The sequence below is a fragment of the Paramormyrops kingsleyae genome, chromosome 11, assembly GCF_048594095.1.
Source record: "Paramormyrops kingsleyae isolate MSU_618 chromosome 11, PKINGS_0.4, whole genome shotgun sequence".
NCBI classification, from domain to species: Eukaryota; Metazoa; Chordata; class Actinopteri; order Osteoglossiformes; family Mormyridae; genus Paramormyrops; species Paramormyrops kingsleyae.
In genome coordinates, this window is record NC_132807.1 from 16101485 (window position 1) to 16245663 (window position 144179).

Below are 144179 nucleotides of genomic sequence, written 5' to 3' on the forward strand. Positions count from 1 at the left end.
TTGGTTTTCTTTTAGTTAATTCTTTCCCCCCATTTTGTTTCTGACCCCTTGTGGTCCCTTTATTTTGGTGATCTTCCCCAGTGTGTTTTAGTTGTATCTAATAAACCCCTGTCGTCTCGGAGCTACTCTGTGGATTGTCACCTTTTCCTTGGTTGCACCATGTTTTGCTATAACAGCAATTCACATTTAAAAGGATGTGCTCTAGAGCACCAGCTGTGACAATCGTGCCCTAAGGTCCTGATCAGAACCTTTCTCCTGCCTGCTCCTGATGACACTGTTGGGTTACATTGTTCCCTGTGGTTTAATTTTCTGTACCGGTCCAAACCTGTACCTGTCGTGTTGGCTTGGGATACCATGGATGTAGCCCGACTAGCCCGTATGGCAGTCAACACTGAGGACCATCTCATTTCACACCAGTACCAGGAGAGGCTGGAGCTCCTGCACCAGTGCTGAGATGTGCTCTGTGCAGTATGGGCTGGACCTATGTCACCACACATGACATTCACACCCCACCTGGGGTTATTGTGCAACAGCGGATCTGATCCATGTACTCCTGGTTTAGAGTTAGGAGTGACTCCTCTTTATACCTGGGGAGTCTATGTGGATGTGATCCTTGTATTTCTGGTTTAGAGTTAGGAGTGACTCCTCTTTATACCTGGGGAGTCTATGTGGATGTGATCCTTGTATTTCTGGTTTAGAGTTAGGAGTGACTCCTCTTTATACCTGGGGAGTCTATGTGGATGTGATCCTTGTATTTCTGGTTTAGAGTTAGGAGTGACTCCTCTTTATACCTGGGGAGTCTGTGTGATCTCTGTACTCTTGGGGTTGCCTCCTCTCATGGCTGCTGGAGGTTGACTCCCCCGTCAGTGGCACTTGCAATTGAGACACGGAACAGTGGAGGCCATTGCCGAAGTAAAAGGCCTGAAGCGATACATCTGCAAAGCAACGGCAACCACACAAGGTGGCATTCCTTCAGAGCAAGAATGTTTACTACAGCCTCTCTTGACAAAGATGGGCTCCGGTTTTATGTAATTAGTGCTTCGGCAATGCCTGCTTCCCACGCATCTGCTCCCAGCAATAGTGGAGTTTGGAGGGAGTGGCAACACCTTGCTCAAGGGAGAGGGTCACATTGAGAAGCACCTGACATTCCCCCACACACACCTTCACAGACACCTTTCTGCGTCTGCGCTGCTCGAGCTGCTTGAACAATTTCACAAATTAAGCCGGGAGGATGTGTGATATACTGTAAAATAACACCTTTTTACACTCCTTTAATTTCCCAGATAAAACATCTGCAAGAGGAACCTTTTGCTAGGCCTCGGAGCTCCCGCTGCTCCTCCCCCGCTTCTGCGCTCCCATTGCGCGGGACGGCTCTCGAGAACGGTGAGGGCAGCCGCAGACAGCGAGGCGGGGGCTGCGTGTGTGGGCCGGAAAGGCGTTCAGCTGCGAGGTGCAAAGACACAGCGGTCCACCTATGAGGGATAAAAACTCCCTCCTAATACCACAGCAGCCAGCCTGTCAAGTCCATCATTTTAAAGGCTCATCAAAACCACAGAAAGTAATATTAGTTATGTGTCTGTGTGCAAAGCAAAACCAAAGCCCTCATATTTTCCTACCCTGTTCCTAAACCCAGTTTCAAAACAACACACATTTTGCAGTGGCAAAAACATAAAAATTAAGTGTGATTATAATCATTTAAATGGGATTTAATCCCAAAATAGATATTAAAAAAGAAATATTCCTAAAATACACAGAAGAATGCCCACAAGTTTTTTCCCCTGCTAAAACACTGCCTTGAAGGTGATATTAGAAGCCACAGGGTACCATACCTTAAACAACAGATGGTGATGAATAGTAGGTACACTGTCCTCTTTCCTCTGCTCTCTTGAATGATGTGTGGATGTGTGGTTACCTGTACATGCACAGACACCACAAGAAATGAACATGGTCCAGTTTGCAGGAAAAGAAAGTTGAGTAAAATATTTCAAAGAGTTGATACAGGACACAGATATTAACTTGTGTATACCTGTGTATGGAGGGCAGGACAATAAAGTCCACTTGACACAGAAATCTGATCTATAGCACAAGTGTGTAGAACCAGTGATGTTGCTAAAACAAATGTTCTTTTGAAAGTTTTTAAACAAATGTAATTGAATGTGATTGTAAATTAATCTAATTAATAATGTTAGTAAATCACTACCTTGCATGAAATTGAAAATAAATACCTGTTTTCCCCCATTAAATGTGCTTTAATTCTTATGGGGTCAGTAACTCCATAATCAACAACTACAAGACCAGATAGCCAGAAGAAAAATCAGTTGGATAACAGCAAGAAGCCCTTTAATGCCTGCATTGTGCTTTAATTACTTCTTTTAACTTTTACCCTCTACTAATTAGAGTATTCAAAATCCTGTCCCGTTCCTTTGCGAATTGGTAATTAACGCAGAGATAATTATACATTTACACAGTGATACAGCTATGAGGACGAGCAAGTGCCTTGTTGTGTTCATTTCAACAGAGGAAAAGTCTCCCCAGGGATTCTCTCCCTGTCGAAAAAACCAGGGCTTGAGAAAATGCTTGGCCCATTCCCACAGGGAGTCTCACAGCCATGTTACATCATCATTCCACACCGGCACGCCCATCTCCCATTCCAAAACATCAGGTCAGGGAGGCATTGCAGATTCTGGTGCTGCCATTTAGGCCGAATGGTGTGAGACTTCATCGAGAAGGACTGGGCCTCCTTCAGTGCAGCCAGCGTGACGTGGGATGATTGTTACACTCAGCTGCACCCGAAAGATACATGCTGTCATGGAAAACACACTGCACATCCAATGCCATCTTTCTTGTCAATCGCATTAAACCAAACTGGTGGGATGGACACATCAAACAATTAAAATGATTCTTTATTTGCTATTTGAACAAGTGCAAGAACTGGTAGGTTTCATAGGAATTCATTTGTTTTTGCATTTTCCATCAAGCTTTCAAGTGACTATGTCTTTGGTATCCATAGCTTAGTGGTTATCATGTTTGCCTTCACACAAACGATCCTTGGTGCTTTCTTTGGGGGCCGTGTGTGGTGCAGTGGGTTAGGACACTGTGCCTGTGATCAGAAGGTTGGTCCAGTGTGATTTCAGCACTGGAGCCCTCTACCAGGCCTTTAACCCTTAAAAATGCTCTAGGTACTGACTGATCTTTGAATTAATGTGTCTACTAAATAAATAAAGGCAATTATTCTGTTCATATGGGATTTGAACCAGAGGCCTTTTAGTAACTTTAAACTAAACTATTATTTACAGTATTCCCACATTTTCATATCACTTGTTAAGCACCTGTTGTTGAAGAAGTATTCCGTTACAAGTTCGATGAAACAAAAAAAAAATATTAAAAAAACCCAGAGGCTAACTTAATAAAAGAAAAACCAAAAAACAGACAAACAAAAAAACAAAAACAATTCTAGGACAGTCCATACTGTTACTAACCAGACGTAAGACATAAGACACATTCAGCTATATGAAATCACTGAAATAACTGTGAAAGACAATCACTCATATATTGGGACTTACTCTCAATATTCACCCTCTTTGTTACTTGAGATGGCTGTCAATTCATAGAAAATATTCAGGCACGTTTTTAATTGCAATATAATAGACCAGAAATGGGGAAATAATTAAAGGCAAACAATCTGTCACATGTCTGCTACATGAGCCATCTATCAAAAAGCTCATTAAAGAACTTGCTAATGAGCTACAAAAGATTGCACTTAAGGTGCGTTAAGCAGCCTTTTCTCTTCTCTGTGACACCTAAGATCTTTCCAGTTATTCCCAACACAATTAACATACACCACTCCTCTGGTATACACTCTCAAGTTGCCCTTTTTTTTGTTCAGGAGCCCAAAATGTACAAACCTTCTACAAAATCAATTTATCTGTGACATAATGCGCATATTTAATATCATGTTTTTATTCATGTTATTTTATTTCATGAGCACAGAAATTATTCCTATGTTATTTTGGTTTGAGGCTGGAAATTAAATTGAATTTTAAAATGTAATTTAAGGCAGAAGGCAATTATACATTTCTCTATTAGACCTTTCAACTGACTTAAATAAAACACTTCTCCACTGTATTTAACACATTGAAATCTACAAATTAACACCATGCGGAGAAATATATTAGGAGCTTCATAAAAATGGTAAAACCTCTAGGCTTAATTGCTGTAAATCTAAAGGATCAGTACTTGAACTTGTTATAACAGTGTCATTATAATGCATTAATATATTATGAAAATATATTTCTATGTCCTCTTAATATACACATAACTTGCTTGTTTATTGAATTTGGGATTGGTTTTTGAATCTTATCACATGAAAGTAAAAACACAAACCACTCACTCCACTTAAATACAGAAATATGATTTCTTTTATTCTTTTATAAGCTTCACATTTGTTTTTGTTTCATGTTATATTGTTATCATATCTGAACTGCTTTGCAGATAAATAATAACAATTCCTGGTTGTTACTGCCAACAGAGTTTAGTTAACATATTTTGTAATTGATACAATATCTACTAGTGGTCTGCACATATTTTACATGCATGTTCACATGTGTGAATGTATTTGTTCAAATGCATCTAAATGATGAGCATAATTGGACAGGGAATACGTATAGTTTTGTGACTGGTTCACCGTACAATATTTGTTAGGATGATACCAAATACTAAAAAAATATTTGACAGATCTTTTTCAAACTTTGTAGATATGTTATATGAAGATCTGCAAAAAAATTTTGGCAAATCTCACCAACAGCACAGGGAAGGTTGCCTGCAGATGACACTTGACTCAAAAAGTATTTGATGACTCTTATTACCACTTCACAAAAAATTAAATATAAAAATATAAATGAAGATCTAAACCTGACTTAATTTTGAGACAATTCACACCAAAATTGAAGTAGCAGCACTAGATGGCAGTAAAGGAAGGAAAAGGGGGCTGCAGAAGACATTTGAGCTAATAAACACAGTAACTCTAAAAGTATTTGATGTGTCTCTTTGCAAAAAATATTCAACTTTCACAGAAACATTGTGTAGGTGATGATCCCGGGCCAATTTCATTCAAATCACACCAAAACTGAAGCAGTGTCACTTAGTGGTGGCACATAAAAGGATAGCCACAGACACAGATCTAGTGAACCTGATTACATTGAGATAAGTCATATAAAGTTGGGCTTTTAATAAAGATTTTTAAGAGAAGTGGAGAAAATATGTAGGAGGGCCAGAGGTTATAGAGGTTGGGGGTAGGTGGAGCAATGTGAATTGGAACTTTGCCATCTCGCTCATTTGACTTCTTCTGCTGGCCCCTTGAGGATGGGCTCCCCCATTGAGTCTGGTGCCACAACAATGTAATGTTGTGAAAATGTGCTATACAAATAAAATTGAATAGAATTGAATTGAAGGAGTAGTAGGGATTAGATTGGTGGGGTGTGATGGGGCTATCCGGGGAATTGCTGTCATGTACACATCATCTAGTCTTTCTATAATGCTCCACAAAGTCCCTTATTATCAATCAGTTTTACTTTCTAGCTATTGATAACCAAATAAAAGCAAAAAAGGCAGCTAAATAGAGCTGAATAATTCTACATCCACTGGAAACAAAAACACATGTAACAATTTGCTATGTTTCAGAAAACATTTTATTTGTTCTATTTCCTGTTTCATATAGTTAAAAGCAATAATTACACCTACTTTGATATTCTACACATGTAATATTAAACCCATATTTTGCTTGCGCTGTGCCACCCTGGTATGATAAATCTTCAGTGCTCTCCATCTCCATCACCCACCTCTCCTCCAAACACACAAAGGCCAAATTAGTTGGCCTTTGTGTGTTTTGTGTGTTTAAAATTCATAAATGCACCACATAGATTTGTGTACTGCACCAAGGCTTTTTGACTTTGTCAGGAACCTTTATTTAAACAAAATGTTTTTAAAAATCACTAAATTATAAATGCTCTGGTCAAGATTATACCAGCTCTGGTGTTGGGGTTGGCACTGAACCGTTTTTAAGTTTAAAATACATAAAAGCACCACATAGATTTGTGTACTACATCAAGGCTTTTTGACTTTGTCAGGAATCTCTATTTAAACAAAATAAATCAAAACATTTTTTTTCACTAGGCAAGGCATGCCCATACATGTAAGGCAAGATAAGATCCATTCAGTTTATTCATATAATTCTCTTGAGGTTTATTTTACCATAATTTTTTTTATTGAGGTATGCTGTCAAAAGAAAGGTCCAGAAAGCCACACCAAAAATATTAAAACCAATCTTTTCATGGAAGCCTAACAAGGTAACCAAGAGGTAAGAAACAAATTGGATGATAAATAATTGTTCTGAGGATATTCTATGGCTGATTTAAGACACGGGTCGGCACCAACCCGTTTAACATAAGAGATAGGAACAGAAAGCTAACATAGGACTAAGGTTGAGCACTAATACTACATAAAAGGAGAAATAAGTCTGACCGTGTTGAGGGATTGTGTCCGGCTATTACACTGCATATGAGCAACACCCATCCATCCATCCATTCTTCCATCCATCTTCTAAACATGGTTGTCCCATGCAGGGTCATGGAAGTGTGGAGCCTATCCCAAAAGTTATGGGCGCAAGTAAGAGAAACATTTCAGCAAAAATACAGTTGAATTTGTTCAGAATTTAGGCAGCAGGTACAGTTCAGTTTGTTTATTCAGTTATTCAGGGTGCTAGAGTAACTTCATTACCTGCCATTAAGGTGTAAGCTGATTGCTCTGCATTACTGTAGTATTGAGTTGAAACAGTGACTTGTTCAGTTATTTAAAATGAAATTCCAAAAACCATGGTCACATAACGTAGGGTAGTTTGTTCCAGATGCTGACCATTATTATTTTGTATACATCAGCTACGATACTGTAATGGAAATGACTCTTCATATTTCAGATTTGGATGTGGCATGGTGGTGCAGTGGTTATCACTGCTTCCTCACAGCTCTGGGACCAAGGTTTGAGCCTTTGGCATGGTGTGTGGAGTTTGCATGTTCTCTCTGTGTCATTGTGGAGTTTCCTCTAGGTGCTCTGGATTCCCCCCATAGTCCAAAAACACAATGAAATGAATTGGAGGTGCCAAACCACATGGAGTGAGTGGTGTGTGAGTGTGCCTTGCAATGGGTTAGTGTCTCATCCTGGGTTGTTCCCTGCCTTGCACCCATAGCCTCTGGGACAGGCTCTGGATCCCATGCAACCCTGAATAGGATGAGTGGTTTCAGAAGATGGATGGGTATTTCACATTTGCCCATTTTTCACAGTGCAAGGCTGCGATGAGATTTGAATATACTTCATATATAAATTTCTAAGGAATAAGTAAAATAATAAAAATGATGTTCAGATATATTTTTCATTTTCTTCACAATTCATCGATGTATCTCTTTTTGCCATTTTTTCCATCCCTCCTTCTTCCCATTGACTTCCACTCATTTTTTAGAGGATGCCCACTCAATCTCAGGGTACAAACACACACTTTACGGACTGCAGAGGTGGAAAGTTCAGGTCCAGAAAGTATAAATCCAGATCAAGGATTTGTTTCAACCAACCAGTTGAGTACTCTGTGACTGTGACTCTCTATATTCAACAGGTTGGTTGAAATAAAACCTTGGTCTGGACCTAAATTTTCCACCTCTTACGGACCGTTTAGCGGGTCCAGCGCATTTAACTGCATGTCCTCAGAAGACAGGTGGAAACTGGAGAACTCGGAGAAAGCCTGCGTACAACAGGAAAATAAAATGCACAAATATAAATAAATTACATATAGGTTTATGGGATACATTATCAAATGTCCTTCTATTACATTGTTTTGATATTAAATATGTTACGAGTGTGGAATGGGAAGAACAGCATTTGCTTACCCTCAGTTCGTGTCATTTCATTTTTCTGTTTCCATGGAGACGGCTGTTTCCGTTCTTCGAACTTTTGTGTTACACGTATTCCATTCCGGGTGCAAAATAATACCTCGCTGATTTTTAAATAATCCTCAATCAAACACATTTCAATTCATTGGGAAAATCATAGCTTAATAACTTTTTCGGTTTTAAAATATAGTTTCAAACACAATTTACTGAAACATTTTACACATACACATACAATTGTATTTTTCCCACAAAATTGTTGAATTGCAATAAAATATGACGAAGTGCACTCAATAAAGAATAAACACAATTGATATTTGATCACAGCTTGCTTTTCTATGAGCTGGTAATTACTAAAATAATTATTATATTATGGGCTTTAACCACAAAAACCTCACATCTAAAATAATAACACTACATATTGTTTCCGGGGACGGTAAAGCACGAAACAAACGTTCTCACGTGGAGCTGCCGCTGGATCCTGTATGTCGGAATCTGGATAAATGATGGGTTCTGAGGATAACAGCACCGTCTTCTAACATGAGGTTTGTTATTAATTTATGTATAGTGTATTTAGTGCACAGTTACAGGTTTCATTTTCAAGTAATTGGCTCGCCCTGATAGCTAGCTGTCTAACCAGATGGTTTACGTTTGGCTGAAAAAGACATTTACTGAAGTTTTATTTATCGGACACCATAAAATATATGCGTAGAATACTTCACTGTTTCATAACAAGCAGCAGATACTAATATTGTTTCGTAGCTCTCATTAATCTTACAATCTGTTAGCACGGTAAGCTAGTTAGCTTCCGACTTCTTTTTTTTTTGTTGAATAATTCATTTTTTTGAATGTATATTTGGCTGTAGATGTTGATCGAATCGAAATGACAGAAGAAGACCTGTTGCAAAAAGACTGGTATGCTGTCCTGGATGCCAGTCCAACAGATTGCTTACAAGTACTGAAGCAGAAGTACCAAAGACTGGCGCTGTTGGTAGGTACAATTTTATGATAAAACTTTCAGTGCAATGTCATTAACTGTTTGGGATTGATACACATATATATTATATATATATTACTGTTTAAAAATTCACTAAACTCTTTCCAGCTCTATGAATCAGACATTAGATGCCCAGATGAGTACTCGTTTCTTACGTTATCCAGTCACAGCTTCATTTGCAGAAATGTCTGACATATGTCGTTCAGGTGCTGGAATAATTTGAAAATGCAGTAATTTTCTTCTGGCCAAAATAAAAATGTTCAGTTGCAGCACTAAATACTTAAAGAGGATTCTCAGCTCAAAGAAATTTAATGTGTGTTAATCTAACTTTTCACCTGAAATGAGTATTAATATTCTTTTTATTATTATTGTTAATCTTTGAAAACAAAGTGCGTGTAAGCTGATTTGTTTAATCCGCCATTTTAATTACTGTAACAACCTTCGCAAAATGGTATTTCAATCTATGAACATGAAACATTGATTAAAAGAAGATTCTCAAAATTCTTCTTGTGTTACACTAGAGTAAGCCAAATGTATCACCAATTATTTTCTAATTGTAATCAGCATTCATTTCTTTTTTTAAAGCGCAGACAATTATGTTATCAATTTTGTGATTTAACTAACAAATTTCTTCAAAGATCTGCATGGTGTTCTTTATAGTACCAAGCTTGTGCATGACAGCCGACTCCCTCATTCTAACTCCAGTGTGGCCATTTAATTCTCCCCAACTGTTTCAAATATCATTACTGGTTTTGGCTGACAATTTGGAAAAATAATTGAATTATCGGACTTTGCTACAATAGAAGTGTCACAGAGTCCCATTTCCCAATAGAGAACTGGCTGGAGGCAAAACTTTAAGCAGGAAAACCGTCCCACCCCCCTCCCCGCTTGTGTACCAAATGAGTCTGCTTTGTAGACATTAGGTGGCAGTAGTGTGATGTTATTGGCCTTTGCTCTGCCCCCCCCCCCCCCCGTTGCAGTTTCCCTCCAAATGCCTGTGCACAACCTAGAGAACGGTAGGGGGAGGGAGGGGTGGTAGGGATGTTGAGACGGCCCTGAGTACTCTGAATTGTCAGTGTTGTATACCTACCTTAGCTCCATTAGCCCAAGTAAATGAATAATTTACAACAGCTGCAAGCAGAGCGCAATTAAAGAGCATAACGGGGGTGGTGTGAGCCAAGACTATTAAAAAGACCCAGGTTTTCATTCTCCAATGTGTTTCTGACAAAAACCTAAATTATATGGCAAAAGAAGACCCAAGAAGAGATTATTGGGCCATTTCCCTTTTTCTGTTTCCTGTTCTTTTGGTAGGCCTTGGTGCAAAAGAAACTGTCATTTTAAATGCGAAAAGGGTTGATTATACAGGATAGGTAAGTGTATGTTACGCGTGCTTTATAAATACATGTTTATGAAATATGCACAACTTCCGAAAATAGTTCATGTATTTTTTTAAAATGGACTAAAATGCACACAGCTGTGATTGTAAGAGCTGGAACTGACAGAGTAAACAGGACGGACATTGTTATATTTCCGTCTGTTTGGACTGAGTTTGAATTTTGAAAAAAAAATCTGGGTCAGGACACAATTTGGAATGAAATAGTGAACTTGTAGGGAGGGACTGAGTAGCTAAAATTGTACATGAACATTAACGATCTGTCCCTGGATCAAAATGTCTGCTGGCAGAAGCAGGGCATTGTTTAAGAGTTTTAGTTTTGATTGTACAATAGTTGTAGAATTATGTGAAACTTAACCCTTTGTATCACCAAGGGTTTCCTCTAAGCAGATAAATTTAATTTTAAGTATTTTAAAAGTAAACTGTGGTGTACTGCTAGTTCATCCTGCGAACTCTCTGTGCCTTCCTGTCTACATTATTTTATTTTTTTTGATATGTGCAGCTCACTCCCTGTTCCATGGGGGGTTAGGGCACTGTAGAAAATTTCAGAAATATTTGGGGTGAAGTTTTGCCCCCACTGTTTTAAATATGGGGGCATTTACAAAATTTTGAGGGCACTTTTTAGGAATAGTAATTAATGCATAAAATGTATGTTTTTAATGTCAAATGAGCCCAGATTGAAACACATACGTTAATCACCACCTTGTGCCAACATGAGTAAATAAATAGCTGTTTCAGTTCTAAAGAGAAGTGTGCAGTCATTTGTATGTTTGTAGAATTCAGGAGACAGTTCTAACTATTTAGGCTTTTATTTAGCTCTTAATAACATTTGTGTGTGTGTGTGTGTGTGTGTGTGTGTGTGTATATATTAGTTTACAGATAAAGTGAAAACTTTATTACAGTGTTCCAAAAGAACTCTTTAAAAAAATATAATCCTCTTTATAAACTGGTCTATTGAAAATGTTTAGGAAAATAAAAGGCAGTGTTTTACAACTGAAAATGCAAACCCGTACCTTCAAAAAAATAAAACAAATACTGCAAATGATGATATTTCTAACCTGTGAGCAATACAGTAACATTTTAAAATGGTGACTGTAAAAGTTGTTGATGGCGGGTGGTGAAGCAATGGGTTAGCAAATGATCCTCAGCCACACTCCTAGCAGAGATCGGCTCATTTGGTTTTGGATGGAAAAAATAGTGTTACATAATAGTATGTAGTTTCAGTTGTATAAAGTTATGCATGTATGTACTGTGAACAACAGTGCTGGTTGTACGAGTGTGTGTTAGAGACGGAAATGGAAATGAATAAAAATAAAATGATGGCTTTTTTTTCTTTATTTTTTAAATCTTGAGGGAAATTTTTGCCCCTCTGATCATGGTTTTTAGGGGCATTCTGAGATTTATTGGGGCATTTTAACCCTTTGCCCCACTTAATTTCCTACCCTGGGTTAGGGCTAGGGTTATTTAGCTATGGGCAGCCCACTCTCTGTTCCATGTGGGCTTTAGCTTAGGGTTATTTAGTTATGGAGTGGGGCTGTACCATATCACATCATGATCATTTTAAATATTTACACTTAATATTGCATCTATAAAACAAAAAAACAAGATGAAATTTACCTGAAATAAACCAGCCAAACAGAACTTGTTAATAGCTACCAATAAAGTGTATCAAATACATTGGGGGTGGCCATGAGTTGTCAAAAGACACAAACAGTGACGACAAATGCAACGTGATTACAGGGCTTTAGATAACAGGTGTAAAAATGTGTCTGGACGCTGCCTTTTTGGTACTATTCGGATGTTTACTTACGCCCACAGATTGATAAGTGGATTAGCAGTATATCTGAGATAAGAACATAAGAACTATACAAACGAGAGAAGGCCATTCGGCCCATCGAGCTCGCTTGGGGAGAACTTAACTAGTAGCTCAGAGTTGTTAAAATCTTATCTAGCTCTGATTTAAAGGAACCCAAGGATTCAGCTTGCACTACGTTATCAGGAAGACTATTCCATACTCTGACTACACGCTGTGTAAAGAAGTGCTTCCTTAAATCCAGTTTGAAATGTTCTCCCGCTAATTTCCACCTATGGCCACGAGTTCTTGTATTTGAACTAATGCTGAAGTAACTATTTGGTTGAACAGCATCCAAACCTGTTAGAATCTTATAGACCTGGATCATGTCCCCCCTCAGTCTCCTTTGCTTGAGGCTGAACAGATTTAGCTCAACTAACCTTTCCTCGTATGACATTCCTCTAAGACCAGGAATCATTCTTGTGGCCCTACGCTGTACCTTTTCTAAGGCCACAATGTCCTTTTTAAGATATGGTGACCAAACCTGCACACAATATTCTAGGTGAGGTCTCACCAAGGAATTGTATAATCTTAGCATTACCTCCCTTGACTTAAAATATTAAGATATTAATGACAGGCATATTGTGATAGCCAAAGTTAGTAGTTTGTATAAATTTGGTGTATCCTTATGTTTAATAAATGTGTCGGATTAAAAACAGCAAAATGTACCACCACACCTCCGATGTCTGTTTACCTTATTTATCAACAATATCTCCTCTTTTAAAAGATGATGTGGCTGCAGAGCCGTCCCTTTCTTCACTGCCGCTTCAGTACTTATCGCTTCCTTGATATATCAAAGCAGCAGCATGTGGGCTTGCTCCGCTAAACAGATTTAATAAATATAAGGATATGCTGTATTTATACAGATTACTACCTTTTGAGCATCACAATACGCCTCTCTGATTAATATTTTTAGGCATACTGCTAATCTGCTTATCAAATTGTGGGGATAAGTAAGTGCCCATATAGTTCTGAAAAGCTGGAGTCCAAACAAATTTTTACGCACGTTCCCTGAAGACCTCATGATTAAGGCACATGCCCGTATATTGCGATTTTATCGTGATGTAATATGGTGATGCCCTAATATGGGCAGCTCACTCCCTGTTCCACGTGGGGTTGCGCTTATTTAGATATGTGTTCCTGTGTTCTTGTCCGATATGAATATATATGGTGTTACTGCTGTGACCCATTTTGAGACCTTTGCATTCCCAGAGGTCTGAACCCCAATCGCTGGCAGTATGGATCCCATCTGAGCCTCGTTGCAATGGGGGCACAGCGGGTGGATGGGGGGGTGGGGACTTTCATTTGGCAGAGCGATCAGTTAATGAAGAGTGCAGAGGAGCGATAAGAAAACACACTCCCTAATTAGAAGCTGATGAAGCATGCCGGTCCTCAGAACAAGGTGTGTCTAGGTAACAAGTCTCACTGACATGAAAGCAGCAGTGGGTCCCACCAGCCTCCCGGGCCAGAATTATTGCTTCTGTTTGATAGCTGATCACAAAGAGTCCGTGATGTAGATTGGGGATGAAACTGACCTGTGAAAAACACAGCGTTGTCTGCTGATTTAATCTGACTGCAAACCCGTGTTGCATATTTTAGCTGTTGCTGATGATGTGGAGGTCAGTCTTCTTTAGTGCTTCAACTTTGATCAACCCGTATTGAATCTAATAATCACTTCACATTTGTTTTGTTTTTTTTGGATAATCCTTATTAATTACAGAAAATCAGTCACAACAGATTGTAGAGGAAACTACTGGTAGAAAAACAGCAGTAAGAAGTCAAACACTTTCTATTTTTTTCCACTCTTTTGAATTAATTTATTGAAATAAGTGTATGTGGCAGTTTTGAAACTGAAATGTAGTATTTGTGTTTTTGGTTGAATTTATACAGCAACAAAAAGATAACAGCTCATTGTGTAAAAACAAATCATAACTCCTGTAAGAAGATGAGCAGTAACACCAATTTATTTTGTCATATCATCTTCAGAAATATGAGCACACGTGGTAAAATGTGAAAATGACTGCACACATGGTCTAATGAGTATGAGAAAATAGGCAAGTTTGAAAATCAAGCACATGAAAAATGATGGTAATACATGTTTGATGCACACACATGGCCTAATGGTAAATGGACTGCTTTTATGTAGCGCTTTTCTACTCCTACAAGTACTCAAAGCGCTTTACAATACATGCCTCACATTCATACATTGGTGGCGGAGGCTGCCATGCAAGGCACCAACCAGGAGCAATTTGGGGTTCAGTGTCTTGCTCAAAGACATTTTGATGGGGTCAGGAGGAACGTAGGCTCGAACCAGCAACCCTCTGGTTGCCGGACGATAGCAATACCTCCTGCGCCACCATCTTCCCCCAATATCTCACACGACTGGAAAAATCTCTGTGTTTTATGTAGCACTTATGTGGCTATTTGAGTGAGAAGCTAATTTTTGGTCATTTTCATAGCCTTGTAAGAAGAAAAATCCATAAGATACCACCGGTCTGATTGCAGTTTTATGAATTCAAACACTTTCTATTACCACCTCAGTCACCATTTCCAAACCCCACTGATAGTTTCTGTGAAGTTCTCTAGTGCAGAGTGTATAGTAGCTTTCCACCCCCCTTCATACCTCAAAGGACTGGAGACTTTTCTTTTTGAATAATTGCCCAATATCCATACAGTTCAGGACTCTATGACTGTATTCCAAGATGGTTTGACGGATCGTTGTGCAGAGGCAAAGGGTGATGCTATATATGAGGTCACCTTTGTATAATTGGGAGCAGCATGTGGCTCGGTGGGCTTAGGCCCCGGTGCCTGTGATTGGAAGGTCGCTGGATCGAGCTCGACTTTGACGAAAAAGTGACATGTTTGTGGGGCCCTTAAGCAAGGCCCTTAACCCCCAGCTCCAAGGGCGCTGCTGCAGGTGGCTGCCCTTCGCACCTACATACCTGTCTGTGCGTCATCCAGAGCAAGATGCAGTAGACGAAAAGAGAATTTCTCCACAAGGGATTGATAAAGTGTCATTATTATTCTTGTTAAGTGTGTATCTATTGCCAATTCAAAATAAAAAAATTGATAAAATTTTCATGATTACAATTTTCTCCGTTTTTAATAATAAATGAAGGAAAAGCTCTGCTTCATTGTATTTCCTGGACAAGGCGTACATATTGTTTTGGTAATTGTCCACCACTGCTGTCACTTTCTCATTAGTGCAGTGAGACACATTGTGTGGGCAAAGTACTGAAACTGATCAAATCTGAAACAAAATACCTCAAAACTGAAGAAATGCTGCAAAGGGAAGTATGACTGCAGATAACATTTGAAACTCAGAAAGTGTTTGATGGTCTTATGATGTCGGATTTGATCTTATGCCTTTTTGTGTGAAATTGTAATATGGATGAGACGTACATCTCATTTAATTTTGAAACAAATCACCTCAGAATTGAAGCAGCAGCACTAGATAGCAGTGAAGGACAGAAAGGTTGGCTGCAGAAGACACCTGATCTTATGAACATAGTAAATGTAGAAGTACACCATGGACCTTTTTCAGGGTTCCCAGGAACATTGTACAAGTTGGTGGTTCTTTAAGAATTAGGAGGGGTAGATTTTCTGAATAGGCAAAAAAAATTATCATTGCATTCTGGCAAAATTTATCAGGTAACAGTCCATAAGAAGCTTGACACAATTTATCCTGCCCCCCCCCCCGCCAGTAAATCATATCAGTAGAAGTCTGTTCATCATGGAGAGATTTTAATTGTATCACCTAGCCCTTGTTCTAGTCAGTGGTGACACATGATAGAACAGGCGCAGATCCAGTGAACCCAATTACATACTGCCAGAAGTTACACAAAGTTGGGATATTACTAAGGTTTTGTTTAGCAGAAAGTCAAAGTTAAATAAAGGCCAAATGCCCTTTGCCATGGTATAAGCTATGGACAGTATGAAAACTTAAATACCGTCCAAGCCTAGTGTAGGGGGGCCTAGACATAGAAATTGGGCCGGGGGGGTGAACACATTGTTACGATACCATCTACTTTCCTTAAGAAAGAATTATATATATATAGTGCTGTCAGTGCTGGTACAGGTTGGTATGGGTTGCATAATCAACAATGGAAAACCGTCTCTTTGCACTTCGACTTGGATATAGCTTGGTTCTTGGTGGCAATGGAAAAGCGCCATACATGTCCAGCCTTATGTTGAAAGGAAACATGGGAATGGAGAGGCATATCAGTGGCACAGTACTGGCAGAGCGGCCATGCAAGCAGAGGCAGGGGTGGGGCAGCACTTTCTTTGGTTTCTTTTAATGTGGGGTGCTCACAAACATCTACAGGATCCCAGAATGACACAGAGCCCCCTATTAGTGCACAGAATTCCACTGTGGCTATCAGTGGGATGTACCTCACATGGAGGTTAAATATTACCAGGAACAACAATGTTTCCCACACATAGATTTTACATTGGTGGGCTGCCCAGGTATATTAACAGCCACCAAAGTCAAATTTATTTAGGCTGTTTTTTTATGTTTTTATCCAACCAATAGAACAAAGCCATCCATGATCAATAAACTTTTCGATAATCTCCCGTTGCTCTAATTGTTCTCGTTCCATGTGTTCTGCTACCGTGAGAAGAGTACCAACAATTGCAAGTGCAATCTGCAGAGAAACAGAGAGCATTTCTCAATCTGCATGCTTGACTGTACTTGTGTCTTCATGTTCCTGTTTTGCACCATTTTCCATTGCCGAAGACCAGTTCCAGTGCTCAAGAACAGAAGTATAGAGAATGGTAAAAATCCCTGGATGTTGTTCTTGCCAATCCCAAAATATCAAGGATACATCGGTTGCCTCCTCATTGAATGAGACCAGTCCCACGATTCATTGCGTCCCAAGTTCATTCTTGGAAGGCAAGTTTGCAAGACCAGTATTGCCAAAACTACAACTATGGTCTTTGCATTCTTGGTATTGAGAAATACCCGTAGAGAGAGAGCAAGGCATTCTTTGGAATTAATGCAGAAGATACAGTGGATATTGTACAAGCACGTAGAGGTGGGCAACATGGGAAAAATGTCATGTCACGGTTTTTTTAAGGCAGGATCACGATCCACAATCTTATCATGATGAATTTTTTTTTTTGGTTTTAAAGACTATTTTGCAGGTTATGAAAAGTGCAAGCAAACAAATTCTTATTGTGAAAAATATAGCCCTATAAGGTAATAAAACCAAAAAGAAAAAACAGCATACTCTTTCAGGTGTTTTCTTTTAAGGTTGTTAAAAGGGTTGCCATCTGACTTGTGAATCTCCATCCATCCATCCATTATCTGCCGCTTGTCCAGGGTTCGGGTCGCGGGGGTAGCAGCTTCAGGAGATATACCCAGAACTCCCTCTCCCCAGCTACCTCTACCAGCTCCTCGGGGAGGACGCCGAGGCATTCCCAGGCCAGTCGAGAGATATAATCCCTCCAGCGAGTCCTGGGTCTGCCCCGGGGCCTCCTCCCTGTAGGACATGCACAGAAAACCTCTCCGGGTAGCCGCCCTGGAGGCCTCCGCACCAGGTGTCCAAACCACCTCAACAGGCTCCTTTTGACGCGAAGAAGCAGTGGTTCTACTCTGAGGCCCTCCTGGATATCCAAACTTCTCACCCTATCCCTAAGGGAGAGCCCAGACACCCTGCGGAGAAACCTCATTTCGGCAGCCTGTATTCGCGATCTCATTCTTTCGGTCATTACCCATAGCTCATGACCGTAGGTAAGGGTAGGGACGAAGATGAACCAATAGATCGAGCGCTTTGCTTTTCAGCTCAGTTCTTTCTTAGCCACGATGAACCGGTTAAGCGCCTGCAAAACTGTAGATGCCGCTCCGATTCGTCTATCCAGCTCCCGATCTCGCCTACCTTCATTCATGAACAAGACCCCGAGATACTTGAACTCCTCCACTTGAGGCAGTACGTCTTCCCTGACCTGAAGAGGGCAATCCACCTGTTTCCGGCTGAGAACCATGGTCTCGGACTTGGAGGTACTAATCCTCATCCCTGCCGCTTCGCACTTGGCTGTGAACCGCCCCAGAGACATCGTCTGCAAAAAGCAGCGAGTCAATCGTGTGGCCACCAAACTGGACACCCTCAACACCCTGGCTGCACCTAGAAATCCTGTCCATAAATATTATAAACAGGACCGATGACAAAGGGCAGCCCTGGCGGAGCCCAACCCGCACTGGGAACACATCCGACTTATTACCGGCAATGCGGACCAAGCTTTTGCTCAGTTCATACAGGGACCGAATCGCCCACAACAGTGGACCCCGGACCCCATACTCCCAAAGCTTCCCCCACAGAGCACCTTCGGGGAACCCGGTCGTAAGCCTTTTCCAAATCCACAAAACACATGTAGACTGGATAGGCAAACTCCCAGGCCTCCTCCAGTACCCTTGCAAGGGCATAAAGCTGGTCCAGTGTTCCACGGCCAGGATGAAAACCGCATTGTTCCTCCTGAATCCGAAATTCGACTATCGATCTCACCCTTCTCTCCAGTACCCCGGAATAGACTTTCCCAGGAAGGCTGAGAAGTGTGATCCCCCTGTAGTTGTAACACACCCCCCGGTCCCCCTTCTTAAATAAGGGGACCACCACCCCGGTCTGCCAATACAGCGGCACTGTCCCTGACCTCCACGCACTGTTGAGAAGGCATGTCAGCCACGACAGCCCCACAACATCCAGAGCTTTCAGGTACTCTGGGCGGATCTCGTCCACCCCCAGGGCCCAGCCACCATGTAGCTCTTTAACCACCCTGGCCCCAGTAATGGGCAAGCCCCCCCCAGCACCCTCGGGCTCGGTGCCCTCAGATGTCTCAAAGGCAGTGTGCGTAGATGTATCTGAGGCACGGTTGAGGAGGTCCTCAAAGTATTCCTTCCACCTCCGTGTGATGTCCCCAGGTGAGGTCAACAGCACCCCCTCCCCACTATAAATAGTAGGAACCAGGAGCTGCTTCCCCCTCCTGATATTCCAGATAGTTTGCCAGAACCTTTTTGAGGCCGACCGAAAGTCACTTTCCATGGCCTCACCAAACTGCTCCCATGCCCAGGTTTTTGCTTCTGCGACCGCCCGAGCCGCGTTCCGCCTGGCCTGCCGGTACCCATCAGCTGCCTCCGGAGACCCCCGGGCTAATAATTCCCAGTAAACCTCCTTCTTCAGCTAGACAGCCCCCCTCACCTCTGGTGTCCACCATCAGGTACGGAGGTTACCGCCACGACTGGCACCGACCACCCTGCAGCCACAGCTCCGTACAGCTGCTTCCACAATGGAGGTCCAGAACAGTATCCCCAACCTCCCCCGGTATGCAGTTGGAATTCTGCCGGGGTGCGAGGTAAAGCTCCGGGCGAACAGCAGCCTCTGCCAGACGTTCCCAGCAGACCCTCACTATGTGCTTGGGCCTACCAGGTCTGACCAGCTTCCTCCCCCGCCACCTGAGCCAACTCACCACCAGGTGGTGATCAGTTGACAGCTCTGCCCCTCTCTTTACCCGAGTGTCCAAGACGGAAGGCCGCAGATCAGATGATATGATTATGAAATCGATCATCGACCTGTAACCCTGGGCATGTTCGTACCATGTCCACTTATGGACACCCTTATGCTCGAACATGGTGTTCGTTATGGACAAACCATGCATTTCACAGAAGTCCAATAACAGAACACCACTCGGGTTCAGATCAGGGAGGCCATTCCTCCCAATCACCCCCTTCCAGGTCACACTGTCATTGCCCACGTGAGCGTTGAAGTCCCCCAGCAAAACGATGGAATCCCCTTGTGGCACGCCAACCAGCATACCACTAAGGGAATCCAAGAAGGCCGGGTACTCTGAACCGACATTCGGCGCATAATCGCAGATGACAATCAGAGACCTATCCCCGACCCGAAGGCGCAGGGAGACAGCCCTCTCATTCACCGGGGTAAACTCCATTGTTAATGCACTGAGCTGTGGGAACTCACTCCCTCTTGATAATTGTAGTATTGACTATCCCGCTACATTCAAGTCTCTGCTCAAAACTCATCTTTTTAAACGTATTCACTTTAATTTGTAACTTTATTTATGTAGCTTTTAATTGACTTGATTGTGGTAATGTTAGTGTATTAATAGTGTATAATTAGTAGTGTATGAAGTATGTTTTTATATTGTATGGATTGTTTTTTTTGTAAGGTGTCCTTGAGGGCCTTGAAATGTGCCTTTAAGCAAAATATATTATCATTGTTCTTATTTTTTTTACTCTGTATTCCCATGTTGGGTAGATGGAGGGGAGGGTTGGGTGGTTGGATCTGTGAAATAATTAATAGAAATATTCAATAAACTAAAATATTGTATTGGAGGTCGCATATATTTGTTGTTTATCACATTAAGTTAATGCTGGCCCTTTCCCCCAGCTACCATCACAAGTATAAGTCATATTTTTATAGAATTTTATTGTTCTAAAATATATATAATATATATTTTTAGATGTGAATCTCTTCAGATATTAATAATTAAAAACTAGTCAAACATAGTGCTTTCAGTCTTGTTTTCAGAGGCTGTCCTCATTGATCTGTCAGAAGCCTTAAAAGTAAGCCTTAAATATTGCCTGTTTTGCAGAAATCAATATAATCCCTTCTGTCTTTGTCTCAGATACAATTTTCTCTTTTTAAGCAAATTGAATCAATGTCCACATGTCACTGGTGTGTTAAATAGGATTTGATTACTATTGCTTTTAATTAACTGTTGAGTTGGGTACAATGTTTTACTGTTCACTGGATTTATGTTGTGTTTCTGTTCACCAATTTTACTTCATCCTTGGCAAGGAAGATTATGTGCAGTGTTTGCATCTTTCAAAATGGGACCTGCATGCGTGGGATTTCCCTGCTTCCTCTAAACTTTTCTACAAACTTAATTTTTGCAGTCGTGCTGTCCTCAAATCAGCCATGCTGTTTTACAGCAGCCATTCTGTCCCTGATGTGGCTGTGTTGTCCTGCAGCAGCCAGTGCAGTGGCCGCGCTGTCCCCAAAGCAGGTGTGATGTCCCCGATGTGGTCATGGCACTGGGGCACCAGCAATATGTCATCTTTGAACTTGGTGCACTGCATCGGTTAATGACTCTCCGTTGAGTCTTCTGGCTGATTTTTGGTTTGTAGCAAAGTTAACACCCTCCCCCATTCAGAGTTAAAACAAAAACACAAACAGAAAACTATCTGAGCATAATCACTTAAAATTTAAATTAGTTTTAAAAGTAATTGCTTGAAATGATTAGTTGAATTTGATTGGTGTTCCTCTTATTTTGAATTGAAAATATAATTGCAATGGACAGTAATTGGCCTGCCCAGGACTGTTGGTTATTGTAGTTCAGTATCACCCCATGCATCATTACCCAACTTTGGATGAGGTTCAGCTTCTGAACTACAGCAACCAAACAAAAGCACAGACAGACACACAATGTGCTGCCTGCCTGCCTCTGCCAGACCATAATCCCCATCCTGCAGGATGCAGGATCTAATGTGTTCCTCAGTCCTGCTCACCAACATCACAGCACTGAAAGTCATAAACTGAACTGTTCATTGGTCACGGCTGAAGCTCTGCAGGACTGAGCCCTGAACCCCAAACCATGAGCCCTGAACCCCAAACCATGAGCCCTGAACCCCAAACCATGAGCCCTGAACCCCAAACCGAGTTCGACAGGGCTAAGCCTTGGACCCCAACAAAGACGCTGACTAAACAGTAGCCCCGTCCCTTACACACAACTTAACTCTTCTTCTGGGTCTTCCTGAGCATTTATGACGCAATGAAATATTGCAGTTGTGTATGGATAAGGGCTCTTTTTAAATGATTTTGGTGTCATTTTACCTGGCCGAGGGTCTGGGGTGATTTCTCGGTTCTTCGGTATAGCTGGCCGTTGCCTTGCTTTCGTTGTGTTGTCTTCACTCAGCCTTTCTGGGTAAATTGTCCAGAAGAGGTGCAGCTCCATCAGCAAATTACCCATAAAACACTGTCAGTGCATGTTGCGACATCAGGGTTTTGCCAGCAGAATGTCCCTGACTCCTGTAGAGTGATTAACCTGACCGCCGTTTCCTGCAGCTCATCGATCTTACCCATCTCCCGAATCCCTGCTTTATCAAATGTACTGTCAGTAAATGTGAAGCCTAATTTGTTTTAATGTTTTAATTGTTGTCAATGGGCAGTACCACCCAGACAAGCAGAACCCAGATACAACGGTGGAGCAAGTTCAGCAGTGTGTTCAGAGGTTCATCGAGGTCGACCAAGCGTGGAAGATCCTGGGTGATGAGCAGACAAAGAGAGCCTATGATCTGCAGCGACGTGGTAGGTTCCCCGCTTACAGAAGCAAGTCCATCGCACACACTCACACACTCATTTGTATTCATATCATTGTAGGGACTCTCCATTCATTTATATGGTAAAAACCTAAATCCCAACAATAACAACCTTAACCCCTACCCAGCCCTAACCTTAACCATAACTATCCAAAATACAAGACTAGTGACATTTTTAGTTTTTTTATTGCAGTCACAAATTTTTATAAAATCGAGTTTCCCCTTGTGCTACCAAAAACATGGTCCCCACAATGTCAAAACAGGTTTTTATCACATTGTGGGGACATTTGGTACCCACAATGCAATATATGCACAACCTACACACACACACACACAGTATGCTCGTCACCTGTTAATGTTAATTTTACAGATATGTATTAATGCATATTTTCACTGTGCTGTTTTCAAAATTGGACATCATAAATGTAACCACACAATCTAAAAACTGACAGCAGGTTTCACCAAAGTTATTCCCATTCTTGATTATATGTCCTCGCATGTGAAGGTGACAGTAAGGATACTAATAAGCGTGCTGGTGTCTTCATGGCTTCTCCGAGCTGCACAGGGATCCGTGAAGCTGTGTAGCCTCTTCACCCCCAATATCACCACTGGGCCTAAATCGTGTCTGAAAAGGTCGGATCAGTTGAAGCATAAATAAACCTAGTTACCATAACCATAAATGATTCAGATGCCTGAGATTCCCTGCCCTGCCTCTCCAGCAGCATCGCAAAGAGGCCTTGCCACACAGACGCCGAGCTACCTGTGCAAACCCGCTGCATTTGCAAAGCAATAGTTTAAGATGCAAGAGTTGCATTCGGTGGCACTGACATCAACGAACGGAATATGCGTGGTTGTGCGCGTCAGCTGGGGAACAGCAAAGAACAAACGGAAAAACAGGCTGCAGAGAGACTCCAAGCACAGTGCACTCGCTCCCTTTGCCCTCTTCATAAAACCTCCACAAAGCAGAGCAGGCCAGCTGGGAGGAAGAAAGGGGGGAAATATAGGTCAGTCCCGTCACACATGCACTGCTGTTACACGAAGTGATGGGCTGCCCCTCGCCCCCCCCCCCCCCCCCCCCCCCGCCTGAGGAAAGAGGTCCCTCAGCCCTCCATTAGGACCTTCAATAAATGTACATGCAGGCTCCGTGCCATTAACGGGGGGGGACACTCACTAACAGTGCTTGGCCTGTGGTGTGGTGGGGGGGGGGGGGGGGGGTGTACTTTCACCACCACTGCACCATTTTCACTTTCAGAGGGGTGAGTTCCATATTAGCTTCAAAGGACTTTTTTTCTTGTTTCTTCATTAATCTTTTTCGGCTGTGAACTATTTGCAGAATTGACCTAGCCATATTTCCAGTAAATCCATCATTCCATCCATCCATCCATCCATCCATCCATTCTTCATACTGCTTTAACTGGAATGGGGTTGCGAGCCTGTCCAAAACAGCACAGGATGTGAGATCACAGCCTGTCACAGAGACGCACACCAGCATCCACAAAGGGCATGATAAAACATCTTACATCATGTTGCCCTTCACATGCACCTGCAGACTTCAGGACCATACCGACCAAGCTGACCACACCCTGTCCTAAATAAATATGAATTTATTTAATTGGAATGCAATGTTTTCCACAAGAAGGTTCCTCTTTAAAGAGACGCAGCATGGATCGCTGCTTCGACTGCTTGTGTGCGAGTATCGATAAGCTTCCCGTAGCTGCTGGCAGGCAGATCACAGCCAGCATCTGGTGGGGAGATGGAGGAGCTGGGCCATCTGTCTGGGGCTGCTGGGTCTTCAGAGAGCCCGTTTGGAGCCGAGAGAATGATCAGCGGGCATCACTGGGTTTGACGCTGCCCAGCCGTTCGCGATGAAGAGCCCTGCCTCTGAGGTGATCAAATACGGCTGTGAAGCTATAATTAAGGCCCATGCCTGAGTTTGATTAAAGCTCTCTCTAAAGGAGTTTGTCTGTATTGGGGGAAGAAAACACAATATTCATCATCTGAAAGGTGGGTAAGTCCAAGACGGCAGGACCCTTAGATGATGGGCGAGTCAGGTGCACCTAAGTGTCTTTGGCTGGCATCACTAAACCTGTCGCCCTGAGACACAGAAATGAAGCAATCACATGTGTCCAAGAGACACATAGGGGGCCCTGCTTCCTCTGCTGTGGGTATTATAAACAAACGCAGTGCTGTGCTAGCTGGGGGTGGTGGGTGGTGGGGGTGCGAAGGGGGGGCTGTGTGGCCCCCGCATTATGAATGCATGCAATTACTCTGCGCCTGCACCTCTATTTCCAGACGCCTTGCAAGCCTGCAGCCGGCCCCCGCTCCCAGCCGCAGCGCCGATTCCAATCACTGCTCAGTCATGCTCGAATGATTACAAATCATTTTATCATTTAATGTGCACCATTTAATTGCCAAAATATAGTGGCTGTTTGCTGCGCTTTTGCCTTATATCCTACACCAGGTTGCCATACGGCTAGAGACGCATTGTTCCCCCCCCCTGCCGGCGGTGGCCGATGACCTGCAGAGACCCCAGCAGAAAGCCTTATTGAGCCTCGCCGCTAATAGCTGTTTAATGTTATTCTGCAGCCCCTCAAAGAATCATGCTTGTTACTGCGTTTGAAGCCACCGGGAGGCGTGCTGATCAGCCAGCCCGGCGGGTCTCTGATCTGACACGCAGGACAATGGGCCAGCGCGGTCCCTCCGGATCACATTGTCCCGCTCCGGGCCGGGATGGGGGGCATCTACAGGATGGGCAGCGGTGGGCTGGGCTGGGGGTGGGGGGGGGGGGTCTCCCTTGAAGATTTCTGACACCTTGGAGCAGATGTTTTGGAGAGACGCGCTCAGGGTACCCAGCAGCTCGCCCTGCCAGCCCCGAAGCTTTCTCATTTTTTTTTTTTCTCGAAGCCAAGCTTTCCTTTCAGGCATGAGAAAAAAAAGCGGCTTTTCTGAGCTTTCATTTCAGCACCAGTAACTGACTGATGCATTGTAAGAAGCTGTACAAAAGAAGTGCACGTATAATGTACATTAGTATTAAAAGATGCTTTAGGAAGCCGGCCTCTGGATGCTTTCATCTGAATCGCGCTGAAGGGATGCTCTTTCATGACCGTTTGCTGAAGCCGCACCTGCTTCCCTGATTTTAATCTGAAATGCAGAATCGGCCTCCTCTAATGTCTTTTAGACAGATTATTGCATTGCTTAACATATCAATACTCATGTAGTTAGTAAGTATATGAATGAGCGCCACAAGTGCGCGTGTCATTTCCTCCGAGTGACGGAGCGTGTTCCCGCTGTGTCTCTCGTCATTCAGCATTCAGCTGCCTCTGTCAGCTCCGGGCCCGTGAAGCAGTCGCTGTTAACTGCAGACATGCCCTCTGTGCTCCTGTGACACAGGTAGTTAACCTCAGTCCGGCGGAGGGGTGGGGTGGGCTGGAGGGGGGCACATTGCAAAGGGGTTAATGCTTTGTTGTCAGCGGGATGACTGTAATTTAGGTGTCTATGAAGCGTCTAGTGATTCCTCTCGTTATTTCTGAAGATAATATCGCCTAATTTGCCAACACTTCTCTATCGTCTCCACCTCCGCACTTTCACTTTATTTAATTCATTCTTTCATAGGACTGCCCCCCCCCCCCCCCCCCCCCCAAAACGACGGCCATGGTGCGGCCTGTGCCATGGGTGGAGAGCATCTCGGCTGCCTTTTCAGCTAATTAAAGACGCACATGAAAGTGCAAGATCCAAACGTGCTAATTACCGTTTCCTCACGCGCTGCGCTGTAGCGGCTCAGAGGCTGCCGGAAGCTGCAGATGGTGTCACCTTCGTCTTTGGCATACCGAGTTGATCGCTGCCCCTGTTTGGCCAGATCTCATTGTCTCTGTTGTCTTCAGTTCTGTGGCCAGTTACAGGTAACTTCTGGAGTCCTTCGAACAGCAGAAAGTGGAAGCTTGTGCCGGTTCTAGGTATTTCTGCATTTAAGTCATTTGCTGCAAGGCTGTACTCACCCTTCAACCTGATCTGTGCTCAGTCTGCCTCCTCGACATCTTTACCCAAACACTCGCACCCGACAGCGGTCTGTCCAAATGGTGTAATGGGGCTGGGGAGCTGAATGTGAAGCCTTACCAAGACTTCCAGGATGCCCAGAGTATTGCTGGGGACGCAGCGGTACAGAAAGGGCCGTCCCCTTTTGATCATTAGAAGTAGAATGTGATGGTTGGATCTTTGAGGAGTTGGGGTTAGGGTTAGGGTTAGGATTAGGGTTTCACATGCCTAAGCAGGGGAGCTCATTTCTGTAGTAGTATTCTGGGGCGGGGAAATCTGAGAGCTTCTCAGATGGGATGTGTGCCACAGGCCACATCAGGGGTAACAAAGTCAGAAAGCAGGCTTTTAGGATGCTCTCCTCACTCTATCAGCGCTCCCCAGTGATGACCCTGTCAGATCCCCCCTCCAAGAAATCGCATCTCCCCATGGGCAGGAAGTGTCACATCAAAGAGGCCACCCCAAGCGCCAGCACTGTATCTTAATCTGCCTCCATCAGCACGTGGCTTGTCTGTCCTGAGGCTGGCCATAATCTACACACCTGCATCTGCACTCCCTTGTGTTGGGTCTGCACCTTCCCCAAACCCTTTCACAGTGCACATCAGTTCACCATCACAGATATGCCTTTATCACATTATTTTAAAGGGTAGAACAAGCGCTGTCCCTGATATTTACCTTGAGCTTGAGCTTGCAGGACCAGCCAACCTGCTTGATGGGTGTCCTAAATATTTGGGAAGCAGAAGTGTCACGATGTGCTCAGCTGGGTAGATGACATCACGCAGCTTCATGAGGGCGACCCCCTCCTCTGCAGCTAATGAACATGGACACAGGACCTCTTGGCCTCTACTCCCCTGAAACCCGAAGCCTCCCACCGCTGGTGCTAAGTGGAGCGGTGGAGCGGAGGGCGGCCAGCTGAGCTAACAGGCTGCCTGGGTGAGATGCTGCCGTGACCTGCGGTGGTGTAATAGCAGAACGTGGCCCAATGAGGGCGCTGCTTGTGGAAAAAATACTGCTGAATGGAAATGGCATCTGTGCGATTCTGCTGCCACAGAGATGGGTTACTCAGTGCTCATGAGTACTGTTGAATGGAAATGGCGTCCATGTTAATGATGCCGCACAGAGATTGGTTACTCAGTTCTCATGAGTACTGCTGAATGGAAACGGTGTCCGTGCGATACCTGGTGCCACGGAGACGGGTTACTCTTGAGTATTGCTGAATGGAAACGGCATTGGTTCGATACCTGGTGTCCAGGAGATGGGTCACTTAGTACTCATGAGTACTGCAAAATGGAAATGGTATCCTTGTGATCTCTGGTGCCACAAAGAAGGGACACTCAATTCTCATGAGGACTGCTGAATGGAAACGGTGTCCGTGTGATTCTTCGTGCCAAGGAGATGGGTCACTTAGTGCTCATGAGTACAACTGAATGAAAATATGTTACCTGTGTGATCCCTGGTGCCACGGAGATGGGTTACTCAGTGCTCTTGAGTACTGCTGAAAGGAAACGGCATCTGTGCGATACCAGCTGCCATGGAGACTGGTTACTCAGTCCACGTTTTAATCACCACAACTGGCCATAAATTTACTAATGACCAAAACGGTTCTGCTGCACCACAAGAATGTATTAAGTATTACAAAAATTGAAATATGTTGAAATATACATTCCATTCTTTCTTTGGATCGTGCTCTCTGGATCCATTTCTGACTGGGTGTTTAACCTTAAAGACGCAAAGATTCAGTACATCACATGAACATGTCTGAGACTCATTCAGACTAAACAGACCATTGGTAGGAGATTCAGCACTCTCCATGGGTAGCTCTCAGCATCAGAGCTAGCATAGCATATTGCTACATTAAAACTTTTTTTTGGAAATTACAAAATTTTGGAAATGTATTTTTTTTCTGATAATTTGGGAATTAGATGCTGCATGTAGAATCATGAGAAATGTATATGATTCAGCTATAACCCCAGCCACCACCACCACCTTCATATGTATTCCCTGCAGCTGGAGAGCTGAGGCAGAGCTGGCCAGTCGATGCCCACATATGCTTGGATGACATGAGCTGGGATGATGGTAAGGGTCTGCCATCACCTTCTTTCTCCACCACCAAAAAAATGCTTGCAAAGTAACAGGCAGGTAATGGGGCAAACTGCCGTGTAATGTTAATGGATGACCCCCCCGGTGTGTCTGCCGACTTTCAGGGGACTAATCAGAGTGAATGGATAAACAACCCTATGGCGCTACATCAGTGTCAAAACTATAAGTTGCAACATTACGTGCATAAACATCCCACTCGCGAGTGCAAATGTGAAACTCGTGAGCACAGAAAAATTTTCGTTTTTCATGGTACTGCGCTCTTTTCCTTCTCCTTGTACTTTTTTTTCCCCCCTTCTCTAATTTATATTTCTTTCTTAATTTGAGAGATATCCTCACATTCCTAATGGATTACCTGTGCTGGAGTGATATTTTCGCACTCGAGTTTTGACATGAGGGTTGATAGCTCCTAGTTTTGTGACTGACTGCACACTGCGAAGCGTTTCTCTAAAAAAGATAAACAGGTAGGATAAAAGCAAACTGTGTTTTATCTGTCTTATAAAAATAATTTAATAGTCAAGCTGTTAAATTTGATGAGCATGCATTCACTGATTCCCATTGCCCACTTGTCTGTTCCCCCCCATCAACATAAAAAATAGGCAGCTTTTCGTATTGAGCACATTTCAGTTTCACATCTGCACTTGTGAGCGGGATATTTACACACGGGAAATGTTAAAACTCTCAGGTTTGTAGTTTTCACCTGTTGTTTTAGCACCCTGTAGTTTTGACATTAATGGGACACCTCCCCTCTACCAGAGTCTGTGCTATTAGGATTGATCCGTGTGAATGAATGAACACGCAGCTCCCGCTCATTGCGTCTGTGCTGACTTTCAGAGGAGCAGGTCTACATCTACAGCTGCCGCTGTGGTGGTTCCTACCTCCTTGGAAAAGATGAAGCAGAAGAAGAATCCATCTTGTGCTGTGATACCTGCTCCCTGAGTATAGAGATAAAGAGGACTTCCTGTGGATTACAGACTGTAAATGAAGACTCTCTAGACATTTGAGTACTTTAATAAGTTTATATACATGTTCAGGATACAAACAGAATTTGGCACGTATGATGTGGCTCAGTGAGTAGTGAGATCACCTCATACCTCCCGGGTTTGGGAGCCCATGTTGCAGGCTTCCCTCCAGCTTCTCTGCTTTCCTGCTGCAGTTCAAACTAAGTGGCATCGCTCAGTTGTGTGTTCGTGTTCCCTGTGATGGGTTGACGATTTTTATTATTTTTTTTGTCGATCATATGATTTTATCAGCATGTGAAGTTTCATTTAGAAAGTTTAAGTGTTAATCCTAGGTTACCTTTCCATCCCTAAAAAAACTATGCAAGTACTCAAACAAAACTTAAATGCCATACTGACATTTAAACTGACGCTGAGGATTAAACCATTTTAATCAAATGGGTTACTCTTTTTTTTCCCCACAAAAAAAAGAAATTTTTAAACTAAGCATAAATTTAAATAAAAACTTTATTGAAAGTATCACTGTACAACATATTAGCTACTTACAATATCTTACAATACATTTACAGCCTGCAAGAAGCTTAATCCCTTGGTATAATCCTTCCAGTTGGACTCTTGCTTAGTCTTCCAAAACTGGGTGGAGGCCAAAGCTGTGAAAGGAACACAGAGGTTAAAACACAGGAAACACTTTTATGTACTTCATATACTTCAGGATGCTTTCTGAAATGTGAAAAGTAAAACATTGCTCTATTCCATTTTAAAATATAAGAATTGTACGCGAGAGTTTTAGCAGCAGACTTCTGGTTTCAACACAGACACCGTGAGAATGCATGTAACGCAGTAATAAAACGGAGGATTAAACTAAGATCTTCATGTTGCCACATGCAGTATGAGCTGCTTTTTAAATCCCCTCGGAAGACCTTCAGACCTCAAAGGGTAAAATGTAGCACCAGTCTTTTCTGCCTGCAGTACCTTCAAGCAAACGCGTCCTCGGATGAGGGCATAGGGCACGGGGCCGTAAGCCCGTGAGTCTGTCGAGTTCCTCAGGTTATCCCCTTCCAGCCACACATGTCCTTTCGGGACCTAGATGCATAGAGCAGAATGATGGTTCAACTTTCCTTCCAGTTTACAAATGGTGCCAAACCTTCTTGCTCCTGCCAACTCTGCACAGAAGAACCTTTTCTTTCATAAGCTGCTGCTGTACACTTAAGCTTCAAGAACGGTGACTTGATAAACTGTTTTGTTATATTGTCTCTTTTCTTCCACATTGGAAGATGTTTGGGGAACAAGGTCACAAATTTATCATACTTCAAATGGGGTCATTAGGCTGTTTGTTTAATTCTGCCCCATTGTAACAGAAGCAGCTTAAACAAGGCTGGCTGTGCTCATCAGCATCCTGGGGTCTGAACCAAGGCTAGAGCTGCCAGTGGGCCCGCAACAGACCCAACCTTAATTGACTGTGACATCAATTATGAACAATCTCATCACTTCAGAAGAGTAGGCTTGTCAAACATCTAATTAAGTGCTCAGTAGCATATATGTGCAGACAGGATCAACAACACATTATATTGTAATAATGGCCATCACGAAATAGGTGTCTATTTTTGTTTTCTCTAACTTTTCACAGCTCAGGCCACTGGACAAAAGTAAAGCAGAAAGTTACCCATTTCCATACATAGTAAAGGAGCTTCTGTTACTGAAACAACAAGCAGCAGTTCAACTGAAACTACCCCTCCTCAGCCAACCCATCCATCCACCAATTGCCTGCTTAGGGTATCAGTACTATGATTAGGATCTTATCAAGCAGAGATTTCATTTAAAAAAAAAAAAAATCCAGTTAGCCTAACTGATACAAACTTCACATTGGTACTTGTGAAACTTCTGCAAACCTTTAAGTACCAGTTGACTTCAAAGGGTAAAAGGTTATGCTAAAACGTGTCCAGCCTAAACATTCTCACGATGATGGCATGCCAGCCTTTGCCTGTTAAAATAATTCCTCATTAATATGTAAGCACATGTTCCAACAGTTTGTCATCTGTTTGGCCAGAGTGTGTGCTCTCTAATTTAAAGATGCCTATGTTCTGTGTATGTAAATTAAATGATCCCCATTTAGAGCAGATGTAAAAATTCACACCCGGTGCCATTTGGCAGTCAGCTGTGTATAAAATGTGAACTGCACTGGCAAACTGTGCTTCTATATAATAAAGCTCCTTAATCTACTTTGTGTTTGGATTCGGGGTCATGGAACAATTTTCAGGTGTTTTCCACGTGTCGAATTATGTTTCTCCGCACGTTTGTGAAATTGAACAACACTAAATGACAACTTTTTTGTGAAAGTGTGCTATTTTAAATTAAATCAGCAGCGTGAACAGCAAGGCAAAAGCCAAGTGACTATTATTTAAAGACAGAATCCCTGCTTAAATGGATGATCAGTTTACTGTAATTTAGAAAGCCAGAAATGACTTGGGTGAGCCTGGATTGATTTCCTTAAATCAGCTGACGTCCCAAACAGCCAGTGCATACTGTGCTTTGTGTGGGACAAAAGGCCGGATGATAGTAGCAATGCATTCTGGGACCTTAGCGTGGGCACATTTATCCTGGCAGTTCAGAGACTGCTGTCACTTTCCCGGCAAATGCCATGATTTGTACTTAAATGGAACCTGAGACCTGACACTCGGAAGCAGTGGGAACAGGGAACAGAGCTGGTGAGAACTTCGCAGAATCTCGCCTCACAAGTTCACAGGTATCCCAGAAAGGGCTCTGAAAGAGGAGGCCGCATTCAAAGGCGCAGAGCAGCTCTTTCCCCTAATGAATCGCAATATCCACCCCCCCCCCAGAACTCAGACTTAATCTGAGTCAGACAAAAGAATCTGCGCCCCCACCTCCACTCCTCATATCCCTCCCCAGGTCTTTAAAATGGCCCCCGTTTGGTCCAGGGCCACAAATGTAATTACCTCCCAGTCTGCGGGTGTCATTCAGACAAAAGGTGGCTTCAGAGCGAACCACAGGTGTTACCTCTCCTGAGGATAAAGGACCATAACCAGGAGTGTTGAGAAAAACTGCTCAATTATACCAATCTTTGCTCTTTGTAAAGTACATTTGGATTTATTGCAAATAAAGCCATCCATGGTTCCCCATGACTATCAGGACTGCAAAGTAGCCTACCTCACCGTAGCCAGGGAGTAAACTTACCATGAAAAAAAACTCTCCTGAGTAAGCAGTGAGGTAAATCAAACTCAGTCTCCAACTGTAGCCTCTGCTGGCACAATGTCACCGAATAACCTGTCAGAACCTCGTTGCCGTAACCCGATCCTGCGCTCCTTAATAAGCCTTTCAGTCCTTAGTGCACCCTCAGACACGATGACTACTTTGCTGCAGATCAGGTGTCTCTGTTGTGACACACCGTTTTCAACATGCTGCGGTGAAATCACTCTTGTAAGGGGAGTCAAACTTGAGTGGATTGTGGAGGAGCTACCTGTGTACCATTGTGTACGTCTGGCTGAATACTTAAGCTATCCTGAAATTCACCAGCAAAAGAAAAAAACCTTAATTAGCTAAACTAAAAGTGCTTCTTCCTGTTAATACTACTTTATGCTGCTGTGGCTCATGAATATTACAGAGCCGGGTGATCTGCAGCTTATGCTGATTTAGCTGTGCTAAACGTATTCTAACATAATTCAAATAAAGACCGAACAAGTCCTAATGCTCATGAATATTCATAATCACATTGTGTTCAACCAGATTCTCTTGGTTCCCAAAGTGAGGACTGAAAGCAATGAGAAATGATAACCCAGCGTAGATATTTCCTATCAAAACACAGTTTGACTGAAAGAAAGGTATTTCCTAACCAGCTGGACAGATAACAGAGACAGAGCAGCACTGACTCTCAGCACAGAACCCATTCTGACATTTTCTATGGCGATCCTGCTGAAACAGTGGCAAGAACACCTGTCCATAGGATACACAGTGGAGGCACAGTATCAGTGGAAGGCCAGGGTACAGGAGCATGCTGACAGGGACACACTGCAGAGGGGATCCCTGCTGCGGGTACAGAAATGGGCTGACGAGAACACACTGCAGAGGGGATCCCTGCTGCGGGTAAAGAAATGGGCTGACGAGAACACACTGCAGAGGGGATCCCTGCTGCGGGTACAGAAATGGGCTGACGAGAACACACTGCAGAGGGGATCCCTGCTGCGGGTCCAGAAATGGGCTGACGAGAACACATTGCAGAGGGTATCCCTGCTGCGGGTACAGAAATGGGCTGACGAGAACACACTGCAGAGGGGATCCCTGCTGCGGGTACAGAAATGGGCTGACGAGAACACACTGCAGAGGGGATCCCTGCTGCGGGTACAGAAATGGGCTGACGAGAACACACTGCAGAGGGTATCCCTGCTGCGGGTATAGAAATGGGCTGGCGAGAACACACTGCAGAGGGGATCCCTGCTGCGGGTATAGAAATGGGCTGACGAGAACACACTGCAGAGGGTATCCCTGCTGCGGGTATAGAAATGGGCTGGCGAGAACACACTGCAGAGGGTATCCCTGCTGCGGGTATAGAAATGGGCTGACGAGAACACACTGCAGAGGGTATCCCTGCTGCGGGTATAGAAATGGGCTGACGAGAACACACTGCAGAGGGGATCCCTGCTGCGGGTACAGAAGAGTACTGACAGGGACACACTGCAGAGGTGATCCCAGCTGCGGGTACAGAAATGGTCTGACGGAGAACACACTGCAGAGGGAATCCCAGGTGTGGGTACAGCAGCGTGTTGACAGGGACACACTGCAGAGGGCATACCAGCTACTAAAAAGGAGATTTTTCATAATGACTGGATCACGCCCAACAAGCCACGCATCTGGTGCTGATCTTTACTGGGGACCCTTTACTCTACTGTGGATGTAACAAGAAGCTGAGAACACAGTGAAACATTTTGTGGGTTACATTAAGCATCTTCATTCCTCTCCATGCAACTCCACAGGGGTATGAGTGTGTTTCTGTACAAGCAGTTTTCACTCTACAGGCTTCTACGAAATATTAAAAGTGGACATTGGGTGTGTGTACTGCCAGTAATATAGCTGCGATCCAGGCTGTCACTCTGTTTACGACTGAAAACAGCTACCAAAGCAACGATTTACTACGCGAGCCTGTCCATCAGCTCATCCACTCAGCTGTCACTAATGCTAACAGCCTTCAAAGAAATTGCAGAGCCAGCTGCAGACAGTGAAGGGAAAATAATAACGAAAAGCAATAACAGTCGTTTCTACAAGATAGTGGGCTCTCAAATCCTACCTTTAATATAGATTCGAAAAAATGTTGATAAAATAGATTTACGATATGCGGCATGCTCACAACACATGAAAAAACACACGGCCATACAAACACATCACAATGATACAACTAAAAAGGGCTGATACTCACGTAAGTGTGTGTTTTAAATGTATCTGACGGGCTGCTGGTGCACACTTTGTCTCCTTCTAATCCAATTACTCTTTTACAAATATTCATCCTTGGATCAAAAGGACTTTTGACAATCACAATATCTCCCCTGAGAAAGAATCAATTAACATTCAGCCGAGGTAGAAAGCAATAAGGATTATCTTAGCACATGAATTTAAAAAACCATTTGTTCAATTAAAATGCTTATAATGGAAACTATGAACAACACACTGTTCATATATTTGAAGTAGGTGCAATTTACATGCAATTTCTTAGTCATGAACCAAAATTCTGAAAATTTCCATATTACATAGCAATTCTGAAAAAAAGGTTTTACTACTTGAATTGGGATGATTTTAACTTGTTTAATGTGAATGTTTAATGACTGAATACAATACTCACTTTTTGATTGTGTAAAAATGACGACTCAGCCGCTCTGAGAAGACTAGGTCATGGTTGATGATGGTGGGCTCCATAGATGGTCCAGAACACTGTAATAAACAGCAGACATCTCACTGAGACAATACATCAAACGCAAAGCGGCAGGCTGGGTGGTGGGCAGGGAGCACGTACCACCACCAGCTCTCCAATGTACTCTAGCGTGCAGTGAGCGATGCAGCCATACTGGATGGTAAAGCCCGCAAACGCCAGACTTTTCCCTACTGCACGCCTCAGCATATTAAGACCTGGAGGAAGGAAGAGAGGAAAAACCACGAGCTCACACATTCATCTGCACAATCACAGCATGCTCTTTAACACGGATAGGTGTTCGTTAAAGCTCAGTGCTGCTAGCTGATGTACAACAGGCCTTTCCAAAGGAAGCACAGTGTATTACAGAGAAAAGGGACATTACAAAACAGGTACAAGTGGCATCAGACTTCCTGTGGCACTGGGATCTGAGGTAAAGGGATACATTAATATTTGTTACCTAGACAGCATTATGGCAGATTTGACTCCATCTGCACGTTATACAAAAAAAATGTATAGGGTGAAGTTTGTGGTTAGCCACGCATGACTGTGAACCTTCTGGTGACAATAGATGGCTCATTTAGGGAAAAGGTAACAGCTGCTATCATGACAGCCCTAAAAGAAACAAGCACCTTGCTTTTCGATCCACTCATACTCCAGCTGGTTCCAGCTGCAGTACAGGGCCACTAACACAAGCATGCACCACAAATTCACCACCATCTTTTACTTTAATGCCATACTCCCATTTCACCCGCCAATGATGGCCAGGTCAGCTCTGGCCAAGCGACCAGTGTTCAGTGCGCATGAGGAGTGGAACACTGCCCCCTGCAGTCAGCCAACAGGCCACAGGCCAGCATCCGCCGGAGCCTGACGATGACACCAGACCGATGTTTCCAGGAATATGGCTTTGCTTAGTGGGAAAGATAATGGCACTTTGTCAGAAGACAAAGGCAACCCAACACACTATTGATTTTTGCTCAATCATCACAACGTAGCTGACTGGGAGAGCAAGTCTTAAACCTTATGAAAACATACTATTTAGATCAGATCGACTGGATAAGCCACTGACGGACTCCAATGTGTGGCGGCTAAAGCTAACAACCATATCCATTAAAAGTGCCAGCCCTCAAATCCATTATACTTTGTCCCTGAAGATGACAACACTGACATGGACAAGACGAGATCCCCCCCTTATTTAAATGCCCCATGAAGAAGTGCATCTGTGGCGGGAGAGTGAGATGAAGGGGACGCCTGGGCCTCCATCAGCCAGTCAGTAATGAATTCTGCACTTTCTTCACGTAGCCCTGTTGATGGCATTAACCACAGCAAGCAGAGCGGAAATCGCTTTGAGCTTCATGAATGACGTCCCAGAGATGGGAAGGGATTAGGCGCCGCGCGCTGCCAGTTACAGCGCCAGGTGGCTCGCTCCCTCGCCAAGGTGTCACACTTAATCCCATTACGGCGCCACTACATCTCAGACATCGAAATGATCCACAACCCCAAAACGCTCAAACACACAAACACGCTTCTTCATTCCGGCTCTTTCCGAGCGGCTGCGAGCGGCTTCACCTGAAAGGCGTCGCAGTCCACAGTGCACAGGCCACCGCTGCCGTTTTATTGGACCCGCCGCCTGCTCGCCAGTGCCAATCTTGATCCAATTTCGCCGTGCCGGTGGCCCCTTATTCCCTTTCCAATGATACATCTGCTCCAAAATCCCACTGCTACAAATCAGGATTAATCCTAGCCGGGACCTCATGTTGATCCCGTCTTCCAAACATGTCGCAGGTTTCCCCTCTTCCACAGTCTCTCAAGTCTCTGGGGAATGACCTTAAGTCCCAGATCTGCTTAGAAGAATAGGGCAGGGATCACAAAACATGACCCCCAGAACCTTGATATCGCTATATTCCGACCCGTGGGGCTTTTGTCATAGGTGAAGATTAGGACTTTGCATAATAAGATTACACGGCAAGTGAATGATATCAAGGGAAGATCCATATGCGGCCGCCTGGTTTTCACTGGCCCGCTCTGCCTTGGGAGGACCACTGCGCTTTACATGGGATTCGTTCAAAATGAGCTGGCCATTCCCAGCCTCTGCAATCACAGATTAGATCTCTATTAGCAACAGGCCGGGCGTCTGCTTGGGAATTCTCTGCCGTGATGGACATGATGAATGTTTTATGCAGCGCCTGGTCGTCTTGGTTACATGTGAAATGCACAAAAAAATCATAAACAGTACAAGTAAAGAAACAACTTGACTTGTTTATTGAAATGCTTTGACTAAAATTTTCCTTCTCAATTACTTGCCAATATGTCAGAGTAGAAGCCGCATAGCGGATGAGGGTCTGAATAAAGAGCGAAAGCACTTGATGAATGAAAGTACATGAAAATACAGCCGTCTGTTCGTATTGCAAAGCAGAACTTGAATATCACCACAGCAAGACTGCCATGCAAATCTTAAAAGACGACATTCAGGTTCGAAAAACTCATCCAATAATGTGAGGTTAGACATACATATGGGCCATTTGGTATTTTGGATTAGCCTAGCCTGTCTTTGTCATCATTTTGACTTAAATTACATTGCATAATTTGCTTTCTCTATGTCATTATAATTGCTAAGACAAAGGTTATAACCTTGTTACTGAGCCACATCATCTTATACAATACAGTACATAACCATATAATATTTTTTGTTTGCGTATTGAGCATTTTTGAGTAGGGCTGAATGATACTGCAAAAAGATCAGAGTTTTTAAAGTGAGTTTAAAGAGTTTAAAATTAACTGTATAACCAAACAGAACTTATCTACTAACACAGCCTGTCAAATAAGTTGGTGGTACCTGCTATCAGTTGTGCCAACAGACACACAGCAGTGCCGACAAATCACTTGCTTTTGCTTAATATCATCTTCATGGATTACAAAATGTTCTATCTAGGAAGATAAATGTCTTTTCGTGACCAAGCAGCTCTTGTTTGCTTTTCTCCGATTCACTCATTTTTGCTTAATTTCTCATGAACATGCCGAACAGTCTGAGTGAATATAGCAGCGAAGACGAAAATAATAGCCTTGGTGAGCTCATGTAAAAGCGGTAAACCTTAGACTTTAAAAATTTTTTTTTTAAAAACATATACTACCAGTCACAGGTTTTTACCACTGTTCAGTTTATTTCATACACTGCTGATTTTTTTATTCTTGTTAAGCACTGGAAAGTTGAGGGAACAACTATAAATGAAAATAAGTCAAATAAAACAAGTTTCTTTTATAACATGGAAAGAGTATGTAACAATGCATGACTGACATCCTGTTAGCTGGTGATGGCAGCCAAATCCTAGGATGTCCTTTCATTTTAAATGCACTAGTTAACGGTTTCATCCAGTGAAACTGAGCAGTATTTAATGCTCCTTGTTAAAAGAGTGCCGGAAATTTTCTCTGCTGTTATAACTGCTAGAGGAGGTTAGTTAGTTTGATGAATCAAAGATTCAAAAGGTACTCAAATGGTGAAGATACTGTACATTTTTTTAGTTAGCAAAGAATATGGAGTGTATTTTTAGTAAATGTTTAGTGAGTAACATGCAAATGCAGAAAATCTCAGTGCGTGCAAAGAACTTGACTGGTAGTGTATACTAGATAATGTTGAAAAGTCGAATCATTAAAATTGCAAACCTTTTTAAATTTTGTTTCCTATCACTGACCAAACATGTTTCAGTGCAACTTATTTAAGAAGTGAACCTAGCAGACTATCGCGGTCCTTGCGATGTGACTGTTCCATGTGCACGAAATGCCATATCAATATTAACATCGCACTTTGTGCAAGCCTAGTATTGAGGGTGGCACAGTGTGGAGTCGGCTTGTTTACCCTGTGTGTCGCTTTTCGGCAGATTCTCCCATTTCCTTCCACTGTCATGCAACTTAAATGAACTGGAGTGCCTAAATTCACTGCATGTAAGAGTGAGTGTGAATCCTTCAATTTTTCCTTGGTTCCTGCATTGTATTGGTGTATTATACTATTTTATAAAAATGAATATAGATTAGGTAGATTACTCGATTATTAATGTAATCGATAGAGACAGCCCTAAAACAAACAAGCACATTGCTCTTCCAGCCTTAATATACTTATATGAATGGTCAAAGACAAAAGAATGGTAACACCAATAAGCACATCACAGAGCAGAAAGAAATCAAGATGCAGTGAACCAGTGACACGATTCAAGTCTGATGGCAAAGACTTATCCGACTGCAATCCTATTAATGCTACTGTGATGATGTAGCAATAGTTTGTTAATGCATCTTGTGTGTCAATGTGTTACTACAGTGTAACTAAATGTGTCTAAATATGGCAGGCAGCTCATTTTTGGGTTCCCAGCCTTTTAAAGACATTGCTTGGTACCTTTCAAATTGAATTAAAGCAGCTTATAAAAGAGGATGACAAAGAAGATGCATTTGTGTTTCCCAAGCCCCGATTCTGAGGAATACCAGGAATACTTAGTGACAAGGGGGGCAGGCATGTGAAAGCACCATCACTGCCACAGTGTGACACAGAGGCATTGTCATTCAAGAATGCAGCCGGTCAGAAAAGCCCGGGCCGATGGGGATGCAGCCCGCTCAAGATGCCGGCAGGGACAAAGTGACATGGGGATGCAGCGTACTCAGGATGCTAGCAGGGACAAAAGGACCTGGAGACACGGCCCGCTCGGGATGGCGTGGCAGGGATAAAGAGACATGGAGACACGGCCCGCTCGGAAAGCCAGCAGTGACAGCAGTATCCCGAGTGGTAGCCCACTCAGGATACTGGCAAGGACAAAGGGAAATGGCCTGCTTGGGATGTTGATAGCGACAAAGGGACATGGGGACGCAACCCACTCAGGATACCGGCAGGGACAAAGGGACATGGGGACGCAGCCCACTCAGGATACCGGCAGGTACAAAGGGATATGGGGACGCAGCCCACTCAGGATACCGGCAGGGACAAAGGGACATGGGGACGCAGCCCACTCAGGATACCGGCAGGGACAAAGGGACATGGGGACGCAGCCCACTCAGGATACTGGCAAGGACAAAGGGACATGGGGACGCAGCCCGCTCAGGATACCGGCAGGGACAAAGGGACATGGGGACGCAGCCCACTCAGGATACCAGCAGGGACAAAGGGACTTGGGGACGCAGCCCACTCAGGATACCGGCAGGGATAAAGGGACATGGCCTGCTTGGGATGTTGGTAGCAACAAAGGGACATGGGGACGCAGCCCGCTCAGGATACCGGCAGGGACAAAGGGACGCAACCCACTCAGGATACCGGCAGGGACAAAGGGACATGGGGACGCAACCCACTCAGGATACTGGCAAGGACAAAGGGAAATGGCCTGCTTGGGATGTTGATAGCGACAAAGGGACATGGGGACGCAGCCCACTCAGGATACCGGCAGGGACAAAGGGACATGGGGACGCAGAACACTCAGGATACCGGCAGGGACAAAGGGACATGGGGACGCAACCCACTCAGGATACCGGCAGGGACAAAGGCACATGGCCCGTCTGGGATGCTGGCAGGGACAAAGGGACCTGGAGACACGACCCAGTCAGGATATTGTGGCAGGGATAAAGAGACTTGGGGACATGGGCTGCTCGGGATGCCAGCAGGGACAAAGGGACATGGGGACGCAGTCCAATCCAGCTTGGAGGCAAATGTCAAAGAGGACTCTGGGCAGCACATTCTGGGGGTGAAGGTGCAAGATTAGAGAACATGTCAAAACATTATTCTCATTGCCTGCCTGGGTACTCTTCAAGCAAGACAGCAGAGACTTACAATGACTCATGTGACCTGGGGCTCTGCCAACAAGGCATGGCTGTGTAACCTCACATCCAGCAGCACTCAGGCCACTTCACACTGTTTGCGTGTGAGATGCTCTGCTGATACTGAGAATCATTATTTAAGGGCATCTGAGAAAACCTACAACAAATCACAGGCAAGCACCCAAAATTCACCTACAGAATGATCACTGCTGCATCACGCATCTCCAGCAATGGAAATCGGTATCAAGAACATTTGCACAGGATCTAAACATTGAGCTAATCCATTTATCTAACAGCAATCCACAGACAGCATGCAATGTCTTTACAAGTCAGGCTTCCCTTTGTCTTTCATAAGCAGGAACAATGATGAAACATCTGAACCAGCTTTATTAATGTGATGCCTAATTAACGCCTATCACATCCGTTGTCAAATAATCCTCCCTCAGTATCGTAAATCAGAAGCAGAGCCATCAAAGGTAGTCTCAGATAAGAATCTCCCCCATTATTATTAGAATCAGCAGGTGCCCCCAGCATCTGGTTGCAGGGTAGGGATTGCTATCCAGCATTCTCCATCTACAGACCACCAGAGCAGCTAGATGGGAGAAGGGGACCCACATTAAAAGCTCACATGGGCCCTTCTCTCATTTAATGACTAAATTAAAAAATCAAGGAAAGAGGACACCAGACTGCGACGTAGCTAAGAAGATTATAAGACGTCTTCCACTCACAACCAGCTACACCTAACAGTGCAACCTGGTGGCCACAGGATGGGGTAGCAGGCCTTCTCCCCTTCAGGTTCACCAAGGGGCCGGTGTACGTGGGACATGGACTGAAACGCTAGGCCCGGATTTGACTACATCATCGGCACGACCAGATTCACATCATCCAAGCAACCCTAGAAGACAAAGTAGTCAAATGACAAACAAGAGACGTGTGCATACACAAAACTATGAAAGATCAGCGCTGCCAATAATATCAATAGCACTAAATGCACATTATTCATTCGGATCCTGTTTTTAAATTTCTTTATGTGTTTTTTTCCCCCATTTTATTTTGGGGGAAGTTCACCCATTTTGCACAATGACTTCGGGCATGAATATTTTCTGTTGTTATTATTACAGTGTTATTGCCACTAAAAGTACTTGCAGATCTTATCAAGCTACCTAACTCGTAACTTTCATTATAGTCAAACCCTTCAAACCTCTCCAGAAGCCACCTTCCAAAGCATATTTTGCAACAACACATGTATTTTATCCATAACTTCTGCTCTATAATCACCTGTTAACAGAATTATCAAAAATCAATATTTTTTGGGGTCATTTGGAAATTTCACATATGGCCAGAAAAAGAGGATTTTGTCACAGAAGAAAAACATCTCCTAAGAATAAATCCTTCTCCGAACAAAAGCTTACCTCTGAAGCCATCCATGGATGATGAACTATGACATTTCTTTCAATATGAACCAAACAAAATTCAGACTCCTACAACTAACTCCTAGCTACGATCATATTCATACTCTTGTTATGTAGTACAGAAGAGAAACTCAATTATTTCAATAAAATATCTGACGTTAAGATGGTTTGTGCCACATATTACCATCAGAAACCATCAGTCAACAAAAATGATGTTAAAAAAAATGCATCAAGGAGACAACTTCAATAACTTACTATTAGGAAACAATAATTCTACAGAAATAAATAAGTAAAGCTTTATTTATAAAATGCTTTTCACAGATAAGTCAAAAAGCGCTGTACTAGTCCAAAGTAATCAACCTTACAGTACATAAACAATAACTTATGTAAAAAATTAAAACATTAATGCAAAGTTCATGTAATATATTTAACCATGTTCCAACCTGGATAAGCATAATAAAAGTTAAATGGGGTTAGGGTGGTAGGACAGATGCTAGGACATAAATTGTAAACTAAAAAATGAATCAGAATATAAGTGACCATTAAAAGTTATGTTTAGAGTAAGTAATTACTAAAATAAATTGTCCAACTTTACATTCCTTTCTATTACACAAGGACTATTCCTTCATGCAAAGTCAGAAATGCACATTGCTTTTTCAATTAGTGATATACTGAAGCTGCTGTCAAAACAGCAAAACAAAAGCACTTCAGAAATTATCCAACAAAAATCCCCTTGCATTTTACTATTAAACAGAAGAACATTGAGAACATGCTCATGAAAGAGCACTGCATAAAATACATCTGTGGTGTAACGTGACAGACCAAAACTGGCACACGGCATGCTCACCTTTGTCAAAGCTAGCTACATAAGATAGTTTATACATCTGTGCCCTGTTATTAATTGTGAATTGGTTTCCTACAATTACTAGCAGTACAGAAGGTTTAAAATACCTTCTTTTTCGGCATCATGATGTAGGATTTCAATTGTGTGACACTTGGTGACACTTAATGGAACACTGAACTTTGTTTCCATAGACAAAGCTGGAACCAGTAAGCCGGTGAGGCTGGTCTGGCATGTGACATTTCCAGGCCAACACTCAGACCCACTCCAACCCTGGCTGAACTCTGCTTTAACATGGATTTATAGAGATACGTAGTGTATGTGGCAGTGGCCCCTGCTAGTTATTACTCTGTGATCAGACAGGTCAAATCCCATGGCTGGCAGAATAACCAGTAATCAATGTTGGGTCCTTAAGCAACTCGGTGAAACCCCCCCCACCCCCCCAAAAAAAAAAACTACTCCAGTGACCTGTACTACGAAGCGGGGTTACTGGCTTATCAGGGTAACTTGTCAGATTTAAGGTAGTCTGGCCAAAATGTAAGTGAACGAATATGTGGTCCATTTAAACTGTGGTACCTTAAATCCGACAAGTTACCCTGATAAGCCAGTAACCCCGCTTTGTAGTACAAGCCACAGGGCTGCCAGAATGGCTGACCATGTGCTCTGTTCCTAAAAAATGCTAGCTACCATGATTTTCATGTGACAAATTCAAACTCAGAAACAGATACTGGGAAGTAAGAACATAAACTGGAGGAAAGTGTACAAACTGGTCCAAAACGCTTAAGATATAACTAAAGGATATTTCTTACTTTTTCCCAACCTATGCCCTGTCTTTATTTCTTTCAAAAACCGCACAGAAATGAAAAGTAACAATTCCAAAGGTCAATTTCATCCTCAAATTTTCTCTTAGAAGCCACTAGGCACCAAAATAGAGCTTGACAAACTAAGTTTTTCAGGAGATTTGTAGCGCAATCACACACTCAAAGGTGAAAATGAAAGTGAGGATCCCCACTCATCAAGTCGGGACGTCCCCTATAATAGCCATGTCTAAACAAACCGTTAAAGATAAGGAATTGAATGTGTGTCTTTATTTGGTATCAGAAAAAACACATTCTGACTTATTAGGTCTAACCTGAGCCAATTTTCAATTTTACCTGCCGGTACCAATCATCAGGAGAGGCTGTCCCTCATACATCACAGGGGTGCGACAGTTCTCGCACTATTTTTTTCGTATTAAGTAAAGTTTAATGCTAGCTGAAAGCGGTATCCTACTATCGGTCAGGTACTTACAATATCCTAGACATTTTATGCAATGAAATTCGCTCGTTGGCTACATTAACAGCTGCATGCTGCTCTGTATATTTCATTACAAAAACTCACCTTTAAATCTTCAAAACACTGTTTTAACCTTAAGCTGAGTTTGACTGCTAGTAATGTGCTATTCTACTCATACACACAATTCGGATGTAACTGAGCGAAGTAGACGTCTGGCTGTGCCTCCCCAATAAACGTGCATGTCATTGGTTACAGGTCAGGAAGCCCTTTTCTGATTGGCTCTCCGGAGCGATCCGACGTCAGTCTGTTAGTTAAGGTGCTAATGAACATGGCGATGTCTGTTAGTAATACCGGCGAAAGGAGAAGCCAACAAAATACTCGTCCTGCATGCAATACGACGAGTTTCCAGAAGAAATCACGCAGCAAATTAGTGTCAATCCCAGGAACCAGACCCTCAGTCCAGAATGGACAGCTTATTGTTTCTACCGGTGTTACGTCTCTTGACTATGTGATAGGTCAGTTATAATTATTTAGTTTTATCGCCCCTCTAAAGTTATTGTGTATGTATTTCATTTATTCACTACACCTTTAATGTCCCGGTATCCCATTATATTTTGCTAACTGAACTGATAGGCGTTGGTATACCTGTAATGTCTAAAATGAATGCCTGGTTGTGTTTATTAGGAGGTGGTTTAGCCGTTGGAACTCTGCTGCTTGTAGGTGAGCAATATTGTTATTTTTTTATCTACGCTTTTTCAAAATACGTGTAATAATAAGGTGTATTAACTAACATAAGTGTGCTTTTTTGTATGCCTAATCAAGTAAAACTTTAAATTCTAAATAAAAATAAGCTAATGTTTTAAATATGTATGTAAAAAATAGTTCATAGTTAAATGTTTTTAATCTACATCATATGTGTACAAGGCAGCAGATAACACAGTGTTTAAGGACACATGCTTAAAGCCAGGCTTTTGCTGGTTCAAATTCTGGGATATAATACCATCTAGCATGTGAAATCCGTCCATCCATCAATCATCTACTTAATCTTGAGGGGACTCGAGCCTTTGGGAACAGGGACAGCCTGGCTGCTTGATGGCAAAGCTCACACATTATGAGACATAAAGAGATGCCAGTTAGCCTTTCTGCATGTAGTGTAACATAACTTCTGCATGCACAGAGCACAGGCCAAATGCAAAGCTCCAAACAGAGCTACCCACTGAACTGAGGTGCTGCTGTAGCATGTAAACAACTCTAGCACAGTTTCATCTGGATAAATTAGTAAAACTGTTTGACACTTGGGGTGTTTTTAAGTTCTATGGATATTTTATAGTTACATGGATATTTTATAGGGTCTTTCTATTTAATTGTAACTCTTATGTAGAATAATTTTTTTTTGGCTGTTCTGTATTCCTTTACAAACCCCACCTGTCAGCCAATAAGAGGTCTTTCAGGGGATTAAATGTTGGCCGGATCCTCACATTCAGTGGTTAATTTCATCAGGTAATGGTCGTTTCAGGTGGAGCTTAGCCGCTGTAATCACACATCCTGCCATGCAGGAGATTCAAAGCTGCAGCCTGTCCCAGCATAGAATACCTGGCATTTGCCTTGGTCCTCTGAGTGAATTATTTTCCTGTTGATGTTCTTATGTTTTCCTTTAGTGCTGGATTTGCACCTTACAGGTCTATGTACGAAACTCAGGTTTTATGTGGTGAGAAGTTGAACAAAGTTCTTAGGCTCTTTGCATAAAATGAAGCTTATACATGAGGTTTTGGGTTTTATTCAAATAGATTAATTTTGGACTCTTTCTATTTATGACTGATTGTAGTTTTAGTCTGCTGTATTTATGCTTAGTTCTGCTAAAGTTTTGGTTTAAATTACAGGAGACATTACCTTCTCTTACACTGGAACAACTGCTGATAAGATAAATGCATTTATTTGACAGTAATCTGTAAAACCAATGTTGTTTGGCTCCATAATTATTACAGTATAATCAGGGAGAAGTATTTCTATACAGATTCCAGTCAATGGGGCACTATCGTCATTTCTTACCTGTTTGGAGTCTTACTTGGTATGAGACTGGATCACATTACTAGAAAGCTGGTTGAGTTTTTTGTGTGTAATCTTTGTGCTGGTGTGGCAGCCATTATACAAAAATGAAATGCAAGTATAAAACAGCTTTCTAGTCTGACGGTATCATGCATGTTTTGTTTATGTGAACTTGGTGTCGTAGCCTTTTATATTGTTTTAAGGAAGCTTTATGGCAAAACTCTGCAAAAAGACATTACATAATTAACATTATCTGCTAGTTTTACAGCTAGCATGTTTTAGGTGGGGTATCTTGATCTTAGGCTTCAATTTTTTCAATGGTGCACATAGGCCATAAGAAACAGGTCAACATTTTCTCAATACAAAACAACCTGATATAATTTAAAAACATCCATCCATTTTCTGAAACTGTTTGTCCTATTCTGGGTCGTGGGGGGTCTGGAACCTCAGTTAAAAACAGTATTTAATAATTAGTTTCAAAGCAGACAGTGTGATAAAATACCTCCATGTGACTGACATATTGTTATAATCCTCAACATCGGATGCATATTATGTTTAGTAATTTGGGACAGTAAGCACTCTGCATTTGCCATTATGGTATTACTTTGTTTGATGTGATTGTGTTCCCTTGAATGAACTCTGAGGAGGCCTTTGCCTGAGCTAAACTCCATCTTAATACACATTCCCATGTAAGGCTGGTCAGTCACAAAAATGTGAAAGTGAGCAGGATCCTTTGCTTTTTCAAATGTAAACGTCTAAATGACACCACCAGCTATACCAATGATTTTATGTATTAGCACAAGCAAACATACTTGTTCGCAAATAGGATCCTATAAGTAGGTGAAAGGAACAAAACAAAATGAAAAATTAAATTGTAAATGGCTAGAAATTAGTTACTGACAAAATGTCTTCAGTTCAATTTATTTTTTTAAATAATATAGTGCATGTTCACAGCATTACATTGTCTCAAAGCGCTTTATGTTATCCTTGCCTGTGCCCTCAGACCATAAACCAGAGGTGATGGTAGCAAGAAAAAAACTCCATAATAGGAAGAACCCTTGTGAGGAACTAGACTCAAAGGGGGAACCCATCCTCCTTGGGAAGGCAGAGGAACTCAAATGAACAAAGTCCAGATTTATACTCTCCAACTTAAGTCCGGGAGTAAATGCAGAATCACTGGCAGCAGGGCAGGCCGGAGAAATGTCACAAGTAGGGGGGCAGGCAGGAAGGACTTCACAGGTAGTTGGGGCATTGCAGGCAGCAGGGTAGGCAGGATATCTTGCTTTTCTGGGTCTCCAGGCAGCATACCCCAGGAGGGGTGAGGTGGTACAAAAGTGCATTAGCCAAAGTAGAGGAAAATAGAGGCAGTGCAAACAGTTAGGTGAGTGCAAAATGTTAGCTTCAGCAGGTCTGGCTATGGCAGCATAAGTAGGAGGGAGATGCAGGTTGGAATGAAGGCTTGGGGAGCCCCTGAACATCAGCACTCTAACTCCACACAGGGGTGTGAAGCTGGAGTGACAGCACTTGCTACAGCTAGAGTGACAGTACAGTTCATCCAAAGCCAATGGCACCCATCCCCACTCAGTTCTGCGTCTCACACTATATAGGCCTTACTTGGAGCAGTTAGCTAGAGCTAGAACTAGAGTCCCAATAAGTTAGAGTAGACCTAGAGCAGCGGTGACCAATGTTATCCGCAAAGGGCCGGTGTGTATGCAGGTCTTTGGGATAACCTGTAGGTCAGCTGTTAAAACCCAGGAATGAGGACTCTTCGGCCAATCGGTCCTCTAATTAGTAATACAATTAGGGAGCTGCAGCGAAAACCCGCATACACAGCGGCCCTTTGCAGATAAGATTGGCCACCCCTGACCTAGAGGCAGAAAGCAGCACCATGATAGACATATGAAATGATCAAATATTCCCTGATGTTCTGGTCACTGCTTGATCAGGCAGTTTTGTGTTTTTTGAATGATATTAATTATTAAATGATAACGTAGTTTTCTTACTTACGTTGTATATAATGTGCTTAGCAGTTTTGTTGCTGACGGAAGTGCCATTCTTCAGTCTAATTCTTAACATTAACAGTAAGGCTGGAATTTGGCATCTCTTCATTTGTTAAATTTTTTATACAATGATTGTAAATTAATCTTTTAATGGCTAGCTGTGTTTAATTATAAGGTACCATATGTTCCTATGTAAGCTGATTGTGCTTTTGAAACACTTACAGCCCCACAGTGAGTTCTGGTTCCTTCAAAAGCAAATTTTCTTGCAGGAAAAAGTGTATTGAGTGGCAATGTAATCACTAATGGCTTAAATCAGAAGTTTTTGTATGAATCACACTGTCCATTTGTCTGGAAGCAATTTGTCCTTGCTTGTTGGTGAAAGTGTTTTTGTGTCCAGTTAATTCTTTGTCTTGCTTTAGCACGTGCTACTTCTGAAGCCAAATCAAGATTTTTAAATGGAAAGCAGCTGAACCACTATAAACATTGAAACTTTGAATACATTTTAGTATTGTTGCACTGAAAAAATCATTTGAATTATGAACACTCCAGTGCCTTTCTCATTATCTGCAGTTTCAGTACAAACAAGACTGCCTAAAACTATATATTTGATGCTGTCAGTTAAGAAATACTAGTCTGTTTGAGAAGGGAAAACAAATCTGAATAATCTCAAGGTAATGTTTTAGGTTTGCTGCCATGCATCACCTGTTTTTAATGCCACTGTTGCAGCTACATGAATTACTGTTATACACAGAATAACAGTTATTACAGTATATTAATGGTTTTATTGGTCTTTCTGGTGGGTTCATATCATTTTTTTTTATGGAAAAGATTAAACTAAGTGATTGACATCCTGCATTTTTGTCATGCTTTTCTAAGACTGTGGGTTCTGAGTACAACAGCGGGAAGCAGATAAAGTGCTGCCCTGTGACATTTACGGCTACCTGGAATGTCTTTGCTCTGTCAAGCTGCGTCCCACTATATTCCTTTGCAGAACGTATATCAAAATGAGCAAAGTCTCTTCCGCTGAAAAGAGCCAAACCCACAATTGTTGAAATGAGTGATCTGTCCTGGGCTCTGTCATCATTACCCAGAGAGATGTGCCCGCCCCTAAAACAATCCCACACAGGCTAATGGCCCCTGCAGATTTCATTTGTAAGACACTATAGAAAGCTAACGACAATAGGCACCATCTGAGAAGCCCCATCTGGGTGCCTTTTAGATGCTTTGAGTACCACAAAGGACTGCTGACCTAGAAATCCATCAATAAAAGACAGTCCTTGAAATGACAAATTGAAGAGCTGTGGAATTCCCTGTCAGTGTGTCGGCATCCTGAGCCTAACGACGACGCCATTCTCTGGCTGACTTATCACTCAGTGTCACACTTGCAGAGGATTCTGTCATCATTTGGCAGCTGCAGGTGGCTGTTCACAGGGGTGCCTGGTAAAGGAGTCCTGAGTGGGCCTTTGGATGTGTTCCGTAGGCTGGTGAGGTGACACTGTGAGGGGACCATGTGGGCTGGACTGCTTGGAAATGGCTGCTGAAGCTCAAGCTGTACCTGCCCTCTATCAGTAGGGCAGATCTCAATCTATGTCTCTGGCTTCGGCCAGAATGAGACACCAGAATGAGAATAATCATGACGGCCCATCCAGTCAGATCTGTTAGGTATTGAGTTTATAGGGATATTCAACAGGTTAAATAAGTTATGTACTCATGCTTTGAATGGTAGCTGAGAAGCTTACGAAGTGAAGCTTCATAGAATCACATTACAAAGCATAAAATGACATTACATATATTTTAGCTTGTTGTGATATAGTCTGCTAAGACTTTGCATTGTTCACTTTCCTTACCAGAGGAAGACAAGTATGACAGCTACTCCCGCATGCTGCTGAAGTACTTCCTGGCTGAAGGTGTGGTGTGTGGACACCATGTCTTCTTAGGCTCCGCTCGGGATCCTCCAGATGAAATTATGCAGGTATGGGGAATGTTGCCAAAATGGCCACTGTATATGCATCGTAAAATGACACATAGTTACAGTCAGTTGTGCAAAATTTTGTGAATTTATCCATTCCCATGAATTCGATGAAATGCCACTAATGAAGATGCATTTATAAATACCTTTGAAGCGACTTGTCACTTGGAGACTTACAGTTGACTTTAATGATACACAAGGGTAGATGGGCTAAATCACTAAGTGACAACTGAATAATAGGTTTTGAAGGTAGTCTCCTGATCGGCACAACGAATGCGATAAAAGCAAAGAGGTGAACCAGATATTTGAAGCCAGTTTTGTCTCTAGCACCATACATTACGGGTTGTAATTTGTAGTTTGGGACATTAATTATTTTCTTTTTGATCAGTAATCAGAAAAGGTCAGAGGTGAGGCCTGTCATGTCTTTCCTGATGTGAGATGGCAACAGATGCTAATTTCTGGACCATTACTGTCCTCTCCATGTGGCAGATAAACCCTGCGGAGAGAGACAATCTAACAGACTGTAATTATCTCTCCACCATGAGCCTGATGGAGACGAGCAGAGCAGATAAAGAGACCCATCACCTACCTTAGATATAATATTTCACTACCCAGCAATTTATCCATCATCATTGAAAACATTCAGGCTTATTGTTGTCAGCCCAGGGATGGAGACAGCATTAAGATTCAGTCTCAGAAATCACATCATTTTGCAGTAAAAAACGCAGAGCAGCAAGCTCCTGCTTCCAGGGATGCTGCATGTCTCTCTGGCACTTATCTATAGTTACCTTTCTGATGGGCATATTAAACATACACCAATACATTTTAGACAAAGTTACATTTTTAATGACTTCAAATTGCTTGAATACATCTGTCTTCTACCTGCTCATCCTAGCCAGGGTCGTGGGGGGCCTGGAGCCTATGCCAGTTCGTCACAGGGCACATACTTGCACAAAATGGGCAATTTAGATCTCATAATTAGCCTTAACTGCAAGTCTTTGGACTATGAAAGGAAATTGGGGCACAATTGAATATACATAAGAAAAATTCTTTATATTTTTGTGTATATACACTGGAGGTCAAAATTAGAGAACAGTTTATGAACACTTGATTTTTTTCAGAAATAATCATTTTCATTGCTCAACATTTGAAGGAATTACTGTTGTGGCTATACCATGCTACTAGAACAGTGTTATACAAAATAACCAAGGAAGTCGAACAAAAAAAAAAACTTTATTTTGCAGAAAACACAGTGATCAAAATTAGAGAACAGCACTGACTGTAGCATGAAGAAAGATCACAACTAAATTTTCTGAAGGTTACAACAATAAAAAATTAATAGGAAGAGTACAGGCCATTGCATTGAATGACTTCAGCACATCTGTGGCCACAGGACATCACTAGTCTCTCACACAGCTCTGGTGTGATTTTGGTGCACTCTTCTTGCAGTCTCCTCCACAGCTCAGTGACTGTAGTAGGTTTCTTAGCCATAACTTTGTTGCCAAGGATTTTCCAGAGATTTTCTATTGGGTTTAGATCAGGACTCTGGGCAAGCCATTTCATAATTTCAATGTTTTCAGTTTCAAGGAACTGCTTTACCTGGTTCGCTGTGTGACAGGGGACATTGTCCTGCATGGAAATTGCTGGCTGAGTGGGTGATGAGCGCAGGGAAGGAACTACATGTTGTCGAAGAAGGTTCTGATAAACATTTGCATTCACTCTGCCATGTAGATGTATAAGAGGCCTAACTCCTTCTGCAGAAAACATTCCCCAAACCATGACACTTCCTCCTCAACCTTTCTCTGACTTAACACAGTTGGGGTTCAGTCTTTCCCCAGTTTGACGACAAGCATAATGTTTCCCATCAGTCCCAACTGAATTAAACTTGCTTTCATCACTAAAGTGAACTTTGGACCAGTTCTCCTCTGTCCACACAACATGCTCCTCTGCAAAGGCTAGTCTAGCCTTCTGATTCTTCCTGCTTATGAGCGGTTTGGTCACTGCAGAGTAGGCTCTCAGTCCAAATGCTCTTCAACGTTGAGACACTGTATGAGGAGCCAGATCCTTACCCCGTTCGGCACTGAATTGGCGAGCAATCCCAGCTGCAGTGTTGCAGCGATTCCCTATTGACATTCTCCGCATTATCCTGTCCTCTCTTACGTTTGTCTTTCGTGGATGACCAGCCTTCGTGGGGGACTTGAATGAGTTTGTGACTAGTAAAGGTGCAATATTCTAGAAATCACAGATTTGGAATGACCAGCTTCTCTTGCTATGGCTGGTAGGGTCACATCCCTTTGACCTTCATCTGGACAGCCTGCTGCTGGAGGGCTTCGGTCACTTTCGTACGGCTCAACATCTTGCAAAGTCGTTGATAACTGGAAAGTTAGGCTGCCAGTTAAATAGGGTTTGTCAGATAATTAAGGAAATTAGCATCTGCTGCCAGATTAACACCAATTACTGGGAGGTATCTGAACGTGTTCTCTAATTATGATCAGTGTTCTTTTTCAAATATCTCATTTAAGTTTCTTATACCGTGCTTCTGAATTTATGTAACTCATGACATATGGTTAAAATAATGCTCTTTTTTTCCTGTTTGGATAATTTCCAAATAGGACTACGTAGTGACTTTGACATTTAGGAAATTGTAGGTTGTTCTCTAATTTTGATCTCGAGTGTACTGTTTTAATGTTCTAAGGCGGATGGTAGTCGCTTTGTTTCCAAGTGTGATCTGTTAGGATGCCCATGGTGACACACACTGCGGTCGGCCACTGTAGTCCAGCAGAGGCCAGCACTAGCCTAATTAGCGGCGGCCTCAAGATTCCATGGCTTTTATGACACCCTTGAGTACAGAACCGTGCAAAGGGGTCACGTCGTGCAGACCCTTCCTGAAACATGCTTTCTGATGCACAGCAGAATGACAGAAGCTGTTACAGAGCAGAAGCCAGATGGAGGCGATTGTGAGTATTTTGATTGATGGAAGCTGGGGTCATGGCATGACCTCTGTTTTCCATATAAAAGGCATAGCAGGGCAGGCTAGTTGATGCCTGTGTGTGGTAAATGGTACCGGGGCGATCCATGCACAGGTTATGGACTAGAAATTAACTTCCTGAATGCTGGATGATGCATTCAACAAGTTGGGTCATAGTCATGGTCTGGTGGAGGTCCCGACCGACTCTACACCCTACGTGGCGTGTTCTGGCATCTGGCTAAACTGCTCCGAATATGTTTTGGAAAGCACCCAGTGTTCTCTGCGCTTATTCATGTGTTAACCATTTGAAATAATCAGGACTGCCTGTCTCTCCAGTTGCATGTATTTCTGTGAGTGGATTGGAGAGTGCAGGCTCTGCTTTTGCTGACGTTGCTTTGGGGATCAGTGAGCCATTCTCTGGCCCTCTAGGTGCACATTACTCAGGCTTGTACCGAATGGGCCTTAGAGCTGCCTCTTGGAATGGGCTGGGAATTATCGTGAAACAAAGGTCCTGCTTGGCAGTGGCTTTTATGCTTTAATGAAGCTCAGCATTTTACGAGACATCTGTGAATTACGATGAGTCAGTGGTGTGGACGGTCCGTTTTGGAGGCCTCTGAGCGCCTGGCGCTTTTGTGGAATGGGCTGCCGCTGTGTCACGTGTGCCTGTGGCTGCTGAGCTGTGAAGCACTGTCCTCCAGGGGAGTCCTGTGTCACACGAAACTGGCCTGGGCTAAGAAGGTGAATCCCGGTGGAAGGGGCCGTCCCTGCGGCCTGGGCAGCCGGGCAGAGAGCGGCAGGTGGTGCCTCCCTCCAGCTACGGTGACCAGCCCGGGGAGTCACCTGAGCGTTTAAACGAGGATCACCTTAATGAGTGGGGACAGCGAGGACAGCGGCGGGCTGCTCTGATTGGCCCCAGGCCTCGCAGGCCTAATGAGGGAAAGTGGTGTCACAAAATGTGGCTGCTCTAATTTGAGGTGTTATTTGCAAGACAATGGCTTGTTTTTGTTATTGAATGGGAAAGGTGAGGGGACTGGGGAGGGGCGGTGGGACACATTCTTTTTTGTTGCTTTTTTCAATACGCATCTCAGATTTCTTTGTCATAGAAACAATCAGCTTTGCACATCGGTTCCATGTGATCTTTAATTGATTTTCTTTCTCTGGCTGTATGTTCCAGTGGCTTAAAATGAATGAGAAAAACTTTCTGGCCCAACAAAGCTGTCATACAGCTAATGTTTCCTGGCTGTCTTCTTACTGAGAGTCATGTTCACTTTTCTATTGTTCTCTAGGGTTGTAGCAACCAGCATTTCTGGCCGAGCTCTGCTATTCCCGGCCGTTTGAAGGTGTCTGCGGCACTTTGCTAACGTCCCTTTCCCTTCCTTCTGTGTTCCCCGCAGGATCTTCCAGCCCCGATTCTTGATGACATCCCCAGCAATGCAGTGAACATGGGCCAAGTGACGGCATGTGATTCTGAGGATCAGGGCTCTATGAAAATAGCCTGGCGCTACCAGAACCTTCCCAAAGTGCAGGTAAGAAAAGACGAGCAAACAGCTGGCATGTATATGTTTAAAATGCCTGTGACTTATTTTTATTTTATGACTGAAATGTACATTTAAAATGTTCTTTGAGGTGTTATTTGAATGTTTGTGAAACATCAATTTTTAAAATTTGTTATGCAAGAAGTTGTTTGCACATTAACAATGTATCACATAGAGAACTGAGTTGCACCCAAATAATCAGGCGCATTAAAACTTGGAGGCTGTGGTAACCCCAGCAGACAGGACAGAGGGTGAGCAGAGAGAGGGGTTAGGCCTGGGGGGGCGGGGCGGGGGGGGGGGGGCTGGACATCCTTGGGGGGGGCTGTGGTAACCCCAGCAGACAGGACAGAGGGTGAGCAGAGAGAGGGGTTAGGCCTGGGGGGGGTGGGCTGGACATCCTTGGGGGGCTGTGGTAACCCCAGCAGACAGGACAGAGGGTGAGCAGAGAGAGGGGTTAGGCCTGGGGGGGTGGGCTGGACATCCTTGGGGGGGCTGCGGTAACCCCAGCAGACAGGACAGAGGGTGAGCAGAGAGAGGGGTTAGGCCTGGGGGGGTGGGCTGGACATCCTTGGGGGGGCTGCGGTAACCCCAGCAGACAGGACAGAGGGTGAGCAGAGAGAGGGGTTAGGCCTGGGGGGGTGGGCTGGACATCCTTGGGGGGCTGCGGTAACCCCAGCAGACAGGACAGAGGGTGAGCAGAGAGAGGGGTTAGGCCTGGGGGGTGGGCTGGACATCCTTGGGGGGCTGCGGTAACCCCAGCAGACAGGACAGAGGGTGAGCAGAGAGAGGGGTTAGGCCTGGGGGGGTGGGCTGGACATCCTTGGGGGGGCTGTGGTAACCCCAGCCGATCGTTCTGGCCTGTGCTTTCAGGGATAATGACATGTCAGGCCTTGTAATGGGCCACTTTATAAAACTATTACGCATGCTTGAAAGTCCTGGCTCTGTTTTGCTACTTTATCTCACTTCACTGGCCACAATTGGACGGCATATGAGCAGAGTCTGCAGTGCATTGTTGGGCGACACGCCTTTTTCTGTTTCTTGGTTTCCATACTACACTCTGAATGGAGCTGCTCATACTGTTTATCCATGTGCTAAAGTGTGTGTGGAGTGCACTTGTAATTTGTATCAAACCACTGAGCCTTTTGTGAGAGCGTGGAAGCCTGTGATCACAGAACAAAGCTTATTTGCCTTGTTATTTTCATTTCATTCTAGAAATTGTAGTCCTAGTTTGTTACTATCACAAAATACAAAAACATTCAATGCACCATGGGTACCTTGGCCCCTTTTTGAAAAATCCATGTATTAAGTTATGTTTTTTTCTTTAATAAACTTCCCAGAAATCTTGTAAAAGAATAAAAAAAAACATACAGGAGTTTCATTGCATGAAAAGCTGTGAAATAAACCAGTCTTTCTCCTAGGTTACAAATTGGTTAAGGCTTTACCTATACAAAATTAGAAGGTGCAGGTCCTTCTGAATGAGCCATTTGTGTACTCGAGGCAATATATAAACTGTCACAGCATGAAATCAATTTTCTGCTTTGGTTCATCTCAAATCTGAGGTTTCTAGCACATTTAGTATTGCAATTAGAGGCATGAAGGTAGTCGAGAGAGAGCGAGAGAGAGAGAGAGAGAGATGGCCGCCTAAACAGCTCGCCTTTCTTTTCTCCCCAGCCTGCTCCTCTGAGCTGAGGAGGTGACAGGCAAGCTGCCTAATCGTCACTGATAATAAATTTATCAACTCTTAAACTTCTAAGGAATGAATGGGCTTCACCCCGGCCATTCAGCTCGAGCAGATTACTCACGCTTAGTTGGTTCTAGGTAGGCTTTGGCAAGCTTCCCCACCAGGCCTGGGAATTCGCAGTGTGGAGGCCCATTCACAGCCCCCTGACCTGGAGCATGCTTTCACTGCACACTGTTTTATTATGAGTAAATCCCAGTCCCCCCATCCCGGCTTGTCCATGCTATACTCTTTCTTCTGCGTTAAGAAAGGTTATCCCCTACCTTAATCCATATTGCAATGTGGATTAGGGACACCAGTGTGCCCCCAGGATTCCCTCCGAGACCCTTGGAAACGTCTCCCTTCCTGCCCCCACCCCTTGCCATCTTTACAAAGCGCCAATAGGCCTCATGGAGGATTTGCATCCCAAATCAGCAACCCGGAGTTCTGCTCAATGAAGACATCAGATCAAAGTTCAGCCAGTCAAGGCCTCGCTAAAACGTTAAGGAGGCTGGCCTGCACACAATGGAAAGATGCGCTGCGGCCGCTGTTCAATGAGAAGGACACGTCGGGATCCCTTATCCAGATTAAGAGCAGATTATGATGTGGACAATACAGCTATTATATCGCAAGCCTTAAAATAATGTTGATATTACTCTGTGTTCACAAAATGTTTGTTCCATGAAAGGTACTCAAAATATATAACACAATTGTTTTTTTTTGTTCCCAACAATATGACTGAGTGTTTAGTTAAATGTGTAATTCTTTTTTTAATGTGATGTTGCCTCAAAGATTTTAAAAGGTAAAAGTTCAAACATGCTCTGGATTTATATCCTGTTCCATACTTTTGTTAATGTTTCAAAGCTGCCTAATTTAAATGTGATATTTGTGATAACATCTCCTCTTATTGATACTTTACATGCAGTGTCTATTTCGCTGTCTGTCTAAAATGCCATCACGCTTGTGTTGTGCTATAGACGGCCTTGGCTTCCTCGTCGAGGTTTGGCCACTATTACGACGCATCAAAGACGATGGCACGGGAGCTGAGGGAGGCGGTTAAATGCAGCACGTTCTTCCTTCCCCATGAGCTCCCTGCAGAGTCACACGCAGAGCCCAGGTAAGAGTGGCCGTCCACCGGGCCCAGAGCTGGTGAGCCATTGCTATTCACACAGTACTTTCTGAAACTTTTGGGTTGTGTGCATCTCATCCATTTCGGGGGCAACAGAGGACACCTAAAATAACGTAGTGCAATTTCCCATTAATGCATTAGTGAGATGGAAATGGGCAACGTGATTTATTTTACAGCCTGAAATCAACTAATAAGGCACCATAAAAAAAACGCATTATGCACCTTCAGCGCTGAATAATGTCAAAAATTTTAAAACAACAAATTGGCAAGTAAAAGGTTGGGTGAATTTATGCAAATAGAAGCTGTGTTTGCCCAGGGGTTTTACAGTTTGGAGAGTGTTTTGTGATGGAAGGTCATGCTCGCTCTTTACATCAGAAAAGGCTTCTGGCAGCAGAGCAAACACATCAGTCTGCTGTGCTTTGCATGGAAAGAAGAGTTTTATGAAGCGCTCTGTTTTATTTCAGCAAACACAGCCTTTTAACAATTTATACATACAAGCCATTAAGGCGCTACAATGTGCCACGGGCCTGTAAGCATGTGTTTGCTCATGGAGGAAAGCAGGGCCGTGTAGCAGAGCCGGCAGAATGGACTTTTCCATCACCCCTGTCAGACAATGCGTATGTTAGGGACCCTGCTGGTGGCATTATTTATACAGACACAGCCTTCGTGGTCTTGCTGGATTTTCCTGTTAGAATTCAGAGGTATAGTCATGTGATTGTTAGAAAAAAAGAACAGAAAACAATGTGAAATATTGTTCTTGTCCTTAGGATATGATCCTGAAGAAATTGAGATTAATAGTGGGGTTTTTTTTGAGCACTGAACAGTTAGCATTTGCCAGAGCACTTCCAAAGTCAGACAGTTTGTAACATGCTCTTTGAACTTATCAGAGTGACACAAATGACAGCTCGCTGGATAGAAATTAATCCTTTAGCTGTTGTCTCTTACATTCAGAAAATGCCCCATGTTGCTTCTTTGACTATTAAATTGGGCTATTTTATGATATGGTGTAATTGGTATAAATTGCTCTCTGGGTGATATGGATCCTGTTGTTTAAATGGAGCCACTTTCACAATGGCGGCAGTGTCCTGTGGAGCCTTACTGTACCCCAGTGCTTCTCTGGGTATAATCTTAATTAGCTAACACATTCGCTCTCACGGATTATCACCTAGCCCGTGTCATTAGCTATAAGAAATAAGCTCAGTGGGAAGGGCATGATACAATATATTAAAGACAATAGCAACAGTGTGAAATGTGTACTTTTCCCCCGGAAGCTGCAGTAGGAGAAAGGACCAGAAGCCATGTTTTATTCAGGAAGTGTGAGTGCTCTTTAGCACAGTGGGGATACGGGGCACTATTGTTTGTTTGTCAAAATTTAAATTTGCTTTACCTTAACTGGGTCTTTTGAACGCGTGTTTAAATCTCATGCTGCATACTTAAGCCCTTCAGGCTTCCAAAGGTGTGCTCCTGTTTTAAAAGCCCTTGTGGGCCGCATGTGCTTGTGAGTGTGTAAGGTTACATTGAGCAGCTGGTTAAAGATACAGGAGCATTCTCACTGTAAAAACGGACACTGGTGTGGCGGTGTTAGGTAACCTTGAGCTGCTGATTAAAAGTGAGGGAGCTGTCTCGCTGTAAAAGCAGATGCGAGTGGCCGTGTAAGGTAATGTCGAGTGGGTGGTTAAATTGACAGGCTGTCTCTTGCTGTAAAAGCGGAGGCGACTGCGATTGTAAGGTAATGTCGAGTAGGTGGTGCAAAATGACGAGCTGTCTCTCACTGTTAAAGCGGACATGAATGCAGCTGTATCAGGTAACGTTGAGCGGCTGGCTAAAAATAACAGGCTGTCTCTTGCTGTAAAAGCGAACACGTGTGTGGCTGTGTAAGGTTAAAAAAAATGCCGGGAGCTGTCCTCCAGTAAAAGCGGGTGTGGGTGTATCTGTGTAAGGTAAAGTCGAGTGGCTACTGTAAAATGCTGGGACCTGTCTCTCACTGTAAAAGCAGATGATGTAAGGTGATGTCAGGCAGCGGTCAGGTGCTATAAATAGGCACGTGGGATCGTCCAAATGAAGTGGCAGTAAATATGGTGTATTCTGTGCTGAATTTATGTTGTGTGTTTGAGAATCTAGCTTTTAGTGTAACACAGCTTGAACTAGTTTATCAAAGAAAATATATGAAATTTCAGGAAATAAGTTTTAACAAGCTCTCCTAATGACCTTTAATTTGATGGCTTTTTCACACAAACACACTATTTCCTGTGCTTTAGTGTATTCTGGTCTTTACTGTATCTGCCACTTTACTGTGAGACGGAGCTTCATAATATACCAGAAGGTGTTGTTCCTGAAGTTGTTTACATTAGAGGATAACTGAAAATTCACTGGTGGCTCCAATTCATTAAATTTAATTAAAATGCATATCCAATGCCAAAACCCACCAGTCATAGCCATTACTACTGTGTACGTTATTAGAATAATGATGCATGAAAATTGACGCCTGGTCCGCTGAGACTGGGAATCCTTTAAAACCTTTTAAGCACACTTGATGTGGCAGAGGTGGCACTTGTGTGGGGATAAGGTTGGACTGACTGGGGAGGTGGCGTGTGCGTGAGTTTGTGTGTGTGTGTGTGTCTGCGTCTGCGCGTGTGTGTGAGAGAGGAACAAGGAGAGTGGAGGTAATAAACAAGCTCAGGTGAGGCAGCAGGCCTGATTCAGCTCAAGGTTGTTTTTTTGGAGGGGAGGAGGGCTGTTGATCAGGTGTGCCTGACGAGCCCCTTCATTAACAGGGTCTTCATTATCTGCGATTTAACACGGAAGTGCTGTGCTGGTGTCATCTTTTGAAGTTGCTTCATTAAGTGGTTAATTTTCCAAGAGTTAAGTGAGGCCGACGTAATGAAGCCTCGTCGGCTCAGCAGAACAAGCCTCTCTGCGCCGCTGGGGGGTCTCGCTGCCCCCCTTGCAGCCCCCTGGTTCATTTGACTTATATTTGACAATATTTCTCATCACTCTTAAGGGACTTGGGTTTGTGACCTGTGCAGTTAGAATTATCAGGGTGGTAGAGCTATGCCCTGTAATAATGTTGTTTTTATGCTTTTAAAATAAGGTTTTTGTATCATAAACATTTCTTTTAAGTGATACATACCCATTGATGTTTCTCTGCTCTGAAAACCCTTCCATTTTTATTAACACTATAGTATTGCGGTGAGTCCACATCTCAGAATGGACAGAATTCCCCCAAATTAATGACATGTTTTTTTTGTGTGTCTGCAGCCCCATAAGTGAGGCATACAGATTGCTGCTGCGCTCCATCCAAGAGCTGATTCGGCAGGAGGGCTTTGATGGCACCGCCCCGCAGGTAGGTCAACCCGCTCCATTCCGCTCCGCTCCGTACCTCCTTCGTGATCAAGTAGCTAATGTTGTTTTTGTGACCCTCAAAGGATCACCCAGGCCCTGGGGCCTGAACTCATCTACAGTGAACAAGCTGTTTCTAAGCACTTCACAGGTAAACAAGCGGCAGGACTGAGCCCAGCAATATGCTCACTCTCATTAGCCTCATCTCTGGCAGTCCCCGAGTGTCCTGCGGAGCCCCGCCTTTTTCTGTCATGCCTTCCAGTCCCCGAGTATCCCGAGGAGCTCCGCCTCTTTCTGTCATGCCTTCCAGTCCCCAAGTGTCCTGAGGAGCCCCGCCTTTTTCTGTCATGCCTTCCAGTCCCCGAGTATCCCGAGGAGCTCCGCCTCTTTCTGTCATGCCTTCCAGCCCCCGACTGTCCCGAGGAGCTCCGCCTCTTTCTGTCATGCCTTCCAGTCCCCGACTGTCCTGAGGAGCCCCGCCTCTTTCTGTCATGCCTTCCAGTCCCCGAGTGTCCTGAGGAGCCCCGCCTCTTTCTGTCATGCCTTCCAGTCCCCGAGTGTCCTGAGGAGCCCCGCCTCTTTCTGTCATGCCTTCCAGTCCCCGAGTGTCCTGAGGAGCCCCGCCTCTTTCTGTCATGCCTTCCAGTCCCCGAGTGTCCTGAGGAGCCCCGCCTCTTTCTGTCATGCCTTCCAGTCCCCGAGTGTCCCATGGAACCCCGCCTCTTTCTATCATGCCTTCCAGTCCCTGAATGCACCACAGAGCCCTGTCCCCTTCTGTCACCCCTACCAATCACCTGGGTGCACCACCCAGCCCCTATTACTGTCATCCCAGCGAGACCCTGAGTGTGCCTCGGAGTCCCACCCCTCTCTGTCACCCCTATGAGTCCCCGAATGTGCTGTAGAGGCCCCTGGCCCCTTCCTGTCCCCGCTCCATGCTGCCCTAATTGCGCCAGCTGTACCTGAGGCCATGCCCTACATCACTTTATCATTGATTTGTTCACTGTACTGCTCTTTTCTTTTGCTTCCACATCGGGTTTCTCTGTTCCCCTACACATCTCATGCCTCTGTTCCCCTAAGTATCACATGTCTCTCTTCCCCTACACATCAGATGTCTGTCACATCTTTGTTTCCCGACAAATTGCATCTCTGTTCCCCTACAAACCGCATGTCTCTTGTGTCTCTATTCCTCCACACATTGGATGTCTCTCATGTCTCTCTTCCCCTACACATCACATGTCTCTGTTCCTCTACACATTTCATGTTTCACATGCCTTTTAGGCAATGCCTACTACCTCATTTTGCATCTTGAATGCTGTTTTCTTGTGCAGTTTTGTGTTTTGTCCATCACCCTATTAAACAGCTGGGTATTTTCGCACCTTGCCTGGAGACAAAACAGCCATGTCACGGCAGGGATTTGAGAATGCATTTTTCTTCTCAGTGCTGTAGTAGAAGTTTTAAACAGGGAGGGTAGCTGATTTTATCTTGAACAAAGGCATGCTTGTCAGCTACTATTTAGTGTTCATTCTAATCCACGACAGTCTGCTTAGGATGACAAATTTTTGCAAGTATAGGGTGCTGCTGTTATTTTGAAACTAATATTTATGCCACACCGTCTACTGTCAGTGTCCCCCCTCCCCCTTTCACATAGGTAGTCGGAGACTATTTCTGACCAGCCTCTGAGTTATTAATTGCTGCGATAAAGGTTTTAAGATTGCCTGATGTGACTGAGGCTTGTCAGTTTAGGAATAAACAGGGAAATGGTTTGAACTGGGTCTTTAACAGGTATGCTTGGATCACAGAAAGGTTGGCACAACATTTACACGTCCTTTCCCCCTTTTCTTCCAATAGTATAAGTGTGAAAAGGTATTTACTCTAGGTGTCATCGTTGCTTAGCTGACACTTATGGCAGTTTGCAGACGCTGCACCTCTCGGCAGTTTGATTTGTTGACCGGGGCCTGGCCTTTGGGGAGAGTAGCATCCTCTGCAGATTATCTCCTACAGCAGAAACAGCACTGCTCTGGCCCTGGCCAGAGGCTCTGGGGCAGCAGTGCTCAGTTCAGGGGGATCTGTTAGATTAGCATAGGGCTCTGGGATGGCGCCGGGCAGACATGCAGTCCCTGGTGGGGGATGCCCCTTCGGAGGAGTAAATTGGTCCCTTACAGGCACCTCGCTGCCCCCACCCCGCAACTGTCCCCCAGCTCCCAAGCCGCCTCTTCCCCCTTGAGGTCACCATGGCAACAGGCATGTCATAACAGTTCCCACAGTGTCACCGGACCCAGAGAACTCCTCTGTAGCCACACTGACAGCCCCCCCCCCCCCCCCACACACACACACACACACGCAGAGCAGAGAGAGAGAGAGACAGAAGGCAATGTGCCATCCCAGCTAAACACCACAGAGCTGGAAATGCACAGAAACAATAGGGTTTATTTATCGTAGATGCTGCAGCTTGATTTTCAGTTTTGAGTTTTGTTTGTAAAAACAAACTGAGAAAGGAAAAATTAATGTATTCTTTAGTTTTCTGTACACCATGTTTAAGCTAGTATATCTGGGAATATCTTAAAAGCTTAAAAGCAAAGTTTATGCTGTGTATGATCTCTTTCATCATCATGTTCTGATCGATGGGGAGATCTTTTGGTGGAATGAGATTTAATTTTGGATGTGAGAATACATCAAAATAGTTCTTCCTGTCCACCTAACTATTTCTGTTCATGCTTTGGCCTCTTTTAGCCTCAAATTTCCCCTGAAATAATGTCAGCTGGGCCTTCATAATAAAGCAAAGTGGAGCGTTATAAACCCCTATTGAGGATCCTGTCTTAAAGTTGGGAAGAGCAGTATGGAAATGCTAGGCCTGATATGTTGTTACCCCATCACTGAAGCTTAAACAATGCATTGTTCCTGAAGTCGAGACAGGCTTAAATCAGACCATATTGATAATTTCATGAAGCAGAAAAGAGTCCGAACTGAATGTGCTCAGGTATCGATCTTCTCTGTGGCCAGCACTGTAAACTGTAAAACCCAGAAGACCATCTTGTCCTGGAGAGATCTCCACTTGGCACTTCTCTGCTCTTTTTTTTTTTTTTTTTTGGGTCGTCTTTGGCTCTCATTAAGACGCAATCGGCCGCCTTGCCCTGTTGATGTGCCAAAAATGCGACTCGCTTTTGTAAGTCGTCAGACATTTTGAAAGCCAGTCTAGACAGCTTCTCACAGTCTCATTGTGGCCCAGTCCAGTGGCTCCGTGGTGGAACTATTGTTTGATGTGAGATGTAGCTGCAGATATGCACGAGCAAATTGAAAGAGTTGTGCCGTCATATTTCTGTAGAAAACGACTCAGATGCATGGCACTTGACACTGTAAGAACGTATTTACGAGAAAAAGTAGCCTGAGGCTAAAGATCTAACTGACCTGTAAACAGCATCACAGTTCAGCTGCACATGGTGACTGATGGGCTTCTTCTAAGCAGAAGTCTAGGAACATTCTGAGGATTGGCCTGCACTCCCTGGGCTCTCCTCTTTGGGCTGATGATATCTGCTGTGAGGAGAAGCCTACCCAGGCTTCGAGCCTCACCAGCTTCCTGTACGGCCTTCGTGCCCTGCTGCGCTCGTCACTCTGCACCTGCATGGTCACCGTGCCCTCCCACCTCATCCAGGTAAGCCTCACACAGACCGCACTGTCACTTCTTGTTCGGTATGTGCACCTAGCAAAATTGGGCACGTCTGCTAAAAATACGACCGCGGAAAACCACATAATCTTTTTAAGTTGTTTCTGTGAAGATTATCTTAACCCGTAGGTAATAATATACCAGTGGTTTTTATTGTAATCATAATAAAATTCTGTCTGAACATGAAGGTGTTTCTTGTTTATCCAAAATCTCATTCTGTCTGTAAAATAGAAAGCACCTTATTTCGACTGTCTTTAGATTAACACACGAATGTCAACTGCAGCCTTTTCATGTCAGCCAGCTTCTAATGACTCTGATTACCAGTTGACCTTGTTTCCCAGCAGCCAATAGGAGAGCTCTAAGGGTTTAAAAATGAGTGATGAGCGAAAAAAGTGGGATGGGGTGAGATGGGGGGCGCCAAGCGGGGTGGAGGAAGGGCTGGAGCCACTGTCCTGTCAGATTCCCCCTTTGCTGCCAAAACATCGTCTTTTTACCCCCCCCCCCATCCTGTTTAAAAAAAATTATAAGGAAAAAAGGTTAAAGTTGAAGCGGGCCCAGGGCAGGGAGGAGTGGCAAGTGAGCTGTCATTAGGGGGAGCCGTGACCCTCTTTTCCCAGGGCCCCCGCTGTGCAGTTGTTAAGGAGCCCCCCCGAGCCCACGCAAAGCCCTCCATGTTAATAGTTAATTGGAGAGGATGGCAGGATGGGAGGATGAGTCGGGCCTGTGGGCCCAGAGGATGGACCCGGATACCTAACGACACCAGCTGTTCACATTGTTAAACAGCTCTCTTGTTTTTCTGTCACTGCAGTGTGCAGGTCCAGAGAGCTGAGGGGGCAGTGTTGCTGCCCGCTCGCAGTGCTCGGCCGCTTTGCTCTGCCAGCTTTGCACAGCTTCATGTTTTGTCCTGTAGTGAGTGAGTGTGATGTTTTCAGTGCATGCTGTACATCACATGTGTCATAGATCTCAAAAGTGCTGCATGTCCTCGTCATGAATGCAGCAGCAGCAAGGTCTTCTGAAGTGAGGAGAGGCAAAGGTGCATGTGTGTGTGTGTGGATTAGGTTTATATTACCTTACCAAATGCCCCCATCAATGTAATAAAACCAATTTTTCAGACCCCCACAAAGATCTGTGAATGCAATCAAAAATAAATAAAAATGCCAAAAGTTTCATATTCTGTTTGGTTAATTGTGGTTAAGGTAGGGGTTAAGATCATCATGTTGTGTTTTACCCATTGAAATGCATGGAGAAGTCCCCACAAAGATATAATTACAAACCTGTGTGTGTGTGTTTCCGTGCATACATGTCTGTTTGTCTGTGTGTCTGTCAGCATGTGTGTGTCTGTGTGGGCTTCCCTGTTCTTTGGTGTTTCCCTCTGGGAAATTCACTAATGAAAAGTCACTAAGAATAAACCTTATTTAGTCTCTCTCATGAGGGCTAATGTGTTTCCATTCAATGTGTTATTCTCCATATTCCATTTGGTATCTTTAAATATTAATCTCCTACAATATTAATGTGGTGATGTTTTCCCTGGATGACAAAAAAACAGTGAAAGTTCAGATGTACTGGGAAGAATGCAGATCTGTTGTTAATGTGCATACATTTAGGAGCAGTGCAGTGATCCAGTGATTTGATCCCTGTGGCACAGCTTAGGGACACTGTGGAGAGCCAGTGGTCTGATCCCATTGGCATGGCTTAGTGACAGTGCCATGATCCTGTGGTCTGATTCTTGCAGCACGGCTTAGTGACAGCGCAGTGATCTGGTGATCCAGTCACTGCAGCACAGCTTGCTGACAGTGCAGTGATCCAGTTGTCTGATCCCTGCAGCACAGCTTACTGACAGTGCAGTGATCTGGTGGTCCAGTCCCTGCGGCACGTTGTGACTTGCCAACTAATGTCAGGGTTGGCTTCAGGGGGCAGTCCAGTCTCATACGGGGACCAGCCAGAGGACATAAGCACTCTAAGGCCCTGCCTGTTCATCATGGCTGTTGAAGGCCTTGCTCATGCATGTTATGTCTCTTCTTATGCCAGTTTTGTATGTTTTGACTCAGTGTCGTGTTGCAGTTCACCATGTAGAGGTATCTCTTTAGGAATCGTTCACTTGATTCATTGTCTCTGCTGTTAGTTACATTTGCAAATCTCACAGTGGCTGTTAAAACAGGTGAAGTTAAGTAAAGAAGGATCTTTCTGAGATATGAGACCTGAAGCTGGACTGAATGCGGATAACACTCTGCAAATCGTCGAGCTGACGCCTTGTCTAAAAAGAGTCATATGGGGGATGTGAGTTGTGTGTGCATGTGTCTTTGTATCTGCATGTGTCTTCCTCTGTGTGTGTGTGTAGCTGTCTGTATGTATATATGTGTGTGTACTATATGTGTGTGTATGTACTGCGCATGCCCATCTGTCTGTGTGTACGTGTGTCTGTACTGCCTGCACCTGTTTGTGTGTCTGTATACGTGTGAGTGAGTGTGTGTGTACTGTGCATATTTATATGTGTGTGTATACGTGAGTGTATATGTGTGTCTGTATACTTGCGTGTATTCATGTTCGTATATGTATGTATACTCAGTGTGTGTGTGTGTACTGTGTGTATCTGTGAGTACTGCATATGCCTATGTGTGTGTATACTGTGTGTGTGCGTGTGTGTGTGTGCGTACTGTACGTCTGTGTGCGCGCCGACGGCTCCCCGGGCATCTCCAGTCTTGTCCTATATGGGGGTCATAATGTGGAGATGGAGGCATCTGCTGAGGCATATGGAGGCTTGGCTGCTGCAGCCGACAGAGAGCTAGGGCCGGCCCAGTGTTCAAACACAGCCACAACTGCTCCGTAAGCAGAAGGGAGGGAACCCCTGTACGCAGCCCCCTCGGGGAGCAGTCCTGACGCCCCTCCCAACAGATGCACATGGGGGCCTCAGCCCCGTAACGCTCGCTAAATCGATAAGCCCTTGTAATTAGCGAAATCCGAGCCCTAATCTGATCACCGAGGGGAAGCACCCGTGTATCGGAATACCGCTGGCTGTGTCCCTGGCAGCCTCTCCGGCCTTCAATCGCAAAATGAATGAAATGTTTCTGTGCTGCAAATGAATGAATACTGATGCATAGTTAATACTGTTTTGGTTAATTTTTGCACCTCATTTCGACTGGCACTTAATTTCAGATATAAACAGAATCATGAGCTTTGTGGACCTACTCTACTGTTAATATGAAGTTTTCAGCGGTTATTAAATGTAGAGGAAGCCCAGCTATGTCCACTGTAAAGAGAAATAATGAAAAGTAAAAAGCTCAGTGGCACTAATGCAGCCCCAAATTCATTTTTAATCAGCCCAGTAAACTGGAAGCTTCCTCTGACTCGCCCGTGCCGCAGCCGACCTCCTGGTTTAATAATAGCCGGCAATGCTTCTCCTCCTCGAGCAGGGAGCGGTCCGGGGGGGACCTGGGAACGGCGACCAAATGGCAGCCAACGTGTCCTAGGCTGGACCCTTCTGGAAGGGCTGGAGCGGGAGCCTGTCGGCAGCCAGGTTTCAGATGGGAACAGTGGGGGAAAGGAGCTCCTCCACCCTGCTCTGGGAGCTGGTGGGCGGCCAAGAGCCCGGTCACAAAGGGCTGGGACAGAAGGCAGCGATGCCGCCGACTTACTCAGGCGGCCCCGCTAGTCGCCATTTAGGCAGCGCTTTGTATGGCTTACGGCTTTAGCCAGTCTATTCGCCATCGAGTGTCTGAGCTCACGCCGTAGTGGCCACAAGTGTGCTACAGGTTAAATGAACCAAATGTATTGCCAGTTATTTAATTGTGGCTTAATAAATACATCACGTCAAAACAAAAAAATAAAGCATAACCCTTTTATTGTCTGTGAGTATGAATCAAAATGAACCAAAATGGCATGCTTACTACCTGTAAGGTTTGTGTCGATTATTCCAGGCCTGGTTGAGTGCAGGGTGGCTGGGTTTGTCACTGTGATGTCTGCAGTCTCCTGCACAGCGGCTCGCTGTAATGAGACGACGTCGCAAGTGTGTTTTAAAGTAGGACAAAAAAGATTTTGTTATTAAAATTGCATTAGGCCTGGGCTGCTAGTAAGGAGATGGGAAGTATGTAAAATATTGAAGAGGAGACTTATGAATAATAAAGGTTTCTCGGCCTCGGTGCTAGTGACAGAGCATCGGACGACCTGACCAGCAGAGGGAGCACTCTCCTGCCTTCCTCTCTGGCTCGCTCGGTCCCGGCACCATCCCACCTGCCCGTGTCCTTTCCTGGCCAGACCTCCATCTGGAGCCGGGTCTGGCTGTCTGCTTGCCCTGTCAGCCTGTCATCTCCGATGGAGCACAGGATTAGCTTAAGCAGATTTAAATCTTCAGGAGCGCAAACAGCTGACTGCTCCCTTCAAGTGTCGTTTATACCACTATTTTGAATGGGATCAGACCTCAACTTGCTCTGAAATCCCACCCCCACGGTCTGACACAGGCCACGCACACATATGCTCACACACCCAGAGCAGTGACTCATAAAGGCACGTTTTATTGTATATTTCCATGGTTTGCACTGTGTGTACAGTGTTTTTGAGGTCTGCCTTTGCACTCCCTGTATGTGCATGGAAGCATCATTAATAAAACATTCAAATTTATCAGGGTATCCATGCAGCATTTAAAGTGACGTGTGTTAAAGCAGCGGACATTCCGGTTTTGGGGCTTTGGTTTGCTTCTTTAATGACTGATCATGAGCAACATTGTACTTGAGGGGAAATGACAGCCTGGGATCTTCTCATGACCATCTAGCAGTCAATTAGACACAGTCAGCGGGGTCAGCACCAGGTGGGGGGCTGGCGCAGAGAGAGATGTCTGTGATGGGGGAGGGTGGGGGGTGTGAGCGCAGAGAGAGATGTCTGTGATGGGGGAGGGTGGGGGGTGTGAGCACAGAGAGAGATGTCTGTGATGGGGGAGGGTGGGGGGTGTGAGCACAGAGACAGATGTCTGTGATGGGTGGGGAGTGTGAGCACAGAGAGAGATGTCTGTGATGGGGGAGGGTGGGGGGGGTGAGCACAGAGACAGATGTCTGTGATGGGTGGGGAGTGTGAGCACAGAGACAGATGTCTGTGATGGGTGGTGGGGAACATGAGCACAGAGAGATGTCTGTGATGGGTGGGGGGGAACATGAGCATAGGGAGAGATGTCTGTGATGGGTGGGGGGGTGTGAGCACAGAGACAGATGTCTGTGATGGGTGGGGAGTGTGAGCACAGAGAGAGATGTCTATGATGGGTGGGGGGGTGTGAGCACAGAGACAGATGCCTGTGATGGGTGGGGAGTGTGAGCACAGAGAGAGATGTCTGTGATGGGTGGGGAGTGTGAGCACAGAGAGAGATGTCTGTGATGAGTGGGGAGTGTGAGCACAGAGACAGATGCCTGTGATGGGTGGGGGGGAACATGAGCACAGGGAGAGATGTCTGTGATGGGTGGGGGGGAACATGAGCACAGGGAGAGATGTCTGTGATGGGTGGGGGGGTGTGAGCACAGAGACAGATGCCTGTGATGGGTGGGGGGGAACATGAGCACAGAGAGAGATGCCTGTGATGGGTGGGGGGGTGTGAGCACAGAGACAGATGCCTGTGATGGGTGGGGGGGGACATGAGCACAGAGACAGATGCCTGTGATGGGTGGGGGGTGTGAGCACAGAGACAGATGCCTGTGATGGGTGGTGGGGAACATGAGCACAGAGACAGATGCCTGTGATGGGTGGGGTTCGCCATGTGAACTGTGGGCCATGTCTGTGATGGGAACCGCCCCCCCCCCCAGGTTAGCAGCGTGTGGGCCTGCCTCACAAGCCCTGTCCCCAGGTTCTCCCAGTGTCACCCCACCGCTGAGACCGAGAGCCTGGGGAGCGGCCTGCATCCATGCGTGTGTGAATTGTGTGATTTTCCGAGTTTTAATTGAGGCCACGGCTCTGGCAAAACGCACACGCAGCATGCAGACAGCTGACATGGATATAAGTCTCTTCTGTACACCTTGCTGATGCCGCTCATGGATCAGTGAAGCTGAGTGTGTGTTTGTCATGCCCCCCCCCCAATGCTAAGATAATGATGACCTAATTTAATTTTATTGCTGACGGCCTACTGACAGCTCTTTAGGAGGGCTTTAATTACCTGTGTGCTACTTCAGTCTGCCTCTCCCTTTCTGTGTTTTACAGAACAGAGCAATTATGGACCGTGTAACCAGGCTGTGTGATACGGCCATTGCTCTTGAATCATTCAGAGGTTCTGAGAGAGAGACCAACCCTCTCTACAAGGATTATCACGGTAGGAGACCCTGCTCTCCCCACACACATACAGGCAGAAATACGCTGGCAGGTGCTCGTTCATGAGGAAGGTGACGGGCGCATTCATTTTACTGTCAGAATTTCAGGATGATGTGTACAAAGTCGTGCACACACACACAAACAGGCCCTGCTGTCAGACACCCTCCACACTGACCTGAAGCTGCAGTGGCCTCTGATTTCTGTTTTATCTGTAAATCTGTGTTTCTGTGCCGGCCCCGAAAGCCCCCCCTCTGCCGCTCCAGCCTCTTTCCCACCCCCACTCTTCCTCGTTTCAGCCATTCAGAAGTGGACAGAGCTCCTCTCCCATACAAAAAGTGCATTAGTGCTGAGGAGAAAACACGCCAGCTTCTGACATGTTGTCAGGGCTGCTTAGCGTGACGCTGCTCAATCAGACGTGCTGCCCGGCGGCAGGGCGCCGCGTGAGCTGGGGCTGCTTCGGGGCCGGGCCGGGACGGGCGCTGCACGGTCGATACCTGAACCGGGCTCAACTTCACAGCTCCGTGTTGCCGAAATCTCGCAATAAAAAGACATTAAAATGTAACACGCGGTGGAGACGTGCCCAGTGGCCTGTGTCTCTGTGCTGCTGCTCGTAACGGCCACTTCAAGCAGGAGGGATAATTTTAGCATAATGTCCCCCCCCCCACGCACGCACACACACTTGATTTTTGTTTTATTTATTTATTATTTGTTTGTTTTGTTTGTTTTTTTTTTGCTGCACAGTGTGGAAGGCTGGGCGGTATAGTGTGGAAAGAACAGGCAGTTAGCTTTTATCATACTGCATAAACACGACTCCTTGTCTTGCAGTTTTTTCTTTTAGTTTAAAGTTTACTAAAGTTGAATGAAGTTCAAATTCAGTAATTTGAAAAATAAAATACTAGTGGAATGCAAATAAAAAAAAACTAAAATGGGCTGTTTGAGATGAGCGCTTTCATTCTCACTAATATTAGCAAATGTTAACCTTTTGTATTATATTAAATTGCATTTTTTGTCTAAAATCATTTTTATAGATGTATTATTTTTATATATTCATATTTTAATAGATTTACAATATGCTGTTAGTGTTTTTACAAACAAAAAACAATCCTAAAACAAGCCATTTAGACAGAGATGGTGTCCAGTTCTGAGTAAATGCAGGAGCTCCGGCAGTCGCTTATGTAACTGTCCTTCTGCGAGCTGTCTGTGCTGCCCTGCTTTTCTCAGGGGCTTTTTTCTGTAAGCCGCAGCTCAGGGCTCCATGGAACATGTTGGGCTCCCTGTCACAGGCATTCGGGCCCAGATGAAACAGTGCAGCACACAGACCTGGCCAAACACTCTAGTAATCTAGGGCAGTCATTGGCTGGCCCCTTTTAAAAAGGCTGCATCATGCCCCTCTCCCCCTCCTCCTGCCTCTTCCCCCCTCTCCTGCCCCTTCCCTTGCTCTTTCTTCTATTTCCTCTTCCCCTACTTCTGCCTCTCCTCCTCTCCTGCCTCTCCTTCTACTACTCCTTCTCCCCCCTTTTCTCTTCTGCCCCTTCCTCCTCTCTTGCATCTCCCCCCCCTTATCCTCTCCCCCTTTTTCCCCTTTTTGCCCTCTTCTGCCTCTTCCCCCACTACCCCTTATTCCAACCTTTTCCCCACTCCTGCCCTTTCCTCCTCTCTTGCCTCTCCCCCTTTTTCCCCTTTTCTGACACTCTTCTTCTGCCCCTTCCCTCTCTCCTGCCCTTTCCTCCTCGCTTGCCTCTCCCCCATTTTCCCCTCTTCTGCCTCTCCCTATCTTTTGTCCCTTCCCCCTTTCTTGCCTTATTCCCGTCTCCCACCTCTCTCACGCTTCTGCTTCTTCCCCCTTTCCCCCCTCTCCTGCCTCTCCCCTCTATCCCCTTTTCCTGCCTCTCCCCTCTATCCCCTTTTCCTGCCTCTCCCTTTCTCCTGCCCCTTCTTCCTTTCCTGCCTCTTCTACCTCTCCCTTTTTCCCCTCTTCTGCCCCTCCAATCCTGCTCTTTCCCACCTCTCCTACTCCTTTCCTTTCTTCTGCTATATTCTGCCTCACATTTGCAAAGGGGTGGCAGTGGAATGCAGAGCCTTGAAGTTTGTGTGGTTGAGCCCCTATGAGATGGGTGCCCCCCCCCCCCCAATCCACACTGTGTTTTGGTCTCTGCCCACTGGTGCAACTAATAAAATAAACCAGAGGCCAGCAAAACAGTGGGCAGCGTGCGAGGTGACAGCCGAATTCGCGTACCGTGTGCCTCAGGGGAGGGGGGGAGTAATGACCAGCACCGGGAGCACTCCCTCCCCCCCCCCCCCGAATTGTTGTTTATCTTGTTCTGCTTCATTACATGAGCATAATCGCGACATTTTCTTCATTTCTTCAAGTGTTGAACTCGCTGTGTGGGGTGGAATGGGGGGGAGCTGGCGCAGGGACGGCCACGGACTTTGGAAATTTTTGCTGAGTCCCCGCAAGTCAAGTTTACTCATCTGGGTTTCCAGTGGCACTGAGTCGTCCCTAATTTCCCTTTTGTCTTCACAAGGTCTCCTGCACGTGAAGCAGACACCTCATCTCAACTGCCTGGTGTGTGAAGCCCCTGACACAAAGGATCTGGCTTTTAAGCTGAAGAGGAAGCAGTTCTCCATAGAGGTGGGCCGCCTGTCTGTTTGTGCAGCCGAGCAAAAACGGTGTCAAGGGTATTCACGCGCTCACATGCACAGGCGCGCGTTTTGTCGAAACCATGGGATACCTCCGGTGTACTCGCTATTTTATTATTTTGGGATGTGTACTGCTGATTTCCATTGACAGATGATATGATGCAGAGCATTTGTCACAAACTGTGGCCTCTAAGCGATTTTTGGAGGGAAAGTGAAGTAAATCAGGATGATCGCAGAACAGCCATTAAATGCTAATCTATATGTATTGAATTTTGGATTCATTATACTTCGAAAAAATGTACATGCAAACATATGGATTGATCATTCTCTGTTATTGGCTTCAAATTAAAAGGGGAGAGTATTGATTAAATGTTGAAATAAGTTTATTTTTTCAGAGTGCAGTGTGAAAGTGTTGGTATTTCAGCATAATTAAAACCAAAGGGAAGTAACATTTAGTTATATGGGAATATTATGTGTTTCCCTTATTTATTGTGTTTATGATTTACAAAATGCACATAAACATCAATGCATAGAATCTAAATATGAATATAAATGATCATGTTGTGAATATGAAAACTGCTTAATGAAGGTTAAGCCAGCAAGTGCACATTCTTATATACTTCAAGCTGTTTGTGTTCAGTGCTTGTTGGGTCATTGTGTTTATGGCAATTCAATTATTTCGTTTATAGCATTAAGGGCTTTGAGCAGTATCTAAGGTCATGTGGGTTCTTGTTGATGATGTCATCAGAGCAGCACTCTTCTTCCATACCTCTCCTGATGGTGGATCCTCTCTGCCGTTTCCCGTGTTCACTGGGTTGATGATGTCATGTGCAATTGTGGCTCCTCTTCCCATGCTCCTGATTGATGATGTCATGCACATTCGTGGCTCCTCTTCCCATGCTCCCGATTAATGATGTCACTGGCATTCGTGGCTCCTCTTCCCATGTTCCTCATTGATATCACTCGCACTCCTGGTTCTTCCTCCATTGTTCCCAATTGATGATGTCATGCGCGCTTGTGACTCCTCTTCCTGTGTTCCCAATTGATGCTCATGGTTCGCTTTGAGTTTGTGGTTGCCGTGGAGGTCCCGACACCCCCCCTCTGGGTACATGGGGGGTTTGTATCAGGACTGATCCTCACTGCGCTATGCCCATGGTTTGAGATGATCCACGAGCCTCACCAAACCTATCCCCTATCCTGGGAGGGTGGGTCTGGTCCTGCCTGACCCGCTGGCCTTTGTAACTAACCACTTGATTATGCAACCTACAGGTCCCCCCCCACCCCCACTGGAGTGTTCAGAATTTTTTCGCCCTCTGCCCCAGAACAATAAATCAACTAGAATCCCGTCCTGTGACAAATCACAGAGCCTCCCCCAGTTAGCAGGCATTACGGCCCCCGGGCCCTCGCCGTGTCACGCGGAGCCTGTTAATAGTTAATCGCAGGGCTCATTGTTTCCGGCAGGTCATCCTCTGTGCTGAGTGCAGTCGCTTCTTCTATCCCAGCCCTCACCTCTTAATAGCCACTTAACAGCAGATTTATAAGGCCCATAAAACCAAGGTGCTTAGTCGCAATGCTCTTTTAATTACTGCTTGCAAAAGCGCGCTGAAGTTGAAAGTGATTCGGCTCCTCATTGTCGGCCTTTAAGGCTGTGTTATATTGCAGTAGCACATTGCCATAGGTTTTGTCTCAGGTTTTTTTCCCCTTTTTGTGGTGGGTTTGAGCCATTATGGAGTGAGACAGTCATTTAGCTGAAAGGGATGAAAGGGGGACTTGCGGCCCTTGAAAGGTGCATTCGGAGTCCTATGCCGCGGACTTCCGGGCCTCCGCCTGTCGAGTGGCGGTGAAGGCCGAGGGCCGCTCTTCCCTGATTAAAACATTGTACCACTTTCCTTAAGTACGTTGAATAGATCTAACACTGGTTTCGGTAGGTGCTAGTTTTGCGTTTGCTGTGTACTCAACACCGTCCTTCTTGAGGAACCCCAATAAGCAGGCCGACATGCAAACTAATCTAAGTGTACACTTTCAGAAGCGTGACATTTTTTTTCATCTGTTCGTTGATATTGAAGCTTGAAATTACATGACAGCAGTTTGAGTAATCTTAAGGGTTACCTTCATGCTACAACCAAATCAGTGTTTCTTTATTCTCCGGACAGTTTTCCGCGTAGAGCTTTATAAAAGGAAAAATCCATAAACAAAAAAAGTCTGTCTAATCCAATTTTGTTTAAAGAGAGGCATGTTAATTAGAGATTTAAAAAGAGCCATTTGACTAAATTATTGTCTTGAATCCTCAGAAAGACGGTATAATCCTCAATTGGGCCAATTAGCAGGGGCTGTATTTGGCTATATTGAGACAAGCACCCTGATTAGAGTTGACACCAGTCTAGTTCCCACTGCTGCAGCGGCAGGTATGATGGTCTGACTTCAAAGGCCTAGAGGTATCAGCAGGGCTGCTAATCTCCTGCTAAAGCAGCAGTGGGTCTTGTACAAAACCAGCTCGAACCACACAGTCATGTGCTGTAACGGTTTAGTTCTGGTCATGCTGATTGTCTTTGATTTTCCGACTGTTCATTAAAAGACTAAGTGAGGTACTCAGTAATATATAAATTTCTCTTGTGTTGTATTTTGCTTTTTCTCTTGGTCTAAGTTGCCTCCCACTGGAACTTGTGTTAAAAATGATGTATTGCTTCCTGGGGCAGAGGGGGGTTACATGTTGTTGTGCCATGTCAGTGCCACGTGAGGAAGGACACACACCCGTAGCTGAAGTGAAGACTGGTTCATGGCGAGTGAGCCAGCACCAGGTCATTGCTGTATGGGGGGGGGGACACACGGCCGTAGCTCAGCTGCGGACCGGCCCATGGTACGGGGGGGGAGAAAAAAATCGATTGTTAGATGCATTGGGATGCAGACAATTCTGAATCGATTTACCAATGCCAAGAATCGATTTTCTAAATGTTAATTAATAACGTAATGTTGACAGAAGGCGGAACTCGGAAGTACGGAAGTGCAGCGCCTGGTCAGCACCCTTGCACATAACTGAGACAGAAGATGGCTGTGCGAGAAATCCCACCGGCACCCTCTGCATTAAAAGCTAGTGTCAGGGAGCACTTTGACTTCTGTGAAGGTGAAGGGGAAAAGGACCTGGACAAGAGCCACACTGTATGCCAGTTGTGTCAAACTAAACTAAAATATTTTGGAAACGCGTGAAACATAAGAAACCGTATTATGCGTTTCCACCCAGAGGAGGAAGAAAAACACCCAGTTGTGGTTGCTGCCAAATGGAAGACCATGGAGAAGGTGCTGTCAAAGCTTCCACCCAGCTCAGAAAGGGCGAAGCAAATTACAAACTCTCTCGCAAGTTTTATAGCCGAAGATTTGCGTCTGTATTCAGTCATTGAGAACCAGGGCTTTTGCACTATGTTGTGCACTTAGGAGTCAAGAGGCAACATCACATCTGGAAGATTTTATCACTGATGAGTGGCTGAAGTCGCCTTTACGTCCACAAGCATTATTTTTGTATGAAAGTATTTGTTTACTACAAGTATATGCTGCTACAGGCACACATTTTTTTAATTTTTTTTTGCAGTGCTGAGTTATATGCTGGCTAATGTAACCTTCCAGTTGACTTGCCACATCTCTTTCCTCTGTTTTATCAATAAAAGATATTGGAAATAAATTCATTATGGATCATTACAAATACTTTCCTTTGAAAGTTCCAAGTGAGGAAAAAAGAAATCCTGGATAGAAGAAAATATGCATCAAGAAGCATCAATAATCATTTTATCATTGCATCGAATTGAACTGTGAGGTTCCTAGAGAGTCGCAACCCTAGTGAATGGGCCAGCGCCAGGTTAGTTACACTGAATTCTATGGCAGGTTGCTTTTGTCTTTTAAAAGGTGTATAAATACGAGATGTCAGAGTCCCTTCAGCCATTGGCAAAAGGGGGATTTTCCATGAAGAAGAAGAAAAAAAAAAGTTGGTCCACTCCCAACATGATTACATAAGGCCTATCCTCTGGCGCTGCTGTGATTGGCCAGCACTGTGCAGCAAACTGTCATGCTACCATCCCCAGAACAGCCTGCGGCTCGCAGAGTTTCACTCCAAATGATGGAAGCTGCCATCTTGCTGACTTTCCCTTGGGCACCTGGGAAGGCCTGCTTACTCTGCGTGTTTCAGCCATGTTTCTACTGGCTCAGTCCTCTGACAAGGGCGGAGATCAGATCCACTGACGATCATTTGGCACGTGAATGCTTACTCCCCCTCCCTCTGAAGATGAGGCCTGGGGAGCTTTCAGCTTGTGGCAACTAAGTGATAATCGCAATTCTATCCGTAGCAAGACAAGCCCTCTGACATGAGACTGACAGCCTCACCTCAGAGTGGTGCTTTGTGGCAACAACGGGTATTTGCATTGTGGAGCTATTCTGAATGACAATAAAGGAATATAAGGCGCTTTCCCACTGGAACCCTATCAAGAACCAGTAACTTCTCTTGCGTTCACACTGCAGGAATTTTTAGTTCCTTGGAGGCAGTTCCTGAACCTTTTTTGTAGTCCCTACTCCAGAGAAGTTACTTTTCGCTTGACCAAGAATTACTGGGTGGGCCTAATAGTGATAAACGTTGTTCATTGGTTGACCACCGGCGCTAACTTATGCGGAGATGCAAGGAAATAAAAGGGAATAAAAGTACCGGAGCAAAAATTTGAGCCGATGGAATTATTTTTGTAACGGAATTACATTGTTTTCATGAATACATTTTTTTGCTTGTGTCTCCATGTTTCTGCACTGTAAAATTCAATCGACAGTTGACATACTTCTGTCTAATATTGCCAGTGCCGGTGGTGAAACCTGCCAGTGCCTATTAGTAGAATAATGTTACATGGTTCTGTTATTCTGTGGGAAACAAACGTTCGATCTTCTGGCCAGATTTAATAATAAATTATAAATGTAGAGTATATAAATAAAATGTCCCCTATTTTTGGACTGCACAATCGATCCCCCCAGTAGCTACCAAAACAATGTGTTCATCCTCCACTGTTTTAGGGTGGCAATATAGGTTCAGATTGAAATTATGTGTGAAGTTTATCCTATGAGCTTTTTGTGCCTCCCATGCTTATTTAGCACAAAATTCCTGCTGTGTGGAACACGACATACAAAAGTGTCCAGGAACGCGAAAGGTTCCCAGGAACGTGGATCCGGTAACCAAGTTCCCGAACTTTGGTGAGAAAGCGCCTTTAGTGCAGTCTCATCAGCCGTTGATACCATCAGGGAACCTTCTGGAAGAAGCCCTCAGAATTAGTTCTTACTATAAAAATCAGGCTGCAAAGCTGTGTGCCAGTACAGAATGGCAGCTGAGAATGGCCTTTCATTGAAATTCTGCCTCACATTACTGGGGATTTCAATGTCTGTCGCTTTTATGACCGTGTTTCTCACATGTGAACCGAAACAAAGTGCAAATTATACATCATGACTGTACAAATTTACAGTTCTTGCTCAAAGGCTTGAAAAGTTCAGCAACCAGTTTATGTATGGTTGTTAACCAAGGAGCCCAGGGGTAGAATTAACCTAAGACCCTGTTTAGGCAGGTAGACAGTGAGGTGTGAAGCCGTGAGATTAGCACCTTTCTCCTTGTCTATCATTTTTTTCGCATAGCAATGACTTCACCTAGGTCAACTGGAGGACTCAGGCAGAAGTGCAAAAGGTAAGCAATTAAATGGTATTTATGCACTCTTGACTCTCCAAAACTGTGGTGAATGCAGAGGTTAAGACGTTAACTCCCTTCTTGATGGTTTTTGTCAAGCTGAACTTTCAGTTGCATGGCTGCGTTTGTGATTGTTCAGATCACTGTGGCTCGGGAGCTTAGCCTGGAAATGCTTAGGTGCTGAAAATGTAGCTACCGGCCAGTGCCTTCTATGAATTAATTTCTAGTTTGACTTTACATTACTGTCTTCTCTTAAAAATGAAAATAGGATTAGGGTTTGCTTGATTATGGCAGAAACCACAATCGCAATTATTTTGCTCTGTAATGAGATCACAATTCTTTACACAATTATACAATTGACTTTGAAAACAATTATTGATAAGTTTATTGAAACTTTAGAAAAAATACTTGTCTTTTAAATGTGTGAATTTCCTTGAACTCTAAATATAATTCAAGTGAGAAACAAATAAAAAGGGGCTGGAATGGAGCTGGAATGGGGTGTGCTGGACCCATTTTGTCTTGTAACTCAAGACAAAATGGGAGCATCATTGGAAAACAAAATGGGGCACAATAATACTTTCATCTCAAATATTTTGTTTTGATAATCATCGGAAGCCAAAATAATTAAATTAAAATTCGATTAATTGCCCAGCTCAACACAGGATCTGCTTTTGTTTTGAAATTTTTAATTTGCCTTCCCTGCTGCATTTTGTTAGTGTTTTTGTTACCCTCCGTTTCCATACAGACTGAGCTTAATTGTATCAGAGATTCAGACCATGGCCCTGCTGTTAGCTGGGACCAGCTCTTTTTGCTATTTTGTGAGAGAGTGTCAGGCCAGCATCCTCCTGTAGGTGGAAATTTAAGCTGAATGGTGTTGGCATCAGCTTACCAGGTGTGCGGGAGAACAAGGGAGAGCGAGAAACTGCAATGATTTTATGCCTTTGAATTTTAAAATATTTTGCTCTTTAACAATTCTAATGTTGAGGAAATGAGTGTTGATTGAAGAATTTTTATTTGTCACCTCAAAGTATATAATCAGACTATAGCTGCAGAGAAATGAAAGGGCGTCAACTCTGCCATAACACATAAGGTAATGATAAAAAAGAACAAAACAAAAATAATAATAATAATTTGATAAGGATATACCAAAAAATTATTCAAATTATACTGAAAAAAGAAAAGAAAGAAAAGCTGAGATGTGCAACATAACATGAGTGGAATAGATGAGCAATAGTTGATATTTTATTGATCCATGTGATAAAATTCTCTTTTCACCTATTCCATCTTGCACTCCTTGAGACACACAGACACAAATACAGGTGAGAGCAAGTTTTGGGGTCACAGTGCAGGGTTGGCCCTCATGCAGCGGCCCTGGAGCTAGGGTTTTAGGGCCTGGCTCAGAGGGCTCGACAGCAGCATCAATCTGCTGGCCCCAGGATTTGAACCCGTGACCCTCTGATCATGGGCACAAGTCATCACACGCTGAGTAACACAGCGCTCCCCAAATAAATAAAAATGTGTGATGCATGGGTACAGAGCGAGTGCTAAATTATGACTGACGTAGGGGTTGTAAGTAATCTGACAGCCTGAGGTTAGAAGTTTCTCCTGAGCCTTTCAGTTCTAACCAAGAGACTGATGAAGTGCTTTCCAGGCCTCTTCCTGATAAAGTGGTAGTTGTTAGGGAATGATGTGTCCCTGCTGATTTTGGCAGCTCTCCTCCTGCACCATCTAATCTAAAAGATCTGCCTTCCTTATACAGGGAGCGTAATGTACCGCCGCCTTCAGAGCTTTATGGTCCAAGACAGAGCAATTACCAAACCAGTCTGTGATTCCCATGGTTAGGATGCGCTCTGATGGTCCAGAGTAGTTGCCTGGTGAAACCTTGAACCACCTCAGCTGCCTAAGATGGTACAGCAGATGCCAGGCTTTAGATATATGATTCTATATATGACTGGACCAGGTGAAGTAATCCGAGATACAGACTCCGTTCCCTAATAACGTGTTTGAGTCCACATTAGTCAAGCCAAAGCCAAGAACATCTAGGGTACCCTGTACTAATTATTAATGTAATTGTAACTTGACTGTATCTTGCTGAAGACATTTAAAATTGATTTTGGAAACAAAGAATCTGCATGGAACAATACAAAATTTCTTTCAAAGGCTTTTTTTATTTTAATAAACTCTATTTAACAGTTTGTGTGTACTATTAAGAAAATTGCAATGTTAATGAAGATAAATTACACACACAGTGTTCAGTGGCAGATCTATTATGTAACAATGTAAGATACCTGTGATGATTGGGGCTCTCTTTAGAGAGGTGGATAGAGTGTGTAGCGCAGCCTTAGCCAGTATTAAGGTAATAATCCTGCCCAAGCTTACTGTAGAGACAGGTTGGGGGGTGTGGGAGGAGTAGTGATTAGACAGGGGGGAGGGGGCTTCCAGGACATCCAGGGAATACATCTGCATCATTTTTGTCAGCTTCTTTGTCATTTGTAGGCATGCTCATCTTAAGTAGTCTAACTTTATAATGAATATATGGGTTTATTTCCACAGTAAAATTGCTAATACGACAATTTTCTGTTTGTTTGCTAGTGTTTAATTTTCACAAGTTTGGGAATCTATTACATTATACATTTATGTAACCTCACTGTGCCTGGTGATTCTGTGCTGGTGATTCCCTCAGCGCTCCATATCACCCTCTGCAGAGCTCTGTGGTCCCCCGTCCTGCAGCTGCCATAGCAGGCAGTGATGCTCCCAGAAAGCACAGACCCCACAGAAATGCTGCAGAAGGTCTTTTGCAGTGCAGAGCAGATTTCCAGTTTTTTCAGCTGCCTCAGGTGATAGTTGCTGCCTAACTTTCTGCACCAGAGTGGATGTGTGGGTTGTCCTTGTCAGGCCCTCAAAGATGTCTACTTATTACCGGACAGTGTCTAGCCAGCTAGATGGCTATCAGTAGATTATGATGTTAATCAAATTTTAACTGGACACTCGCCTCTTGACAAACCGACTTTGCTAGCATTACATACTTCTCTTTGTTTTCTTTGTAGACGTCAGTAGAATTTGAAAGTCATGTAAACCACCTCGGTAATGGATCCTTTGCATTATGTGTATATGTGTACTCTGGCAGTGTGCTGCTGTCTACTAGGTGTTTCGCCCAATATCGTTTATATATGCAAAGCAGATGATTCCTGCCTTTACAGACATGATGAGCATATGAAAAAACGGTGCGGGTGTGTGTACATTGTTGAAAACCATTTAAGCTAATGTAAGAAATGGGGGGGGGGGGGGCACTAAAACTGCATACAGGGTGTGGACATGCACTATGGACGAGGGAATGTCCATCTCCTTGGTCTTACTGCTATTCGGTGAGAGGCACCATAGTGCCAAACTGTCCCCCTCCATGAAAGTGGGCCTTCTCGTCATGGTTGGAGATCGGTCCAATCAGAGCGGTTGCAGATGACACAACTCCGAAGTTTTATTTGAACTGTGCCGACACAATCATGTAGAAAGATTATGGCAGCGATTACCGCAACCACCTGGGGTCTGAGAAACTTTAGGACCCAGTCCCGGAGGGGTGTATTCAGTGTAATGGGGACTGTGGTCTTCAAAGCTAAACTATAATCTATGAACAGCATTGTCATGCAGTTCCCCTTGTCACTGTCTGAATGAGTGAGTGTAGCATGCAGGATGTAGGAGATGCATCGTTGGTGGACCTATTTGGGTGACAGACAAACTGTAGCCTCAGTGGTCATAGAAAGTGTGAAACATAAATATAACCTTTAACCAGCCAATCAAAGCACTACATGAAATGGGAGGTCAAGGCAACAGGGCAGTAATCATTTGGGGTTGAATGTTTTTGGAATAGGGACATTGGTGGATTTTTTACTCCAATCCAAGGTGGGCTTTTAAGTTAATTAAAGGACCCCCATCACAGCTGTCTGTGCAGGTGCCCAGGAATTATGCTGCTACAACCTTAGCGACCTCCTGCATCGGCTGCTTTGGTGGGATTTTGACCAGCAAGAATTTGTGGTTTTATTTTGGAATGTTTTGCTCCCTGGGTTGGGTAGAGGTTGTATAATTAAATAAAAATGTGAAAAAACTCCATAAACCTTCTTACACAGAACCACAGGTTTAATTTTCCTGGTATTTTATACGGTCTTGTAGTTGCACTCGCCCTTTGGCATGAGCTGTGCCCTTGACATATGTATGCGTTAGGAGCAACAATGTCACTCTTCTGCCAGCAGCATCCGTATCTCTGTTGGTAATTCTGTGGCTCTGCTAGTGATGATCTGAGTGTTGCCGTCTTATCACTCCATTCTTGATAACAGTAATATGCAGACAGTCTGAGACATGTGAGTTAGTTTTTACAGTGAATACATATGTGAAATACTTAAAGCATTTTACAGTGTGACTGATTCCTTTGGAGCGTTTCAGAAGGCGTTAGGAAGACCTGTCGTCGTAAGTTAGGACATCGTCATCACAGTGGCCCATTATTTCTGGAAGGAACGCTTCAGGGGTCACAAACAGCGTTCATTTAGTGTGCTGGAGCACACAGCACTCACTGGTAATTCCTGGATGACCGGAAGGTATCACTGAAGTGTGTGTGTCTGTTTTGACAGCGGAGATTAGTCTTTCTCAGGCAATGGCATTAAAAGAATTTACTCTGTGGTGTTAATCTCCTAACCGGTTTATTATTCTGAGTTCTGACCAAACTCATCCTGCCTTCTGTGTAGCTGGGACCAGGAAACCTCATAGGCTAGCAGTTCTGGGCACCTTCATGTAAATGGGAATGAGGTTACTGCCTGTTGATGACTCAGGTCACCTCACTAAAGAGCCTATAAGCCAGCAGCATCAGAACATTCCGGAATGTCGGAAGAAGAGGCGTCCTTCTCCACTGGCACGCCCCGGTCACTTGCTGGGAAGTTCCAAAGGTGGAATTTTGATCTGGGATACGAGAGCTGTAGCTGCAAGCTGTTTGCACTCTGTCTCTTCTGGAATCTGGGCTAGAAATAACTTTCCCACAGCGTTCACTGTGGCTTTACTCACTGAGGCTATGGAGGGGGTGGGCACTGGCCCCCAGGCCTTGTGCGATGGAACTGATGTTAAAGCCAGCACAGAAGAAGAATTAGCTACCAAAATACCCTACAGTCACCTCAGTGTATAAAGTGGGTTTAGGGGTGTGGTTCTCCAACTCTGGTCTTTAACCTTTGGCAGTGATTAAGGATATAGTTGAATGTAAATGCACTTTTGCGAACTGGCCAGTTCACACATATGGTCACATGCCACTAATGTGGCAGCCTTTTTCTGTTAAACAAAAATTCCTCGTAGCATTGAGAAATAACAACACACCTTCAGTATCCCATTCTTTTAAAATATTTTTTCAGCCTCTTTCTTTCATTATATTATCTTTTTTCTTTTGTTGTTGTTATTGATTTTTTTTTTATGTTGACATCTCTTAATTTTGAAGTTCAGTGACCCATGAATACCAATTTGCCTTTCTTAAGAATGACCCCACCCCACCGGGTAACAGCAGATATGTTACAAGAGGCCTCTGTGTGATCCCTGTCAGCTGACGCTCTTTGCATTACTGCCTGTGACAGGGAGCAGCATCTCTGTATAAGCTGCCAGCTCTCCGTAATGACAGAGACACCTGGCATGTCCTGGAGAGGAGGGTACAGGGACTGCGCCATTAGAGTTTCAACCCTCATGGAAATTCCAGGTCAGAATTTGCAGACTGATACGAAAACATGCCTCAAACTCTCCCTATTCCAGTCTCCAAGGGAACTCCTTTAGCAGCTATAAGATACTTGCATGAAACACATCTCTGTATTGGCCTTTATTAATACCAAACTGGGCTGTCTGGTGTCATAGCTGTCAGATTTTTAGTTTGTTTGCCTTTCCAGGATTAAAGCATCCAGGTACGTTCTAAAAGCATGAGTATAGAGATGTATTTGAGCACAGATAATGCATATTGAAAGCCAGGGAATGTACTTTGTTGTAGTAAATAGATTATTCACTGGCAAAAATGAAGTGCGATGTGGACCTGTGTAAGCAGATCCGCCTTCTGTTTTGTTGGGGATTTTATGGCCCCTTTGTAAACCTGGGATGATTTTAAATGTGTTCCGTAGATAAACTTTGCCATTGTCATTAATGAGGATGGGTAATACTGACTGACATGTGCATTACGGGGGGAAAAGAGCTGCTAAATTTGTCAAAGCCGATCATTTCAAGCAGCAAAGTGAAAGGGCCCCTTCAGTGTATTTTTATACTGGTAAAAATGTTGCCTGAAACCATCTAGGAAATACAAGCAGTATCTGGAGATGGGCGGTGTCTGAAGGAACTAGTTTGCAGAAATGTCACAACTGAACTCACTGCCCTGGATAGGCAGCAAATAGGCCTCCTTACTTTGGGATGGATCTAGAGAACTGCCTTTGTGAAAAGTTGAATATATTAGTAGAATCAGATGACATACAGTGTTTTATAAAAGTTTCACAAATAATGTCTTGCTTTTTAAAATTGTCTGTTATTTTTAGTTTATTGGCAATGGCCAGTCTGTTCGTTGGTGCTTATAACGCAAATGAACGTTTCTCCACCAAAGTTCAGGAACCTGGTTCCAAGTTCCTGGGTCATCTCGATCAGGAACTTCTGTAGTTCCTGCCCACTGTTATGTGTCGCTTTCCTACCGCACAACAGGAACTGTGACCTTTATGCTAAATAAGCATAGAAGACGCAAAAGTTTTGTAGGTTAATTTTCTACGCAACCGGATACTCCAATACAGTGGAAAATTAACAAGTTTTCTTATTGTTAGTTATTGAGGGGGAACGATCACACAAATCACATTCCGTATTAGTTCAAAACCAACATTTTGCAATACTAGGTGACCCTGCAATGGGAATGTGACAAAAGTTCCTGAGTCCCAAAAAAGTTCCTGGTACCTGAAAATCTTCCTTTGATGTTATGGGCCTATCATTATTGCTATTTTATTGTTGGCCAGGATCAGCAGGCCAATGATTTGCATGTCTGTATCCGTCCCACTACCTTCTCAATGCCACAGTTTACTATTTATAAATTTTGCTAGGTTTTCCAAACGAGGCTAAGGGGCCTCGCAGGTTCGGTGCTGCTCACCATTCTTGGGGCAGGTTCAGCTCGCCCGACCCCTGCTCTCTGCACTCTAAACCCACTGGGTGGCTCATGCATGGCCTGGGATAAACCCTTCTTCACAATGGCTGAAGCTAATCCACCTCCTCGAACCGGCCCGCCTGATGCAGATCGGCTCTGACAGACACCCCCCCCCCCCCCCGTGAGCCTGTACTCCCAGCGGCTGCAGACCATCCCTGAGAGTTTTGGCGTCTCGTTCCTGTGCTGCAGAGGTCTCTTTAAGTTGACCTTAGCAGAGGATGGGCAGAGTCACCAGAAGTGACACATTTTTACTTATTTACTTGTGTTATATTACTGCAGCAAACTCCATTCTTCTAAGCTTTTGGTGCAGTAGTCCTTCACATGTAGGTTGATGGTCCAATGAAAACGAGATCTGTTGAAATGTGCCCTGTGGTGGCATCGCCTGGTCGTGTTTCAGGAGAGGCAAAGCTGGGGGAGGGGAGCACATGTCATATATCGCTCAATGGAGCAGGCTGTGTGCTGCTCTGGTCTGGCACCACTGACCAGGGTGGTAAGTCCCACTTGGAAGAGGATCTCTCTCCCTACTCTCCTTTGCTTTATCAGATCATGGGTCAGTCATCATGGATCCTTTAATTATTGTCCAAAACTTTAAAAAACCTTGAGGCTTTTGAGAATTGCATGATGCTGATCGCTCAAGGCATTAATGTTTTAGGCGGCCTTTAATATTCAGTGTCTTAAAATGGTATTCTTACCTTATTTTTTCAAGAAAGGTACATGTGAAGTTGTGATATGTTTTGTTTTTATTTTTCAGGTTTATGAATAAGGAGTATAATGAAATTACATTAAATGAAATTTGTTTATAGCTAGCAGAAACTATAGAATATTCGAATATGAGATTTGCTAAAACCTAAAATTAATAACATATACTCCCCAATTATAGCAGACAACAGTGTAGAGCAATGCATATTTTATTTAGTACATGAACTGTAAGCCTGTAAGAAAAAGTAATGTACTTTTGATGTGCAGAAGTCTGGCTTGCAGGGAAATCTGTATATTTAAGTGCATGATGACTAGCTGCTGTGATCTGGGTTGGGGGAGTTTCATTCCACACTCACCACTGTAACACAATAACAATAATTACAGTGTATTTTTAGTGTACTCTTCATACACAGCTCAACAACTCTACTGATACATGTTCTATGCTGATTACTATATTATTTACTTTGGAAAATATCGATCACTGCTAGAGTACCTTTTTCCTCAGTAGGTAATCTTATACATCTATACAGCTATACATGAGTTAGTTTTGACTCCTTACTTCAACAGCAGCAATGTTTGGCACAGTGCTATAGCCTACTGTGTAAGTTCCTTAATCACTTGCCAAGTTAAAAATATGGTTCAATAACTTTGAAGTATCCTTTAAGGTGGCATTTGTGCAGTTTCCGAGGATGTGCTATTGCTGCTCGTTAAATGTCATCATTGATTCTGATTGGCTCTCTGTCATGTGACGTACTTACACAGAAAAAATAAATGTGCAAAATAAATAGTAATTCTGAAACAATGCTGCACTGTAACAATCATAATGAACTAAATCCCGTGTTGGGTATGGTTGCACATCCGTAGCGATAAACACCCCTGTAAATTTAATCTTTTTTTTTATTCTGAATGTCCTGGCAAAAGCGCCTTAAATGCTATGGGGAGGTTAAATTGCAAACACCTTTTCTGTTTTGTTCTGATCGTATAAGACAGAATGACATTCCAGCAATTTGTCCGAGTTCAGTGTAACAGACTGTCTTGGTCTTATCAACTACTCTCTCCAGTGTTGGTGTAATTTATTGGGAATTGTTCTCAAACTACTGATTCCAGTGATGTGGGAGGCTCTTTGAGCTCTTCAGCACTGGCTGTAACCATCTCACACCCACAGTTACAATGTTTTCAGTGTTGAACATCTACTTGTGAATTTAGGTTCCGCCCGTGTCAGGACATGTATTCGTTTCACTGTGCATTCCAACCCGAAAATGATGTACCGATCAAATACGTGTACCGTTAAACCCTTGTCTTTACTTTAAATGTAGACCCGAACTGCTCTTCAGCAAAAAGTATTTAATATCAAATATCAAATCGGCAAACAAATATCAATATAATATTGATTCAGGAGGGCTCTGCTAATTACCACCCCTAACATCTACAATGTACATAAATGACACTGGGAGTAAACCAAATTCTCAAGTCCCTAAACACTGGCTCCTGTAGAAACACCCTCTGCTCTTCCCTCACTCTCCTTCCTTTTTTTTCTCTGCACCCCCATCCTCCCTTCAATGGCCTGCAGTGCCCCCCAGGACTGTCCTGCCGGATTCCCCCCAATACGCTGCACTGCCACCTGAGAAGACATCCCCCGCCCCATGTGGTCACTCCGCCTCCCCGCCCGCTTCGCCTGCCCCTTTCCATGGCACACTCTCCGCTCTTCTTCCTTTGCCTCGTTCGGCCTCTATGCTCTGGCCTTCCCTCATTTGCTCATGTCGTCCCTCCCTAGCAGTTGTTAGAGCCAAAGCTGTATGGCATGTGACTGATGGCATACGTGACAGGCAGAACATGCTGAAGGCAGCTCTGGATGCCAGAGTGGGGAGGGGGGGGGCATCCTGGAGTGTTACTCCAGCCGCGGGTGCCAAGGGGAGAAGCTCTGGCTCCCTCCCGAAAGGCACGGGGTTGTTTCAACGAGCCATGGCCCTGCCTGCTGACTAATCACCCGTCGTTCCACCACGTCGGCCTGTCATGCTGCTCCCTCCTCCAGCTCCCTCCCGCCCTCTCTCCTCTTCACCACCCCATCAGCGCTCCATGGCCATGGTTGCCGGCGACTGAGCATACTTCTGGTCTGCGTCACTCGCACCCCTCCCAGGGAGCGGAGGCAGCCCGTTCCCTGTCCTCCCTGGCCATCCGGCAGAGCCAGTGGACAAGCCCATATGGATCCTGAACGCAAGTCCTGTTCTCCCTCCCGTTTGAACTCCGCGGCCTTCATATAGCACAGAAACCAAAGCGCTGTAAGTCTGCCATGGTATCTGAAGTGAACAGTCATGGCCGTGCAAAATCGTGCAACTGTGACAACCTCATTTCCCCACACTTTCCCTGTAACCTGGTTAAACCTAGGCCAGTTGTGTCAGTCTTCCTAATGATGGAACCCTTTACATTTTTGTAGTTGTGCAATTGTAGAGTGTTATCAGAGTAGCTTTGTGGAGAGCTTGAGGTGGTGATGATGCAGATTGACTTTCACTGCAGACTGATGGAGCATCAAAGCCTCCTGGTCATGTAGTGCCATGGTACTGAGCCCGCTGGAGAGAACACTGGCAAGACGTCACATTATGTAATGGGCCAAAAACTTGACAAAAGCAGACAAGTGCTGCACTGTTCTTCACCAAAGGCTATGTTGTCTGTAAGGAACAGCGCCAGTGTTCCCTCACTTCCTGTTGTACTTATGACTTCATAAAGTGCCTGAATTGTCTCAGAATTATTTATTCAATATCATCCCCTGGCTGGGGAAAATTGGTCCCCGCTTTAGGCAACACACCAAACTTCTTAATGGACACATTTGAAGAAAATATGATGTGTCTTAATTATCAGTAATGAAGCAGGAATAAGCTGCTCACTTAGATATAATATATTAAATGACCTTTTTGGCTTGGCTAAGTGATAAAAGGTATCAGTTTCATGAATTATGCCTCATTTAGCTTCTGGTCTTTGTGTTGGATAATGTTTGGAGGACGAGTTTTAAAGCTGTTCCGTGTATTAACCTGATTTACAGTTTCAGTGCCGCTACATCGTTCTGCTCTGCTGAATGAGTCTCTGCTCCCTTTTATCTCGGGCTTCTTATTAGGGCAGATAACACTGTGCTGAGGCCTCTTCCCCTCATTTCCCCGGACTGTTTAATCACCAAAGCCGAGGCTGGCTGCCGCGGGCGCGACTCTGACGGATGCTCTGCCGTCCGGCCCCTTATGGCTTCCCCGTCCATCGTTGTTTTCGACGCGCTTATGCTGGTCTGTGGCGGTTAGGTGGGGGCATCCTGTTGGCTCTAGCCTTCCTCATCCTTCCCTCTGGCTGCAGTCTGCATACAGCTTTTCTTAACGTTTGACCTCCAGTCCTACTTTCTGTGCTGTACGAGGGGATGTGGGATGCCATCGCTAGGCAGGGGCCTCGAGACAGAAGACTGTGGAAGGAGGCAGTGGTGCAAGGTGCCCCGCTGCCCTGGGACCTGCAGTGACTCTCCTGGCCCCTTATTAATATAAACATTAATATTAATTGAGGACTCAGTAATATCCACTTTGCCTGTAGAGCCACTTGATTATCCCTGATTGTTCAGTGGTGGTGTTCCTCCTGAACACCTCTGTAACACCACCTCATGAAATGAGACAGGTCTCCTCAGTACCCCTGGCTACCAGCCACTTCAATCCTACTCGCTACCAGACTCCCTGATTATCCCAGCTACTCGCTGCCTCAGTACCCCTAGCTACCCACCTCCTCATAACTCCTTACTACCCACCTCCTCATTCCTCCTTACTACCCACCTCCTCATTCCTCCTTACTACCCACCTCCTCATAACTCCTTACTACCCACCTCCTCATAACTCCTCGCCACCGGCTTCCCTGGTTGCCTCGGCTTCCTCAATGCCTCTCATTGCCTCCTCATTCCTCCTTATGACCTACTTTCCCGTAACTCCTCGCTAACCGCCACCTCGTTACCCCTCGTTACCTACTTCCCTGGTTGCCCCGGTTGCCTAGGTACCCCTCGTTCCCAGCCTCTGCATTCCTCCTCACTAGCTGCTTCCTCGTTCCTCCTCACTACTGGCTTTCCTGGTTGTCCCAGCTGCCTCACTATCCCTCGTTGTCAGCCCCCTCATTCCTCCTCACAACCCACCTCCTCATTCCTCCTAACTACCGGGCTCCTCAGCCATCCTTGCTACAGACCACTTTGGTGACTGTTTTGCGGGAGTCAGTCTTGTCTGCAGTTTTTCCCTACAGGACCATTTATCTTCACAATGTTTAGGTAGGAATTTGAAATATTATCAGATCATATTCATAAAGGCCCCTGTAGCACCACAGTGGGCTGTCTGTTCAGTTTCTGGTTGAAAAAGCACAGCAGTGCTTGAGTTCATTACAGCAGGAAAATGCGAAATGGGACAATACAGACCACGGTGATTAAGATGTAAATTCTTTCTAATTAGAATGTAAATTCTTACATTCATATGAAGACGTCAGCTGTCAGGTTGCCATATGATATCTCTTTTCCCCATCCCCCGCCTGAATGAAGCCTTCATCGTTCATTTGTGGCATTCAAACAGTTTTGCCATCCTTTTGTTCTTTGATTCTTGTAATATTCTCCCTCCGTGTTCCCTTTTCACATGACTTTTGTTTGTTTTGCCACATGCGTCCAGAATTGTTGTGTCTGGGGATTTCCTAGAAATTTGGAATGAGAATTGGGTTCATTCAGTGCCAGTATTTGCGTGTGCATCAATTACTTCTGCTGAATTTTCCTCAATGCAAATAGGTCCTCTCTCATCAAAGGAGTGCATGTATTTGAAATAATTAATTTTCCCTTAAAAGCCAATGGAAGTAATTTAATATAAAAAGGAGAAAAAATCTGCCTGGAGCAGAAACTATGTGGATCCAATCACTTTGGCGAAATATTAATAGTGCAGCCGCGGTCGTTATGGTGGGATGGGGATGCATGTTTTCCTCTCCATTTCAATAGGAAGTGACCCCAGTGGACTCGTAATCAGCTAAGCGTGGTAGCTTTAACACGCCAAGCATGCTAATGCCTTCCTGTATGTAGAGCGCGGCAGCTCAATTGGCTCAGCTTGCGCTCAGTGTCCACAGAGCAAGTGTTAGAGAGATCGCTCCCTGTCATCTCGTCTTTTCAAGTGTTTGTAAGGCTGTAATGTAAAGCTGTGTTTTCCTGTCCTTTCTTTGAAACCCCACTTCTGTTAGAGGCAGTCAGCTCTTGGGAGACCTGGTCAGCCAAAGTGTGGTTCTGGCGAAGATGTGAATAGCTGCTGTGGATCAGACTCTGCTGTAGAGAGCAGAGTCACTGTTTGCTCACCCTGCCCTGCTGCTTGTTAGAAACGGAGTGATTACTGGAGATAGGATTCTAAGCTGTAGAGAGCAGAGTCACTGTTTGCTCACCCTGCCCGTGCTGCTTGTTAGAAAGGGAGTGATCACTGTAGATAGGATTCTAAGCTGTAGAGAGCAGAATCACTGTTTGCTCACCTTGCCCCTGCTGCTTGTTAGAAACGGAGTGATCACTGTAGATAGGATTCTAAGCTGTAGAGAGCAGAGTCACTGTTTGCTCACCCTGCCCCTGCTGCTTGTTAGAAACGGAGTGATCACTGTAGATAGGATTCTAAGCTGTAGAGAGCAGAGTCACTGTTTGCTCTGAGGTACTTGTTAGAATTGGCCTGAGTGTGATGTCCAGCAGAGGACACATTGGGGTTAACTTCGGTGCTGCTGCTATGCTCTGGAAACTGGAGTTGACATGGGGGGCAGTGCAGGGTGAAAAAGAGAGTGGGGGCATTTTAAAAAAAGTCACTTTGGTGCATTTAAAATATAATAGATAATTGGCATTTTTCAGTCCCTGTGGCATAACAGTTATCTTATTACAGGGTTTAAAAATGTTATTGTGTTTATCTGAATAGGTTCCACTTCTGTAGATTAGTATTAGTCTTGGTGTCAACCACATTTTTTTAGGCAAGGTAGCAAAATATTTTTAAGCGACCTTATGATTGTTCAATCATTGCATTTTATTATTACATGCAGTATATGTTGCATCTTGCATGTCAACTCTCTCGCCCTTCAGGAAAATGGGTTTGACGACTATAATGATGATAATTTGGTTGGCAGAACACTGGGGCCATGTAGTTTACCAGCGTGGGAAGAGCTTACAGCTGCTTTAAAGGGGATCTTCTACAATATGGCCCACAGGTGCTGAATTAGGTAAGCAATAACCACACATAGTTCATGTGTAGGAAAAAGAAAGATTTAGATCTCATTTACAGTAATATCCAAAGAAAGGATCTTTATTAATAACAAAATGATATCTTTTTCCTTTGCATGTTATTTGGGCTTTTCCAGGCAAGTCTGGTGAAGTTCTTTGTTGGTATAATCCTGTCTGGTTACAAATTCAAAGCCATTAAAAAATATATAATATATACATATGCACAATACTTAGAAAACGTCTTGTGCAGTCAAAGAAAATGATGTTTTGATCTTCATGTTGGTGTTAAACTATGATATGTCTGTAAATCTGTGTTAGCTTAACCCGTGATATTCATCTTGTCATCCAACAAGTAACTTTTTAGAGAAGTAGCTTTTTACTTGTATGCAATATGGTTATATTTTCACCCACAGTAAGCAGAATTAATGTACATTAAATAGATTCAGAGGATGAAATGTCAGTCATTGCAGGCTGCAGTGAACTTAAATCTCTGTACGTTACCACAGTGCATAAAAAACAATGAAGGTCTGCTGTGAGGTAAGCAGCCTCAGTGCAGTTTTACCGAAAATGGACTTGCCAGGATTACATAGCAGGAGTAACTCAGCGTGACTTATCTCCCAGGGCTTTAAGCACATGGCCCTAAATCGCTTTACTCTCCCCTTTATCGTGCAAGTGTGAATCCGAAAAAATGTTGCATTGGGAACATCCAATAGGTAACCTCCTTAACTTTAGTGAACTATACACACTTTTTTATGTACACTAACTGATTTCCTTCCAGAGATCAGCAGCTGTGCTGTGAGAGCTCATTGTCGATCTCATTTGATCTTACCCATCTTATGACCTGTGCACAATTGTTTCAGGCTTATGTCTATCAAACAATTTTTAATTCGCTTTCCAACATATTTTTTTAGACTGTCAGGTTTCACTGTGAATAAAATGTGCTCTTGTTGTGTGTCGGTCCCCGACTGCTAAAGGGGGTTGAGGCCCCACTCTGGCATCACTTTGGGGAGGGAGGGCTGAGTGTGAGTGTACACACCTTGCCCCATCCCCCACAAGGAATTCCAGGTTGGCACACTGGACGCAGCATGTAGAAATGGCCAAAGGTGCCACAGTGCATTCCTAAAATGTTTCTCATTGCATGTTTTTACTGTTTGAGGGGAACAAAAGCCAGTTATTACTAGTTGAATGATGGTGGTTTTTCCACTTCATCTCTCATGGGAATTTTAATTTCTTGGCCTTTTTGAAGGTGCTGTTAGAGTGTGAATCAGCCGCGGTGCTTTGCGCCTATGGGGCTTGCGGGCATGTGGATGGTTTATCACACCAGCCCAAGGTATGCAGCTCCTCATGCTTCCACCAATTTCATATTTTACCGTCACGCTCTCCTGTCCATCGGTCTGATGGCCCCAGAAAGAGCACCATCTGACACCATTCAGCTGCCCACTGGTCCTCCAGGGCCTGGTGGAGGAGGGCTTCTCTAGCCCCCCCCCCAACAGGCTGGCCCCTCCCACCAGACTGGCCCCTCCTACCTGGCCGGCCCCTCTCACTGGGGCAGCCTCATGGGATGAGACGAGGAACACGCACTTTCTCCATTGTTCTGAAGCTTTCTGGTAGAGAATCCATTCAGGGTGAACTTGCCTCTAAACATCAAGCCAGTGCAGTTAAGTCATTTACACCAGTAAGGCCTCCATGGAGCCGTAGCTGCCTCTCTCCTCCTGTGCCCCACTCCATTCCGTCAGAGATGCTGCTGTGGCTGTGTGTTGGTGGTGGGGGGGGGGGGGGGGGGGGGCTCGGATGCTGTGCTCGCACCCTCTGCCACATTCCCCGTTTTTAATGAGCTTCACTCCAGGTTCATCTCTCCCTCCCCAGCGCCTGCTGAGAGGAGGATTCCTCCTAATGAAGGGGGGAAAGCCGTCTGTGATGCTCTGTGGTGTCCACACTTTACCTTTTCTTCATTTAACTTCATAGAAAATAAAATAAGGATCGAGCCCGATGGTTTGTGTTAGCTCCTGCTCAGATAAATGACATGGGAGGAGAGTTTATGTTCGGTCTATGGCCAGCTGCAAGCGTTTAGGCAGTAAAGCAAATGTGTGTCCGCTCTACACGCATCGTCACTTACATCGGGGACATTTGTGCATTTGAGCTGCCAGTGCCAGTGGATGTATGAAATCCAGCTCTGCTCTACCTGCCCGTGACTCTCCTTTTTTTATGTTTGTTGTCTTTTTACATTTTTGGGGGCTGCTTTTTTTCGTCCTTTTTTATTTTTGGGACTTCAAAGATCCAGTTACCCGCTTTTTTCCCCCTGTAATTATCCAGCAGCACTTTTATATGCAAACGAATGCTTTTAAAATGGCCCTTTTCTTCCCTTTCATGCTATATTTCATTGTTGTTGCCAGTAGGCTGTGTCTATTTACTTTGCTGTAATTGGTGTGGGGAGTAAGGAGCTAGTGAAGTGCATCCACTTATCTCTGTTCCTTTTAGAGCCAAGCCACAGCATCTTGGTGGGCTGGACAATATTGCCATAATGTCTATTTTATACCTAGGTGGACAAACACAATCAAGGGCTGGTTACTCATTGTCCCGTCGCCGTTTGAGATGGCCTCCGAGTGCATCGTTTGCGCCAGGCTAGCTGCGTGGCGCTCGAAGACGGCCTATCAGAGTCCCTCCCACCCCCCGCCCCCACTTTCCGATCAACATAACCTAATGATTTCACTTACACCTCCCTTATTTAACACTGTCACGGAAAGTAAGGAATCCGCCATTCATAATTTACATGTCATTTGCTGCTTTATATTGTGTGAAATTTAATTACACAGCTCAGATTGTAGCCAGCGCTCGTTTGTCTCGGGCCGGACTCACAATGAGGCATTGATGTGAGGCGGCCGGCGCCCACCGCCCCCCCCCATCCCCGCCCGCCCGCGCGGGCCCCTCTTTATCACGTCACCTTCTGCTGCGGCCATCAAGTCCACACAGTTGTGCTTTTCTCTCCTTTGTGAGGAAAATGAGAGAAGTTGACCCCCCATTTTCATTCAAAAATGCGGGGCATCGTATAAAAGATTCTGTTTGAAAAGATTTTATTCAAGGCCCGACCACAAAGGGAAATACAGATATATTTAGTGGATTGTGAATGTGGCGGCAGTGGAGAGCCGGTCGCTGCTTCTCAGAGGATGTGCCTGAATGGGACCTGCCCACAGGTGTTTGTGTGTTCTTGGATGCGTTTCTAGTCACGTTGTTAATACTTGTTATCCTTATCGCATATCAGCTTTGCAACAAACACGTCAGTGTCGGGGTTGGGCATGGGCGACCTGGGGGGTGGGGGGGGGGGGGTATCAGAGTCGCTAATGGTGCATTATTCAGCCTTTTGGTCCGTTTTTGAAACTTTTCCTTTAAATCAAACGCGCCGCCTTCGGGTAATTGCAGGCTGCCTGGCCTCCCGCAGTGAGCTGCGTATAACTGTAATCCCCCTGACAACTGCGATTTGGCTCCTGGCCCAATTCCTCAGCAAAACACAGAGTCTGAATTAAGAGGATGAAGAGGATAATTATTAGATTCAGAAACAGTTTCCCAGCAAAAAAAAATCTGTCGGTATTCATGGCTGTGAAAAAGTGTTTATAGCACCGGGACGCAGGGCTCGGTCAATAGTCTGCGACAGAGTGGATCCCTGCCTGGCCCTCGTCACAGGTCACTGAAGGAGCAGATCGATTCAATAAGGGAATGGTGGAGGGCAGAGGGACTGCGAGGCCTCACCCTGCCCTCTGAAAAGGGGCTAGTCGCCATCGCACCGCCTCTCATACTTCAGTGTTGTCTGCAGTCCGGAGCCAAAGCCCCACATCTCTCCACCCAGCTACCATTGCTGCCACCTGACTGTGTCTCTTATAATGACTGTGGTTATTTTCTCCAGCCTCATCTGCCTGCATATTGCGCAGTTTGAACGGGATTCGTAGATCGTTAGTGGTTTCGGTTATTTTTATTTTCCTGAGCCCCATCGCAGTGGTACTGGTGCAGTTGTCACCCGCCAGTGCCCAGTCCTCCCCATGGAGTGGGATGTGTGCAGAGACTGCGTGACACCTGATGTCTACCCCAACTTTCCCAGGAGCTCTGCTGCCCCTCTCGCAGGCTCCAGCCCCCGCCCTCTGGCCTGCGCCCCGCAGCCCGCGCTGGCACTCGCAGCAGATGGTTATACTGTCAGGTCACTGGGACGCCATGCTCGCTAAACCCTTCCAGGGATCACCTGAAAGGAGGGAGCTGCCCTCTGCACATAGCAGCAGTTCCACACATTTCCAGGCCAGCGCCTCCAATGGCTGTTAGGGACCCAGGTGCTTGTCACTCCCAGGAAGTGCTTCTAATTCTGTTATCACCGTGGACGGCTGCTCCCCAAATTGTCTCTTCAGCACAGAACAGTCTGCTTTCTTCCTCAAACTGTGCTGTTTGCATAGGGCCACCTGAACATGGTGTGATATTATGGGCTCTTCATTTTTGGGCAGTAGATCACTTTGCTTCTGTCATTTAAAGGCTTCTGTCTTTCCAATCCATCATGATTGTTCCCACTTTGGGATTTCCCCTGACAACCCGGAGCACCTCTGCCTACCTGGGGCTGCCCAGCAGAGTTTCAGACTCCTTTGGGTTTTGATGAGGACTGGATTGTTGGGGTGCAGGATGGGCATAGAGCAGTATGAACTTACTCTTCATGAGATAGGAAAACACATATGTTCTGTACATACAGGTGAGAGCAGGTTGTTGTCAGGGGCAGGATTAGTGGTCGGCCATCATCACTGAAGCAGCTGGGATTACGGGCCTTTCCCAAGAGTGCAGTCATGATTATTCTGCCTGCCGTAGGCTTCAAACCTATGATGTTATGGACATGGGTTCAGATCCCGATTATGTCCCATCGTACTTGTTAGTATATGTTTTCCTTTTTTTTTTAAATCTCCTCGCTATTCTACTTAACCTCCGATTTTTCAATTTTACTAATATTATGTTTTACCAACTGTGACACAGCTCTCTAATACCATTCAGGATTAGTACTAATTAAAAAATTGATTTCTAACTGAAAAATAAATCCCTCCATAGGTGATGATAGAACTTGTGGGAATTTCAGATCCCTGGGTCCAGCCTCCAGATCCCAGCGCAGTCCTCCCGCCGGACCTGGCTATTAGCAGACTTACCCAGTAACCCCTGGCCGACCTGCCTGCTGCAGGAACATGATGGCTTTGAAGACTTTATGTCTCATTTCTTCACTTTGCACCTTTCTGAATATTTTAGCTGCCCAGTGAACCAGTAAACAGATAATGCTGAATAGATCTGACGGCCTTAAGAGCTGTTACGTTTACTGTTACACTTCACTGTTACTGTTACACTTCACTGTTACTGTTACACTTCACTTTTACTGTTACACTTTATAGTTGCTATTATATAGTACTGGAACAATGTGTTGGCATAATTTATCACGTAAATACTTTGGTTAGGGTGGTGTATATCGAAGCGTCATGTTATCACAAACTTTGAAGAGGCCAAGATGGCAGCAGCTAGTTGAGATCCTCTTTGTAAAAGACCGTGACCATCAAAGGTCTGGGAATAGACCAAGCAGAAAACCAATATGTCAGTGTAGCGCTAATGTGGATACTGATAATCAATATATTTTTCACTAATTTTGCAGATAACCTCTTGCCCATTTGTTGAGCTGGGTGGGGGGCTGGTCATCGACAGTCCAGCTCGTTGAGATTGCTGGCACAAATTAAAGGAACTGGAATTGATTATTTTTATTTATTTGTGAAATGTTGACATTTCGGTAGTGTTGAATGTTTACTTTATGGTATTTGTTAGTTTTTTTAATGGAGCAATCTTTATTCAACAAATTAGTCATTCGATTATTCAGCTAATCAAAACTTTACTGTTACAGATATAATTTACAGTTACTGTTACACTCACTGTTACAGTTAATGTTCCTGTTTTGTGGTACAAGCTGGTTCTCCACAGATCCCTCTCCGAATGTTTATAAGCTGGCACGAGCCACTGTAAGCCAGCTTGAGTCGTCCAGGTTTTTATGCGTTGGTCTGATAACTGTGTGCGTTTGCTCACTGTAAGCTGGTACGAGCCATCCAGGTCTTCATGCGTTGGTCTGATAAGTGTACCATGTGCTCACTGTAAGCTGGTACGAGCCGTCCAGGTCTTCATGCGTTGGTCTGATAAGTGTACCATGTGCTCACTGTAAGCTGGTACGAGCCGTCCAGGTCTTCATGCGTTGGTCTGATAAGTGTACCATGTGCTCACTGTAAGCTGGTACGAGCCGTCCAGGTCTTCATGCGTTGGTCTGATAAGTGTACCATGTGCTCACTGTAAGCTGGTACGAGCCGTCCAGGTCTTCATGCGTTGGTCTGATAAGTGTACCATGTGCTCACTGTAAGCTGGTACGAGCCGTCCAGGTCTTCATACATTGGTCTGATAATAAGTTTGTGCGTCTGCTCACTGTTATCTGCCACAAGCTGTGCAGGTCTTCATGCGTTGGTCTGATAATAAGTGCAGTGTCGGCTCACCATTACGTGGCATGAGCCTTTGGAGTTTTTTCACCAATCTGCTCTCAGCCACTGTGATTAAATGGGGACTGATTGCTACTCCTCGAATGAAGCCGCTTGCAGTGTCAGTCACCCATCTCCCAAAAGCGGCTGAGTGGGGAGGCTGGAGTCTTACGAAAGTCAGTGTTTGCTGACATTTAAGTAGGAAAGAAATAAAGCCAATTAAAGGATGCTTTGGGTGACCAGGCCTGGTGGGTAACTTAGGATCCCCTAATAAGCTTATCTGGCTTCTGCACAGACATGAAGAGTCGGGCAGCATCATTGAATTGGTTTCATACTCACCGTTTTCACTTTTCCAAGATGGCGTATTTAGCACCAGATTCATCAAGCTTGATGAATTGCTTGATTATGTTTATCTTAAATTCACATTACATCTGCTTTGACATTTCACTTAGTTTGCTTATTTGATAAAGATATACATTCACCCATTTGCAAGAGGTGAGTAAATTGATCATTGAGAAAATACTGTGATATGGAAGACAGTCGTCTGCATATTACTCTCATTCATTAAATGAAAAAGTTTCATTGACCAAACTTTGGAAGATGAATAATTAGCTTATGCTGGCGAATGTGAACCCATTGGCTGACTCCCCAGAGTCGCTGAGGTTTTGGATAAAAATACTCTCTTCTTGTGTCTAATTCACAAGGTCTTGTTCCCAAGTGCTTCTTCTCTCACTCCGTCTGCTCCTGTTTATTGGCAGAAAGAAGATGCTGAGCTGTGTGTATGTGGCACTATGACAGAGAGTCTGTTTGGACCAGAATAGTGGAATAAATTACTTTGAAGGTGCAATGACAACAGTCTGGCCTAGCCAGTTAAGTTGGAAACAATGGCTCCCAGTGTCCGGCATGCCGGACCGGGTGAAGGGGTAACTATAGGCAACACCTTTTCACTGCGGTGGCATGAGCCCCGAGCTACACTGCTCTTTGTCCTTAGGAGTGCCGTCCTCTTGGCACAAGGTTTCTTTTTGGAGAAACCAGCACCTTGTGATGGATTACAGCCCCCCATTCAGCCCTTTTCAGCCCTTTCCCCCAGCCTGCCACAAAAAACCAAGAAGACATTACAGCCACACTCAGCTCTGGGCTGTCAGTAAGGCCTGCAGCCACCCCCCCCTCCACTCTCTCCAGCTCCCCCCTCCCCTTTGTCTAGACAGCTGAAAATACCTGCTGCTTCATTAGTTGATTTCTTATGCCTTGTGCAGTGATAATAGCGCCCAAGGCTGATGGGGGAGCCCACAGCGTTGTTTACCCTCTCCGCACGCGCTGCTGTGCCCCTCCAGCTACTCGATTTGCCCCCTCTTCCTGTCCTCCAACCTCAACACAGTCCTCCTGCCTGACCTAGTAACCCCTGGCTGACCTGTCTGCTGCAAAAACATCATGGCTTTGAAGTGCCTTGGTATTTGGGGATGTCTTGTCCTTTCCCTCTTCACCTTTCCCTAATTAACATTAGAGCGTCGTCGCTCCCCAGGTGCCCCATCATCGGGGACCTGTGCCGGCATCGCGTGCCCCGTCATCCGGGGGACCTGTGCCGGCATCGCGTGCCCCATCATCCGGGGGACCTGTGCCGGCATCGCGTGCCCCATCATCGGGGACCTGTGCCGGCATCGCGTGCCCCGTCATCGGGGACCTGTGTCGGCATCGCGTGCCCCGTCATCGGGGACCTGTTTCGGCATCGCGTGCCCCGTCATCCGGGGGACCTGTGTCGGCATCGCGTGCCCCGTCATCCGGGGGACCTGTGTCGGCATCGCGTGCCCCGTCATCCGGGGGACCTGTGTCGGCATCGCGTGCCCCGTCATCCGGGGGACCTGTGTCGGCATCGCGTGCCCCATCATCCGGGGGACCTGTGCCGGCATCGCGTGCCCCGTCATCCTCGTCATTGTAGCCCCAAGCCCTGCAGGGGAGTCTGAGGGCTTCATCAGTCTGGCCCTCTTGCCCTCCATGCCTGAAGTGTCCTCACACCTCCCCCAAAGTCTGTTAAATCTCTACTTCTGCTCATTGTATGGCCAGTTAGCTCTGGGTTCACCTCTCCAGGCGACGTTTGTCCTGCCGTCAGCTTCGGGACATTGAAAAGGTGCAGTGGGAATGGTGACACGGAGAGCCCTTGTTTAGCACACCAATTTTATGTCGGTTTTAAAGTATAAGCTCGGTGATATTTACTCACTCAGTTAAGTTTTGGCAACCTCCATGGGAAAGTAGTGTTTTTTTTCCTGTTAGAAATCTCTGTGCAAAGCTGTGCCTCGTTATGGAGACAGAATCCATGTGAGATGGTGTGAGGGGGTGCAGTAGAAACCACCATCTCCTCCATTCCTGCCGTCCGCTGGAGCTTAGAATCAGAGTCCATTTGTGAAGTATTCAGGAATCAGCAGTTTCTGCGTAAGATGAGCCCAGTGTTGGTCCGAGTCATTTCTTTTCCAGGCATTTCTTTTCATAAAACCAATTTTCTCTGCGTGAGATTTGAAATTGACTCCCCAAGCTGTGAAACACATGATTAAGACGTTATTAAATATGTAAATGAATGGTAACAGGTAGTAATATTGCCTTGTTCTAAATATGGTCTGTGCAGAGCCGGTATGTTTGCTCTGTGTGTGTTTTTGTCTTTCAGCTACTTTGCTCATTTTCTCTCACAGTATTGCTTTTGACACGTATGTAATTTATCCTCTTTCTTACTCACCATAGTCCATCTTTGTCTGCTGGTTTGGCTCCTACAAATGATATGTTTCTCTGTATTGATTGACTATTCTGTCTGATTCAGGCTATTGTAGCAGCAGTTTTCTGTAGAATGTAGAATGCACTATATTGCCAAAAGTGTATGGACATCCCCTTATTTAACACCTCAAATCAAGGGTAGGATTCTGAAGTTGGTGAGCTCATTGTCACTGCTCTTCTGGGACGGCTTTCCAGTAGATCTGGGAACATTGCTGGTGAGATTTGCCGCCATTCAAATTGGGTATTGATGTTAGTTTTTCAGGTCCCCTTCTGTGGACCACCAATTGATCTTGCTCCCAGTAGAGTCTTAAACATCATTTATGGCTGACCAGGACAGCTCTAGCAGGGCCCTACTGCGGCTTGTCTAAAGGTGCCAAGTGGAAATTGTGGAAAATCACTGACCTCTGTTCTGCTGGTTTTCACTTCATTTGGCAATCTCTCTATTTAGTAGCGGTGTCCACATACTTTTGGTCATATATTATATCTCTCAAGTTTTGTTTATATAGACTACTTGTAAAAATTGTGATTTGTCACATTTAATTGTACGGGGGCTGGATAATATCCAATAAGTTATGATAGCTTTCTAAGTATTTCATTGGTCATAAGTGTCATGATGCTTTAAAAGTGGGTGCAGGATTCCAAACCTGTGTGATTACATGCAGTGTGCCCGATGATGCTGAACAGACGCCCATTTGGAGCATTTACATGATTTCTGTATCTCCTGGGTACCAAGGTAGTTCACCTTGCTTAAGTGTTTAACGCTATTTAGCAGACAGCGAAAACAGGCTACGCTGCAGAGCTTGGGACATCGCAGGCTGTGCGCTGGACGACACATCTGGGAGACGTGGATGCTCATATTTGGTTTTGTCATGTTCTGCTGCTGTTCTCATATGTCACTTTTAAGCTGCAGCAACAACTCTGGGGTGCTGCATTTACCAGTATATGCCAAGTGACTGCAGTTTTAAACTGTGCGGTTCCTTTTAAACCCAGCTGCATTTCACCTGGATTCTGTATGCTGATTCTGCAGCTCCATGCATCAGTCACGTTTGATGTTGATGGTGAAGCTCTGTGTCGTTCTGTCCCGCATTTCACCTGAATTCTGCGTTCTGATGCTGCTGCTTTATGCATCAGTAGTTCACCTGGACTCTGCATGTAGATGTTGAAGCTCTATGCATTAGCCACATTTCACTGGGATTCTGTATGCAGGTGCTGCAGCAGAACCGTGCATTTGCCAAGGTCTTTATGTTCTTTGTTTCCCTACTTAGCCTGTCAGTTAAATTATCCACATACATTCTGTGCCTTTTCCTGTTTCAAAGGTTACTTTAATAAGCAGTGCCATGACAGAGATTGCAAGTGACCTTTTCCAGCAGAAAGGTTGGAGAACAAGGCGTCCTGTTGCTGAAACCGCCTGGAAGCTGTGCCAGAATGACGGGCAAACATAAACTCACATGGCAGATATCCACACCTGCATGTCTGTTTTGTCTGGTTCATTATTTTATGTGAAGGACTGTTTTGGGGGTTGTTTTTTTGTCCCAATACACCTATACCTGTCACTCTTCTCTGTCATGGGGGGATGGGGGCCCTGCACCATCCTAAGCAGATCCTGGGCAGTGGTCATGTCAAAGAAAGGCTGCAGCAGGAGTCTACTGTAGAGCCCAACTGTCAGTTAAACAGGACAGTGTCCAACAAGCCGCTTATCTCCTTCGCTATAGCAGTGAATGTCGGCCCTATAGTGCAGCTCACTGTCAGTTATACAGGACAGTGTCCTACAAGCAGCTTATCTCCTTCGCTATAGCAGTGAATGTCGGCCCTGTAGTGCAGCTCACTGTCAGTTATACAGGACAGTGTCCAACAAGCCGCTTATCTCCCTCTCTATAGCAGTGAATGTCGGCCCTGTAGTGCAGCTCACTGTCAGTTATACGGGACAGTGTCCAACAAGCCGCTTATCTCCTTCGCTATAGCAGTGAATGTCGGCCCTGTAGTGCAGCTCACTGTCAGTTAAACGGGACAGTGTCCAACAAGCCACTTATCTCCTTTGCTATAGCAGTGAATGTCGGCCCTGTAGTGCAGCTCACTGTCAGTTAAACAGGACAGTGTCCAACAAGCAGCTTATCTCCCTCACTATAGCAGTGAATTTCGGCCCTGTAGTGCAGCTCACTGTCATTTTTACAGGACAGTGTCCAACAAGCAGCTTATCCCCCTTGCTATAGCAGCGAAGGCCAGCACTGTTTTCACCAGACCAGTATTGATCAGTGAAGTGCCGATTATGAATATGAGCCCATATGGCGTCTTCACCAGACAAATATGCTTTTGCAGTGACAGCAATAGCAGATTTTGCTTTCCTCTTGAGGCAGACGTCTGGAATATGATTTCCTCCATCTGTGTTGCCATTTCCAGTTTTAACTGCATCTGATTAACTTTTTTTTTTTTTTTTCCCTTATAATCCAATGTAGTCGTTTTACTAAGAGCTTCCTAAGTGTGGGAATTCTATGCATTTTTACAACTGGTTCATAATGTTGTTCCACGTTCAGGTTTTTATGAGGATATTATTTTCACACTGGATTTTAAAAATATAATTTTTCACAGCCTTCTCTTATTTCCATACACCAAAGGAGCTTCATGATAGCATAATATGTACATGCTAATATGATGGGTACATGGTCAGTTGTATTTTTTTCCCCTTAAAGGTTCTCTTCGTTCTTCACAATGTGTCACTTTAGTGAATTTGCCAAAATTTAGCTGATTTTTAAATCATGTATTTAATTTCAGCATTAATGTTTAAAATTGTACGCTGTAAGAAAGCTATTAATACATTGAATTTAGAATTATTAATTAGAAATTTTAGTTTCACACATAAAACATCTCTTGGCATGCAATTAGGAGTCATGACCATTTTATTTATTTATTTATTTTCCCCATTGCACAGTCATATGTTTACTCTTTTTCTGTAACGGGTGTTCCTGCAGTATGGTTAAATTGTAGGATTGCGTGTAATTCTGTAAGATGTGTAGGTTGTTCCCACATTTATGTATGTAGATGGTGTGTAGAGTGCGTGGGGCTTGTTTTCGCCTCTCCTCTTCACGGGTGTCCACAGGTGGGAGGCAGGACAAAAAAGTAGTGTGATTAGCGCCTGCCATCCTGACCCCCAGAGCTCGCTGGGCCTGCATCCCCGACGCACGGTGGAGCCTGCGCCTCTGCCAAGCCCAGGAGCGAGGCCCCCAGGCCTGGGCCGCTATCTGTCTGTCTTTTTGGGCGGGGATTCAAAAGCCATGAATGCAGAGCGTGGTGCGATGCGGCGACCCCCCCATGCAATCGCTCTCCTCCATCTGCTGGGCGCTCGCCCCGCTGCCCGTCCACCATCCAGAGGTCCTGGGTGTGCCTCCGTCGCCACAGTATCCAGGCGCTGCGCAAACGAGCCAGCACACGTCACCGTGTGACATTTTATTCATAGCTGGTGACACTGCGAACACATGGGAAGCTGTGGGACCAAATGCTGTTTTCAGCTGGAGCTCTCATTCATTGTGGCCTATTGATAAACCCCCTTATTTTTGTTCCTATAACTTGGCTCTGCATAATTATCATCTAGCGTTTCCCTGCTTCTGCAGAACCTGCTCCTCGGGTTCTGCCGTGCACTGCATGGTTGCATGTCTTTTTAGAACAAATCCTTTCTCCATGCTGTTCGCTAACCCATGTTCTAGTCAGCAATCTGCTAAACTTCCTCAAATGTATATTTTTTATTTTCTGAAATGTATATAATTTTTTTCATATCACCAAGATGAATGCTGTCAGGCTTTTTTAAACCAACGTTGTTTTCAGCCATCTATCAAGCCATGTGTTCAGCTTATCAAGGCCATGTGATCCCCGTGACTTGAAAACAAACCCAAAATTAGAATTTGATGTATTTTCCTGCCAGAATAAACACAGAAAGCTTACAGTGATCTCAGAGATGCTCGGATCCTCATCTCTCCTCTGTCGGCTCCATCTCGTAGCTTTCAGAGCCGTTGTTTCCAACCGGATTGGCTCACACAGTGACAGGTCCAGTGAGTGGCTGTCCCAGCGGCAGTTACCAGGCAGTGGGGAAGGACTGTGGCACAATGCCCTGGAGGTTAGCGGATGTCCTTGTCTATTTGAACAAAGGGATTTGTTGTGGTTGAACTGCCTGCAGATTGTGGGGAGGTGGCTGGTGGTGGCGGGGCGGGGGAATGTGTTGTTTCACATGGAATACGCTCTTCAGTGTACCTTGAGTACGCAGCAGTCTTGCAGCCCCTTGAAATTCACTTCAGGGCTGACCTTCATTGTCATGCAGAGTCACTGTGGCGTTTAAGTTTGGTGCTTTATCCACCTCTGCATTTGTAGCTATTGATTCCTCTCCTCTCTTGAGACGAGTTGGGGTGCCCAGGAGCCTCGTGCACACTGGGATACTCTTTTGCTGATAGGTAATCCTGCTTGATTCACACTTCATGCCCTTTGATACAGTTACACTGTATGTCCTGTATGTACTCTTCTGGTATTGATTCTTGCATTGAGATGACAGTGCACTGTTTTTCTTTCTTAATTACACCTGAGTCGCTTGGAGCCAATGTGTTAACATGAGGGTGAGTGGCAGAGTTGGGTGGAGGACCCCTCAAGCCACAGGCCATAGACATCCAGTAGGGGTGTAAAGATGCATTGCAATGAATTAATGATTAAGGCAGCAATTCTATCTAACAGTCTGTAATGTTAGAATCGTCTTTTGGGGGGTAAAATAAAGATACTCCTACGTGCAGGTTTCACACTCATATTCACACACAAAGCATGCAAATTTCTGAAATGTCGAATGGGAGGCTAAGGCTCATTAATATTCATAAAGGAAGCACTACTTTGATGATTTTTGAAACTTTTGGGAAACTTTTGTAGTGCAGAGCACTCTCTCTTGTTAAAATAATATTTGTGCTTCAATGCTTTTGGAAAATGCCTCTGTTTTGTAGTGCAACAAAAGTTGTTCTTTTCGCAGAGTAGCAATTGTGAAGACCCTGAGGTAGCTAACTAGTAAAAATGAATGTTAGCCTTAGTGATGCATGACATATTGGTATTGGCCAATAATTGTTAAAAATTAAGATATACTTTTTCCCTGTTCTTGTGAAAGGCGCTATATAAAATATAAATTGGATTGAATTGAATATTGGCATCAGTCTGATGTGTCAGTGTTGTTCGATATCGCTGGCTGATATTTAAGCTTTATCATTATTCAAAATTGCAGTACCAGAGCTAAAGACACAACTATTAAAATAATTGCAATGACTGCATTGGACCATCAGCCATTTTCTGTAGTGGAGGACCAGGGATATTCATTGGCTCATTCGCCACTTAGAAGAGGCGTCAAAATATCGGCCCACATCATATTTATAATGCATTATTTAATCTGGCCCACGATTGATGTTTCATTTCCCATAAGAAAAAAAAAACAATGTAACTTTTGCTAATCTGCGCTGCAAACTCCCCCCATCAGGTAGTGCTTCCTTTAATGTTTTTATTTTTTTCTCCTCCTACAGTTCAGTGGTTGGCCTTTTGACAATTTCACATTGGTGTGCTCTCCCTGTTTAATAATAACGATATGAATGAATCTTCTTAGATTCTGCTTTCTTTGTATTCCATTAATTGTGTATAATTAATTTCCCATGTTAATATCTTACATTTTTTTTTGTGAAGTTAAAAAACGGTTTCAATAATTGATTCGTTTTCCTTGAATCATGATAGGAATGGACGATTTCTGATGCATTGAGTCATTTCCTCAATAATCGTAATCAAATCAAATCGCCTTGGGCCCAACGGTTTGCACCCCTAATACCCAGGCGCCCGTCAGCCCCACGGGCTGTGGATAGCGAGGTGCCTGGGAGTCATCCCATCAAATACCACAGTTTGGCCAGTAGCTGCGCCTGTGTGATTGGCCTTCAGATTAATGAGGTCATCATCATGCTGCCTTTACTCTTTTTCATTTTGCCTTCTTAACTTAAGTTGGAGTCACAGCCTGACAATCCACTGAAAAGCGCTGCACAAACAATTAAACGGTCCAATTGCACATGAAGTGGAGTCCATGCTGCCAACAAGCCAGCAGCCCGAGTGCTGCAGGCACTGCGGAAACAGGCAGCCACTCGAAGCTCCTCCAGATCCACTTGTAGCTGCGCTGTTCACTTGTGTCCATGTAAACACTTGCGGGAGCCTGGCGAGCACCTTTGTTAGGGGCCAGATAAGCATCTACGTGTGGACAGGACCCCTTCCCCCCCCATCTGTATGGCCAGAGGGGAGGAGGCGGTGGCTTGAAGGGTCCAGCTTCATTCAGCGGCTCCTGCTGCAAATTAAAGGCCCTTCACAAACCCCAGGAAGGAAAAGCCCTCAACACATTGTTTCGTCAAGTGCCAAGGGCCACAAACCTGATACTGGCTCAGAAAGAAACCCTCTTAACCCCTTTTAATGCTTTGTACATTACCTTCTCTGGATTTATGCAGAGGGCACTTATTAAATGTCCTTTTGTTGCTAGTCTTGGCACTAGCCTGCTCAGGAAAATTAGCGCTGGTGCGCAGCAGCTTATCAAGAGTGCAGTAAACCTCTTCATTCTAATGACTCTGGTATTAGCCAGAGACTGCGGTCTTCAGGCAATGAGAGCACCGAGCATTTAAGGTCCACCAACGAGCTAATAGGTTTCCCACACATAGATACAGGGGATCCAGATAGAAATTTGAAGTGAATTAATGTTAATTGTATCTGTCTGGTTTTTAAGTTTATTATTTAATTGCCTTATTGTATAATTTCTCAAATTAGTCTTCATATGATAAACCTCTACAACATCCTGCCATGTTTAGAAATAAATTTCAAATTGTAATGTTATTTTTGTTATTGTTTTCCCAGTTCACTTTTAAAGGTTTATAATGCAGAATATAATGCTTTTACGCATTTGTCTGAAATTATTGTCTCTCCCCACAACAGTTACTTAATGTGCAGTGTTATCTGTAGGTTTACACTCCAGCTGATTTGTCTTTGTTTAATATCCTGGCTGCAGCTGCGAGACCGATATAGCAGCCGTGTGTCATGTGCTTTGTTAAGGACTGAATTCTCACCCAAGCCCGTGTAGAACGATGAGGAGTTCAGCGTGTAGACAGTGGCAGCACATCTGCAGCCGTCGCTATGCTGAGCATAATTGTGTCCTGTCATATTTAAATGCTCCTTCAAAGCAAAAATTGTGACAATTTGTCTCTCTCTTCTTGTCCTTCCATTCCTCCCTCTCTTTCTCTGTCCCTCTCTCCCTCCCTGCCCTCTCTCTTCGCAGAGACTACATTTGCCTCCAGACTTGTCAGACACGGTGAGCCGTTCGAGCAAAGCCGACGTGGCAGAATCCGCCAGGCTGCTGAGCTCGGCCTGTGGCGGTCTGGCCACAAGCAACAAGCACCTGGACTTCTAATCAGGGCCGTGCCACGCTCAGCAGGAGTAACTATGCCAGGACATTCTCACCAAAAGCAGGCAGAAGCCGGCCAGTACCCTGCGATCCCTGCATAACGAGTATCTCCCCCGTGAACCTGCTACATTCTTTGTCGCTTTGTCATCTTAACGACATCTGAATCTGCTCATGGATCTGCTGCGCAGTGTCCGATGAGAGTTCATGGTTCACACAATAGCTGAAAAGAAGGAGGCTATTCCAGAGAACAGCTTTTTGAATCTTTTTCATTATGTCATGTGACTTGGGGGAGGGGAATGGCTGTAATTGCTGCTTTCCTTGTGTTAGCACAATTATATCCGATGTAAGCATGCAGTCGTGCAGATTGTTTAAATACCTGTTGATTTAAACATGATGTACTCCTGTATGTTATTTTTGGCTTAAAGATTAAATGTTACCAGTATAAAAAATGTTTCTGTGGCTCACAATCACTGTGTATGTGTATGTGTGGTCGGGTTGGTGAGATGCAGCCTTGGTGAGGCTGAGACGTCCCCTCCTGCACTGATGTGGACTATAATCAGTCATTCTGGCTTCTTGAAGTTGAGCCCCTTCGTTCTGTTCATCTCTTCCTTGGCCTCTCCCACATGGCAGAGATGGTAAGGAGCCTCTCGCTTATCTGTTTCTCTCACTTCCTGTGCTTTGTCAGCCATTCTCAGGCCTGTAAAGAGGACAGTGAGTCATACCTGTAGGAGAGCTGGCAAGAGCCTCCCAGAACCTTCAAGGAGCTGCGCCTTCGCTCCTGTGTGCGCCTCAGCGAGTGCTGGCGTCCATTGACACACACGACACATTTATGTCAGGCTGTCCGCTACTGACAGCTCACGTCTTTGCATTTAACCGTACTGTCGCACAGGCTGCAGTACAAGCTCTTTTGCGCTAACATTGTAAGGGGTCATTTTCAGACCCTTTAAGAGTCCGAGTAATCCACCCTCAATTTCACCAAATTATTTTGTTATATTCTCGTTCGTTTCAGGCAGTCTAGTTAATTATGCTTATGTGACACTTTATTCACCTACCCATAGAAAGCAGGGATGCACCGAATATTCGGCCACCGAAAATTTTCGGCCGAAAATGGCCCAAAAGTGCATTTTCGGTATTCGGCCGAAAGATTTTTATCACCGAAAAACACGTCCGAAACAGTATGTTGTGATGACGCAAACAGAAACCGGGGCCTGCACGTGCCTGTCTGAAGCAGCATGTCTGCGGTGTGGACGTATTTCAATACAGAGAGTGACAGTCACTCTTTTCAATCTTTTGTCACGCACTCCCGCCACACATTGTATTTCTCACGCAGAAAAATAATTTGTAGGCTAATATGGCGCAGAGCCCAATTTTTCCCCAGACCACGGCACAGTAGCGCCTCACTATAAAACAAGCGTGTCTCCGCTGGAGTCTAATGGTGCATTCGTTTTTCTCTCGGAACTCGGAAATTCTGAGTTGAGTGACATTATGGTGCGTTCGATTATTTCTCTCCAAGTCGGAACTCGGATGAAAACGGCACGAAACGTCAAGAAAAACGTCGCTTCCCGTCGGAAACACGCCTCTTTTATGAAGTCGGACAAGATTTGCCCCAAGAGCCTGTCACTTACCAGCCAATCAAAAAAAAAGAAAGGGCCTACACAATAGCCAATCAGAAAATAGTACTATTGTATCTGGGTAAAATACAACACAACAACCAATGAAAAGGCATCCTGTGGAATGTCACTCTTGCCTGTCTTCAAAACTTGACAGCCCTGTCAATACATCTGAGAAAGATCCACGGATAGCGATTTGCAAAACATGTAATGCCGAAATTTCAAGAGGGGGTGCGTCTGCAAAGACTTTCTCCACGTCGGGTTTAATTTACCACCTGAAATCCAAACATCCCGATCGCCATGCTGGATATGAGAGTGCAATGTGCTAAATAAATATTTTCATAATTTGTAACTGATTTATTCTTTGAAACTTTAATATTAATTTATGTAATCGTAATGCCTTGATTTTAGTAAGGTTAGTACACAGTCATAGCCATAAATGCAATGGTACTAATTATTGGCATAATTTCTTTCGGTGTTTCGGTTTGCTCGGCAGAGTGATCCCACCATTGGACCCTTGAGCAAGGCCCTTCACCCCAGTTGCTCCTGGGACTGGCTGACCGCACTTTCTCCCCAATGCTAGTTTCACATGAGGTGGCCTCCTGGGATGCTTTTCTAGCCATGTATGCTGAGCATTCATTGGCTGCTTTTCCTTCACTTTCAGGTCAAACTCCCCTAAAACCATTTCTGCTGTCTTTAGGTCAGGTGGCAGGTATGTGATGCAATCCCTCTGATCTACACTTTGTAGGCCGCTTGGCGTGTCCAAACTTTTGACTGGTATATGCAGCAGTTTTGAGTGTTCCTTTGCATGTGGAACCATTTTCTACTTTTCGGGTTAAGTGTCTGCTTGAGTGCTAGTTATCAGGCCTTGTTAGAGGCCTCTATGGTGAGGAGAGGTGATCTCATTATTTTTTCAAGTATTTCCTGATGAACCAGCATAACCAGCTTCATTACTACATCGCCGATCATGTCTTTGTAATGTCATTTTTATCAAATGACAAACAGTTTTCTTGTGTCTCTGTTTACTGCTTTCAAGTCTGTCATTTTTTTTTAAGTAGGGTTCATCTTGCCTACTTTGAGTCTCCTTTCCATTTCACTGTCACATTGTGGGGCAGCGTTTGTGCATAGCTCCTTGGCCCCTGAAGCTCATCTGTGTATCTGCCCAGTTTCAGGAAAAGAAGGATAAAGAGGCTTCATGCTGCATCATTCTGTCTCTATTCCCTGTTTTGGGGACACGGTGCTGGGGTCTCCTCAGGGGTGTTTAGGGAACATTGGAAGAGGGAACCAGTTGTAGTATCAGACCTACATTAGTGTGTTTCTCTGTCGCTTTGGAACATTTTTCAATTCATCCTTAATTACAAACCAATACAGTATGTGCATTTCTTGTAACAATTAGTATAAATGGCACCACAATGGATTATTTATAGGAGGCCATAACTTGCTCAAAATCCTGAGTAAATATTTATGTCGAAGAACATGTCAGTTACATCAGAATGTTATTGCTAACAAATAAGATGGTCAAAATGCTTAGCCATGTTGTGGATATAACAGTGTACTCTGTAAGTATGTACCAATGTAAACTATGGCTATGGTTTTGAGATAGTGACTGAAAATGCACAAGACTGCACTTTTTCTGTATGACATATATCAATTTCAGCAGTACAAAGTTGCACATTACTGTATGTGTACAGTTTATTCACAGTATTTCTGTAAAGTATTTTACTGTATACTGTAATAGGAAGCATTGCAGTAAGTATACAATATTATGGTACAGTACATATTGTTGGATTACAAACCTGTTGTCTCTACGAAATATTAGAATAATTGAGGACATGGTTGTTCTCCCAAAATTCAGCTGCACCCCTCGACCAACCACAGCCATTTTAAGACCATATCTGAGAACGTGGTCCACCATTGTGGCCTTTATTCCATCAGGAACATGCCTCTGTCCTTGGCCTTACTCTGTTTGACTCCTACCCTTCTACCATGCAGCCTTACTCCTCCTTTTCCCCAGCTGCTGACCCTGTTAATTTCCCCTGTCATTCTATATTGGCAGAAAATGAAATACTGTGTCATGCTCTGTCAATACGTACTTGCCAATTGAAGGTTCATGAGAAACACCTCTGAGCTATTTTAGAGGACGGGTTGATCATTGGTTGATCTAACGCGTCAAACATTCCCCTCCATTGGTGAAAGTCAACATTCACCTGAGGGCAATTTATCAATTTAGGACACGTTTTCAAAAAAAAGACAAATAGGAATGTAAAGAAAGTATGCTTGACAGATTATGACAACTGGTTCAACCATTTTGCATGTAATGACTTATGCAGTGAACCAATGGCTGGATGTTTTGCTGGGTTACACTATTCAACAGAGAACCAGTAAAATACATTTTGATTGACATGGCATAAGCAATTGATGATTCAGGAAATGGCAGACAGTTGTACATAATCATGTGGATGACTGTGCTGTTGTATTTGCAATTTATCCAAAAGGATGAGACATTGCTTTTGTGATGTGCACAAGTGATTCAATGTTGTGGAGATTGAACAAGTAATTTTGTAACTCTTCTGTCACAAGCCCCTACATTTCTTATTCAGATGAAGAATTGAATGCAGTATATCAGACTGAATCCAGTTTAAAGCTGAGTTTGAACCAGGACCTAAAAACATTGCCCATTTACGGCAATCAGATTATGTTGCATAAACCAGCAGTTCTCAACTGGTTTAACCTCAGGAACATTAAGTCGCAACCCAAAAGATGGAAAAACAAGATGATATACATAGACTCCTTAAATATAAAAATTTGCCGACTGGGGAGGGGGATTCTGATCTGCACTGTTAAAAAATAACATGATATTTTTTTATTTTTTTTTTACACACACACACACACACACACACTTCACAAGCCACTGAAATGGTCCCGTGTCTTTGGGGTTGCAACCCACCAGCTGAGAAACAATGGCTCAGCAGGTCTAGGTACAGTATCATGATATAGCTGGACTTGCTAAAGCTGGACTGTGATCACTTTGACTTACTCCTGTTACTCACATGAAAGACCAAGAAAGTTGACATTACTACACTCTACAGTATGGCTCTTATATTCATGAGGTACTTAAGTAGTACTGAAAGGTAACATGGAGCAACTCGTAAGATATTTTAGAAAACACTAGTGTTTCTGCATGGTCAGGTTGTTTCAGCAGGAATCTGGACAGATGTCTCTCAAATGCTGCCTTCTGAAATTGGCAGTTGAACTACACATTTCCAGTGAATGCTCTGTGATTCTAGTCATTTGGAGAATCTGCGTTATGAGATCACATACACCCCCATACATCACATAAGGCTTTGGTTTTACATTTTGGTTTTTTGGATGTTTGGATTTGCTGGATACTGTGGCACTGGGGACTGAAGCCCAGAGAGATTTGTTTAGCTCAGATATTTTATCAACCATGGTCTCAGTCTTGGAACTGAGGCTAAGTGCCAGATGTCCTAAGGTCCTAGCAAGGCTCCTGGAAATAGTTATGCTGAAATGATATTACATAGGAACGACTGGTAGAACTAATCACAATGCACCTTCTTTATAGTGATCGAGTTTGTCTACTGTAATTTAATTCCTACAGCTACATCGTCTGGATGAGTTTTCATTCATTTGAATAATGGTTTTACATTTATTTGAGCAACTGGTTGTTTAACAGGTTGTAGTGCATGGCTCAAATTGCATTATAAGTGCAGATTACATGTGCAGCGGCCTCATCCGTGGCTGCCGTAGGACAGATTATTTGGTGAGAGGCTGAAGAGCCAATATAAATGATATGGATCAGGATTAAGGGTTTGGGTGTGATGTCCAAGACAGTTCAAGTGTCATGCACCAAGCACCACTGGCTGTCCATTGCAACCCCATTACATCCTTATTCTGGGGTAGAAGTACAATTTTTTATTGTTTGGGTTGCATTTAATTAAATCATGGAGATTTCTGAAGAATGCAGGGAAAATTTGTGTTTTCTGGGATTTTTTATAATAATAGATGGCATCTATTCACATTTCTTAAACAAAGAATATTTGTTAAGTGGTAAAAGCCATCAGGTACAAAAGACGTTAAAGAGACTGGACTGGCAAGAAAGGTGTGGAAGTCACCAATCTATCATGGATATGAATTCTAAGAAAACTCAAAATTTTCCCTGACCTCAAGAGGTGCTACTCCCAGGGTTGGTCCAACAAATTTAAATAAGTGCATAGTTGCAATCAAAGAAGCCCTTTAACAAGGCCTGGCCTGTGTTCAGTTCAGAGTGGGTGGCTGGGGGACACTGGTACACAGACCTTGTTGACAGTTATGGAGAAATGGTAGTAGAGGTTTTCACAGGGGTTGGTGATGCATTTCTTGGCACCAATGAGGGTGTGGCAGATGCAGGATATGTAGCATCAGGCGTGAGCATGATGCCTATTTCAGCCAGGGAAGGCCAAGAGCGGCCTTCAACAATTCTGCTATTTCCTCAAAGTCACTCTCTAAGTTAGGTGTTCTGGCACCTTCTATGTTTCAGGTGGTTTCTCTTCTTATCTTCTATCTCCATTCATTACCGATCATTTCATGCTTATGTCAGAATAGCTCAACTGTTTGAAGTTTGCTGTTATTCAAGCACAGGCCTGTTCTGTGGTTTGGGGGATGCCATGCCTGTCTGATCAGAAGGTCACTGGCAAGGCCCTTAACCCCCCAATTGCCCCAGGGACTGTCTGATTTTGTATATGTATAAATGCTCCCCACAACATAAAAAAACATCTAATATAAACCTAGTCCACACACACACATAGGTTTGTAATCATATCTTTGTGGGGACTCTTCCTTCATTTCTATGGAGAAAACTCTAATCCCAACATGACGACCTTAACCCCTACCAAGCCCTAACCTTAACCATAAGTAAGATACGAGATACAAGACTTTTGACATTTTTACTTTTTTGATTGCATTCGCAGATCTTGGTGAGGACCTGACACATGGTCCCCACAACGTCAAAATAACAGTTTTTTATTACATTGTGGGGAACATTTGGTCCCCACAATGTAATATAAACATAATCCACACACACATATCTTTGGATTAAAGTCTCTGCTAAATAAATAAAATTTGAATTAATTTGCTCAACATCGTCACATGAGGACCGATGTCTCTCCCTCAGTTCAGCCAGCCCCCCTATCCATGATTCACCCCGACGACCTCGTCCACTACGACTTCTCGACATAAAGGATTTATAACTTTAAATGATAGTGGCATCTCTGGCTTCACCTACAATTATAGTTAATGCGGTTAATTTTGATTATTATTTTTTTTAAATGATAAAAGAAATATATTTTTAACCAAAAGCAAATTACAAGATGTATATGCAATACTGGAGTGTTTTAAAGAAACAAATATATTTTATAATTGGTAGTTCAATTAAAAAAAAAAAAAAAAAAAAATCATACAAAACATTTGTTTCGCAATAACTACGCCGTGATAGGCTGGGACTCCCCAGGGGTATATCCCAGCATTGGGCCCTATGCAGTCCAGGGTACAGCCAGCAGCCCCCAGCCCCCCAGCAGAGTAGAATAAATGGTTAGAAGATGGATGAATGGAAACAAGCACATGACACCTGCAATTTCAAAGGTTAGGAGTCTTACTGTAACTGATCAAATGTAGCTGTTTGAATCTCAGCTTTGGATATAACCTGTAAGAAGCTGATTAAAACGAGTTGCTAAATATCCCTGTTACTGATGTTTAATGAAAATTATACATTTGTAGTCAGTGCACAGTTTAAAAGAGCAGGTGAATTAGAAACACTGTCCTCTAAGACCAGCTTTGCTTACAAAGCTGCACTTATTCTGTGTGTGAGACAGTTGGGCATCACAATGGGATTGTTTCTTTATTTTTGTAAATGGATGAAAAATTCTGAATGGACTTAACGGCATGTATAGAAGACTGTCTCTGGCACGGTGCTCAGTAATCCAGAAGGGTCAAGTATTTTGCTTTAAGAGGTACATTTTTCTTATTGTGCTGTATAGCTCAGTATATTATTGGCTCAAGCTTGAATTGTTATGAATTACATTGCCTAATCACTGCTTATTTCAAGTGAAATGCCCACAAGTGTGAAAGAAAGAGCTGAACAATCGCAAGAGCCAATACCTGACCCTGCTCAATGGGACTTCCCTTTCTGCCACCCTCCCTGCTGAGCCAGCAAGCGAAGCAAAATAACTCATTCTGCTACACAATCACTCCTTTAACTCGTTTTGGCTACAGGCGACTTTATTGTTTATCGCTCGTCTGCCTCATCTTTTTCAACAGGGATTTTTCTGCTCAAGCAGTTCTCATTATTGTGAATTCATACCAAGGTGTCTAAAAGGTTTGTGGTTGATGTTTTACACGGGCCTTCGGTTCACAGTTTAACAGGTGCGTGGAGGTTTCTTGGTGTTCTGCCACTATTGCAATTTTATGGTATTTTTGAAGGGCATTTTCTGCATTTTGATAGTTGTAATTGTTGCTTTATATATACTCTACTACCTTTAGCAAGCGACTGAAAATACTTCCTCCTGTATGTCCTTTGTTAACGAATAACTTTTATAAACAGTATTAGTAAGATCAATCTCTCACCGGGCAGTAGCATACTGTACAAAATACATTTTATACTTTTCACAAAATACATTTAGAAAGCTCCATTTTAAATAAAATTAAACCGAAATATTTAAGAGACAGTAGTATAAATTTTTCATTTAAAACATGACGCACTGTTGCGAAAACCCTTGTGGTGAGTCGTGTTGCAGGCAGACACCAAAATATAATCCTAGGTATTGTAGATGATGTTAGTAACGGTCGTAGATTTCAATCATAAATGTATGATTGATTGATTACCCTACAATATACTGAAAAACTAATGTAAAATAACGATACTATTTACAAAATTTGAAACACAAGGCTAGCATTAAAAAGAAAGTTGTGTTCGAAATTAAGTACAACGGCTTTGGTCTGTTTTACAATCGTTAATGGTTAATTCTGATATGTAGCTGTAAACAACTTCCAAACACTTACGTTTAAATCTCTGGCAAGCATTTTTAATCAGTTATAGGAATGAAATATTTCTATTTGCACAAAAAATGATTTGACTGTAAAACACTAACGTACATCTATACCTAAGAACAATTAACTTGCCTAAAGAAATGTATTTATGATGCATGGAAATGTGTATAAAACATCTATAGAATATTCTGGGAAATATAAATGAAATTAACTTTATTATAGAAATCATTCTGGGAGATTTCTAGGGAAGACAAATACTTACATTTTGACATAAACAAATTGGATTATATCGAAGACACAATCTACCATTTAGCTACCAAGTTTTTTTTCCACTTCCTTTTCAGCAGGTATTTCGCTTTCCACATACTTACACTGTATCTGCCGACAACTTTGTTGAGGGGGAACAACAGATCAAAGGGGCTTACACTTTTCTTCCAGCTCTGCATTGGAATGATACAAGGCTTGCTTCATCAGAGTCCACAATCTGTACAAAGACTGGTAGATGGACTCGAAATAAGCTGATAAAATCTACGCACCGCAGAATCTCTGACTCATACGTTCCCCAACTTCAGCTCGATAGTCAATCCATGGTTGTTCTTGTGTTTCATCATGACATACAAACGGCCATATACAAATACAACAAAAATGACTTTGTTTTTTGTTCCATTTAGGATATAACACCGGGCACTTTACAGGAGTCCAGTTCCTTCCTTTTTTTCAAGTCTTCGTGTGCCAGGATAAGGATAGGGCACAATCCCAGTACAAAAGACGTCTCTTTCAGAGTTTGTCTTTCATTTTTCTTTGTTGTTGTTTTTTTATACAATACTGCTGAACAGACAACTTCCAGTGGAAAGTCACAAAGTGAAGCATCTTTTTACTGTAGTCTTGGCCAGTACTGAGACATGTCAGGCTCACTGCCTGGAACTTGGACAGGGACAGATACTCCAGGGGAGATGAGACCTGAGGAGGACAACAAATGACGTGTGAGTCCACGTGCACCATGTGGAGTCTGCCAGGGGGGAGGTGCTACTGCCGCACCCCCCCCCCCCCCCCCCTACACTGGACATCATCCAATAAATAAAAGATGTACCAAAGGGTACTTTATTTCAATCATTTTATTTCAATGATCTTATCTCATCTTACCACAGAGGTGGAGCAGGAAATGGATACAAGTATGCATGACCGTAGAGTTTATGGAATTATTTATTCAATTAACAGTCAGAAAGACGATATAAGGTGAATATAGCAAGGAGGTGATTTTGTTTTGTAATTTACTGTGATCAAACAAGTGCCTACCTGTTGATGTGGTACCAGAGGTGGCCATTGATTGGCTGTTCATATGCGCCTGCATATGAGGAGGAGTGTATGTGTCGTAGCTCCGCCCATTCACTGATGGACTCGTGGGCAACATGCAAGAGTAGGAGGATGTCTGGCTAGGCACTGGGGGCTGCAAGGAGAACATACATATATGTTAGCTGGGGACCTATATGACTTCCACTCTAAATATAACGAATGTATGTTAAGTCTTTGTTATTGTTTTCAGGGCATACATTATACATATTCCATCAGTCATTAAAACAGATTGTTTACGACCTTCAGTGAATGGATCAGCTTCGGTGTCTAGAAAATTAAGGTCTGTTTGCTGTGCCCCTCACCTGCATGGGTAAGTTGTTTGCCATGGTAAAGCTTGGCATAGGTGGCAGGGCACTGTACGTATTAGTGAGGGCAGTGTCTGATCTTCCCAGCATGGACCCTGATGTGAAAGACACTGCGGTGAGAGAAAAACAACAAGAAAACATTAAAATCATTACATTTTATAGAACAATGAGATATTAATAATTGCTATTAGAACTGTAGTATCAGAATATATCATTTCCTGAGATGAAATACTGCAAGACCTGTGTCTGTATTTTTATATAATTATGTTTTGTTGTACAACAGTGTACGCCTAACATTTAAAATCTGCAGAAATTATATTTATTGTGATGGCTGAACGTTAAAACATTGGCCAGTGTGGAGATTGTCAGCCACTGACCTGGAGTGGTCGGCTGCGGGATCGGCTGGTAGACGCTCGTACTGAAACTGCTGCTGATGGGAATGTGACTGGAGGAGTTGCTGGCTTGTCTTCGTTGATTTCGGAGTTTTTCCTCTCTCCTCCATTTCGCTCTTCTGTTTGAAAACCACACCTGCATGCCCAAGGATATCGTTGATCGCGAGTCATCTGGCTACATTGCTGTTATCATATATTCTACCAGTGCTGTACAATTAGGAAAAGGCCAAACTGAGGAATCCTAGTTCACCTGTATTCTAGCCTCTGGGAGGTCAATTTTGGCAGCGAGTCTTTCCCTTGCAAAAACATCTGGATAGTGAGTTCTTTCAAATTCTGCAGAAAAACACATCTGCATTAAATCATCAATATGGAATAAATAATATATAATGACATGTGTCAACGTATATTTATAATATTTTGCTTATAATGTAAGTAGAAGGGATTCAGATTCAAAGCAGTGAGTTATAAATTTCTGCCTGAGTATTACACTGGCTCACTACACAAGTGTAAGCAGATTAACCGAGTAGTTACCCTTTTCCAGAGCTTCTATCTGCTCTTGCGTGAATGACGTGCGATTCCTTTGCAACTTTCTTTTCAGTTGTAGCCTCATTTGGGTCTCGTCCGAATCCTCGCCATTGGAGCTAATTGAGTTGGTGTTTTCACCTCCCCCATCCTGCTGCTGGCAGCCATCTGTAAAATAAGCAAAACATTGACGTAAGCTCAAGTGCATTTTCTACTGTTATAAGCATATTAGCACAACAAATTCATGTTATTTGGGAGGCAATCTTTTCTAGACTCATCTAACCGAATATATGGCAAATACGACGCGTGAAAGTAGTCGCCGCTGTCTTTCCTTCAATAGGCTATTGCGCAAAAAAAAACTTTCGAGAGCTACATTGAATAAGCGGTATTTGTTTTCAAGTGATCTTTTTGTTTTGTTCAATGTTGATTAGATTTCGATGATAAGTGCTAGTCAGAAGATCTCTAATTTGAGGCAACAATGCAAACATGCAAATTCTCCACTTTTGACTAGGGTTGGAATTAGAATACGAAGCAACCTTGGGCATTTTTGTCCTGTGGAAAAAAAAAATTAGGAAAAAAACTTGACACTCATTACCTCGTAGGTTATAATTAAATACTCACTGAAAGCAGGCTATAATTATCTTCAAATGTGTATTTGGATTTAAGGAAAGTGCTCATTTATTGTTGCCGCCGTTAGGTGAAAGCTTTTTTATTCTTTCATTTTGGGCGCGATATCAGAGTGCGATATTAACGGTGCCGTTATGTGCGCTTTCGCTAGATGTTTTTAACTGGCTAGTAGACGCTTCTGCGGGAATGCATTAACGTGTGATGTTATTATAATATTCGATGCTTGTACAGCGGCAATATTAACGAACATGACCCTCTACTAGGCTGTGAAATAATTTGTGATATATACTTTGGTTAGGCTGTTGCTTCAGTATAAATTCTTTTATCATTGATCAACAATGGCCAAGCGCTCAAATGGTTAAGGGAAATGTGACAAAATGTGGTAAAACCTTTTCAGGCCAACTGAAATGTTTTAAAACCCAAACTTTCCCCTTTTCAAATACTGTGATTCTTCAATGGTAGTCACCATATGGGCGTTTGTAGACCTATTGAGGTGACCACCAACACTTGAATAGAAGGAGCTGCTTTTCACAATGATACAATGCCAGTGGAGTAAGAGAAACTATTAAACTCTCGGGACAGGGTGGGTTGGCAAACTTTCGTGGGCAGAATTTTTTTAAAAACACAATTGGAGGAGGAAACAAAAGGATTCTCTCGAGGCGTGCAGCGCTCCGCATTGTAGCACGAGGATCCCAGTCAACAGACTTTTCAGTTCAGTGTGTTAACCTTTATGCACTACTATCATTAATCACTGTCCCCTGGGCTGGCCCGTTCAACGCCAGTTAGGATTTATACTTTTCTATAGGCAATGGGAGAGAAACACTCCGGACACCGTGAATAGGACATCTCTATACTCTTTCCCTGTTTGTACAACAAAGGAGATCGGGAAGACTACTACCATGAGTTGATAAGCTTCGACCTACTGCGCCGTAAGCATTTATCGTACCAAGGAGCCGAAATGTAGCCCAGCGAAACGGATCCTGCATGGGAAGTTTAATATGATATTATTGATATTATTCGTGTATTGTAGCGCTACATATTGTTTTAAATAATCAAATTTTATTTACCATTCCATTGAAAAGGCTATTTGCTATTTGTTGAAATGTTCATGAATAAAATGTCGACATGTTTATTGGGTGGATTACCGTACAAAAGCAATTAATCATCGCAAGTCGAAAGATTTTATCCCTGTAAAGGAATGTGGACACGTTTGACGTTGCATAACAATTTCGAAGTGGGGAGGGGTTCAGCCATGGAATAACTTAAACATGTATCATTAAATAAATACGAAATTTCATTTACAGTAATGTAGAACTTCTCAGTAATATAAAACACTTTTAACCAATTAAACTATACAATCGTCATTCTCATCGTTATTTTGTGTTTAATGTCTTACCCAAAACGATTAATATTTATTAACAACAACAATGATATGTATTATTATTATTAGAAATAGTATTAATAATAATAAGAAGAAGAAGAAGAAGAAGAAATATTAAATATTAGCAACAATAATTAATATATTAATCATATAATTTATAATAATAATGTAGAGTATCATTAAGGTGCAGGGTACTATATTATAACGTAAATGCCAGAAATAAATAAGATGCGATGGACAATTAAGCTATCTTCTTTTAATGTATCTCGATCTGAACCCACCTACCACCCCCCCCCCCCCCCCAAAAAAAAAAAAATCTTTTCAGTTCTCTGTGCTGCACTATTACTTTTTTGGGACTAATCCGTAAAAAGGAGTGAATGTGAGTGCTATTATCCTACAGGGAGACCAACTGACGCTAGGTTTAGGATCTGTTTTCTTAAAAAAAAAAAAAAGAAAAGAAAAAAACTCTGGGAAAAAAATCATTCCCAATGTATCGTAGTGTCTTATTCAGTGAGGCGGAAAACAAGCAAAAAAGATAGCAAACCGAGTGCGGCATCCTTTCAGCCATAGAGGTTGGATCAAAACATTCTGGAGCCGACTGAAAGAGAAAGTGTCTAAATCCCATAGAAGGCTTTAGTCTCATATAAGAAAAAGATAAGAGAAACTGCCACAGTGATCCCTAAAAAACACTAAATCGCTGGAGAGTTTTTTTTTTTAACCTCGTCGGATAGAGTTGTCTCTTTTCTGGCCCTGTCACTCTCGATGTATCCATTATTTTATTCACTGTTGCGTGGCATTTATCAGATTGAGACCATATTTGTCCCCCCTCTGAGACCGAACCCAGCCTTATGCTTTTGTACTAATGGATTCTTAAGACTTCTTAAGGCTCATTTAATACAAGAAAAGTATTAATACTTTCAAAGCATTAAATCCGCAAAGCCTTTGTTAATATACTTTTATTAATATTATATCTGCTAATATTTTAGCTCATAAAATTAATTGATCCAATTTTAAAAATAAACCAAAAAACGAAAAACAATTACGGATATTAAAGTAAATAAAATTATCAACGGTCACTGATTATCATATCAACCGATTTTGAAAATTGTTGTTCTAACTGTTGGCATAAATATTATACTTTATGGAGGTTATTAATCCATCCATAAATATAACAAATATAGCAATAGCTCAAGTAGATAAGCGATATATTTTAATTGGGTTAAACTTTTTCTCAACCAATAACGAACAGTTACTCAAATTAATCGTTGGCTTCGTTTTTTAGTTTTCGTTGCATATTATAATGGTGAAAAGCAATGGCATATCTAAAACAAGATGACTGGATAAACTATAACGCAGAAGCTATGAATTTACTAGATATTAAATTATTGACAATATATATTTCCATAAATGGCAATATTAGTCATAGTTCTAGTATGTCGTTTCCTTTGGCTATAATCCAAACTTCATGTCTGTTGGGTCGGCAAATTGTAGCACCAGTTATTGATGATTATTAAGCGAGAAATGTCTTTTACTTATAAAAAAAGACATATATGCGATTCAATGGACTGTACATGAAAGAAAATTCGCGTAAATTTAAGACTGAACTGGGCGGTACAGAAAATATAAACCCATGTTAAACAGGTGCTCTAATGCTGTCCATTGTTCGGTCCAGCAATTAGTCGACTGACACAAATAGAAAGAAAAACGGTTTTATGTGTCTGTATAGAGTCCATCCTATATTGTTTAATTCTCTTAAAATTGACATGTCTAATTGGCAAGCGGTGCCATATCGTGTCCAGGGGTTTCCGGTGGAACATTTCTACAGCTGTCTCCTCCAACTAGACGCTTATTCATGTCGCCTTAATGAGAAACAAAGCGTTCTCTAATGAGCAATTACATAGCGACAGAATTGTTCCCATAACAAATTCTTACGTGTGACAGAAACACCCTTTGTACAAATACTCCGTACACCGTTTCAGTTTTCTTGCACGAGTGGGGCTAGGAGTGAGAGGCAAAATTCACGTTGCTGGATATTGCTTAAGATATCATTGCGCCCAGTTTCAGCACAGGGGATGTATTGAGGTTATTTACTGAAACGGAATGTAAGACTACCATAAGTTAACTGTGATACGTATTCTTTCTGGTGGATCTGGCTGTCATTTGAAAATCTTAACAATACATCCAGCAACTCGTTTATTTTGCATTATTTCATTATCGCAACTGATAAACTGCGCTGCAGTTAGTTTGAAATTCCGAGTAATTAATTGATAAGTAACGTGTGTGTGTGTATCTGTGTATACCCAGAAAATATGGCTAAATGTTCTTTTAGTGGTTACACTAAATATGTATGTTATAGATATAACATTCTTCACAAATATTTCTGTCCTTTATTTAATATTTAAATTGTCTTAAAATATGCCTATTTCGTAGTTTTTATCAAAGTCACTTGTACTGCTGTCAGTTGTACACATAAATCAAGTTACCGTAATAAACCGCTACCTATTAAATAAATCGCTATATATTACTGTTGTTGTTGTTTAAGATAATCTCAAGCTCGTTATGTTTTTCATTTACATTGATTTTGTTCTTATTAACCTGTATTTGATATATCATCATTCCGATTTAACACAAACTGAAGGACGACTGAGTTTTTCACACCTATGAATAATAATCGATACGATAATCTGCTTTACCTTGGTTTGGCTGCCCTGGCACCGAAGTTCCGGGGTACCAGCCCGGCCGGGTCCCCCATGTCCCTGTTTGACCGTTCAGCATTCTCAGCTTGTCATACATGCCATCTGCACCCATCTGTTGCTTTTCGCTAGCCAGGTTGCGGAGGACTCTGTTTATCGATGACACCTAGAAGACAAAACCAAAATCGAGATACACTTTTGGGTTTTGCTCGCCAAAGGGCATGCATATGAGCCCGCGCCATACGAAAGTATATAAAATCACTATAGGTTCTTTTGCTTCTATGAAGACATTAAACATGCAATTAACTGCGCGTGATAAAATACATATGGTAAATATTAGTCACACTTCAATTTCACACGAGTACTATTGCGTTTTTTCTATTATCTAATGTAAGCAAGAATCGGTGAAAAGGGGTGACATTTAACAACTCATGCACTTACACTTGGTATGTTGTCGTTGGTACAGACTCCCTCTGACAGCAGTCTGTCTCGGATTTCCCAGGCGAAGATAGAAGGGCACTCCCTCTTGTACTGAGCGATTTTCCCGACCACTTCAGGAGTCGCTACTCTTGGTTTGCTGCCTCCGATCGCCCTGGGTCTAATGGAGCCGGTTTCATAGTATCTGCCCAAGATTTTACTCACGCACCCATTTGATACCTGAATAGAGAACAATAGACACAAATCACATACATTATTTAAGACTAATATTAAGTATATTAGTAGACTTCAATCAATAATAAGCTTACGTTTTCATTGTCCAGCACTTGGACTTTTGCATCAGCATGGGTCTATAACACAAGAAATATACCTTAATGGTACGATAACTTATTGTGCTTATTGTATAAAAAAAAACATCTATTCTTTAAAATGTCGATAGATGTCCAAAAATATAAATTAGATTTAAATTCGGAACAATCTAAGTTTAGTCGCTGATGAATGAGTGCATGTAACAGCTATATTAAGCTTTTACAAAAAAAAAAACATCTTTTAGAGGATGATGCGAGCCATTTCCCGCACATAACGAAAGCCCACGATGAAACGTTTGAAGAAATTGTTCGATGATATCCCGGCAACCAAAAATGCAGGAGCCGCGGTTTTAAACAGACAAAATTTTCCATCAATGAACCATCCAACGTCTGATATTAGACATCTTAGGTAAGAAATGAGTTGCTTTCGTTTCCAAAATACATTGATTGATAACTTTTATGGACACGTTTATCCTCTGTCCGACTGAAGAATGTAAGTTTCATCACCTGGAGAATCCTGGAGATATCGCACGGGCGGGCGCCGCTGTGAGCAAGCTCGACTATTTTCTGTCTCGTTGAGTCCGGCAGCGGTCTGCCGTTGACAAACACACCACCAAGCTGATTCACACCACTGTGACCTGGGAAGAGACAGCAAGCTCGTTGTTCGCTCCACGCATTACCAGAAAATTGTTCATCAAAAATAAAAATCCATATTTTATAGTTTTATAGTTTTCTATAAACGTTCCCAAAAATGTATTCATTTCAAGCTTAAATTAAGCCATAATATAAATAACTGATTATCATATTCTCTCACTTATAACTAACAGTAAATTATTTGCTTATAAAATTGTAATGATTATACACAACCAGTGGCTTGTTTATTATAGTCCTGCACGTGCAGGACATGAAATAGTCCTCAGCAGCCGCAAATAATCTACACTAAAATGTCTTTACGATTAGTTCATGATAACGAACAAAACGCATATTGAGGAAGGCTAGAATAATCATATAGAATATCACATAAGATGCATTCTGTATTATATAATTACTTTTACATATCTATGTATACACATATTTGTTAAAATCCCGATTCTGCCAAAATGTTTTAAAAGCATTTATGAACAATTAGTTAAATGTCATCTTATCGCCAATATCCGGACTAGAATGTCCAAGAAGACTTACAATAAGACGCCAAACCTGAAGCCAAACAGAGGAAGCCTTCCTCACTATTTCTCCGTTCCCTTCTCTTGGAAGCCTCCCGTTAAATTGACTCCAAGACCACTAGCTCCTTAGCAATAAATAAGCTCCAAATATAGAAGAGGGGGAAATATGATGAGCCTGCCTGACATTTGTCTTTAAAATAAAGCTAGCTGCACGTCAAGTTTGAGCTTAATTTCTGGAAATAGGCGGAAGTCGCCCTGGATCATGCATGGAAGGCTAATTGAAAAGATCAGTTGGAGCACTTGTGGCAGGCATGTCACTTTATGACACTGCTCTGCTTTTGAAAATCGCATCGTCACGACAAATAGTAGCATGATAAAACGACCCTTTCTGTCTGCATTTGGATATCATTCAGACTAAATTGGACTCTACTCATTTACCCTTCAAGGGAAGCTTCATTTTAAGGTAGCCAGGGGCTGCGCGCGGGCACGACAACAAGGGCGCGCCTCGTCCTTAATATATGGAAAGTGACATTCGTTTTTTTTATATATTAATATTTAGAAACGGACCTACGGAGCCATTGTTTACACCCATACTGTGCATCTTCAATTGGCGGTTAATCTGTGTTTTGAGGTATATATAAGGATGCATTATAATTGTATAAATTGCACACATTACAACTGCGAATACGCGTGTAAACACCGCGCTCCTATGAAATTTTAATTGCACATGTTACACGTAATCATCATAATTTTCAACCAGATTTCAAAATGATGAACTGTCCATCTCCATCTCCTGTGTGTGACTCCCAGATTAAGAGGAATTAATCGTGTCTCGTCTAGAAATTGGTTTGCCTTGGTATGGGCTTTGAACCGTCTTCCTCGCGGCTTTGAAATAAATCCATTTGATCGATATAAGAGTCAGATAAGGACATAAAATCGAACTTTCTCTTGAAAGGTTGAGTCTTAATCATGTAATTCCCCATGGTGAGTGGTGTCGATCTTGCCTCGTGGCAATGGTTGTTCGCCTTGTATTCTATTGCTTGTCAACTAAATAGGAAAGCATATGGTGTCAATTTGGATGCTCCGTACCACGTACACCCAGGAGTTATTAGAACAAAGCCCGAAGAGCCCATCGCGACCTTTAAACAAACTAAAGGCCCCAGTCGAATGATATCTCTTCAGAAATTTGCACCAGGGATCACACACTATAACATGGTTTCATCTCATTAATATCAGCCGTACGCAGATCAGGGTTTTACAGAACTTTTGAATCGACTCCATTAACAAAAAAAGATCTAAATTTTTAATTTAGCATGGAACAGCTGGTTCGTGTCGGAGTGTGCAATTTATTACAAATACGATCGATGCTCATTTAATTTAGAATTTATTTAAGAAGTCTGACCCGAGATCCTTTCCTTTAGTACATATCAAATTTTATTGCATAAGATATTAAATACTGGTGTTTAAGATTCAATTATCTGAATATCATACGCTATCGAATCTTGATTACTTAGGAAGTAGGCCTATATGTATTAAGATAGTGATCTTGGGTACATGTTTTACCACATTGTATTGGCGATTTGTATCATTTATGTATAGGCCAAATTTAATAGGTACATGTGTCTTGTGTGGACAGCGTAATTTCAGATCGTAACGAGATGTGTTTCAATACACGAATTAATTTATTAAGGTTGATGAGAAATCTTTCAGCACACCTTCCTTACAGATGTCCCTTGGCCACAAAAAAGAAAGAAAATGTTTGTCTTTTTCTCTGCTAAATTGGAAATTACATTATCAATTTAAAAAATAAAAAAGTCCCAGCATGCAAGTTGTTTCGAATTTATTTGCTTGGGAATAGATCGTTTCCGTCTTGATATTTCAGCAATTTATATGCAAACTGGGCACAGTTATATAGTCCAGTAAAATAAACCAGACCTAACCGATTTTCGCGAATAATATATTGTGTCGCCTTACTGACCCGATAATCTCCGTAAAACATTTATTTTCTAGGTGTTTCCTGCAGCTCACACACGCACAGCTAATCCAGCGTGCTAACAGTAATTCAGTCAGTTTTACAATTATTCAATATCAGCTCAAGCAGAAATAAAATTCGACCGATCCATTTTCCAGTCTCTCACAGAGTATCACATTAGAACGGTGAGCGATTCATAAGTATTGCTAATACAACCAACACCTGCTATCGACAAATTAATTGTTAGCACTTGAATGACTTGAATGCTAAAACATCCTCGCAGAAGGAACAATGTTTTCTGACTATGAGCTGCAGACATCGACTGTACGCTGTGCAAAGTACCACAAAGTGGTTGATTAAAATCAATCACAAACACAAGACTATATACAAACAAAACACCATCTACATTCATAGATAGCTAGCTAGCTAGCTAGCTAGATAGATAAATAGATAGATAGATAGATAGATAGATAGATAGATAGATAGATAGATAGATAGACAGATAGACACGTACATACATACATACATGCATAAAGTTTTGAAGCACTAGTCGTTTGTCTGTCTTCAAAGTTACCCTATTTTTTCAAAACTAAACGCTCATTTACGAGCATCGCTTTGCAATTTACAATCGATTTGCAATTTACAGCGAAATATCTATTCCTTCATAGATGTTTAATAAGCAGGCCTATGAAAGAAAAATCTTCACTTACTGTTCTGCATCATGGAGGCTACGCCAGAGTCCCACGTGGCTCGGTTATAGTATTCTATTAGTCATAAAGAAACAATAACAATTATCAGTATTGGCATTTTTCAACGTTAAGGAATTTTCAAAGTACCAACATCTGTACCCTTTTCGTACGAAATCTCAATACAAATTCGACGGATAGCTTGTTATACATCAATAGTTAAACTGATTGGATTTTTTTATATCCCACACGTGAATTTGCATAACAATACTTTAATGTATTTCAGATTTAAAACTTGCCTGGAAACACAGTTGACTTTCCGCTTAAAACAATTTAAAGTCTCTCATCTGCCGCTCACTAGTTATTGTCTTCCTAGGACAAAGCAAAACAGTAAATTAGTACACTTTTTCTAGCTCCTACCTTTAGAAATGCAACACTAATATTATTATTAAAATATTGCTATGCAACATCGCAGCTAAATGAGCATTTTTTCCTAAACTGTAATTTCTTAATAATTAATTATTTAATTATTATAAATTTTATAATTATTATATTTTAAGATGGTTAATTACTTGTAAATGTTCCATATACTTAGAAAATCTTATTTAGAAAATCAGTAAATATTTTCGTTAGGGCCTCTCAGTCGGACTGTCGCGCTAGTGTTTACCATTGGCATTAGTCGTCTGTGTCTAATTCCTGGACCGTGGCTGTAATTTAAACTTCAGCCAGCAGCTCAAACTTGTTATAATTGCGGCCTAACGAACAATTTCCGGCAGATTTTCGTTTAAAAATTAAGTAAAATACTAATCGCGATTTTCTGTCCTTTTAATTGGTCTAGTTCTAAATCTCAAATAATTGTGTTTACTTGTTCCGTCCTCTTTAGATCCTCTCGTCTGAACCGTACAGTGACACACGCTGTCTACCTCGCCTCGCTGCTCAAGAAAGTTAGATCGGGAGGGGGTGAAGGCTCTCCAACAAAGACCGCTGAATTTAACAATGGCTTCCTTTCTGCTTCTATACCAAAACCCAGAGAGCAAAACTTGGGCTCCCTAACTAGCAACACAGCTTCCAACTAAACGTACCAACAACTCTCTAGAATACAAAGAGCTGAAGGGATCCTCCCCCAGCACCATGCGCCCCCCCCCCACACACACACACACTCAACAGACACACACACCTTCTCAACACCAGCACTGTTTCGCTGGTTTCTGCCTTGACCCGATGCCCGGACCCAAATGCTTTTTGTTTGTCCCGTCTTGGGAAATAGAAAAGTAATTTCTTGTTATAAATATCTCGAGGTAATTGTGTTACTGGTCTGGGTTGTTAGAGGTTGTAAAAAGATACAACAGCTCAGCTGGGCGCTCAATTGGAAAAAGACAATCACAATAAAGACCCCCATTCAATAGGTTTGCTAAAAAGGAGGCCAGTGAAGAAATAGTCCGAGCATTCATTATCTCCGTTCACGAAAAAATAGTTCTGCGATGTGTGTGTATTCCGTCGTGCTTCTACAAGTAAACACACACACACGCAGACAGAACACCTGCACGTGTTTACTTTAAACCCAAATATTATTTATTTAAATCTTCACATTAATGTCGATGCTCTTTCAAATAATACATTTCACAGATTGTAATATAAGTTATGCGAATCCCGGGGAAACGTGTAGACTATATTCAACTTTCAGCACCACTCAAGCATGATGGGTAATGTAAAACAAAACACACACACTAAACTTCTATGAGAAAGACTTTCGGCAATTTTTGTATTCCTGCACTTAGTTTTGATTTTATTTTCAGTAATAATTCAAAGTATAAACCCCACGTGTCGTTCCTAATGTTCACCGCGTAGCCAACACAATGGGTAGCAATTATTAAACTTTGTTGAAAGTCAGAATTTGATGAAACCACAACCTTCAGTGAATTATTATTGTTATTCAGTGAATTTATCGGACTCTCCTGGTCCCGGGATTCGTTCGTGTTGAATTTTTTCTTCTCTTTTTGCTAAGACGTTGTTATACATGTTTCGGTTAATGATTTATTTAAAGTTGAAAACACCGTCTTCAGATTATGAGGTTAAGTTAGGCCTAATTTGCATCTCTGTCCCCTTTCAAATCCCTAACAATCGCCTTAATTAAACATGCTTATTCAGGCCTCCGTGTCCTGCTTTTACAACATTCATATGTAGAAAAAAATTAGCAATGGCCTAGTAGTTTGACCGTGGTTTCATTTAAATGTAATTAACCCATCATTGCGATATGTTCTTTAAATAATTGTTTAGTAATAAATTTAAATATATATTCTATATGTATAACGCAATATAATTCAATAGTCTTATATGCTTTCCATCTTAATATTTGTGTTCCAATTAAATGAACTTAGCATATAGCACTTAATTTCCTTTTTACCAAAATGCATGCACATTATAATACATATCGTACATTTATTCTTCATCTCAAAATGTCATATGTTAAAATATTAAAAATGAACCCAACTATTTTAAAATTCTAATATATATATATATGTGTGTGTGTGTGTGTGTGTGTGTGTGTGTGTTTGTCTTTAATAATTCACATTTCTTACTAAATTAAATATGTATGTGGCATCCTTGTTTAGTACCACTAAATTAAAAGAAAACTCATAGACTTGTTGATTTTTCTGCACGATAACATTAACGCTCTGCCTGGGCACATATGAAGACATAAACGAGCGCACAAGTTCTCCGTGTTTTGTGAAAATGCTCGGGTGAGATCGTATGCCTGCATGATTCAACCTGACACACTTCCTCATCGGGTCATTGCATCTCCATTCTCTGTACAGATCACTGTCTTGGCCTAATGTGACTTTTTACTCTTTCCTGTCATAAATAAGCGTTAAGCTGTCCAAAAACACCGAGATATGGGCGCTTTGGAAGCATATAAATAAGTAGGGAGGCCATCCAGAAAGCCATTCAAATTTCACACTTTAACTCCTCCGAACACGAACTCCAGCCTACGGCTTCTACGATTAATTGCAGTCGACATAAATGTTTTCTGCAGTTTTAAAAGATTTACTTGGATGAATGAAACATAGTTTACACCAAGTAGTTATGCATAATTTCCAGTTCATTCATTACAAATACGTTCGTTTTGTTTTAGGTTACATCCTTGAACGTTCATAATAAATTTTGGTGAATATATATGCGACTGTGCGTGGACCTTTTAGACAGTAATTCACTTTCATTTCATTTGTTATATACAAACCGTTAGAAATATAAAAATAAACTTGCAGAAGATGTCTGAACTCACCTTTCTGTGGCATCCTGCGCCGCTGTCAAAGCCCCTGTCAGTAACTTTCACTGCGACTGAGACGAAGCCGAAATGCCGGAGGATTTCTTTTGAAGAGTTCGAAGTAAAATAGTTTTTCCAGCGATCTTTTGTAGAAATGGAAATCCCTGCGAAGGAGACAGAGATTGACAATAAAGTGGGATGGCAGGACTGTGGAGAGACTGAAAATGTGCGCTCGAGTGTGTGGGTGAGTGAGTGAGTGAGCGAGAGAGAGGGGGGAGGGAGGGATCGAGAGAGAAGAGAAAGAGAGAGCACACCTATGCTGATTGGTGATGGTACGAGTGCATTAATGTATGTGTTCCTGGTCCGTGCCTCGCCTACGCTGCTCTTCACTGGCCCATTAGCAGAGCCTGACCTCTGTCATCATCTTCCAGCAAAACACTTCCTCCTGCGCCTTTGCCAGAGCGGGAAACGGGGCTGAGCCAAGCTTCCCTTTCAAACCCACTAATCACTCTACACATGCAAATTCACGTCTCTCACACACTAAATATTGCCTTATGCAAAGCAAATGGGTTGCCTCAAAGCTGCCTATTGGACGGTTCGGCAGCTCTCCGCGACTCTGTAGTAGGAAGGCAAGAATGCTTTATAGCTAAATCTCAAGTACTTGGAAAGAGTGCAAACACATGTGCTCATAAGTCAAGCTGGAGCTGCGAACTACATTTTCTGTTTTCGATCTACAATTAATTACGGTTCATTTTTTTATGATAAGAAATGCTTAAACTTCGAATATTTATATTTTTTGCGAACACTTTTTTTTACTAACAAAGACACAGGTTTTCAGTCAGTACAATGTAAATTGCTATAATTTTGGTTTTAGATAACGTTTGTTTTTAGCAGAGGAATATTTTATACGAAAGTATTATGTAAGTGAAATGTACATTTGATATAAATATACAATATACATCGATAAATATCAGGAATAAATATGCAAAGCAAATGGCGATCCGGGTCATTTGAAAATAGTAGCAGTAAGTGATCTGCGAGATACCTCCGTGGTAAATCTATTGGCCGGAGAAAGCACCCCATTGTAAGCTGAAAAACCTTTATTTACTTTATGCATTAAGTCCACTTGTAAATAGCCTTTGAGTGTACTTACTAAAACAATCACAAACTTTCTCCACGTGCCTTTGTTGACTCTGTTTAATATCACATTTAAAGCTTTGGCTAACCATTCTCACCAACTGAATACGCATAGCCGGTTATCGTTCGCGTCCAGTGCTTAAAGTAAGCTCTGTACATTTTAATTGACCATTTCCAAGAAGCAGCACCTCTTCTGTAGCTGCCTAGAAAACATCATGGAAAACAAGTTAATGACTTTGCAGCTATGACCACACAGCAGAATTACATTTGTTGAATGCCTGACCATTAACGCACACCTCAGTACACTCCAAAGCAACCCCTCAGCGCCTGCATTTGAGGTTACACTCAGAGCACCAGTCTTAACACAGGGTGTTCCAATCATTTATTCCAATGGAGCAGAGCAGGTCGGAAGAACTGGGAAACGCAGGGGGCGGGAGAGGGGGCGAGTATAGGAAAGGGGGGAACAGTGTCGGAACGCGCAAAGCATAAATTGAAGTCGTGGATGCATACACTTGACTTCTCTTGACATGTGAAAAGTGCTAAAAGTCAGAGCTCATCAATAAACTATCTTGAAAGTGAATAAGAGTCCTGACAACCATTGCATTCCGAACTAAAGTACAATGAGGAGACAAACGACACTGCCAAAGAGTTTGCCTCTGAGTGAAAGGACGCCTCAATGGGAGCAGGATAATGAGCGGCCCGGACCGTCATGCACTGTCATCTTGAGTCCTGCAGTGAAGCTGCCACTTCGTCTCATATTTTCAAATAACTTCTTCAGATTTTTTTCCTTTCTCACTTGTTATCACAGTGCCAATTTTCCTGATGCTGATGGCTTATAATCGTATTTTTCACACTGCTTTGTCGAATAAATACAAGCTCGGGATGAGACAATTTTTTTCTTCCTTCTGGATTCTGCAGTCATGGCACATGAAAGTCCGTGTTGTAATCTTAATGGAAAGACAGCGGCGAACCTCCAGGAGAGAATCATTACAATAAATTCTCCAAAACTTGTCTCTAAATTTGACTTTGAATATTGTCCAGCTCTTGGAGGTCATTTCACAGTGATATTGCCAGTGTTTTTTCCTCTTAAATGGCAAAAGTTTTTTAAAGGAATTTGTGCTTTTCGAATTTCTCTTCTTGCATCGTGTGAGTATTTATTTGTATTTAGGCTGTCGTGCACATATTTATATTAGACCGTTAATCTTAAGTAATGAGATTTATATTCTTGGTTTTATCGTGTGTCTTGATTTCTGGAGTCTAACAAATGCATAGCCGACAGAAACATATATTTTGTTGCAGAATGGTATCTGATACCTAAAATATTATGCGTCTAACCTGTTGTGAAAGAGAATCCAAGCACCGAATGCAACAATACTAACGCCGTAAGCAAGCATAACTGCAGGCCAAATTATCAGCCCCGTTTCCACACAGCCACACTGATTTTTTTTTTAGACAATTTCGTTAAAGGAGCGCAAAACAATTTAAAAACTGAATAACGGCATAGGAACGCCAAGTACGTCTAGTGTATATATATATATATATATACACACACACACGTGTATGTATGTGTGTGTGCGTGTGTGTGTAACTGTAAACGGTAAAAGCACAGGTAACTAATAAATCACACGCCAGTTAAGGTTAATATAGTATTAGTACAAACCCAGTTCCTCGATCTTCACTGCATTGGAGATTGGAGGGAGAGATCCCAGAGGGGTCTGCCGCGCAAGTTTTCGGAACCAATAGCTCCAGAAGATAATTTCTTTGAAAAGCTGTAAATCCGCTGTTTTTGTTTCTTTAAGATGAAGTCTTTCTTTCAAAAACAAACTTCAGATCGTCCGTTGACAAAGTAACCTTGTCTACTCAATCGATTAGAATGAAGAAAAATTGTTAAAATTTTGCCTTTTAGTCCATCTAGTGGAATATCTCGAGCAACATCTTCAGGTTACGATTGAGATTTTACAGACTATCAATTAGCCAAATTCGGATTAGTAGCAAGTAATGCTGGGCCTTGAAAAGAAACCCTAATCTTGTCGCTATTTTTTCCCTCGGGCAAAGTGGTCTTTGTGCCCCCTCAAAAAAGTTTTAAACAAAAAAAAAATCATAAGGGGAGGGAAATGGTGGTGAATACGACTGACGTCATCCCTGGAGAGAGAAAGGTCTATTAGAAAACATCAACAAAAGAGACTGGGTGCGTTGGCTGCCATTGATTTATCAGGATTTGAGGGAAAGGGGAACTCACGAGCCAATGAGAGAGTCCAGAGGGAGCTTTATCATCTCAATAATTCTCTAATTGTAGGGCGGGCGGGTGAGTCTTAGATGGAGAGGGTAGATGGGGGAGGGGGTGTCCCCGGGCAACGAAAATTCTTTTTGGTTTACTGGTGTCTGAAGTTATGCAGAGCATATGACTATAACTGATAAGGACGTTTAGTTTCAGGTAATAGCATCTCTTATGGAACTTTCTATTAGATAATAAACGTGTTCTTGAACCGTTGATAAATGCACCTGTCTCCTCACGATAGTTTTTTTTTTCTTTTTTTCCTTTTTTTAAGTTTGCCGCGGCGCCATCTTAACACACACCAATAGTTTCATTGGTTGTCGGTCCGGATAATATGTCGGTAATTCATAAAAAATTGTTTTGTATTTATTTATTTACTTTATGGTTTCGACATTTATATTTTACATTTGTTCTTTTCCACACCCATCTTCACTATTTTGAAACTTTTAAGCATAGTGTTATAGCTATTATAAAGTACTGAAGGTTTTTACTAGCCTCCTGTGTATTTTGTTTTAGAAATGTTAAGGTATGGTAATCAAGCGTACGATGTGAATGCATATTTTTGGTATATTCTGTATTAATGTTATATTATAAAAATAATTAAAATAAAACATGACCGTTTCATTGAGTCATATCATTGAATGCTAAAAAAATTATAGTAGGCTACAGCCAAATATTAGGCTATTTGATGTCGACATATTGTTCCTTATTTTATGAATTTCCATCATAAACACGAGTTTTCTTTTGAAGCCTCGATCACATTTTCACAAAATATCCATCAACCAGTGAAATACTGTGTGTATAAAGGTATCGAGCGATATATCTATATAAATTTAATCGAAATCGGCCTCACAGTATTATAGCCATTTGTATACCAGATAATCATTATGGCTTTCAGTTTTTGCAGATGTACGTACGCTCGGTGACCAACATGAATACAATTATATAGCCTAGTATGTAATTGCGAAAAACATTTTAACGTATTATTATCCGCAGATGTGGTGGCTGTATAGTGAAGCTTGTGCGGTCGGAATGTTTTAATATCAGTTTGCAAAACATATTTTAATATAGAAGAAATGGTTTACATCGTGTTGTCCGGTCCAGTCTGAAATCTGTAGAAATGCAAGATTTTGGCGTGCTATTCGGAGCAGCTCGTGCCCTCGGGATAGGTAATGCTTGTTTGTCAACTTAACAAATTAGGCTTCATCTCCACACACAGACTAAACCGCCTTATCGTTACTTTAAATCAAATAAAGCCAAATGCTTTTTGTGTATTTTATTTCTTCCAAATAATTATGTCTTGGATGCTAAAAAGGTAATCAGTCCAAAATTTAGAAAATATGACACTGCCATTCTTTTTAGCATTTTCTGAGCGAATGTCCCTTTTTTGTAAAACTGTTAGGTTACTGTTTTTTCTATATATGAACATATTGTTGTTCGCTATGAATTAGTACCAGAATAACCCACTGACCTAGCTTGCTGAATACGATTACTGCATTGTTTCGGTGCACCTGGAATATGTTGCTCTGCAGTGTTGAACTTCATGAGAATGTAAGAAATCAGATGTATTGCTAACGACAGTCATTAATAACGACGAGAAAATGCTGACAGACGAAAATAATTATTATTGTAAAGTCGAATTAAAAAACATCTTTTACATGTTTTATTGTATATCTATAGGTTGTATTTTAGCTGTAGAGCTACCAAACTCACAGACGCTCATATTTACATATATATACATACACACACGTATATACGTATATAGGCATGTATACATACGCATACACGCATACACACTAATATATATATATATATATATATATATATATATATATATATATATATATATAGCCTACACACACACACATACATACATATATATATATATATATATATATATATATATATATATATATATATATATATATATATATATATCCTGGCAAAAGACTGTCTGGTCGGAGGTAATCTCGTCGTCACAGCTTTCTTTCGCGGCATGACAGCTGGATAAACACTATCCTCAATAAACATCTCTAATTAGCGAGGTGGCTTTCAATGCAGGGTGCTCCATTTATTACCTGCAAGTATTCTCTTCTCTTGCTGATTTGTCACATTGTGTCTATATTACATTTAAGTAATTTTGCGTACTATAGAATATCTTCTATGGATTTCTTTTTCCTTCTTTAATGTATGATACATGTAAATAAGACATATCTTTTATCTTGTTATTCTAGCTAGCTTTTTTTAGTCTCTGGTTTATTTTGTTTTCACTTTATTTTATTTTGTTTTTGTGACTGTTAGCAGTTATTTCTTGCTGTTCTCATAAAATGACCGCACCAGACATACTTACGATAGTTACATGTTGACATTCAGAATTGTGCTGATGGTACTACTATATTCTTCAGTTTATCACATTAATTGGCATAAAAAGGATAAGTATGAGAACGTTTAGTGATTAACCTGTTTTTACAATTGCCTAATTCTTTCGGCATCCGTGTTCATGTTATTCAGATTGTTCGATTTTATCATAATAAGTTTAGATTGTATTTTGTATTAAGTACAGTTTGTGTTAAGACCTACAGAACCCGGCTCCCCGACCTGGTCGACCTCTTAGTTTCGTTAGGATACTGAATGGTCTTACGTTCAAAACTTTTGCAGTTCTAAAATAGCTAATATTCCGGTCTATGCTTGCGGTGAACAACTCAAAGGCCGCTCTGAATAATGTTTGCACTTCCTGTATAACATGTAATGCGATAAGGAACCAGAAGCTTCAATCGGAATCCATGATATAGGATGGTACAGCAAATACGAGCTTTGTCGTGACATTTACTTTTTGAATTTCCACAATTCCAGCTCGTTAAGTCATATTTTGACTTGGAAAAGGCAAGGAACACGGCAGCCAACTTCAACCGACTGGCCAAAAGTGGCAGGCCGCTAAAGTCCAAGGGCGTAGTGTTGGTTTCAGCATTATCAGGGACCAAAACAGCCCCGAACCCCCGCCCCCCTAAACACACACAGTACTCCCATAACATTAGTAGAGACATGTCCGTACCGTCCGTACCCAAATCTATGACTTTGATAATGTCTCTACATTAGTGAATGAATAAAGCTTTAGTTGCTGTAGTTTTGGTTACTTTAATTAAATTAAAATTAGAACTTACCTGAAAATCTAGTCGTTGATTTAATGATTCCAGTACTTGTTTCCACTGTAGAAAAATATCGGTAACAGCTGGTAAGGTCGATGTTCAGGTTTTCACATTTTGTTGCTTAACAGAGTTTAAATGTCATTGAGGATAAACCACGCTGCCTTCCTTACCACTAACTTTGCCTTAATATTAGCCTCGACTTGGCAGTGATTGTCTGAAGGGACAGTTCGACGTCACCCTTGTACAGAACTTATAATTTCGTTAACAGGATAAATGTATAGGTAAAACAGGCACCTACACAGATATAGTACAAACACACACACGCACGCGCGCGCGCACTCACACACCCATCCACTCAATTCACGTTATATATTTTCAGTTTAACTCAGAATGATATTTTAAATATAATGTAACTTTTATAAACTAATAAATCAATTAATGAATGATATTTTGATAGTTTGTTTACATAGAGTTGATGTACGTTATTTGTATAGAGTTTCTTTTATCCCGCATAACACCAAGCCAACAACAGGTCTGTCTAAAGTTTAAATGTGTGTTTGTGTAGATGCATTTCTGTAACACCTCTTTTTGATTTCAGTAGTCATAATAGTTACCGCTCTCTTTGTGGCTATCTGTAAAGCAAACATCGATTAGGAGTCCTCAGTTTGCTTATTGAATAGAGTCCGTCAGGTAGAAAATCAAATTGCTCCTTCTGGTAGGATACGTGAGCTAATGTGGTAACCAGTAAATCAAAGAGAGGGGCAAGTGAAAACGACTCAAAAGCACGCCATTTACAGTATATGTTGTGTTGTACATATTTCCCTGAATTGTTCAATAGTTCTTATAACTACAAATTGATATATCGACCGGAATAATGTAAAAAACCTTCTGCAATTCTTTTGCTACGAAATTAACTCTTTAATGGAAATGTTTTAGTAACTTCCTAATGTTTTAGGTTTATTATATAAAAACCATTATATGAACAGGCCTACATCATAATTACATCAATTCTCTAAAATGAGGTGACGCCAAAATTTTGTGCTGTTCTATAGTGTACCCTGGTTCATTTTAAAATGGAAGCAAGAGGACACCATCTACAAAGCTGTTTAATGTAACTGTCAATTTGCACAAGACACAGAGTAAATGTGCAACCGCACTGATGCAGGTTTGTCAGGAAATGGGTGGTCAGTTGGCGGTCTTTAAAAGGCAGTGTAGGGACGGAGTTGCCAGAAAGGTGTTTGGCTGATTATTTGGAGTAACTACCATTAAGGGACCGTGAAACCGTGCAACGCAGCAGGGTTCTCGAGAGCAACGCTGGAAACCTCACGGCTTTGGTCGCCTTATCAGGCTGTCAATAAAATCAGATGGGATGCTAAAGCTTGGCCAGGTGCTGCCTTTCCCTCTCTGTGCTGCTCCGCACTCCAGAACCTGATCAGGCGTGAACTGAAATCTGTACAACCGGCCTTGCCTCTTCTGGCCCTCTGCCCCCAAATCCATGTAACTCTCTCTCTTATTTTGTGTATGTGTACACAAAGTAACATGACATGGTTACATATTAAACAAAATATATCCTTGAGGGATACGACCTGGAAATCTGTTATTGGAAATACTGCATCGTGTTACCTGAATAATAAATATATAAATTATTGAGTATGTTTATTTACTAATATATATATATTACGCTGGCATTTTGCGCTACCATATGAGTAAAAAAAAGCTAAAAGATTTATATCTAAATAGTAATTGATAAAAGTTAAATATTTAATCACTGTGACAATATTTTAGATGTGTAAATGTATTTACTACGAATTGCCTAAAAACTCGTATTAGTACAATACCAACAGTAGGAAATTAACCAATTTTCACATAATTGTGTATGTTACAATTAAAACATAAATTGTTTTAAACTGACAATGAATATGGTGCATCAGTCTTGTGTTCATTCAGAATGAGAGAAATGAAAACAAACAATATGATGATCAGTCTTAATTCACTAGCTTTGCAGAAGCCCTGCAATAATAACAAGTGCATCACGAGCCACTTGTTTTCTGTGGTTACAGTAATAAAAAGTGAATCTCAAGACGACGTTGCTGAATAATACCGGCAACCAGGAAGCTAAACTGAGTGAATGCGTTGGTTATGAGGTATGTGTGAAGACCAGTGAGCCCTAATATGAATCACATATGATGTTCCGGGTCGAAATGTCTAATTTGTTACACATTTTATATAACAACGTGTCAAACTGGCAACAACTTCCAACATACCAACGCAACATTTTGGACCTTAATTACTCCAACCAACAACAAGGCAAAGTTACAGACAGTTGGTACATTTAAACAACGCATGCACCAGAACTGCACGTTTTTTTCTGTATTTAAACCATTGCAATGTACGTTATAAAGTCACATGGCGATGGTAATTATTCCTAAGAAACTGTGCAAGTTATTTTATCATCTCTTCACAAAACCTCTTTTTTCTGTTAAGTATCTTAATAATCCTCGGTCTCTCCAGAGCTTCGCTCCCCCCACCCCAGCTTTGGACGGAGACATTAGCTGAATTCCCCCGGGGTGATTGCATGCAATTTGTTCAAAGTAGACAGGCACGTCCTGGATGTTAGGAATCCACTTTTGCTCGACGTGACAAGCCGGGGTTCGATCCACAATTGTATCTGAAAGCGCAGCGGGCGGAAATTTATTCCATCATTAAGCTTTTTCCATTTGTAAAATACCAAAAAATTGTACATGGATTCATATTTCAATTCGAGACACCCATCTTAATAATTAAGAACTCTTCTTCTGAAAGATCTGGAGACTTTAAACGAGTCCTAAAGTTGTATATTGTGCAGAGAGTACGGCGACTATGCATTAAAAATCAAGAATACAAACTGAGTTGCAACAGGGGGATTTGATCTTATTCCCTGACCCTTGTAATTGGATTAAATATAGGCGAGGACGGATAAAAATGCCAGGATTGACACCTGCCAACTGCATTTCCCTGTGATTGATTCTGATGTTCTGTGCTGGCAACAATAACGAAATAAATTGTATGGATAAAACAGCACATTTGTCATTTTGATAGGAGGAAGTCAGTGTATGTAGCACGCTGTGAGCTGACAGGAGGAAAATGGGAGCTAACGAGGATATCAGACATCCTGACAAGACAAATGAGAACTCCTCACCCTTTACGAATTAATAACGTTTAATAGAAACGTATTGCGCCACTCAAAACAGGAGCGTGTTAAAAGGGCACATGATATACGAACGGCGCAGTCTA

At 43.0% G+C, this 144179-nt stretch overlaps 4 protein-coding genes across 13 annotated transcripts; 2 read left to right on the forward strand and 2 right to left on the reverse strand.

Annotated features, from left to right (window-relative positions):
- The first annotated feature begins 8365 nt into the window (after positions 1 to 8365).
- dnajc24 (DnaJ (Hsp40) homolog, subfamily C, member 24) lies at positions 8366 to 31807 on the forward strand. The gene is made up of 5 exons (XM_023818422.2): positions 8366 to 8476; positions 8798 to 8922; positions 22354 to 22492; positions 28540 to 28608; positions 29464 to 31807. Exons 2-5 carry the CDS (start codon positions 8815 to 8817, stop codon positions 29631 to 29633), a joined length of 486 nt encoding a protein of 161 aa, XP_023674190.1. The 5' UTR covers positions 8366 to 8476; positions 8798 to 8814; the 3' UTR covers positions 29634 to 31807.
- On the reverse strand, positions 29793 to 45050 carry immp1l (inner mitochondrial membrane peptidase subunit 1). Of its 4 annotated transcripts, XM_072718125.1 has the most exons (8): positions 44920 to 45045; positions 37069 to 37340; positions 35605 to 35717; positions 35434 to 35522; positions 35014 to 35140; positions 30561 to 30671; positions 30135 to 30238; positions 29793 to 29826 (listed from the first exon to the last, which is right to left on the reverse strand). In XM_072718125.1, exons 2-7 carry the CDS (start codon positions 37253 to 37255, stop codon positions 30170 to 30172), a joined length of 696 nt encoding a protein of 231 aa, XP_072574226.1. In that variant the 5' UTR covers positions 37256 to 37340; positions 44920 to 45045; the 3' UTR covers positions 29793 to 29826; positions 30135 to 30169. The 4 variants fall into 4 exon arrangements, with proteins under 4 accessions (XP_072574226.1, XP_072574227.1, XP_072574225.1 ...); XM_072718126.1 differs by lacking the exon at positions 29793 to 29826 and having other exon boundaries at positions 30078 to 30238; XM_072718124.1 differs by lacking the exon at positions 29793 to 29826 and having other exon boundaries at positions 30078 to 30671; positions 44920 to 45046.
- Positions 44762 to 111041, forward strand: elp4 (elongator acetyltransferase complex subunit 4). 2 transcript variants are annotated; one of them, XM_023818369.2, is made up of 11 exons: positions 44762 to 44821; positions 45070 to 45329; positions 45499 to 45534; positions 50711 to 50832; positions 55192 to 55323; positions 58027 to 58166; positions 61437 to 61521; positions 64981 to 65166; positions 71350 to 71458; positions 73983 to 74089; positions 110467 to 111041. In XM_023818369.2, the coding sequence occupies exons 1-11, from the start codon at positions 44787 to 44789 to the stop codon at positions 110596 to 110598; spliced, it is 1344 nt and encodes a 447-aa protein (XP_023674137.1). In that variant the 5' UTR covers positions 44762 to 44786; the 3' UTR covers positions 110599 to 111041. The 2 variants fall into 2 exon arrangements, with proteins under 2 accessions (XP_023674137.1, XP_072574224.1); XM_072718123.1 differs by lacking the exon at positions 45499 to 45534.
- Positions 111042 to 119441: 8400 nt separating this feature from the next.
- pax6b (paired box 6b) lies at positions 119442 to 137517 on the reverse strand. 6 transcript variants are annotated; one of them, XM_072718129.1, is made up of 13 exons: positions 137146 to 137517; positions 134367 to 134512; positions 131108 to 131161; positions 127770 to 127900; positions 127263 to 127304; positions 126958 to 127173; positions 126517 to 126682; positions 121825 to 121983; positions 121544 to 121626; positions 121279 to 121429; positions 120899 to 121011; positions 120540 to 120690; positions 119442 to 120203 (listed from the first exon to the last, which is right to left on the reverse strand). In XM_072718129.1, the coding sequence occupies exons 2-13, from the start codon at positions 134377 to 134379 to the stop codon at positions 120118 to 120120; spliced, it is 1365 nt and encodes a 454-aa protein (XP_072574230.1). In that variant the 5' UTR covers positions 134380 to 134512; positions 137146 to 137517; the 3' UTR covers positions 119442 to 120117. The 6 variants fall into 6 exon arrangements, with proteins under 6 accessions (XP_072574230.1, XP_072574233.1, XP_072574232.1 ...); XM_072718132.1 differs by lacking the exon at positions 137146 to 137517 and adding an exon at positions 131383 to 131451 and having other exon boundaries at positions 134367 to 134546; XM_072718131.1 differs by lacking the exon at positions 137146 to 137517 and adding an exon at positions 131383 to 131455 and having other exon boundaries at positions 134367 to 134546.
- Between the last annotated feature and the right edge of the window lie 6662 nt (positions 137518 to 144179).

What these genes read in the sequence shown, in the direction of transcription:
- dnajc24 (XM_023818422.2), top strand. Translation starts at nt 8,815, where the DNA reads ATGACAGAAGAAGACCTGTTGCAAAAAGACTGGTATGCTGTCCTGGAT. An exon ending in ACCAAAGACTGGCGCTGTTG is followed by an intron (nt 8,923 to 22,353) that starts GTAGGTACAATT and finishes GTCAATGGGCAG; the next exon opens with TACCACCCAGACAAGCAGAA. An exon ending in CTATGATCTGCAGCGACGTG is followed by an intron (nt 22,493 to 28,539) that starts GTAGGTTCCCCG and finishes TATTCCCTGCAG; the next exon opens with CTGGAGAGCTGAGGCAGAGC.
- immp1l (XM_072718124.1), bottom strand. Translation starts at nt 37,255, where the DNA reads ATGAGGTCCCGGCTAGGATTAATCCTGATTTGTAGCAGTGGGATTTTG. An exon ending in CATTTTTACACAATCAAAAA is followed by an intron (nt 35,141 to 35,433) that starts GTGAGTATTGTA and finishes ATTCTTTCTCAG; the next exon opens with GGGAGATATTGTGATTGTCA. An exon ending in CATTTAAAACACACACTTAC is followed by an intron (nt 30,672 to 35,013) that starts GTGAGTATCAGC and finishes CTATGCATCTAG; the next exon opens with GTCCCGAAAGGACATGTGTG.
- elp4 (XM_023818369.2), top strand. Translation starts at nt 44,787, where the DNA reads ATGCTAGCTGAAAGCGGTATCCTACTATCGGTCAG. An exon ending in TGGAACTCTGCTGCTTGTAG is followed by an intron (nt 45,535 to 50,710) that starts GTGAGCAATATT and finishes TTTCCTTACCAG; the next exon opens with AGGAAGACAAGTATGACAGC. An exon ending in AGAACCTTCCCAAAGTGCAG is followed by an intron (nt 55,324 to 58,026) that starts GTAAGAAAAGAC and finishes GTTGTGCTATAG; the next exon opens with ACGGCCTTGGCTTCCTCGTC.
- pax6b (XM_072718129.1), bottom strand. An exon ending in AGCCTCCATGATGCAGAACA is followed by an intron (nt 127,901 to 131,107) that starts GTAAGTGAAGAT and finishes GTCTCTTCCCAG; the next exon opens with GTCACAGTGGTGTGAATCAG. An exon ending in CCAACGACAACATACCAAGT is followed by an intron (nt 126,683 to 126,957) that starts GTAAGTGCATGA and finishes TTTGTCTTCTAG; the next exon opens with GTGTCATCGATAAACAGAGT.